The following is a 112754-nucleotide window of genomic DNA, read 5'->3' as shown; positions in this document are numbered from 1 at the left end:
CATATAAAAATAATTTGGGGGAGAGGCAGGAAGGTAGCTCAGTGGGTAATTGTGCTCTTAAGCTAATAACACAAGCCTGAGTTGGATCCCTGGAACCCAGCTTTTCAGTGTTGAACACACACACACACACACACACACACACACACACACACATCCCCGACACACACTTGTAATTTTAAAAAGAAAAGAAACCCTGAGGGTTCAGTGGTAGAACACTTGTGTGACATTCCTAAAGCCCTGGGCTTATCCATAGCCTCTCTCCATAAATATGTATAAACACACTCATATATAATAAAAATTTATAGATTGTTTTAGTTGTATATTGTATAGCGAACTAGCACATTGATGGATGGATGAAGAGGACCTGTTTGGATCTTCTTAAGTCATTCAGGAAATAGTTATTGAATACTTCTGGCATGCCAGACTGTGCTGTGAGTGGGAATCCTGGAGCGCAGCTGTCTGCAGAGGCTGACTGATTAGAACTTCATGGATGTGGAGAACATGGAAGGTGAAGGTCCAGAGCCCGATTACATTTATCTCAGGCTGTCTTGAGCCCCCACAGTGCCATTCCTCACCCATCTCTGGTTGGACATGACAACCTGTGACTAACAAAGTTGAACTTAACATCCTTGACTAGCAGATAAAAACCTTTTGGAATGCATTAACTTAATAAAACCTACTTCCACCAATCAAAGGGTTAAGTTCTCAGCTAGCATCTGAGCCTGTAGTGGGGTTTTCTCCTCTCTACCCAGTACTATAACCCAGTCACACAATGTACCCAGTAATGTATTTGGAAAATATTTTGCCGGAAGGCAGTGGCAGATGCCTTTAATCTCAGCACTCCGGAGGCAGAGCCAGGCAGATCTCTGTAAGTTCAAGGCCAGCCTGGTCTACAAAGCGAGCTCTAGGAAAGGCATGAAAACTACATGGAGAAACTCTGTCTCAGAAAACCAAAAAGAGAAAGAGAAAAAGAAAAATGTTTTGATTTGTGACTTTGTTTCTGTTACTATAAACAGGTCATGAAACTGATTCCATGTTGGACCATGGAATTTGAGGTAACCTAAACTGGGCCATGGGCAATTGTACTGGGCTCCAGAATAAACTATCTCCTATCCTCTTGGAGGTGAGAGTTGTGTTTTTATGTCAATGGCACTAAGGTACTGGTATTAAAGATTAATTCAAAACATTCCAAGTACTTGTAGTTGACGTTTAATAAGTTTTCTGTTTTTGACTGAGGGTAATGCTTTTGAAATAGTATCTTTTAAAATCCACTAATCTCTCTAAAGCAGAGCAAAATTTGTTGAAAGTAGTTTAATCACCCTCTGTTTATAGAAACCATTCTGTACTGACTGCCAGGCATTCCTGACTATCAGACTTGAAGTAATAAAGAAATGTTACATTAACTGGACATTTCATATACTGGCTTTCTTTCTATTTGGTGTTCTAATTGATTTAAATTACTTGATGTCAGCATTTTAATTCATTTCTTTTTTTTTCTATGTGTCTTTTACATCATGTATCTTGATTCCATTCATTTCCCTGTCTCTTTGTATCTACCCTCCACCCCTGTACACACACCCCTAAGTAAAACAAAATTTAAGAGAAAAAGGGGGAAATGTTGTCATGGAAGCTGCAGTGTGACACAGTGAGTCATGCTGTAAACCCCTTTTTCCATACATCTTTACTTGCAAGTGTTCGTTGCAAAGGGTCATTGGGCTGGTTTGAGCCTTTGGTCTCTACTATACCATGGATGTTGGGCCCTCAATAGGACTCTCCTTGATATCCTGATGTTGCCCTGTGTTGTGGAGATCCTACAGCTTTGGGTCTGTGGGTCAGGTCCCTTCTAATGCTCCAGTGGATCTTAGATGAAGTGGATGTGGGGTGGACCAAGTCATAACCCTGGATCTGGGCCTGGACAGCTGCAGGGTTAGTCCACTAGACCGTTTTCCCCTGTCCTCACCACCAGGGTGAGCTCTCTAGCATTGCCCCAGCTAATTTACCTCTTGCAGCTATGGTTGAGGTATGGGGCCATTTCTCCTCTTCCCTCAGGGTTGGCTCTCTCACACCTGCACCATTAGGACCAGCTCTATTGTGTTGCCCAGGTGAGGTACAGGGGCCACTCTCCTGAGTACTGCAACTGATGAAGGGTAGAGACAGCTCTCCCACTCTTATGGCCTCAGGGCTAGCTCCTCCATGTGTCTCAGGTGTTGATGGGTGGGAGGGCATCTCTCTTCTGCCCATGCTACCATGTCAGATGAGTAATGGGGCCAGCTCTCCTTTGCTCATAATGCTGGAGCTGGATCACTGTGGTAATATTTTATTTGTGCTGAATGTGGTGATATTTTATTAGTATGTTAATAAACAAAAGGGTTGGGGATTTAGCTCAGTGGTAGAGCACTTGCCCAGCAAGCGCAAGGCCCTGGGTTTGATCCTCAGCTCAAAAAAACAAAAACAAAAACAAAAACCACCTCATGGTTTGCCGGGCAGTGGTGGAGCATGCCTGTAATCCCAGCACTCAGGAAGCAGAGGCAGGTGGATCTCTGTGAGTTCGAGGCCAGCCTGGTCTACAAAGCGAGTTCCAGGACAGCCTCCAAAGCTACAGAGACACCCTATCTTGAAAAACCAAAAACAAACAAATAAATAAATAAATAAAGCATGCCTGGAGATCCAGGGGGAAAAGGCCAGTTATTTTTAAGTAAATATAGAAGTCAGGCAGTGGTAGCACATGCCTTTAATCCGATCACTTGGCAGGCAGGAGCTCTGTATGTTCAAGGCCACACTAGGGAACAGCCAAGCGTGGTGACACATACCTTTAATCCCAGTACCAACCATTGAGACCTGGAGGTCTGTACTGACAAGCAGTAACAAGAAAGTGAGGTAGCTGGGCTAAGAGCCAGTGAGAGGGCAGAACTACAACGCAATAAAGGCACAGGTTAGACAGGAAGTAACCTCTTTTGGTAGCTGCAGAGCTGGAGAGGTAAGGTTGGTGGCTCTCACTATTTCCCTGACCTCTAAGACTTTCACCCCTATATTTGGCTCTGTGTTTTTTATTTAATAAGACCATTTAGAAATTCGTCTACAGATCGCCTTCACTTGTGACCACCGAACAGTTCTGCTGTCCTGCCTAGGTGAGGGGCAGGGCCTGTTTCCTGAGTGTTGTAGCTGGTAAGAGGGAGGGTCAGCTCTCTAGCTGTTGCAGGTGGTAAGTGGCAAGGGGTAAAGGGGGGCATCTCTCACCCTCCCACATCGCCGCATGACAGACCAGTAGTGGGGACAACTGTCCCATGCTTACAACTTCGGGGCTGGCTCACCCGGGTACACCTCTGCCAACAAGGTTTGCTTTATTGTGTTACCCAGGTAAGGTGCAGGGCTTGCTCTCCTAAGAGTTGCAGCTAGTGAGGGAGAAAGCTCTCCCGCTCTTGTGACCTCAGGGCCAATTCTCTTATATTTTTGGTGGTGAGCCTAGCCTTTAAGGGCTGAGCCATCTCTCCAGCCCAGGGCCAGTTCTCATACTTGCCTTAGGCATTGATAGGCAGACAGGGGAGGGCAACTCTCCCCCGCCCTCGCTGTCACAAGACATATAGGTAATGGGGATAGCAGGGTTGGCTCTAATGTGCTGCTCTGGAGAGGTGCAGGGCCTGCTCTCCTGAGTGTTGCAGCTGGCGGGAGTCAGGGACAGCTCTCCTGCTCTTATGACCACACAGCTCTCTTACTTGCCCCAGGCATTGATGGGCAGTGTGGAGAGGTCAACTCTCTGCCCATGCCACCTCCAGACAGATGAGTAATGGGGGCATCTCTCCCTAGGTCACTGCTTCTGGGCTGGCTCACCCACACCTCCACCTCAGTGGTTAATATATAGTGTCCCCTCTCAACTGACTAGAGATATACTGGTGGCAGTCCCATCCAGAGAGAGATCTGAGGGATGATAAATGTGGAAATAATCACACAGCCCAACAATTTGACTGCTTAAACAGAATAGGGAAAGATTTTGTAAAAGACTAAAACATGTATATTCTTTTTTATACTATTCCAGGTGTTTCTCAGTTGGGTCTTTTTGTCACAAAAAGGGACACAGCACCCAGCTTGAGGACAAACTCTGGAAGGGACAATATAGTACCCGAATTAATCTGCTCTCTGGACAATTCCTCTGTTCAATAAGGCTGATGATGACACGTGGCTCATAGAGGCACAAGAACTTAATGAACTAATATTGAGTAATCAGAACAGCAGAGGCCTAGAAGAAACCATATAATTAATGCCAGCTATGCTGCATAAAAACAGAAGTCTTCTGTTTTCAAATTATTTTACTATCCTACTTTTACTTACATTGAAAGTAAATCTCTATATTGTCAAGATTTGTGAAGCAATTTTAAATAATTTCAGGAAAGTTTTTGTTTGTTTGTTTTTTTGATGTAGTAAGCAGCTGACCTTTATTAAACCTTCAGGAATTTTTTTGTTTGTTTGGTTGGTTTTGTATTGTTGTCTTTTTGAGACAGAGTTTCTTTGTGTAACAGTCCTGGCTGTCCTAGAACATGCTTTGTAGACCATGAACTCACAGAGATCCACCTGCCTCTGTCTCCCGAGTGCTGGGATTAAAGATATGCTCCACCACGCATTATTCCTGGCTAATTTCAGGAAGTTTTAAAACTTAACTAGAGTAAGACATTTGTAAACACAAATTGTAATACTTTTAACTTACTGGTTCCTAAAAATGTATTTTCTGGGGCTGGGGTTTAAGTTTGCTGGCAGAGGATGTACTTAGTATGTATAAATTCAATCCACAGCACCAAAAATAAATTGATTTAGTTAAATTTCAAACCTAGAATTAAGACCACTAATCAATACTTTAAGAAAAAAAAAAAAGAAAAACTTTTTTCACGAGCAGACAGACAATTTCAGTAAATCTAGAAAAGCAAGGACATTGTAGTAATTGTATCCCAACTGACAGTTACCTACACTGTCAAATATACAACAGTTCCCTTCCTACTGTCCTCAACACTGACTAGCAAGCAGATTCATTTTATGTTAGTTACCACATCTCCTAAGGTAATGTGGCCTTCTTCTGATGCCCTGGCATCTCAGGTGGAGGAGAGTGAGGGAAATAAAGCTTTGCTTAGTCATAGAGGAGCTGCAGGGCAGTGTACCAGTCATGGTGCTCCAGGTGGGTGGTCCTCCCTCCCAGACACTTTTCAAGTCAAGCCTATGGAGGAACTGAGAAGCACTACTACCTTTCTGTTTTCAGTACAGACATTCTGGATTTCCAAGGGGAAAATACAGTTGCCCGGGGGACTCTAGTGTGTACTTGGCCAGCTGCTCTGCCTTTGTACATTCTCTTTGAGACTTAGGGAGCACTGACTTGCACAACGCCCCCACAGCAGGTTCAAAGCTGGTGAACGTCTTCATGGAGTATGATGTCTATGTCATCTACAGAGGAGCAACGTCCTTGTAGAATGTGTTTAGATCTTCTTCCCTATACATTTTGGGAGCGGCATCAAATTGTTAGCATGTTCTGGAAAGGTTTGAATTTGAACTTTATCAGCTCCCATAGAAACGGGGTCAACTTCAGGAAAGAATTCAGCACTAGTAGAAGAAGCCAAAACCAACAATGTGCACCAGAGTTAGCTGTTCTCACCGAGCATGCTGCTTTGAAATTTCATAAAATCCAGACTTGGACAGATTAGCCAATGAACTGGAGCTGGTCCCTTAGCCAAACCATGAATACCATTCTGTTTCAGTACAAGTGAGAATCCACTAAATATGCCCTTGTTCTTTGGGAGGGCCACCTGCAGGTGGCATTTAAACAAATCTAGAGGCACAACATCAGTGTGCTAACAACTTAAAACCCACCAATGCCACATTATGCATAAGAATTCATGGAGCCAAATTTACAACTGTTCTCTTTTGTGGCATCAGCTGTCAGGTTGCAGGAACACAAGGGCAGGGCAGGTTCTGTGTGGATTCAGTCGGGGCAGGGGAGGCCACCAGGCACCAACTGCAAGTTTGGTGGATAAAGAAAGGGGCTTGCTGGTGCTGGGTGGCCACCAAGACAAGAACAACCTCTCCCTAAGATGTTCAATACCCAACCTCTCCCTCAGAAAGGTTTGTGTTTCCAGAGGCTGAGTGTCCTCCTGACCCTCAACTCCATACCTTTTGCCTGATGAAACTGTCTAATGTTTGAAATGACTGCTGTGGGGTCTATTTGTGGGGCCATTTCCTGAGAGTAAGACTTACCATTGAGGGAAGCTCATTAAGACACAGGATGTTAAGAGGGGGTAAAGACAACAGGACATTCTAACTTGAGGTGAAACAGCTAGGCTTCAGGAAGTCCCCGAGGCTGACCAGATACACTAGGTCCCTCCCTCTCCGAGCACATGTAATCTGCAAGGACTGCTGAGAGACTCTTAGACAAGCTGAGTGCCTAGAAAAGGCTCAGACACCCAAGCTGCCTGAAGGAGACAGTCTCCTGTTCCCCACTTGTGGAGCTGCCCGAAAGTTGTGTAGTGCTCACGTTCCCAGATTTTGTGAACCATCACCCATGTTGGGATGGCTTTTTGTTGTTGTTGTTGTTTTGTTTTTTGAGACAGGGGTTTCTATGTGCAACTCACTTTGGAGACCAGGCTGACCTCAAACTCACAGGGATCCGCCTGCCTCTGCCTCCCGAGTGCTGGGATTACAGGTGTGTGCCACTATGCCTGGCTCTGGGATGACTTTTTGATGAAACTGTCTTTGAGGCATTTCTACTGCTGTGAGCAACCTCTCATCCACACTCTTATAAGGAACCCCAATCAAATGAGCTGTTTCGCCAAGTTGGACTTTGCTGGTATCCTTCCTCTGGCTTGTCATTAGCTCCTTATCTGGGATGACAGACGTTTGTTCACGTTTCCCTGGGAATATTGTCACCCAATAGGCCTTGGGTGTAGCATAGTGCCTTTGCCTGGCATGTGTGAGGCTTTGGGTTTCATCCCTAGCACTGCAAAAATAAATAAATGATTGCTCTACAATGGCCTTATCTGTGCTGCAGCTGCTGATGAATTAAACCAACAAAGTGTACTTCTGAAAGTTTGGAAACTGAAAGTGTAACACTGTGTATTGTGGATATTTGTTTACAAATTTAAATTATAGACATAAAGAAACCATGGAGCCAATAACTGACATTTGGGAAACTAAATTTTATTATTCTAGTTCTGGGAATCAAATCCAGGTGTGGTTTCTGTGGAAGCTCTACAGATAAGCTGATACACCCATGTGTCATGGCTGATGAATTCACTTTGCACTGTAGAACACAGATTTCCATGCTGGGCTTTGCCTCACGTTACCCTCTACTACGTAAGGACCAGCCTCTTGTCTCAATTTGACACGATGCTCTGTGTGCCAGAATTGGAGGACAGAGTTACATATTAAATTATATACTATGTTTGTTTATTTTTACGTATATGTGTATTTATCTGTCTGTGCCTATGTCATATGTGTATGTGCCCTCAGAGGGCAGAAAGGATGCTGGATCCCCTGGAGCTGGAGTTACCGACAATTGTGAGCTGCTGATATGGTTACCGAGAACTGAGTTCTGGTTCACTGGAGGATCAGCCAGCCCTTAAGGATTGTTTGTTTTTAAACAAATGCCCTGAGTCATTAAGTGCTGGGCTGGGATACACTGGTGAAGATGGCTAAGGTTAGGATCCTCATTCAGGTGAATGTGTAGTGGGAAGCTGACAAATAAACTGGTAATTAGAGCAGAGAAAGAACTGGTGGGCTGGAAAAATGGCTTGCAGCTAAGGGTGCATACTGTTCTTCCAGAGGATGGTCAACAGCCAGCACTCCTGTGGTGGTGGTGGGTGGGTGGGGCTCACAACTGCCGGTATCTGCAGCTCCATGGGGATGCAATGTCTGTGGCCTCTAGAGACAATTGCACTCACATGCACGCAGGCATATAATTAAAAATAAAAACCTCTTTTTAAAAGATAAAATGTTTAGTAGAAAATATACAGTATGCAATGGGGACGGACATTCCAGAAAAGGCTCCTAACCCAGACTGCATATGTGTTGAGGGAGGGCTACCAGTTCTCAAATTAAGAGACCTAGTAATGGACTCTTCATAGAAGAGTGTTTGGACTGGAGAGATGGCTCAGAGGTTAAGAGTACGGGCTGTTCTTCCAGAGGTCCTGAGTTCAATTCCCAGCTACCACATGGTGGCTCACAACTATCTATAGTGAGACCTGGTGCCCTCGTCTGACCTGCAGGCATACATATAGGCAGAAGAACACTGTATACATAATGAATCAATCTTTTTTTTTTTCTTTTAAGTTTTTCGAAGTATCTAGAGGCAAGGCTGAAATGAAATTTAAGGCAAGTGGACATTTTTATGTATGTATGTGTGTATGTATTATGAATGTATTATTGAAACAGGGTCTCACTATGTAGCCCTGGCTAGCCTTGAACTCCCAGAAATCCTCCTGCCCTGCCTCCCAAATTGTGGGATTAAAGAAGTGTATCACTTATGCCTGGCTCAAAGAGCCACAGAAGGATTTTCAGTGTAGGAGTGACTTAAAGTGCAATTAAAAAAAAAAAAAAAGATTTATTTATTTATTACAAATACAGTGTTCTGTCTACATGCCAGAAGAGGGCACCAGATCTCATGATAGATGGTTGTGAGCCACCATGTGGTTGCTGGGGATTGAACTCAGGACCTCCGGAAGAACAGCCAGTGCTCTTAACCTCTGAGCCATCTCTCTAGTCCTTAAAGTGCAATTTTTATTACATGAAATCTGGGTAATTCTTTTGAGCTCATTACAAGAATCCCAGACCTCTTACCACTTAAAAGGTTGATGCAGGTTGGTAATGTCTTTCTGCAGTATTCTCTTGTCTGGGAATGCCCTTTTTCTGTATATTTTCACAAGACTCAACTGTGTTGATGACTTCCAAACATCCACCATGATTAGATTCTACCATGAAATAATGATTTAGTCAGACCACAGTTTTACCAGTTAGATATTGCTACATCAATTATCCCAAAATTTAGAGGCTTACAAGAACAGTAAACAGTATTTTTCACAGTTCCCAAGGGTAAGAGTGTTGGGAATAGCTTAGCTGATTTCCTCTCAGAGGTTTTTGGAGTTAATGAGGGTGCTGAAACCTTCCACAATGGCTTACCTATGTGGCAAGCAAGTAGTCAAAGGTTGTTGGCAGGAGCTCTTAGTTCTTGCCATATGTAGAAGGGCAGCTTGGCAGCTAGCTTTCTCTGAATGAGTGATCTAAAAGAGCAAAATGGAAGCCAAAGCATTCTTTGTGATCAAGCCTCAGAAGTCACACACTGTCATTTCTACAATGCCCCATTGAGAACACGAGGTTAGCCCTATTCAGTGTGAGATTGTCAACCACAGAGTAAGACCACTAGGAAGATGAGAAACACCGAGGGCATTGTCGAGGCTAGTTAGTAAAGTATCAGTAGTGTTTATCTTCACTGCGGGTTCATTCATATTATATGGAACGTTGTAAAATTCTTCTTATACGGAACATTGTACTCTTGTGTTCTACTCACTCTTACAATAACCCACTCCAGGTAACTAAAAGTCAGTGCCCCCACCCCATGACCTAAAGATCTCCCACAGGACACCACCTTTAAAAATGTTATTATGATTGTGATTGTAGTACAAGAAGATAAGGAGTGGGCTGGAGAGATGGCTCATCTTTAAAATTCTTTTCATTATTAGTGTGTGTAGTGGATAGCCATCCCAGCATTGGCCTGGAAGTTCCAACCCCCATTGAGGCTTCAGTAATGATCACGCCCACAAGGCGGGGCAGAGGAGGGAGTGGAAGACGGAGGATCAAGAGGAGGTCGCTCTCTTGGTTAGGGGACGCTGGACGCAGGAGGTAGACCGAGCAGAGTTCTCCAGAGAACACCGCCGGACTGTGCTATACCTTTGCCAGACCCTGCAACCTACCCCTTCATTTGTAAGTTACCCCACAAAATAAACCTCCCTTTTAACTACGTGGAGTGGCCTTAATAATTTCACCAATAAGTGTATGTTCTCTTTCTGCCTTAATACTGGGTCCAGGGAAGGAACTCAGATCTCTAGGCTTCCGTAGCAAGCACCTTTACCCACTAAACCATTTTGCCAATGTCTCAAAAGTTTCTTGAATTGAACTGCTTTATTTCTACTTTTAAAAAATTATTATTTTTATTTCCTGTGTATGGATGTTTTGTTTGTATGTATGTCTGTGTACCACAGTGCACATGAAGCACAAAAGAGGAAGTGGGATCCCTTAGGACTGGGGTCACAGGTGGCTATAAACTGTCATGTGGGTGCTGGAAACTGAACCTAGGTCCTCTGAAAGGGCAACCAGTGTTCTTAACCACTGAATCAGGATGTCTTGAGAGGAGTTCCAGTGAGAATCCAGGGATGATGGTGTACCAGAAACCAGAAGTCCTGAAACAGACCAATTGCAATGAACTCATTGCAATGAACATTTGCAAGAAAAGTTGATTGAACACAATGGTTGACTGTGTGATACACCTCGGTTCCCAGTACCACCAGGACAATGAAGAGGTGCTGGAGAGGAGGGAAAGACGGAGGAGTGAAGACTTTGTTTTTGTCTTGTTTTTGTTTACTTGTTTTAAATTTCTTTTGGGGAGCACTGCAGGGGTGAGGGGAGGATATGGAGGAACTGAGAGGTTAGAAAATTAGGGTACATGACATGAAATTCCCAAAGAATCAACAAAGAGATTGTTAAATTTAAAAAATATTATAAAAAAGGAAGGAAGGGAGAGAGAGAGAGAAAGAAAAAAAGGGAAACTGGGTGGTGGTGGCGCATGCCTGTAATCCCAGCACTTGGGAGGCAGAGCCAGGCAGATCTCTGTGAGTTCAAGGCCAGCCTGGTCTACAGAGGGAGATTCAGGACAGGCACCAAAACAACACAGAGAAACCCTGTCTCAAAAAACAAAACAACAACAACAACAAAAATTAAAAAACAAACAAACAAATAGATAAATAATAAATAAATAAATAAAAAGAAAAGAAAGGGAAAGATCAGGCTATATGCAAGCCTGTAGGGCATTTTCTTAATTGGTGATTGATGGGGGAGGGCCCATGGATCTATAAGAAAGCAGGCTGAGCAAGCCATGTGGAACAAGCCAGTAAGCAGCACTGTTGTTTTAAAAATAAGCAGCGCTGTTACAGGGCGAAAAGATCATGAGACATGACAAAACCCAGTATCAGAGCTTTATTGGGGTGGGGGATGACAAAAGAGCCAGACCTGGGGAAGAAGCACATGCAGAGAGGAGAGAGAGAGAGAGAGAGAGAGAGAGAGAGAGAGAGAGAGAGAAGAGAACAGAGGAGAGAGGAGTCTGTATCTAGCTTTTTAAGGATTGCTGTGCACTTGCACTGGTGTGCTTACAGAGTGACACATGCATGTGCTGATTGTGTGACTGTGCTGCATGCATTTGTGCAATCAGGCAGCACATGGATGATGTAAGATGCAAGACCCCTTGCTTAGCTCCTGAACTGCACATGAGCTGTCATGCAGCTGGAGTGGCACCAGAATCCTCACAAGGCCCCCTCCATGGCCTCTGCATCAGCTACTGCCTCCAGGTTCCTGCCTTTGCTGCTTTTGATGCAGAACTGTTCAATGGAACTGTGAGTGAAATATACCCTTTCCTCCCCAAGTTGCTTTGGTCATGGTGTTTCATCACAGCAATAGAACCTTAACTAAGGCAGTCACTGACATTAAATACAACTGCCTGATATATACAGGCTGGCCTCAAACTTGGAGATCTGCCTGCCTCTGCCTAAGGAGTGCCTTTGCCTCCCAAGTGCTGGGATTAAAGATATGGCCCACTGCACCCAGCTGTGCCTGGCTCATTCTCAAGCACTATATATATATATAGTATATGTATGTTTGTTTGTTTATTCGGAGCTGAGGACCGAACCTGGGGCCTTATGCTTGCTTGGCAAGCACTCTACCACTGAGCTAAATCCCCAAACCCAATAAATAATTTTTATTTAATAAATTACTCTTCAGAATGACTATTGGCATAAACTTCAAGGCTGTCTGATATCTGAATATTAGAAATTTATTTTGGTTAGTTCAACTAAAGTTTATTCCCACTTACCATTTTTACTTTACGTTTTTTCAATTTATCAGACTTCGGAAGCTTATTTGCCATTTTATTTCTACATCATCTATGAAAAGAGAGAAACATTTGCTACAGGTACAAAAAGACCATAGGTACAAAGTTCCCAAGAAATAAAGTACTTTCATTTTATTATACTTTGATCTTTTTTTTTTTTTTTTGAGCTGAGGATCAACCCAGGGCCTTGCCTGAGCTAAATCCCCAACCCTATACTTTGATTTCTAAAGGCACAAAATATATAGATATTTATTGAAAAGTTTTATATTGAAAAATATAAAAAGATATTTATTGAATGATTGCATAAGTTAGTTAAGATCTCTGAAATCTTGACTGGAAATCTATTAAAACTTTTTTTGTTTTTGTTTTTTTAGACAGGTTCTCACTATGTAGTCCTGGCTGGCCTGGAGTTTGATATGTAGACCAGGTTGGCCTTGAATGTACAGAGATGTGCCTGCTTTAACAACCCATGTGCTAGGATAAAAGGCATGTGCCACCTTGGCCAGCAATTAAAACATTTAAAAACCCTGTTCCTCCTAGTCCTGTAAGATAGGGACGGAATCTTTCCGTGGTGGCGCACACCTTTAATCCCAGCCCTTGGGAGGCAGAGGCAGGCAGATCTTTGTGAGTTCAAGGCCAGCCTGGACTACAGAGTGAGTTCCAGGAAAGGCGCAAAGCTACACAGAGAAACCCTGTCTCGAAAAACGGAAAAACAAAAAAACAGCTTGTTAGAGGAACAGTGCTTGGGTTAGTTTTGTTGAAGAGGCTCGGCTTCAGCGAACTATTGCCTGGGAGATAATAATTATGCAGTATCTCTTTCTGTTTCCTCTCTGCTCTCTGCTCTGCTCCCCACTTCCCTCCCCCGCCAGGCCTGGCTTCTCCCTCCTATCCCCTCTTCTTTAGAATAAAGCCCTTTATAACTCTGGTTAAAAAAAAAATGCAGTATGAAAGAAACTAGACCAAAACAAGTTATGTGCACATTGTATAACCCTTCAGTTTGCACAGAGGATGTCTGTAGTGACAAAGCAGGACAGCGCGGTCGGCTCTCCTCATCCTTGGGTTCCACATTTTGTGGACTCAACCAACCAAATTTTCCAAGTATTCCAAAGTACTTGGAAATAAAATTGTATCTATACTGAACATTTTATTAATCGCTAAAGAAATATACGTTTTCATTTTGTTAGGTATTGCATGTATTAATTTAATGCATACTTGAGGGTGTATGTTATGTACAAACATATGCCATTTTATAAATGGATCTTGAACGTCTGCTGGTTTTTATTAGAGGTATGGAGAGTCCTGGAACTAATTGTCTGCACACACCTAGAGACAACTGCTGTTAGAGTGTTTGATAGTCACACATAGGAAAAAAACAAACAAGGGTGCCCGGGACTTGGGGTTAATAAATTCGTTCATTGCCTTGATTGCAGCGATGATTTCATGTCGAAGTTTTTCAAATTGTACACTTAAATGTGTCAGTTATTCATCAATAAATATGTTTTTGCTGTTGTTTTTTTTGAGACAGGGTCTCACTATGTATCCCTGGCTGGTCTGGAACTTGCTAAGTACACCAAGCTGGCCTTCAGATTATAGCGATTCGCCTGCCTCTGCCTCCCAAGTGCTGGGATTAAAAGCGTGCATCCTCACATCAGGCTTTATAATTAAAACAAACAAAATTAAAGGGAGAAGATAGAGTTGGAACAGAAGCTCAAGATGAGGAGCCTTTAAGTCTGTAAGAGCAGAAAGAAGACGTGTCAAAAGCAGGTTTGATTTGGCTTTTAAGATGGCGACCTCTAACTGGGTAGCCTAGAATTTATTTCAGTCCTCTTGCCTTAGCCTCCTGAGTGCTGGGATTACAGGTATGTACCGTTATTCCTAGCCTAAAAAAAAACCTGTTTCAAGCGAGCAAACGCCTGCAATCCCAGCACTGTGGAGTTAAAAGCAGAATCCAAAATTCAAGGTCATCTTGGGCCAAGAGCCTGGGCTTACAAGAGACTCAAAAACCACTGTCTGAAATTCCAATTCCAGGGGGATCCAGCGCAATCTTCTGAGGACACTGCACACACATGAGAACACAAGGCATACATTCAGGCAAGATACACATGCACAAAAAATAATAAGCCACTAATGAAAACAGTGATAAAAATAATAAAGATTGCACCCTTCGTGGGAAAAGATAACGTGCGGGAAGCGATCACTGGTAACCAACGCAGACCGACTCGATAGCAAAAGAGATAGGCGTGCGCGGCTGTGGGAGCTATTTGTGGCGAACCCAGGGGTTTTGACATTAAAGCGGAACAAGTTCTCACTGGCGGAGGCAGGGGAAGCCAAAGCCGGCAGCACCGGCCGGCGGCGGGGCGGGGCGGGGCGGGGCTTCGGGGTGGGCCGCAGTGAGCACGCCCTTCACGTGACGCGCCCTCCGCGCGACGCACTCGACGCGGCCGTCACGTGGCTGCCTCGGCCCGTCTCCGGCGGAGGCGGGCGCGGGCGCGTCCCTGTGGCCAGTCACCCGGCGGAGCTGGTCGCACAATTATGAAAGACTCGACTTCTGCTGCTAGCGCCGGAGCTGAGTTAGTTCTGAGAAGGTTTCCCGGGGCTGTCCTTGTTCGGTGGCCCGTGCCACCGCCTCCGGAGACGCTTTCCGATAGATGGCTGCAGGCCGCGGAGGAGGAGGAGGAGCCGCTGCCCTTCCGGAGTCCGCCCCGTGAGGAGAATGGTATGGAGCCGGGCCTGGCGCGGGCGGGCCTCGCGGGAGCCTGCGCGGCGCTCCGGGAAGCTCTGCGGCCCTCCCGGGCGCCGTCGCTAGCAGAGGAGCCGCCGAGTTGACACGGCAGAGGGAGGGAGGGTTGGCGTGTTAACGGAAAGGGGAAGGGAGCGGGTTCCGAGCTGTGACTTGTTGGCTGTGCCGCAAAGCGCTCTACAGGTACATTCTCTCTCTCTCTCTCTCTCTCTCTCTCTCTCTCTCTGTATATATATATGTATATACATATATGTATATGTAGCTACAGATAGATAGATAGATAGATAGCCAGCCGAACCGGAGTGATTTTGATGGTGCAGACGGTGATGTGGCTCGGGGTTTTCTTTAGCAAGAGTGAAGGGACAGGGAAGGGACAATTCCTGGGAGGCTGAGTAGGTGCGTTGCCAGGTCTGCGTCGAACTGGCTCATCTGTTGTCCCAGACAGTTAGAAGCAAAGGTGCAGACAGGAGGGAGTCGGTGCGTTGCGGTGTTGGGTAGAGCTTTTGTTGTGGCTAAGGCCAAGAACCGGATTTGGAGATTTCTTACAAAGAAAGCCATTTAGATCAAGGACCTGAGCAGGGAAGGCATTCCTGGTCAGTAGTTTCACTTGATAGGCTTTATGCAAACTGGTCTCCCTTTGGCGAAGCCTGACAGGCTTAGTTTTCTTTCTTTCTTTTCTTTATTTTTGAGACAAGGTATCGTTATGTAGCCCTGGCTGGCCTGGAACTCACTATGTAGACTAAGTTGGCCTTTAAACACAGAGATCCGCTTACCTCTCTGCCTCTTGAGTGCTGTGATTAAAGACCACACCAGGCTAGGTTTAGAAGTGCCTTACCAAACTTAAATCAGGGTTTTACTTATAAAGTACTGTGAGTTAAACTTTGAATAAGTAATGCATTTTCCACCTTCTTTTGTAATGTGTCAGTGAAGACGAATTTTCTGTTTGTTTGACCTCAAATCCTGAGACTGCCAGTGAGTTCCTTATCTTTCTGCCTTGATCTCCTGAACACTGGGATTACAGTTTTCTGTCACCATCCCTGGTTTTTCCTATTTGCTGAAAGGAAAGTTCAAATCCTCCGCTAAATCATTTCGTTTTAAGTACTATAGTGGCTTTGATGTAAAGGACTGTACTGGCGGGTGAATTGAATCGAAGGGCCTTGCAGGTCGTTAAATACTGAACATATCTAGTTTTTCATTTTAGATGCTAAACAGCATAAATTTGAACATACTGACTCAATATTTAAAAAAAATACTTTCATTAACAGATGAAATTGCCCCCAAAATTACTTTGTAAGTAATCCACCATATATGGCGAATATTAATAGTATGAACATAATATTGTTTGGACATGGATAAACTTGTTGAGAGAACAATCTCACTTTAAAATTTGAAATTGAGTCCTTTGTTTTGTTTTTGTTTTTCGGGACAGGATTTCTTTGTGTAACCCCTTGCCATCCTGGAACTTGCTCAGGCTCGGTCAGGCTGGCTTTGAACTCAAAATCTCCTCCTGCTACTGCCTCTGGAGTGGGGATCAAAGGTGTGGCCACCACTACTCCGCTGAAATTGTGTCTTAATTTTCTTATTTATTTATTTGTTTGTTTGTTTGTTTTTTCGAGACAGGGTTTCTCTGTGTAGCTTTGCGCCTTTCCTGGAACTCACTTGGTAGCCCAGGCTGGCCTTGAACTCACAAAGATCTGCTTGCCTCTACTTCCCCTGTGCTGGGATTACAGGTGTGCGCCACCAACACCCGGCCAATTTTCTTATTTTTTTTAAATACTGCTTAAATCCTGACTTCTATTGAATTGAATGGTTAACATTACAATATGCAGTTGAGTTATAGTGAAACTTTAGGATAACTTAAAATATGGATTTTGTTTTTGTTTTAAGACAGGGTTTCTCTGTGTAGCCCTGATTGTCAGTAGACCAGGCTAGCCTCCAACTCAGATCCTGGGTGCGGGATCAAAGGCTTATACCACCTCACCTGGCTAAAAGGTGGGTTCTTGCCGGGTGGTGTTGGCACACATCTGTAATCCCAGCACTCGGGAGGCAGAGCCAGGCGGAACTCTGTGAGTTCAAGGCCAGCCTGGGCTACAGAGCAAGATCCAGGAAAGGCACAAAGCTACACAGAGAAACCCTGTCTCAAAAAACCAGAAAAAAAAAAGAAAAAAAAAAAAAAAGACAATTTTAGGGGCTGGAGAGATGGCTCAAAGATTAAGAGCACTGACTGCTCTTCCAGAGGTCCTGAGTTCAATTCCCAGCAACCACATGGTGGCTCACAACCATCTGTAATGAGATCTGGCTCCCTCTTCTGTATACATAATAAATAAATTTTTTTTAAAAAAGGTAGGTTCTTTATTCAATAATTCATTTTCCTCACCATTTAGGTTAATCTGGCCAAAAAAAGTAACAAGATTACCTCCCCACCCCCAAAATTCAACTGTCTGGAGTAGTTGTGCGTGTCTTTAGTCCCAGAGTATCCTTAGTCCCAGAGTCAGAGGCAGGTAGATATATGAGTTCTAGCCAGCCAAGGCTTCGTAGTAAGTTCCTGTCTCATAAACACCCCCCCCCCCCATATACACATAAAACCCTACAACAAAATTCTCTGTCGTAGCTACAGGAAACTTTTGTCTTACTATTTGATAGTCAGGTGTTTATTTAGTTGTGTAGTCCAAGTACTGTGACACATGGGAGTGACAAAGATAGGCCAGGCCAGTCTACTTTGTTTTGTTTTCTTTTTAAGATTCACTTTTACTATTTTAAATTAGGTATAGATGTGTATCTTCTTGTGGGTATGTACACCTGAGTGCTGGTGCCCACAGAGGCCAGAGGTGTTGGATTCCCTGGAGTTGGCATTATAGACCACTGTGAGCCACCTGACTTGGGTGCTGGGAACCCAGTTTGGATCCTGTTTGGGAGAGCAGCAAGTGCTCTTTACTGCTGAATCATCTCTCTAGTCTCTTTTATTTGTTTGTTTGCATTAATGGGACTAGACCCCAAAGTCTCCAGTGAGCTAGGCAATTGCTTCAACACAATTGCATCTCTTGCCCTATAGACAAATCTACCTTTAAACAGCTCACATTGTACTAGTTATGAAATAATCTACTTGTCCAATTAAAGATATATTACTTCATGAAACAAACATTTATTGTCTCTTATGATAATAACCTTCAAGGGCAATATAAGTATGAATAACATAAAAGGAGAGTTTATAATACGATTGCTTAGATTACTGTGATATATGTAGATAGGACTGCCCAAGAGAGAAAAGTTTATTTTGATTAGGCTTGTAAAGGAAATAATGATTGAAGTAAAGAATAGGAATAGAGATGGTGGGCTGGAGAGATATCTCATAGGTTAAAAGCACTGCTTGTTCTTCCAGAAGACTGGGGTTTGATTCCCAGCACTCATGTGGTGGCTCACAGTCATCTGTAACTCCACTTACAGAGGAATCCAGTGCTCTTTTCTGAGCTCCACAGGCACTGCATGCATGCGATGCATATACATACGTGGAGTCAGAATACCCATACACATAAAAATAAAGGCTGAAAAGAAACACAGAAGATAGGAATTGGTATGGAGAGATGGCTTAGTGGCTGAGGGCTAGAGAAGACTGGAGTTTGGTGCCTCGTACCCATATCCAGTGGCTTATAACCACTGGTGATTCTAGCACCAGGAGATGCAAGACTGTCTTCTGGTCTCATGGGCACCTGCATATACATGACTTTCTCTCTCTCTCTCTGTCTCTCTGTCTCTCTCTCTCTCACACACATACAGACAGAAACACACACACGTAAAAAGAAAAATAAGTCTTTAAAAAGAATAGGAATTAACCTGGAATAGATGAGTTTCTGAATTGGTAATTTTAGTGCAAGGGAACTAATCTCTAGAAGAGAAGGGCATCCTTTTCTAACACTATTGTACAAAATTAGACATGATTTGAATGAGTACAGTGTGGCAAGATTAGGCAATCATGGTGGGAATGTTATAAAGATAAGCAGCAGATTTCTGAAGTTAACATGTCTTGTATTGGAGTTTGCATTCCCCTGGAGGTGTTGGAAGTCTACAGAAGGCAACACTACATGGTGAATTGGTGTGTCATTAAATTGAGAGCAACTCATAATACTCTGTTATAGACCATGGAGATGGCTCATTAGGTAAAGGTGGAAAAAAGTTTAAAATATTTAAAAATTAAAGAATTAGGTCACTTGAGTGCAGTAATATTTCTAAATGTTTTTTTATAAACAGCCGTAAAATGAAGCCATCTTGCATTTGGTCATTGTTTAAAATGTGCAGGTATAATGGCTGAAAGCAGTACTTAAAATGTAAGATAGAAGTGCTTATAACTGGGTACATAGTTCACTGGCAGATTGAATGCATACCTAGTATGTGTGATGCCTTGGTTCAACTTCTAGTATTAGGGATGGATAAATAAAAGTTTTGAAGTGGTTTACCAAAGTAAGCACTTGCAAAGCTGATGTTAGAGATATTCTGACACAATACCCTTATATTTTTGTTCAGTATTTGAACACTGGATTACATACTTCCATCTTAAGGAAAAAAAAAAGATTGACCGGTGGATTTGTTACCAGCCTTAGTTTAAAATTTCCCTTAACTCATTCACATAATAGTTTTAGTTGTAGTCATTAATGATTTTTGCTATTGATAATTATTTAATCTTGATTCCTTTTCTTTCTTTTTGGGGAACTTTCAGCACTGAGTATGTTGCATGTGTGCGTGTGTGCTTATCCATATCTGTCTGTATGTATATGTACATGTGTGCAAGTGCCTGCAAAGGTATAACTAATTACCCTGGTCTTGTAAACCAAAAATGGACTGAATTAAATTATGACCCATACCATAATTACCAAAATGCCATCTGTAACTATTAACATTTTACTAGCATTTATCTTCTCCCTACTATTTTCCCCCTGAAGCTGGAGTTACAGGTGGTTGTGAGCTATTTGATGGGGGTATTGGGAATCAGTTTTTGATCATCTGGAAGAGCAGTATGTACTCTTTACTGTTGAGCCATCCCTCCGGTCCCAGGTGTCACTTTTTTTTTTTTTTTTAAATGGAGTCTTACTAACTGGCAGACCTGGAAATTGCTGTGTAGACCAGACTGGCTTTGAACTCATAGAGATCCATCTGCTTCTGCTTCCCAGTTGCTAGGATTAAAAGGCTGCACCACTATGCTTGGCTCAATGTGTCACTTTTAAATGATATTTTGTAGCTATTAAACTAGTTTGGATGGTTCATGTATACAAATGAATTGGAGAATTGAACCTTTCAGTTTATTTTTAAAAGTTACTGATTCTAATTTGAAGTGGATTATTGGTCCTCTGGTTCAGTTCCATTTATATTCAGAAAATGGTTATCTAGCTAACATTTTTGGTTAGTATGCTCAGTTTCCTGAGATTTAGAATTTTTAGAACCTATTAAGTCTTTCTGTGTGAAGGTGAGCTGTTCTTCAACTTTGGTAGACTTGGCCCTTACTGAGCATCTTTATCAGATTACAATAATTTTTCTCTCTCTCTTTTTAAGAATGGGTCTGGCTGTTTTGCCCAGGCTGATTTCTACCTCCTGGGCCTAAGGGATCCTTGTGCCTCCACCTCCTGAATAACTGTAACTGGATGCTGCTCCACCTAGTCTAATGTCACAGTCTGCTATCATTATAACTTCTAAAGGTAGATGGTCATTTTCCTCTACTTGACGTCAGGAGCTGTGCTAGGATTAACGTCTGTGAAGCACTTTTCTCTCTCCTACCATTATTTAAACACACTAGTAACCTGATACCTCAACTATCCAGACTCCCGAGTGCTGGAAGCCTAAGCCTTTCTTTCACTCTTGTGGGAATTAAAGACTCCTAAGCCAGGTCATATTGAGAATTTAGCAACCTTGACAAGCTCACATATCATAAAAGTGTGCACAAAGTGAAATTTAACAAGTGTGGTTACCCATTTTCTTCTGACAATTTGTTAGTGTGCCAGAAGTGATAGAAGAAAAGGTGGCCAAGAAGCTGTTACTATGAGGAGAAACACTTTTTTATTTGAGAAAGAGAGCTTCACCTTACCTTTTAACATGTGAATCAAGTCTCTGTAATGTTTAAGAATATAATTTACTATAGCAGACACAGGATATTGTATGTATATAATAGGCTTGAAACAAAATTTGATAGATTACCTAGTAGATGTTAGCATTTAGATGTGGCTATTGTCCTGAATGTTTTACATATGTCACTTATAAGCACTCAGGAAAACTATGAATAAACACTTACTTCTCTGTTAATTACGTAAGAAGATAAGCACAGTTAATTATTAAAGATTTCCAAATTACTGAATGGTAGAAAAGGTGTTGATCTGCCTGGGAGTGGAGCTTGGTTTTTGTTTTTGTTTTTGTTTTGTTTGAGATAAGATTTCTCTGTGTAGCTTTGCTCCTTTCCTGGGACTCACTTTGGAGACTAGGCTGGCCTTGTACTCACAGAGATCCTCCTGCCTCTGCCTCCCAAGTGCTGGGATTAAAGAGGTACACCACCACCAATCTTTGTTTTTAAAAAGTAAAATTGTAAATTCCACTCCCTTCCACGCCCCCCCCCCCCCCCCAGCATTTCTCTGTGTAGTTCTGGCTGTTCTGGAACTCACTCTGTAGACCAGGCTGGCCTCGGACTCAGAGATCCACCTGCCCCTGCCTCTGTAGTGCTGGGATTAAAGTGGCAGGTATATTTGTTTATTATACCATAATTTCTTCCAGTGACATGAAACTTAGTAGAATTTATTGTTAAGCTCCTTACATGGAGACAGGTTACATGTAACTCAGTTTTATTCATTTTACTTTGACATAGTACAGAATTAAACTATGTGAGGGATTCTTAGTAGACTGGAAAAGTCATCTACTAAGGACTGAAAAACATGTATGTATCAATAAGGAGCTATGAAAATACTCAGAAATAGACCATGTGTTAATACCACTTGCTTATAGTATAAAATCCAGGCTTTCTAGTAGTTAATGCCCCAGTACTTATTTAGGTTTCCCCTATTCAGGATAATTTTTGTTTTATATCCAGATACTATGATTGACTATTGGTGGGTGTGTACATTTATTTGATGTATCTGCTGTTTTGTTAGGAAAAAAGTCACTTTATTAAGAGAAGTTACCTCTAAGCATCTACTTTGAATGAGCATGTGTAGCCAGAGGTTTCTCCTGACGAATCTCTCCCACCCGTAGTTCCTTAGCCACTTATAAAAGAATTACTCAAAGGCTTATATTATTTACAAACTCTATGACTCAGGCTTCTTGCTAACTAGCTCTTTCACCTTAAATTAACCCATTTCTATTCATCTATATGTTGCCACATGGCCATGGCATTACCAATCTTTTGGCATCTTGTTGCTCCTTGGGCGGCAGGCTGGCATCTCTCCTAACTCCACCCTTCTTTGTCTCTGTCTTCAGTTTGAATGTACCACCTAACCTTATTCTGCCTTGCCATTGAACAGCTTTATAAGTAACCAATGAGAGCAACACATATTCACAGGGAACAGAAAGACATCCCACAGCAGACATATTTCCATATCTTAGGCATTTGAACACTTGGTCCCCAGTTGGTGGTGCTGTTTGGGGAGGTTTAGATGGTACAATCTTGCTGAAGAAAGTATATCATTGGGGGTGGGCTTTGAGATTAAAAAGTCTAGTCTACTTCCAGTTCTTGCTCTGCTTCATATTTATGGTAAAAGGTGTTAGTTTCCTGTTCCTGCCACTTTCCCACAATGATGAACTCTTATCCCTCTGAAACTGTAAGCCCCAATGAAGTCTTTATAAGTTGCCTTGCTCATGGGGTTTTATCACAGCCACAGGAAAGTAACTGAGCACACAGTATTCACCATTAATTAGTGAGCTGTCCCTTTAGTCCAGCAGTTCTCAACCAGTGAGTTTCGACCTCCAAAAATATTTACATTACGATCCATAACAGTAGCAAAATTAGAGTTATGAAGTAGTAATGAAAATAATTTTATGGTTAGGGGTCACCACAACATAAAGAACTGTATTAAAGGGTTGCAGCATTAGGAAAGTTGAGAACCACTGTTCTAGCTTCTTTGTGGTTTTTAATTTTCTTTAAGTATTTATATGTGACACCCCTCTCATCTTCCCCACCCATATTGTGATCCAGGGCCTGCTTGGATTTACTTGGAGCTACACTGTTGGAATGTGTCTGGCTCAGAACCATGACATTTTAAACCTAGTTAAACTACTTGAAAGCCAGGAAGAAACCCTTTAGTTCCTGATGCCTACCCAGTGCTGCATTCTGGACTCACTTATTCCGATTCTTGTGGATCCTGCCTCATTTACTGACTCATCCCAAAGCCTTTGAGTTCCTCTTCAGTCTCAGATTTGTGTTGCCTCAGCCAACCCAGGGCCAAAAGAGTCGCCCTTCATGTTTTCAGCAAGCTCACTTCTTCCCATACTCTCCTTCCGGCTACTTGGGAGGGCATAAGACTGAAATTTTGATGCTAGATTAGCAAACAGAACCTTTAATTGTTGCCCACCCATCCTTTGGGATTTTTACTACCTATTATCAGGAAAATTGCTGAGTTTCAATATCTGATCAGCTATAAGCAATGTTGCTAATTTCACTGCCTAGCTAGCAGTTTCGAGGGTGTTTGTTAGACCTTTTTTTTTCCCACTAAATTTTACTTTAAGGTAACTAAAATTAATATATCAAAAGTTACATAATATATGTGAATGTATGTATTATAGTTAGGGTTTTTATTGACTGAAAGCACATGGAATCTAAAAAGTCAAAACTAAGCAGAATACAGAACAGCGGTTACCAGGAGTAGGATGGTAGAGTGTCAGGATAAAGACTGAAAGCCCTTTCCCACCTGGTCTTCATATGGAAGAATGATGCTCCAGAAGAGCCTGTAGGGTAGGTGAGAGGTAGGTGCTTTCTAAAGGGCCATATACTCTGTGCGGCTCAGCACTTTGGGGGCTTTTCCCCTCAGATCACTTGCCCACTCCCATTCTCAGGATGCTTTCCCTTTCTGAAACTCTATTTTTTTGTTTGTTTGTTTTTGGTTTTTGGTTTTTCTGGGTCTTGCTCTGTAGACCAGGCTGGCCTCAAATTCAGAGATCTGCCTGCCTGGGATCTGCCTCTCAAGTGCTGGGATTAAAGGTATGCGCCGCCACCACCACCTGGCTCTATTCCTATTTCTAATCATGTGTCACGGGTCCAGTTCTTTGCTGTGGGGTGTAAGAACCTAAATACTTAGGCAGGAACCTTTAGACTCAGATCCACACCTATAACATTGGGAGAGAATTGGGCAATAATGTTTAAAGTGTTTAAATTTATACTCATAAGAGGAATACAATCTGGAAATCTAATTGACGACATGATGAATAATGTTTTGTATAGTTGAAATCTGCTGAAAGTATATTTGGATAATAGATGCATTAGTTTAACTACAGTTGCTTCACAGTTTCAGATTGCATACCTTGAAGATACATGACTTTTCTTAATGTTTTGTTTTGAAACTGGGCTGGCTTACAACCCAGTTACTTTGGAACTCTTTGTAGTCCAGACTGACCTCAAACCCCTAATCCTCCTGCCTCCACCTTCTAAATGTTGGAATCACAGGCAGTGCCACTACACCTAGATAATTCACACAGTTCTTTTTTCTTAACTTTCTTTTGTTGTTGTTTTTGTTTTTTTGAGATAGGGTTTCTCTGTGTAACAGTCATGGCTGTCCTAGAAACATACAGTTCTTATTCGTCAGTTATACATCAATAAAGATATAAATTTTTTCAGAGGCTGGAGAGATGGCTCAGAGGTTAAGAGCACTAGCTGTTCTTCCAGAGGACCCGGGTTCAGTTCCCAGCACCCATATGACAGCTCACAACTGTCTTTAATTCCAGGCCCAGGGGATCTGACACCTTCATACCAATGCACATAAAATAAAGTTAAATAAATTATTTTTTTAAAAAAGAAAGAAGCCCGGCGGTGGTGGCACATGCCTTTAATCCTAGCACTTGGGAGGCAGAGGCAGGCGGATTTCTGTGAGTTCAAGGCCAGCCTGAACTACAGAGTGAGTTCCAGGAAAGGCACAAAGCTACACAAGAGAAACCCTGTCTAGAAAAACCAAAAAAAAAAAAAAAAAGTTAAAAAGAAAAAGAAATTTTTTCTCTCCCTCTAAGAGCAAAAAAGCAGTATTAGATTTGTCTGCTCTATGGTTGACCTAAGAACTCTCACCAGAGAGGAACAGTTGATGCTGACTTGTTGATAATCTGTGGTCTTTTTTTTTTTAAATTTAATTTATTTATTATGCATACAATGTTCTGCCTGCATCCCTGCAGGCCAGAAGAGGGCATCAGATTTCATTACAGATGGTTGTAAACCATCATGTGACTGCTGGGAATTGAACTCAGGACCTCTGGAAGAACAGTCAGTGCTCTTTACCTCTGAGCCTTCTCTCCAGCCCCCTGTGGTCTTTTTAAAAAGAAATTATTTGATTTTTATCATTTTGTGTGTATGGGTGTTTTGCCTGCATCTATGTTTGTGTACCATGTGTAAGCAATGATAGTTGAGGCTAGAAAGGCCCTCAGACTCACTAGACTTGGACTTTTGGGTGGTTGTGAGCCACAGTATGAGTGCTGGGAATGGAACTCAGGTCCTCTGGAAGAACAGCTAGTGCTCTTAACCAATGATCCATTTCTCCAGCACCATCTGTGACTTTCTTAAGTCCTTATCTTTTGTTGAGTCTAGGAAGATTCCTTGGAAGATGTAGTAGATACTTGTCTGCAACATAGGGAAGAAGGGGTATTTGGATTTACAGTTCAGAGGGATAGAGTTTCTTTTCTTTTCTTTTTTTTTTTTTTTTTTTGGTTTTTCGAGACAGGGTTTCTCTGCAGCTTTGCGCCTTTTTCCTGGAACTCACTTGGTAGTCCAAGCTGGCCTTGAACTCACAGAGATCCACCTGGCTCTGCCTCCTGAGTGCTAGGATTAAAGGCGTGCGCCACCAACGGCTGGAGGGATAGAGTTTCTATCATGGTGGGGAAGGCCGACAGCAGGTGTATGAGTCATACATGACAGTCAGGAAGCAGAGAGATCAAATTTCATCTGCACAGAGCAAAGAAGAATGAGTTGGGCAATCTTATAAAACCTTAAAGCCTGCCCCCAGTGATTATTTTCTTCAGCAAGATTCCACCAAAGGTTACATAAAATCCCCAAACAATACCACCAGCTGGCTTCCAAGTATTTAAATACATGAGTCTGTGAGGGACATTTCTTATTCAAGCTACCACCGTAAGTTTTTGTACTCCCATGACATTATTATATATTATTATATAAAGCAATTATTTACATACTTTATTGTTTTGGAGCAAGATCTTGCTCTGTAGCTCAGGTTGGCCTTGAATTCACTATAGCCCAAGCTGGCTTTAAACTAGTATGTTGTGGGATAGTTATATGTTGTGTGAAGGTACATTGCTGTGATTGATGTAATAAAAAGCTGAATGGTCAATAGCTAGGCAGGAGGTATAGGCAGGACTTCCAGGCAGAGAAAGGAAGTAGGAGGAAATAATCTGGTGCAGGGGAGAAGCCAACCAGTCACTGAATGAGTCATATACACACAATGGGATAGAGGAAAAAGCCACACAATAGACTGTAGATTAATAAAAATGATTAAGTTAATAAGAGCTAGTGGAACAAGCCTAAGCTAAGGTCAAGCCTTCATAATTAATAAGTCTCCATGTCATTATTTGTCAGTTGGCAACCCAAAGAAAAATCTGACTATACTAGTGAGCCTTCTGCCTTAGCATCCTAAGTGCTAGATTACATGTGTGTACTACTATTCATGGCTCTATAAAGTAAATTATAAACAACTATCTTCAGGTATCTTGCATACAAAACTGTAGTTGGAAGTTTTCCTGTGTCCTGGCCAGTGGTCAGGACAGATTTCTCCCACTCACATCCGCTAAGTAAACACACAGAGGCTTGTATTAATTATAATTGCTCGGCCATTAGCTCGGGCTTTTTTACTTTATATATGATAGGACAGTTATCAAGCAGGAATTACAGTTATAATATCTAGTTTATTTGTATTTGACAAAATTAAAAAAAATAATTCTTTTTTTCCCCCACTTGGTTGCCTTATTAGCTTTATTGAGATGGTGTGGAATGAAACTTAAAGCATTAGGGGTGTGCTTGTGAGTGGAGGACCAAACCCAGGGCCTTGTGCTTGCTAGGCAAGCACTCTGCCACTGAGCTAAATCTCCAACCCTATCTTTTTGAACCATTCTTGCATGTTTGGTGTTCTCACTGATACTTTATTTTACCGTGTTTATAGTGCTGTGGATTGAACCTAGGGCCAACTCCAACCCAGCTTGGAGTTTTAGTTGATAGTATGTAACACGAATATTTTTTTAAATTAATTAATTAATTAAATTTTCTATTATTAGCTTGATACAGCATAAATTCTTATCTTAATAGTGAAATGTTTCATTGAGGCTTGCTCAGTAATTGAGTAAAACCAAAACTTATTATAAGCCACAATCATCTTAGGGTCTCCCCTGCTATTTATATAGCCTCCATGGTTCTGTGGATTGCAATCTGATTCTTCTTTGCTTTATATCTAGAATCCACTTGTGAGTGAGTACATACCATGTTTGTCCTTCTGGGTTTGGGTTACCTCACTCAGGATGATATTTTCTAGTTCCATCCATTTGCCTGCAAATTTCATGGTGTCTTTGTTTTTCTCTGCTGAGTAGTACTCCATTGTGTATATATGCCACATTTTCTTAATCCATTCTTCAGTTGACGGGCATCTAGGTTGTTTCCAGGTTCTGGCTATTACAAATAGTGCTGCTATGAACATAGTTGAGCATGTATCTTTGTGGTATCATTGAACATTCCTTGGGTATATGCCCAAGAGTGGTATGGCTGGGTCTTGAGGTAGTTCGATTCCCAATTTTCTGAGAAACTGCCATTTTGATTTCCACAGTGGTTGTACAAGTTTGCATTCCCACCAACAGTGGAGGAGAGTGTTCCCCTTGCTCCACATCCTCTCCAACATAGACTGTTATTAGTGTTTTGATCATAGCCATTCTGAGAGGTGTTAGGCGGTATCTCAGAGTGGTTTTGATGTGCATTTCTCTGATTAAGGATGTTGAGCTTTTTTTTTTTTTTCATAGCTGAGGACTGAACTCAACCCCGAGCATTTTTTTTAATGTCTTTCAGCCATTTGTGATTCTTCTTTTGTGAATTCTCTGTTTAGCTCTTTAGCCCATTTTTTAATTAGATTGTTCAGTATTTTGATGTCTAGTTTCTTGAGTTCTTTATATACTTTGGTGATCAGTCCTCTGTCAGATGTGGGCTTGGTGAAGATATTTTCCCATTCTGTAGGCTGTCTTTTTGTCTTATTGACCATGTCTTTTTGCAGGACCTCCTGCCCAGGGACAGACAGGACTGGCCCCAGTGTGGTGGGCTCTTCTCAGTCATTAGTAACCACAGACTTAATCTATAGTCCATATGAGGGAAGCATTTTAGGTGTAGATTTCTTTTTATAACTTTGCTTGGCTTCTGGTCTTGATGACATTTGTAATCTCCACAGTAGAGAGCTGTATTTATTTCAGTCATTACAGTATTGAGAGAATTAATTTGCCATTTGCTAATACAGGCAAAACTGCATGAAGAATGAGTGTTTGCATGAAGGTTCAATTTTAAGTTTGAGGTGCATTTTAGGTATCAAAAGAGCTGAATGTCAGGCAGTTGATATATGACATAAGAGTTTAAGTGAAAGATTTGGATTGAAATACCATTTTTTGTTTGAGATCTCTATATAGACCAGGCTGTTCTTGAACTCACTCTCAAATGCTGGGATCAAAAAGATGTGCGCAACCACACCTGGCCTGCAATTTTTTTTCCAGTGTTGGGATGGACCTTAAAAATGAAGAGTGGACCATGTAGTAGTAATAGTTAGTAATGATCTACTTTATTAAGTGCTTCTCTTTTATAAGTGAGAACACAGTCTGAGAAGTGACCTGGGGATCTAAAGAATGTCAGTTGGTGGTCTGTCAGACGTATTTCAGAGATGGGTGTATTGGTGCATGCCTTTAATCCCAACATTCTAAAGTCAAAGGCAGCTGGATCTCTTTGAGTTGGAGGCCAGTTTGATCTTTATAGTTCCAGGCCAACCAGAGTTACATAGGGAGACTCTGTTTCAATAACAATGAAACTTACATAAGGAAAGTTGGCTTGAGAAACCTGACTATATACAGTAGATTCTAGAAAGTATTGGAGGAGATGAAGAGAGTAAAACCAACACTTTGTTCTAGTGCCCCTTGTGGTATCAAGTAGAGGCAGAAACATGAACTGTTCAGCTTGAGAGAAAAGTGGAGTAAAGAAAAGGTTTGTATTTTGTCTTTAAAGAGTTGGAGATCATATGCTGCATCCTGATGAGAATGAGCCAGTTAGTATAAGGGAAAAAAACCTAGAGAATTGGTGAAGAATGTCTGAATGGGACATTCTGGGATCCAGGGCCAGTGGTTGGCGTTGAGTGGGAACATAGTTGTCACGTAGGGAAAAGTGACTGTGTTGATACAGTAGGAAGGTAATCCTGTTTTGTTTTGGGTTCTTTTGTTTGTTTTTACTGAGACTGGGTCTGACTTTGTAGCCCAGGCTGGTCACAAATGCATAATGCTCCTCTGGCCTCTTTCTAGGGATCAAACTCAAGTTACTAGGTTTGTCCTGCACTACTTCTGCCGTCTGAGCCAACTTGCCAGCTCTAATAGGAGTTAGTTGCGGTTTTGTTCTGCTTGGTTCGAACCCAGGGCCTTGCGCTTGCTAGGCAAGTGCTCTACCACTGAGCTAAATCCCCAGCCCCAGGCTGGCACGTTCTTAATTGTTACTTGATGTAGGAAGGCTCCACCTACTATAGGTTGCGCTTTTCTTAGGCAGATGGACCTAGGCTATGTAAGAAAGATAGGGTTGGGGATTTAGCTCAGTGGTAGAGTGCTTCTGGGTTCAGTCCTCAGCTCAGGGATTGGGGGGGGGGGGGGCGACAAAAAAAAAAAAAAGATAGCCGGGCGCACCTCTAATCCCAGCACTCCAGAGGCAGAGGCAGGAGTATCTCTGTGAGTTTGAGGCCAGCCTGGGCTACAGAGTGAGATCCAGGAAAGGCTCCAAAGCTACAGAGAGACACTCTGTCTCAAAAAACAAAAACAAAAACAAAATAAAACAAAAAAGAAAGAAAGGTAGCTGTGTGAGACTAAATAGTATTTCTCCATGAGCTCTGCTTCAGTTTCTTCCTTGCCTTCCCTCAGTGATGAACTGTTAGTTGGAAGTGTAAGACAAAACAAACCTTTTCCTCCTTGAGTTGTTTTGGGTCGTGGTGTTTATCACCACAACAAGGAAGCAAACTAGAACAGACTGATACATCATTCAAGTCCAAGAACTTTAGATACTTGTGACTTTTGTTTTGATTTTTAAGTATTTTATTGTGATTAAGGGCCAATTTTATCTGTGCTTTGTTAATTACAATGTGATCAGCCAATATGTTCTACAAGTATACATTGTATGAATATTTGTTGATTCATCTTTTATGGATAAGCATATTGTCTTTTTTTTTTTTATGAAATTCCTATGTGCGCTAGAAGAAAGTGAATGGTCTTATGTGGGATGCAGAAATAGGCATGTGTTCACCAGGTTGAACTTGTTAATTGTGTTAAAACTTTTAAAAATACCTTTCCTGAATAGAGAAATGTGATAAACGTATGTAATATAGAATTATTTAATTCTCCTCATTGAATTTTTGTATTTTTAAAAATCTGTTTGATGTAGTTGATCTTACAGAAAAGATCAACACATAAATCTGGTAGATTAAATGTTTGTAATCAGTTAATAACTTGATGTATCTCCATATGGGTACTTAGGAGCTTCCAAGATAGATGAGATTGACTGCTTTCTGAGTGGATCATAGATAACCTCCTTTATTTCTGTTGTTTAACATTTTTTCCTGATATCTTTCCTTTGACTAGAATTTTGCTTTCTGTCTTTTTGTATTGCTGTACCATTAGCCATTTATGTGCCCTTTAGCTTTCTAGAAATACCTGATAGCTTAGGGCTTTTGTTTTCTCTAAATTAAATGTGGCTGTCACTTTTGGCTCTTTTAAATGGTTTAGGATCACATTAATCCCTGTTGAGGCTTACTGTGAGAGTCTCACACTTGGTTTGTTTCCTTTGGCACAGCACTGTTAAATCATGTTGGATTTAAGTGGAATTATTTTAATGATTTAGGTGTGCCACCACTGAGAATAGTATATAGCACACATATTTAGTGGATTAAAACAAAATTAAATACCACACACATTTTTGTGTATGTATTGTGAAATTATTTCCTTAGATTAGCAGGCTGGGAAATTTGTAAACCATCTTTGAACTCTCTGTTTTAGTCCCAGAAATCCTGGATAGAGAGCACTTTGACCAAGAGGGAGTGTGTGTATATTATACCAAGCTCCAAAGACCCTCACAGGTAAGCACACGTTGGTTTCTTCTTGGATCTTCTCGAAACTTAGATGTAAATTTATTGTTACTGCTTAAAGTAAACAAAAGTCACATACATAATAATTTAAGATCACTGTTAATTTTTCTTTTGAGAATGGCAAGGGAGACTAAGCAAGGTACCAGTGTTCTGGAATTTCTTCCTTACACTGTTTAATCTGTCCCTGAATCCTAACTGTCTAAGCTCAGTAGAAGCTACAATAAAGCTCTTGCCACTACCACCCCCGTCCTGAGAACAAAAAGATACTTCAGAATTTGTTTATTGGCATCTTAATATGTATGCTATGTTGATGTTGAAGAATATGAGCTCGGTAGGCACTTCCTCTGCCTTATTTGGAGATCAAACCTAAGGCCTCTCACATATTCCTGTTTATGTATATAGATTAATATTTATTAGAAAAACTGTCACCAGAGAATTATAGGTATCTAATTGCCTTTTTGATCTTTAAAATGGCCTTGAGAGGAAAGGAATTTGACAGTTGAGGATATTATAAATACAGAGAAAGTTGACCTTGTGAAAGAAATATCTAAGAAATAGTCTCAATATAACTAGAGAGATGGCTCAACAGTTAAGAGTGCTCACTGTTATAAGTTATAACTTACAGAAGACCCAAGTTCAATTTCCAACATCTACATCAGGCTGCTCGCAACTGCTTATAACTCCAGCCGCAGAACTGACACACTCGTTTGAACTCTGCTGTCATTCATGAATACATATCCCCCCCACAGTTATATGCATATGCACAGAATTAAAGATAAATAAAATAAAAATGTAAAAGAAACATTCTTGGGCCAGTGAGAGATGGCCCAGTAGGTAAAAGGGCTTTCTGTACAATCCTGATGACTAGGGTTCACACCATTGATAGCTAGCTGTCTTTTGACTTCTGTGTGTATGCCATAGTGTGCACACACACTAGTAATTTTTTTTTTCCTGTTTTTTTTCTTGGAGCTGAGGACTGAACCCAGGGCCTTGCGCTTACTAGGCAAGCACTCTACCACTGAGCTAAATCCCCAGCCCCGTAATATTCTTACTAGGATTTTTTTTTCTGAAGCCTGAAATTAGTAAAAAAAATTAAAAATACAAATCAAAGGTTATTCCATAACTGTATAAGGAAAGAAACATGGCAAGCATTAAAACAGTGGTTCTCAAACTTCTTAATGCTGTGACCCTTTAGTACAGTTCCTCATGTTGTGTGACTCCCAACCATAAAATTAATTTGTTATTACTTCATAACTAATTTTGTTATGAATTGTAATGTAAACATCTGATATGTAGGGTATCTGGTATTTGACCCCCAAAGGGATTACAACCCACATGTTGAGAACTGCTGATTTAAAAGATCTTTGGATCTTCTTGCCCTTTTTTTCCATCAGACCCTGTTCTCTGTCAGATTACCTGCTCTCTAACTTTCACTTCTCTTGGATATGTGATTTCTTTCCTTCCTTCCTTCCTTCCCCCCTTCCTTCCTTCCTTCCTTCCTCTCTTATTTCCTTCCTCTTGTGTAACCCTGCCTAGCTTCAAGCTCAAGGCAATTCTTCTTCAACCAACTTCCAGAGTACTGGGATTATAGGCGTGGGTCACCATACCTAGCTAGGTATATAATTCTTTCAAAATTGCTAAATGATCAGTACCTCTGTTACCAAGGAAGCACTGGGCTTGATCTACACAACCCCCCTCCAACGAAAGATTTTTGTCAATAATACTTTTTGTTGTTGTTTTTGGTGTTTAGGGACTCCTGGTTTGTTTTTTTTTTTTTAATTATTATTTTTATTTTATGCACATTAGTGTATGTATGTCTTTGTGAGCTGCCATGTGGGTGCTGGTGCTGGGAATTGAACCCAGGTCCTTTGGAAGAGCAGTCAGTGCTCTTAACCGCTGAGCCATCTCTCCAGCCTGGACTCCACTAATTTATGTAATGCCAAATGATTTGTAAGAGAGTGAATTATGACTGGCAGCTAATACAAGCAGGTGCTTCATTGAATATTGTCTGGGAGAGTGGATTCTGTTATCTTTAAGAAATAGTGATAAATGGAGAATAGTGTTTTTTTGAGGTGTGCTGTTCTTTTTCTCTTTGTTTTTTCAAGACAGGATTTCTCTGTAGCTCTGGCTGTCCTGGAGCTAGATCTGTAGACCAGGCTGGCCTGCTTCTTCCTCCAAATGCTAAGGTTAAAGGAAAGGAGTGTTTGACTTATCTTGGAGATCATTGCTTCACTCTGTTTGGTTTCTTTTGAGACAGGGTCTTACTGTTTATCCCTCACTGACCTGAGACTTGGCTGTGTAGACTAGGCTGATTTAGAACTTAGAGCCATGCTGCTGCCTCCCATGTGCACCATCACACTAGACTGAAAACTTTTTAAGTGGTACTAGGAATAGAACTCTTAGCCTTGCATGTGCTAGGCAAGGGCTCCACCACTGAGCTATAGCCCAGCTTAGTTCTTTATTCTCATTTGTTGCATTTCTGAGTTCTATGTCTGAAATCATTTAGTAGTACCTAATTGGTGAACATTTAAATTATATTCTGTTTTTCACTTTGATGTTCAAAATACTTATAATGTATTGTGTTACAGTTTTCATTTTTCACATACACTTCAGATGCTTTAGACTGACTTTAGTACATATTTTCAAAATGCTTTTTGGTTGTCAGTGCTGGGGAGTTGAATCCAGGGTTCCATGCTTGTTAGGCTACCACTGAGCTACACAGAGTGTGAGGAATTGGTATTTTTTATTTTGACAAATATTATAAAATTGTCCATAAAAATACAGTTCACAAAATATAGGTCACCAGCAGATGAAAAACTTCTCTATATGTTCATGAAGCTATTCAAATATTTTTAAATCTTTCCTAATTGAATCTGTATATATATTTTTTATTGTCAACTCTGTTAATATTTTTTCCTTTTTTTTTAATGTTAGATTTTTACAAATTGATTTGAAGAAGCTCTTTATATATTGGGGAAACTAACTTGTTTTAAAAGTTTGTGTTTAGATCTTATTAGTTGCAGATTTTTACTACATGTAAATGTAGTTTTATGTAGTTAAATTTGTCATTTTACTGCGTTGTAGTTGCTTAGTTTTATTTCAGAATTAATAATACTTAAATATAAATCTATGCAAATTTAAAAAGGGTCATTTGAATGTATAACCAAGGTGTGCATGATCTATGGTATCACTGAAATTAATTACATAATATAGTTTTCCTTTGTTTCATACTTTTGTATGAATTTAATATAGTTTACTTTAAAATAACTGTTTTTTCATGAAGTAATAATTTACTTTTCTGCATTTTATAGATGTCTTCCAGGATGTCAGATCTGTCAGCAGCTTGTCAGGTACGTTTAGTATGCGTTTCAGAAATTTTGAAAAATAACTGATATATGAGAAACACTCACTAGGTCAGTGGGATAAAATTCACATGTTCTAGAGTAGTGTTAGGTAGCCACTATATCACTTTCTGCTCCTGCCTCAGGCAACCATTTATCACCCTTTGAAAAGATAGGTTAGTTTGCATTTCCTTGAATTTTGTGTGCCTGGAGTCGTGTAAATACATTCATTGTGGTATTTGGCTTATGTCACTGGCAGCATGATTTTGAGTTTCATCCATAGTGTGTCTATTCAAAGTTCATCTCATTCTATAGCTGAATATTATTTCTCTTTTTTTCATTATCATATACCATTATACTTGTTCTAATCCTAGTCTGTGGTAAAAATAAAACAACAAAAAAACCCTAGAATCAAAAAGTCAGACTTTTTATGTTCATTTTAATCCAGTTTTTCAGTAACTTAATTTTTAAATTTGTTTTCTAATTAGCTTACAAATGAGCAGGTTTCTTTGCAGCATTTTCAGACATGTACAGTTCGGGTTATTTACCCCCCACGTCCCTGTTCCCCATGCCCATGTTAGCCCTTCCCTTGCCAGTCTTCCCTCTGTCACTGTCGTATCATAGGGGTTCTGTTACCCTTCCTGCCCCTTTCCAATCACTCTTAATTTTTTGAAAGGTCTCTTTAATTTAATTATATTTCAAGACAGAATTTCCCTGGCTGTCCTGGAACTCACTTTGTAGACCAGGCTTGCCTTCAACTCACATATCTGGCTGCTTCTGCCTCCAGTAGTGCTGGGATTAAAGGTGTGTACCACCATTGCCTGTAGAAAGGGTGCTATATGTTCTTGCTTTTTCTCTTTAGGTGTTTCTGTGGTCGTTTGGTCAAGCAACATGCTTGCTTTACTGCAAGTCTTGCCATGAAATACTCAGATGTGAAATTGGGTGAACATTTTAATCAGGCAATAGAAGAATGGTCTGTGGAAAAGCACACGGAACAGAGCCCAACAGATGCTTACGGAGTCATCAATTTTCAAGGGGGTTCTCATTCCTACAGAGCTAAGGTATGTCACTTATTTGGTTTATTTTTATTTCAATTATCTTATAATATGCATAGCACCAAAACAGAAAGTAAAGTGCAGTGCTTATATTCAAGTGATTTATGTGGGTTGACATCAATGCAGAATTATTGTTTTTTATAGATCAAATCATTTATCATTATAAAAAGTCTTATTTTAATTCTGTTGAAAGAATCTGTGTTTTCTGAAAGGGGAGCTAAACCTTTCTTTCCTTTCCCTTTTAAACTTTTTTTTGGGGGGGGCGGGGCGGGGTTTCGAGACAGGGTTTCTCTGTGTACCTTTGCACCTTTCCCGGAACTCACTCTGTAGCCCAGGCTGGCCTCGAACTCACAGAGATCCGCTTGGCTCTCCCTCCCAAGTGCTGGGATTAAAGGCGAGCACCACCACCGCCCGGCAAACTTTTCTTCAGGTAAAAGACATCATTTTCTAGGCATTGTGCCATGCGCCTGTAACAGTGTTAATTGAGAAAGCCAAGGAGGATCACTTGAGACCACTTTTGGCATCAGTCTATGTAGTATAGGAAAAGTCTGTCTGCTAAACAAAATCAAATCCCCAAAAGTATCTTTTTAGTAGCTTGTATAGATTATTTTTTAAATTAAATCTTTGTATTTGAGGTTAACCATCATAGTATTAGCTATCTGCTTGTCTCCCTATTTTTCCTTATTGCCTTGTCTTATTTTTGTTAGATAATTTTTTTTTGTTACTGGCTTTTATTCATACATTATATGTTCTTTAGTGTGATCTTGTAATAAACAGTTTTTATAACTTGCTCTCTGTTAAAAATTAACCATCTCTCATTTTTACCACTCTACAATGTAAGAACTTTTAGAATATCTGTAACTGCACTATTTCTCTTATGGCTTATGTGCATTTGTTGGCAGGAATTTAAATTCTGTGTATTTAAAAGTTCTGTAGTGTAATTATTAATCATTTACATTGACATTTTATAAACTTTGCATGTCCTTCTTGTCTTAAGAAGAGTAGTGCATATTTATCTCCAAGTTTTCCTATTTAATCCCATAAGTTCTTACTGCTTTTTAGCTGACTGGTTCCTAAAACATGTTCTTTGTCTTAATGTTTCCTACTCTTTATATACTCATAGTTAAACAGGGCAGTAAGTGCTGTTGATGAATTAATTGATAATTGAGTATAAATAAATGGATATCTGTTAATTTGTGTGAGTTATAGTGCTAGTACTATATATCACACAAATTTTTCAAAATTTAAAAGCCATTTGCTATTTTATATTTCTAGAAGTGTAAATATTATCTAATTTATATAAATTTTTTGTTGGTTTTTTTTTTTTTTGTTTTTTGAGAGAGGATTTCTTTGTTTAGGCCTGGCTAGCTTAGAACTCACTCTGTGTAATGAGTCTTTCTCTGTCCTGCCAGCCAGCTCCTAAATAATGACAGGGAGACTTGTATTAATTATGAAAGCTCGGCCTTTAGCTTAGGCTTGTTTCAACTAGCTCTTTTATAACTTAAATTAACCCATTTATATTAATATACATTCTGTCATGTGGTGTTACCTGTCTATCATCTTGTACCTCCTGTTTCCTCTCCATGTCTTCTAATGTGTCTCGTACACCTATAGTCTTCCTCCTCTTTCTTTCCTGAGAAATCTGGCCTATACCTCCTGCCTAGCTATTGTCCATTAGCTTTTTATTACATCAATTACAGCAATATATCTTCACACAGTGTGCAAATAACCCACATTTCCCCTGTTTTGTCTAAATCAAAAGGAAAGGTTTTAACTCTAACATAGTAAAACTATATACAATAAGAACAATTATCAGGTAAGAATTACATTCACAATGTCCAGTCTATTTGTATTTGGAGAAAGTACTGTGTTATCTATCCTATCTTAGTGAGTCTAAAGTTTTATACCTCAACTATCATAACTTGTATTATCATCCTAATAAGTATCTATTTAAACAGCTTAAGTTTTTATGTTTCTCAACCTTATAAACTTTACATCTCTTCGATTCTCAGCTCAAAAAAACAAACAAACAAACAAACAAACAAACACATGGGGGGGAAAACACTTTAGATCTCTTATGTAAGTTGTTTTTTTTTTTCTGAATTTGGTAACAAGGAAAACTGTAACTATACCTATCTGGTCTTCAATCCCATCAGAGTCCTGAGAAATATATATTATTACCTGAGTAAACAGGAAGTACAGAGAAAGCAACTTCCAAAACTATGGGAATGGCAGAAACAGCTGACTGCCTGGACAGTCACCCAAGGTTCCACTGCAATGTTGGGGCATCCATCTTTGGCCTACAGACCTAGAGTATCTGATAGACTTTTTTGTGAATTAGGAATTTTGAAGGACTGTCCTACCTTGTCTTGGAAATTTTCGTCAGCTGCTTTCTTTTGTATCCTGCTTGTCTAGTTTGGACAACATACTGTCAGCAGTCAAGACAAGGACAGTTTCTTTGCCTAGTGGCTAACTTTGCCATGAATGAAAACAAACTCTATATGGAGGTTCTTTGATGCCCATCATCCTTTTTTGAAGTAAATTGGTACTGCCAGGAGTTACATGTCTCACTGTCATGAAAAGTCTTAGATTATTGAAACATTTTAAGTGCTGTATTATGTAGGTCTTTGAAGTGTTTGAAGAAAGACCATTTATCTATTTAAAATATATGTCTGTTTGATCTTGAAAAGATACCTAACATGACAATAAGTTTGATTAGTATAGATGACTAACTACTAACCTGACTTTATTATCCTACATAGATTAGCTTTCAAGGACTAAAACTTTACTTTTTTTTTTTCCCCCTCGAGACAGGGTTTGTCTTTGTAGCTTTGTGCCTTTCCTGGATCTTACTCTATAGACCAGGCTGACCTCGAACTCACAAAGATCCGCCTGTCTCTGCCTCCTGAGTGCTGGGATTAAAGGCGTGTGCCACCACCGTCCAGCAACTTTACATTTTTAAATGAGCTGCATAGTCACAACACTTTGAACAAGAGTAGAAAGGCTGGGTGATGGTGGCAATATGCCTTTAATTTCAGCACTCTGGAGGCAGAGGCAGGCAGATTTCTGTGAGTTCAAGGCCAGCCTGGTCTACAGAGTGAGTTCTGGGACAGCCAAGGCTACACAGAGAAACCCTGTCTCGAAAAATTAAAAAACAAACAAGAGTAGAACATAGATACATTTAACAAAAATAACCTTAAATTTGTATCAGTATACACAAATTTATACCAATGTAAAATGTTTGAAACTAGTAGTTGTTCAAAAGGAGACTCAATAATCTACCTTTTTATCTCATTATTTTTGTGTTCTATACCCCCTTTTTCTCTTCAGAATGAGATCCCTGAATCTAACCTCCGTGTTTCCTCCCTTACCATGACAAGTAACTATTTGCAACCAACCCTCCTAAACAATGACAAACATCCATAACCCACCAAATAACCCAAAACCACCCACTCCACCTCTTGTGAATGTGGGCATCACGTTCTCTAGACTGCTTTCTGATTGAATGTGATGGCATCTTTTGGGAATCCTGAGAAATGGTCAAGTCGTTGGAGAGCTGGCTGTATTATTTTTTGTTTAGTCTCTGTGATGGGAAAGTGTAGAGCTTATCTAAAGTTGGCTGGATAGTCCATGAGGCTGGACCATCTCAGCTAGCAGTTTTGAAGTTGTTCTGGATGCAGAATTTTGAGGAAATTACAACAGTGGCATTCTGAGAGGCTGGATCTTCCAGGCTATTTCTCTTTATTGGTGTCTGGTCCTTTTTTTCCTGAAAACATAAACTTTTAAAGGTAACATATATTTATGCATTAACACAAGTATAGAATATGCAGTGTGCACAAGTCAGTTAAAGATGATTTTTTGTTTTATGTTTAAGCAGGTAAAAGGCATCTGTCAACCTAAGTCCATTTGGTCTGTATAACCAAACCTCCATCCATGCCATATGAAAGGATGGCATGTCATAATAAGTCATGAGGACTCTGTAGTGAAGAAGATTTATCTTGGCTCATCCAGTCTCACAGCTGTTCCCATATCAAGGGATCAACATATGATGTCATCTGTCTTGAAGTCTGTCTGTCTGTCTCTCTTTCTTTCTCTCTCTCTCCCCTTCTCCCCTCTCTCTTTCCCATGTCTGTAGCCAGAATTTTCAGGAGTTCTCCCTAATCAAATCTGATCTTTATTAATTTTGAAGAGAACCATAACTTTTTGTTTCCTGTGGAAACAAAGGCATAACCTCTCCTCCAATGCAACATATTTTTTGACTTCCATTTTAAAGTTAGGACATTTTTAAAATATATAGGTTGGTTTACTTTAGCAGTTCCTTTCATTATCTAGTGTGTCCCAGCAGCTTCTGTTCTCTCATCAGCATCCAAAAAATGTAACGTCGCCAAAGCACCACACATGATCCAGACGCCCTGTGCATTTTCCATCCTTACATTTAATATACATTATTATTTAATATATAATTACTTTAATATATTACTTTACTCTTTCTTTAAAGACTTTATTATTATTTTTAACCTATGTATTTTTTTCTATGACTGTCTATAGCCATTTTTTACTGTACCTGTTTTAGAGGTTTTCTTGGTCTGGACTGCTTTGCTGCACACCTGAAGCCTTCTCTGACTATGCGTGCCAAGCCTTAAAACAGCTTGCTGCATGGCTCTGAGCTGGCCACTGGCTCTGTTCTGCTCAGGTCTGTGAGAGCCCAGCCTTATGTCTATAGCACCAGCTGGGAGCAGCATCTCCATCTCTGGGAATTTGCTGAGCTTATGCTGTTTGTGCTTACCGCAATGGCTGCTCAAGTGCTCAGTGTACAGTAGCCACCCACCCTCTGTAAGTCAAAAGCACTGGGTTACTAGGAAGTCATGTGCTTTTTTAAGTTTTCTTGGGCCTTATGTGGAAATATGTGCCTGGAAGTTGGGCCCCATATGTAACAAGTCTTTCTCTGTCCTACAAGCCAGCTCCCAAATAATTATACAGAGACTTATATTAATTATGAAAGTTTAGCTTTTAGCTTAGGCTTGTCTAAACTAGCTCTTAGAACTTAAATTAACCCATTTATATTAATCTATTTTCTATCACATGGTGTCACTTCTCTTCCATCTTGCACCTCCTGTTTCCTTCCCATGTCTCCTGGCTTCTCTTGCATGCCTCTATTCTTCCTCTTCTTCCTTTCTTTCCCCAGAAATCCAGCCTATACATCCTTCCTAGCTATTGGCCATTCATTTTTTTTTTTTTTTTTAACGTCAATCACAGCAATACACTTTCACAGTGTACAAATATCCCACAACAACTCTGTAGATAGGGCTGGCCTTGAAATCCCAGATATTTACCTGGATCTGTCTCTCAATTGTTAGGATTAAAGGCATGTGCTACCAACCCTAGGCAAGTAAATTTTTTGAATAACAGATAATGTTGCATTATTAAATCTGTGAACATTGTTATTTTAGCCCTTTGTTTGTTCGTTTTAGTATGTGAGACTGTCATATGATACCAAACCTGAAATCATCCTGCAACTTCTGCTTAAAGAATGGCAAATGGAATTACCCAAACTTGTTATTTCTGTACATGGAGGCATGCAGAAATTTGAGCTTCATCCAAGAATCAAGCAGTTGCTTGGAAAGGGTCTTATTAAAGCTGCAGTTACAACTGGAGCTTGGATTTTAACTGGAGGAGTAAACACAGGTAATATGAACACTATCAGTTTTATTAAATATATTTGTCAATCTTTCATATTAGTTAGGCATTTGAAATAATGCATTATAAATATATTTGATTCTTCTATTAATCTATAATCCTTGGTAATATCACTGATAAAAATAACTTAATCTGCTTGGTTGTTATTCAGGCCATTAAAATACACACTTTAACCTGTATCCCAAAACCAGTTTAGTTAATCTTTATTCGTATGGATAAAATTTTATTTGATCATAACCACATTCATTTGTCTGTGCTACAATAGCAAAAGTGAAGAATTGTAACAAAGACTAGTAAATAACACTCAGCACAGTCAGAATGCTTACTGCTTATTCTTTACAAAAATATTTGCTCACTCTACTGTAAAGCAAAGTATTACCATTTTCTGACTACTGATAAACTGGTAGATGAATGATAGTCTGCTCCTTTGGTAGTGGTAAAGGCGTGTCCTTTGCCAGCAATGAGAGATGCTCAGTAGGTAAGAGTACCGGCTGCTCTTGCAGAGGATGAATTTTGTTTCCAGCACTCACGTGGTTAGCATCTCACAGTTGTCCTGTTCCAGGGAATCTGACACCTTCTTTTGGCCTAGTCATGCACAAGGGACATATGTGGTTCACATACATACAAGCAGGCAGACTTGTATGCACATAAAATAAAATTATGGAAACAAGTGGCCTTCAAAAATTAATTTTTTAATCTATTATTTCCCCTTCATTCAAGATCTTTTGTATAATGTTTAAACTTTGAATTGAAGGAGGATGGGTTAATTTTAATGATTAAAGCAAAACATAATTATTTATTTAAATCACCTGAAGCATCTCATTAATTCATTATTGATAATTATTGAGCCTCATTGTTACGCATTCTTTGAGCTGTAGGATATATATTGTTCTTTAAAATAGTCACTTTCAGTATTATAGTGGGGGATATGTATGTAGTAGGAGGATAATTTAGATATATATAGTATATTAGATGATCAGTGCTATGCAGAAACATGGGGTAAAGAAGCATCATCACACAGAATGATAGGCTACTATATATCTGTCTCCTTACATTAAGTGTACCTGTCAAGCTCACAAGAGTAAGCAGATTTTTACTTACAGGATGGCATTTCAAGAAAGATGAAAGGAAACAAAGGAACAGAAGAACATAGGGCCGAGCATGGAGAGATGAGAAATCACTAGTGTATTGTAACATAAAGGGAAGTAAGCAAGGAGTGTTAGAAGTTCCTGGGTAATAGACTGATAACTTTTTAAGGTCTTAAAAGCCATTACAAACATTGTGCCTTTTCCTCTTGAATAAGAAGTGAAGGCTTCTTAAGGTGCTAATTGGTAAGAACAAAGATTACTTGAATCTGTTTTGAAAATGGACTGTAAACAAGGAAGGCAGTGGGAAAAGATCAGTGAAGATGTTATTTTCTATGTTTTATATGAAAGATGGGATCTAATGTTACAAGAAGCAAACTAAAAGATACATCAGTTGGTTAGGACTAGGCCTACCTACCAGTGTGATAAGATTCAGTTTACATGTGTTTTGAGCAGTTGCAATGGATTTGATAGTGTGGAATTTTGTTTTATTAGTCTATTTGATTATTTTACATTTTTTGTAAGCTTGGCTTAGGATCTTACAGCCTTAGAATCTTCTATTTAAAGAAACATTGTAAATTGTAATGTTAGAAGGTAAATATAGGGTTTTTCTAAAGGTGAATAAATTTTGTATGAACAGGTGTGGCAAAACATGTTGGTGATGCCCTCAAAGAACATGCATCCAGATCATCTCGAAAGATTTGCACTATTGGAATAGCTCCATGGGGAGTGATAGAAAACAGAAATGATCTTGTTGGGAGAGATGTAAGAATGCTTTTTGTGTGTCTTAAATTTGAGCTTAAACAGAAATAATGTTAGCTGACTTGATAGGCGATGCTATACTTTCACATTAAGTTTAAAACAAAAATTCCAGTGGCCTTTTTCTGATCCTTTGGAAAATGCATTTTTCAATATAAATGCTTATAATAGTGTTGGTACTTTTTGTTTTGTGTCTTTCATGTAGAATGTTATTTTAACATGTTTTCCATATCATATTAGTATTTGTAATTGATTTTTGTTTGTTTTTTGAGAGCCCTGGCTGTGCTAGAACTTGCTTTGTAGACCAGGCTAGCCTCGAACTCAGAGATCAGCCTGCTGTTTATAACATTAATGATTAATTTTGTCATTAAGATTAGGAATCAAGTTAAAGTATTTTATTTGAATAGGTTGAAGATATGAATTGGTTTATAGATATTCATCACAAGCCTATTAAGATAAAACTGGCTGGACATGGTGGCACGGGCCTTTAATGCCGTCGTGAAGCAGTGGAGGCAGAGGCAGGCCAGTTGGAGTGCAAAGCTAGCTTGATCTATGTGGCAAGTTCCAGGCTAGCTGGTACTAGATAGTGAAATCCTGTCTGAAAAACAAAACAACAAGAACTGAAGTGTTATTAAATTTCTAATGTCAGCTTGAAATGGTTGTATTTATGCTTTGGAAAATATCACTATCATATTTTGTTTTCTTCCTGTCTTCTGTATTGTACTTTACTCACTAAATAACCTTATAGTTTATTAGCACTGTATGTATACTTTCTTACTACTCTGTGTGCATGTGAGGATAAAAAGCATAATTTTGCAGAAAAGAGCAATATGTAATTATGTGGTTCAATTTGTTATTTATCTTCAAATACTTAAAAGCTTATGCTTTTTCTTCATATCTAAATGAAAATAGAATGATACCTTTTGTGGGTCACTTCAGAATGTAACTTACACTGTATTATATTCAGTTGCCTTCTTTTGCTCTTGTTTAGGTGGTTGCTCCTTATCAAACCCTATTGAATCCCCTGAGCAAATTGAACGTTCTAAATAATCTCCACTCCCATTTCATATTGGTGGATGATGGCACTGTTGGAAAGTATGGAGCAGAAGTCAGATTGAGACGAGACCTCGAAAAAACCATCAATCAGCAAAGAATTCATGCTAGTAAGGAGTTCACAGACTTGTTACTGTTTAATTAGTCAAAGCTGTATTAATAGCCAGCAGCATACTTGAAAAGTAGCTTGCTCTTTGAAGTAAGTACACCTTTCTGTACATAGAAAAAGAACCTGCAAAGCATCTAAAAATGACTGATCTTAAACAAAATGGTACAACCTAAGAAGAGACATCTCAAGCCAAGTTGCATTCTTAGGTTTCAAGGCCAAATCCAAAAAGAAAAACTTTTGTTTGTTTGGTTTTTTAAAACTCTGTTGCTATTGTAAACCCCTATAGCTCAAAGTACTTACTAACTAACAGCTTTAATGTGTGGTTGTTGTTGTTGTTGTTATTATTATTATTATTATTATTATTATTGGGGGGGCAGGGGTGTTTTTCGAGACTCTGTGTAGCTTTGGCATCTTTCCTGGAACTCACTCTGTAGAACAGGCTGGCCTTGAACTCACAGAAATCCACCTGCCTCTTGCCTCCTGAGTGCTGAGATTAAAGGCATGTACCACCAGTGCCTGGCATGTGTGGTGATTCTAATAAGTATCTTCAGCATAAGTATCAGATAGTGATGTAGCTGTGGTGTATGCCGTTAATCATAGCACTCTGGAGGCAGAGGCAGGCTGATCTTTGTGAATTTGACACCAGCCAGAGCTACACAGAGAAACTCTGTCACGGAAAAAAAAAGGGTGGGGGGGGGGTGATGTAAAAGGAGCAGTACCAGTAAGAATGAGCTTTGCCTAAAGTGTATCAGTGAGTCTGTATTGCTGCTGGCAAATGAGTCTTCAAAGCTGATGTTCTTGGAACAGGTTTTCCTTCCAACTACGACTGAACTTTCTTCTTCAACCTCTATATTTTATTACAAGTAGAAGGAATTCTATAATCCTAGTACACCAAGAAGATGAACTCTGATGCTGTGACATAGAAATACAAAAATTACAGAAGAGCATACATAGTAGAGTCACAATGTTTTTGTAAACCAGTAATTTAAAAAATACGGCTCAGTGGTTGAGAGCCCATGTTACTATTGCAGAGGACCTGAGTTCAGTTCCCAGCACCCACATGGTGGCCTACAGCTAGCTTTCCATAACAACAGTTCCAGGGGATACAGTGCCCTATTCTGACCTCAAAGGACACGAGGCACACATGAGGTACACAGACTGACACACAGATAAAACACTTAAAGGATAAAACACATAAAGGACATCTTAAATATTCTATTATTTTATTTTATTCTATTTTATTACTTCTCTCTCCCCGTGTGGGGTGACTGGAGGTCACAGGATAGCTCATGGGAGCTGATTCTCAAGATCCGCTATGGAACTTGGCAGTTGGACTCGTTGATGCTTTGTTTTGCTCACTGAGCCTTCTTGCCCACTCTGAGAACTAGTGATGTTTTATAAACCTATACTTAGAAGTATTTTATGTTTTGTCATCACACTTTAGGTTGTTGTAAAAATGAAAAGTAGTATTCTTCACTAAAAAGTAGAGGCCTTAGATTTTTTTTTAATTATTTATTTAACATTTATGGGTGTCTCAGCTTCCTATATCATATGTCTGTGCACTATGTGCATGCCTAGTGCCCACAGAAGCCAGAAGAGAGTATCAAATCCCCTGGGACTGGTGTTAAAGTAGATTGTGAGTTAAAGATGAGTTTAAGCATGTGGGTGCTGGGGATTGAACCTGGGTCCTCTTTGAGAACAGTCAGTGCTCTTAGCTGCTGAGCCATCTCTCCAGCCCCGTCTTAGAGCCTTATTAAAATTAAATAAAAGTAGATATGTATTAGAAATTGAACCAATACAGTATGAAGATGTAAAACAAGCCCCCATGGTGCTCTTGCTTGTAATCACAGCTCTTAGGAGGCTGAGACAGGAGGATCTAAGTGTTTAGTGCTCCGTTGTATGAGACTGGCTGTTGCTAACATCCAGTGCATCAAGGAAAGCCAACTGTCTCATAAGAAATAAGATTAAATTACTGAGTTTTGTCAGATTTACTAATTAAACTTTTGTCCTTTTCAGGAATTGGGCAAGGTGTTCCTGTGGTGGCTCTGATATTTGAAGGCGGCCCAAATGTCATCCTTACAGTACTGGAGTACCTTCAGGAAAGCCCCCCTGTTCCAGTTGTTGTGTGTGAAGGGACAGGCAGAGCTGCAGATTTACTAGCATATATCCATAAGCAGACAGAAGAAGGAGGGTGAGTGAAGAGTAGAGCAGACTTTTCAATATATTAGAGTCTTATAGTTTATGCAGTACTCAACTCCTTTGTCTAATGAACATGAGAATCTCAGATTGAATAAAATACTTTGTTCAGACCTAAGGAGTAGCTTGTGTCAAACCTGTTGGAATGAACTAAAGTGTAGTCATCTTTAGAAAACAATGATTGCTTCAGAGACATACCTTTGACCTGATGGTTTAATTTCATGTAATGGTTTCTACAGGTAAACACTTGTATAAAATTTCTTGTTGTAGGGTGGTTTGTACAAGAAAAGGACATAATGTAACATCTACCAGAAGAAGCCTAAATAAATAAATTTTGGCATATCTGTACAGTGGAATTGTTCTAACTGAGTAAAGATGGAACCTGTGTGTTAAATTTCTGAACATTAGCAGCTAACTAAATGGACAGAAGATGTATGAGTCTGTTTCCAGAGGAGATATGGCAGCACATACACCCAAACTGGCATGTGCAGAGAGTAGTGTGCCCTTTATGGCAGGATGACATGGGAACTTGTGAACTTTCATTTTTAAGGAGAAAATTACTCAAATTACTGAAAAAGATTTTAGAACATTGTAGGTGGAGTTTTTCTGTGTCCTGGCAGCTGCCCCCAAATAACTAACAGTAAGATTTATTATTGATTATAAATACTCAAGCTAATAACTGAGGCTTGTTACTAGCTAACTCTTACAACTTAAATGAACCCACTTATATTAATCTACTTTTTGCCACATGGTTTTACCTCTTTCGTCTCTCATCTCCTGTTTCACTTCCATGTCTTGCTGGTGACTCCTGACACCACTCTTCTTTCCCTGTGTCCTTGGTCTGGTTCTCCCGCCTAACCGTATTCTGTCCAGCTATTGCCCTGTCAGCTTCTTTATTAAACCAATCACAGCGACATATATTCACACAGCGTAAAGGACTATTCCACAGAACATCTTAGTTGTTGACTTTTGTGGTTCCTGAAAAGAACTGAAGTAAAACTAGGCCAACAGAGACTTTGATCATGAACTTCTGCATTTTAATACTTTGAGCTGTGTAAATGTGTCCATGTTGAAGACACCTTGGTAAATTGTTTTGTAAGTCATAATATAGAATCATCCTTAGATACCTTGTAAAATCTGAGTACTAATACTACACCACACACTTTGTTTAGAACATTCACAATACTCTATAGATTAACAACGGGTGTCTCAGGAAGTCACTATTTAGCATTACTGCAGAGCCTTCAGAAGCCTTGCTTCAGTCTGCCTGTACTTCGTTTCGATCCTGCAGAGAAGATGAAAGTCTTTTTCTTCTTCTACCAGGAATCTTCCTGATGCAGCAGAGCCTGATATTATATCAACTATCAAAAAAACGTTTAACTTTGGCCAGAGTGAAGCAGTTCATTTATTTCAAACGTTGATGGAGTGCATGAAAAAAAAAGAGCTTGTGAGTAGATTTCAGCAAAATAAATGTTTTATCTCTGTTAAAGCACATTCTAATTCATAGAATATTTTATTTTTTAGTTTGTGTTTTAATTTTTTAATGTAGACTCTTTTCAAATTAATTTTATTTATTAAGTATACAGTATTCTGCCTGCATGTATGCCTGCAGGCCAGAAGAGGGCACCAGATCTCATTACAGATGGTTGTTAGCCACCATGTGGTTGCTGGGAATTGAACTGGAAGAACTGTCAGTGCTCTTAACCTCTGAGCCATCTCTAGCCTGTGTTTTAAGTTTTTTTTTTGTTTTTGTTTTTTTAAAGATTTATTTATTTATATGTATATAGCATGTATGACTGCAGGCCAGAAGAGGGCACCAGATCCCTTTACAGATGGTTGTGAGCCACCATGTGGTTGCTGGGAATAGAACTCTGAACCTCTGGAAGAGCAGTCAGTGCTCTTAACCTCTGAGCCATCTCTCCAGCCCTGTATTTTAAGTTTTTAAAGCTGTTCTGTCATTTACTTATCTATCTCCAGCTGAGTGATGGCATCAAAAGACTAATTTTCATAGTATTGAGACATTGTATTGTTTTAAAGGAATTTTCATAACTGACTGTGCTTAGTATTTAAGAAGGCTGCAAAGGAATAGGCAGCATGGCTCAGTGGCTATAGGTGCTTGCCATCAATCCTGATGATGCCCTTTGCCTTTATGTGGATGCTGTGTGCAAACCCCACATACACTCCACCACCCCCCACCCCTGCACACACACCCACAAAGGAGAATTACAGTTGCTAATGGCTTCTCTAATAAAATGTTTGAGAAAATAATTTAAGCCTTTTACTCTGTTGAAGACTACTAGATTAAAGGTCTGTGCTGCTTCGTTTCATACATGTAAACATGGCTTACTTTCAGAGATAAAATTTTAAGTTTTGTAAGTAGATAGGAACATGGACTTGCTGTCACCTCTTGGTCTTTGGCTTTGATCAAGTGTTGATGTCTTTCATTGCTGGCTTTGTTCTCCATGAAATGAAGGTAGTTGAACACTTTGTACTTGTGCACTAATCACCTTTTATGTTCTGAAAAGTATCTAGGTAAAAGCTCCCTACATAGCAGGAATTTTCCTCAAAAGAATAAAAGGAATACATTAATCACTTGAATAAATGCTCACTCTGTAGAAAGAGCAACATGATTTGTCCTGATAGTTATCTCTAACCTCTCCCCACAAACTGCTTAGTCAGCTGACAGACATAAAATAGATTAAAAAGAGGTGATGTGATATGAAACAAACTACTTTTGGATATGCCTGATGATATATTTGATTAGTGATAATCTTAATTTTCTGTTTCATTTTAGGGTTGAAATATTAGATCACTTATGTCTATAGATTTAGAAATCTGTAGTTAGTGACTTCAAAAATTTATGTCTGTATAAAAACATTATTAATATTATATGTGTGTGTGATTGTGTGGGCATGCATGCATCGAGGTCAGAGGACAACTTTGTGTAGTCAATTCTTTCCTTCCACCTTTACATGGTTTCTGGAGACTGAACTTAGTTGTCAGGTTTGTATGGTGTCTTAATTACTTTTCTTTTGCTGTGTAAACACCATGACCAAGGCAACTTACAAAAGAGCATTTAATGGGGTCTTACAGTTTCAGGGGGTGAGATGAATTCATGATCATCATGGCAGGGAGCATGGCAGCAGGCAGACATGGAGCTGGAGCAGTAGCTGAGAGCTTTCATGTTGAGACAACCATGAGGGAGGGCAGCTAACTAAGAATGTCAGAGCTGACCAAACCTCAAAGCTTACTCCCAGTGACATACCTCCTCCTATAAGAATCTCCTGACTCTTCCCCAACAGTTCTACCAACTGAAGACCAAGCATTCAAACGTGAGCTTACAGGGGCCATCCTCATTCAAATCATCACATGTGGCAAGCAAGCACATTTACCCACTTAGCCATCTTGCCAGTCCTGTAGATATGTTTCTGTGTAAATCTACATAAAGACATTTTTCTTTGTAGTATTCGAAATTGTTTTTTTCTATAATACTTTAGCTTTTAAAATAAAGACATAATAATATATTTTGAACTAGATCACTGTTTTCCACATTGGATCCGAGGAACATCAAGATATAGATGTGGCAATACTTACTGCACTGCTGAAAGGTAAGGGTTTTTTTTTGTTGTTGTTGTTTTGTTTTGTTTTGTTTTTTGAGACATAGCCTTACCATAGCTCTGGCTGTCCTGGAAGTCATGTAGATCCAAGTGCAGGGTTTAAGGTCTGAGCCACCATGCTTGACTAAAAAGGTAAGATTCTGAAATCTTAAATTATCTTTAATTTATGTCTTATTTATATAAGGTAGGACTTTTCATTTAGCTAAAGGTTAAGGAGTGGGTTTTCAATAGTTGTTTGTTTGTTTGTTTGTTTGTTTGTTTGTTTTTAATGAAAGACACCATCACTTTTTTTGTTGACAACAAATTAGTTTTGTAGATTTGTAGTTTTCTGTCCTATAGACTTTTATTCTTATTTTTGAAAATTTATGCCTCCAGACTCAATTATCTCCTTAAACTTGTAACAGGTTTTGTATTGACCAATTATTCCAGGGCATGGAAGTTGCCCTGGAATCTGTAGTTTATTTTTGTAGGGGGAGGATTTTTATTTCATTTTGGTCTTTTTTTATTTTATATTATTGTCTTTCTGTTTGTTTTGATTTTCATTTTGGGGTTGGTTGTGTGTGTGTGAGTGTATGCATGCTTACATGCTTGATAGGGGAGAGAACATGACATTGAGGTGGTAGAATGGATCTGGGAGGAATTGAGGAGGGGACCTTGTTCAAATACATTATGGAAAAGCATTTTTTTTTATTTATTTAAAAAAAAAAGTATATGACAGGTGTGAGTGGTTTTTTTTTGTTTTGTTTTGTTTTTTTTTTTTTTGAGCTGAGGACCGAACCCAGGGCCTTGCTCTCGCTAGGCAAGCACTCTACCACTGAGCTAAATCCCCAACCCCCAGGTGTGAGTTTTGAATAAAATGCTTGCTGTACAGGCCCCTGTATATAAAGTCAGGTGGTACTGTGCACCTGTAGTCTCAGTACTGGAACTCCAGAGAATCTCACTGCCAGAGCCTCTCACTGCCAGTGCCTCTGAAAGGGCATACGCTAAGGCAGTAAGATGCTCTATCTCAAGCAAGGTATAGGATATGCTATTTTCTTTTGAAGAAAATTTGAAAACTAGTGTTGTCTTCTAGGAATAGCGGATTGATACATATGTACTTTGTTTTTCTCTCAAAATCTTACCGAACATATCCACTGATAGAACAAAATGTCACAGTGAAAAATATTTTCAAAAATAAGAAATGAAAATAGGCCGGGCGGTGGTGGCGCACGCCTGTAATCCCAGCACTCGAGAGGCAGAGCCAGGCAGATCTCTGTGAGTTCGAGGCCAGCCTGGGCTACCAAGTGAGTTCCAGGAAAGGCGCAAAGCTACACAATGAAACCCTGTCTCAAAAAGCAACAACAACAACAATAGAAAGAAATGAAAATAGTTTCCTGTCTGGGTACCTGAAAACGACATATTTGGCAGGAGCAAAGGTCACTGTTTTGTTATCCATAAGGATGTACCAAATATTAGACCACAACAACTTGCCAGTATGTTTTTAAAAATAACATAATGTTTTTTAAATGTAAATAATAACATAATTAAGTATATATCATCTTAGGATCAAGAGCTGCATAAATATTAAGAAACCCAGAAGCCATAAATATAGTAAAAAGAGAGATGACATACGTATCACAACATAAGATAATAATAGAACACTATGTCTCTGTACTCTTTGTCATATGTACTCTGTGTGCTAGCCAGTCATCCTAGGTGGCCTGGTTTTGTTTTTTTAATCTTCATCTTACAAAGGAGAAACTAAGGAGTCAATGTTAAAGTGAAGGAATTTGACAGACGGCTATATTGGGCCCTTGAAATGGCTGAGTGGATCAAGGCACTTGTCACACGAGCCTGATAATATAAGTTCAGTCCCTGGAATCTATAGTGGAAGCAGAGAATCAATTCATGAAAGTTGTCCTCTGATCTACACATGATTGCTGTGGCACATACACACACACACACACACACACACACACACACACACACACACACACACACTTGTAGTTAGAGTTTTCCTGCCTGGCCCACAGTCAGGACAAATCTCACCCGCCAGGCCCATAGATGCTCAGACCCAACCAAGTAAGCACACAGAGACTCACATTGTTTACAAACTGTATGGCCACGGCAGACTTCTTGTTATCCACTTCTATCTTAAATTAACCCATTCCTATTAATCTATACTTTGCCACGTGTCTCTTGGCTTACCATTACCGTACATCATCCCTATCATGGCAGTGGCTGGCAGTATCTCTCCACCCAGCCTTCCACTTCCCAGAATTCTCTTCTCTCTTGTTCCACCCCACCTATACTTTCTGCCTGGCTACTGGCCAATCAGCATTTTATTTATACAGAGTGATATCCACAGCGCGCGCGCGCTCTCTCTCTCTCTCTCTCTCTCTCTCTCACACACACACACACACACACACACACACACACACACACACACACAAAATAATTAAAGGTTGTAAATTTTTTAAAAAAGATGAATATCTTATGGAGAAAATGAGTATGAAAATTTGAGGAAGAATCCAAAGACATGATTAATGGAATTGTATTTCAATATTATTATTGTATAAAAATAGGCCGGGCAGTGGTGGTGCATGCCTTTAATCCCAGCACTTGGGAGGCAGAGCCAGGTGGATCTCTGTGAGTTCGAGGCCAGCCTGGGCTACAGAGCGGGTTCCAGGAAAGGCGCAAAGCTACAACAGAGAGAAAAAAAAATAGAAACAAGGCATTCTGTGTGACGACCTAGTCTGGTAAATGTAGCTCTCACCCCTCATCAGAGAAACTTGTTTTAACGAAAGAGAGGACATTTACCAAAACCACTGCTGAAAACGTGGAGAACGACCTGCAGTGGGTGCTCAATCCCAGTTGCTACGTTTGCAACACAAATGTCCACCCAAGGAACATTTTGCAGGAAGACTGGAAACCAGGAGACAAAAAAGTCTGCTGTGATATTGTATCTTCTAGCTATGACTGGGTTGCCACATGAAATCTCAGCAATATGTTATCTAAACAAGACCTAAACAATAACACCAATGGACATGTAAAATGGATGGGTGATTCTCACAAGGGCCCCACCCCTAAATGAATAGCTACAGGTAATTAACCACTGCTGAGAGTTAGTGTTCATCAGGAGGAAGTCCCACAATTGGTTATTCAATACCTGGTGGTCAGCTGTAGAAAATACATTTTATTTATTAAAAATAATAAATTAACTTTGCTGGGCAGTGGTGATGCATACCTTTAATTCCAGCATTTGGGAAGCAGAGGCAGGTAGATCTCTGAGTTCAGAGCCAGCCTGGACTGCAGAAAGAATTCTAGATAGCTAAGGGATAAACAGAAAACCTGTCTCAAAAACTCAAAAATTAATAATAAATTAAAGTAGAAATAAACTCTAAGTAAGTGCCACTGCTTCTCCTCCCACATAGAGAAATACATATCTTCTATGTAAATAGTACAGGCTTCTTGAATATATCAGAAGCTTTAAAGTGATATTTTGTTTGTTTTTCAATACAAGGTTTCTCTGTAAAGCCCTGGCTATCATGGAACTTGCTCTGTAGACCAGGCTGGCTTCAAATTCACAGAGATCCGCCTGATTCTGACTTCCCAGTTCTGGGATTAAAGATGTACGCCATCACTGCCTGGCTTAAAGTGATATTCTTATATCTAGAAAATTAGCTTCTAGAGAATCGTTGTATTTACAACTTTTTTTTTTTTTTTTGGCCAGAGCTGAGGATTGAACCCAGGGCCTTGAGCTTGCTAGGCAAGCATTCTATCACTGAGCTAAATCCCCAACCCCGGGATGATCGTTGTATTTAAATACCCAAACTTGAACTAAAATATACTTGAAAATTTTCAGAGTAACCTAAATATCTATGTACTGGAATGTTTTAACTATTTCATGCTTTAAAGATTATTACATACAAAGTAAAATATTCTGTTAAGGAAAGCCATGTAGAGTGAATCTCATAAGGCAGCTACTAAACTTAGGTTTTTAGTAAGACTTGCTCTGTAGATTTACCTGGGTTTAATCTCATGGCAGTCCTCCTGATGCACCATCTCAATGCTAATATTACAGATGTTACACGTCATGCTCATCTCTGACCCCATCTTTCTCTCTCTCTCTCCCTCTGTGTGTGTGTGTGTGTTTACTTCACTGATCCATTGAGACTGGTTGGCAAGCAAACTCCAGAAATCCACTTGTCTCTCTCCTTTCCATCCAAGCCATAGGGTTACATTTCACCATCATTTTTTCCTTCAAGGGTGATAGGGATCAGAACTCTGGTTCTCATGTTTGCAGAGCACATATTTTATCCACTCTGCCATCTTTTCATCCTGGGGGCCATTTATTCAATCTTTTTTTAAAAAAAACCTTACATTTATTTATCCATTTATTTATTCATTCATTCATTCATTCATTTATTTATTTATGTGTGGTGTGTAAACCCATTTACATTTGCGCATGCTATGATGCACATGTAGAGGTTGGAGAACACTTATTTTACCATGTGAGGCCAGGAGATGGAACTTGAGTTGACAGGCTTGGGAGCAGGTATGTTTACCCACTGAGCCATCTCTCCAGCTCAGATCCCACTTATTAATGTATAGTCTATCCCTTTCTTAATAATTTATTGTATATGACTGTACTTATCTATGTGCAGAAAAGTACCTGAAAAAACATTTTTCAGAATCCTTGAAGTACTATGCCTGTGGTAGAAACAAATTATCTTTTGTTCCTTGGTTCCTACATTCTGAGGCAATGTTTTTTTATACTTGAAAATACAAATGCTCCATGGTGGTAGACACCAGCTGTGTAAATTAAAGGGTTCTAGGGACAGTTTGTAAACGCTTACAAAGTAATAGAGATATACTCACCAACTGTTTTCTTTATTCAATTAGGTACTAATGCATCTGCATTTGACCAGCTTATCCTTACACTGGCATGGGACAGAGTTGATATTGCCAAAAATCATGTATTTGTTTATGGACAGCAGTGGCTGGTATGTAGATAATCTAAGTACACCATATAATGAAATTAACTAAAGTGGACACTTAGTAGCTACAGGTTTTATATCCATGGATTCCCCCAACCACAAAATGAGTACTATGTAATTAGGCTGTACATAAGTTTCCTTTTTTATTCCATAATCAATACAATATTAATATCTGCTCTATTTAATTAAGAATTTTGAGTAATCTAGAGATAGGATATTTGTGTTACCATAGACAGCATACATCATTTTGTTAAAAGTTGAGCATCTTTGAATTTTGTAACAGAAGATGGTCTTGGAAAGGAAAAAGTGTAAGAAAGTATATATTGGGACTGTTATTTATACTCACATTTTACCTTTCTGACCCAAGTATAAATATTAGTAAGGTGTATTTGCTTAATAACTTTTGTTTTTTATTAAGGTATTTTAATAGTATCTGTAAAAATTCTAAGGTTGAAGAAGTTTTGGAACTCTTGCTCTGTGTACAGAACTCATTATGACATGCCTTGGTTTTAGTCCGGTTCCTGTGCAGTCCCTCTATTTACTGTTTATTCATGATTTATCTTCCTATTCCTAGAAAATAAATTTTGTGAGGGCAAGAGTGTTCTTTTAGGATCCCCTCTACTATATTCACTGCCTGTAAAGTGTCTGGCTAATTATAAGGGAGACGGTAAATATAATGTGTAGAGTAGAGCAGAGGGATCAAAGGGAAAGTAGAGTAGATTTGAATGTAAATGTTGTAATAAATAATAGCATAATTGTCTGTGTGTGGTGATAGGAAATAATTTTACTTAAATAGGAATAACATCCATGATAAATTATAAGCTGTTAATTCAGAAAAAAATTTACATTTTTTGTACATTTGACCATATTTTTTAGTGTAACATCAAAATATTTTTCTTGTCACAAAACTGAGTAGTGAAATGTATTTTTTAAAAAACCATGCTTCTGTCTTGAAATTTTAACATGTATAGCACATATGTGTATTTACTAGGTAAATATAGTATATTAGAGGTCAGGCAGTGGTGGTACATGCCTTTAATCCCAGCATTTGGTAGGTAGGTGGGTCTCTGTAGCACGAACCTTAAAGGTTTTATTAATTAAAACAAACCCGGAGCCAGGTATTGGTGTTAAAGCTGGAAGATCAGAGAAGCAGAACAGGCCATAGCCACCTCACCTCGCCAGTTCCTCAGTTGATCCTGTTTTCTCAGATTGGAAGCCTCTGTGTCCTCATCTGAATGGATCTTAGCTGAACTGCTACTCAAAAGCCTAAAAGCTTAACCAGCTCTAGTTTCTCGTCCTCACACCTTAAATACCTTTCTGCTTTCTGCCATCACTTCCTGGGATTAAAGGTGTGTGTCACCATGCCTGGCTGTTTCCAGTGTGGCTTTGAACTCACAGAGATCCAGGTGGATCTCTGCCTTCGGAATGCTAGGATTAAAGGTGTGTGTGCCACCATTTTCTGGCCTCTGTATCTAGTGGCTGTCCTGTTGTCTGACCCCAGATAAGTTTATTAGGGTGCACAATATTTTGGGGGACACAATATCACCACAGATCTCTATGAGTTCGAGGCCAGCTGAGCTAACAGAATAAGTTCCAGGACAGCCAAGGCTACACAGAGAAATCTTGTCTTGAAAAACCAAAGAGAGAAAAAAAATACCTTCGAGACCATAGCCTTCTCCAGTTAAAGAACACAGAGGATGAATTGGAGGTAGTGATACTAGAGGGGAAAGTGTTTAGTTGTGTGGTACACCTTTGAGGACTGAATCAGAATGATATTAAAACAGCAGTGGAAACACATTGATTTCCAAATTGATTTTTACTACCAAGAGTTCTTTTTAAGCATTTAATGATGTGTTATTAAAAGTAGAACTGGGATGTAGTCTAGTAGTAAAGTGCTTGTCTAGTTTATAGGAAGCCTTGGGTTCCATTCCAGCATTGCATAAACTGAGTGGGTGACATGCTTCTGTAATTCCAGCTCTGAGCTGGAGGCCGGAAGCAGGCACCTACCTACTGAGCATGTCTCCAGCCCTGTTTTCTCAATCTAATTGGTGATGGATTTCATAGCTCCTTTCTCCCACCTCCATACAACATTTGGTGTCTTACAGATAGAGCATTTATGCAACATTATTTAGGGAATCCCATGTAAGGTGGGTCTTTTTATACATTCTCTAAATACCTTTGGTAACTGTTTTGCATCTTTCTCATTTTGTTCCCACACTTTGAGAACATTAAGGTATAAGTCATAAAGACTTGTATTTAAGGAATTGAAAGTTGGAACATGTGAAATGTATTTATTAATTTGATACTCTAGGTTGGATCCTTGGAACAGGCTATGCTTGATGCTCTTGTAATGGATAGAGTGTCATTTGTAAAACTTCTTATTGAAAATGGAGTAAGCATGCATAAATTCCTTACCATTCCGAGACTGGAAGAACTTTATAACACTGTAAGTCTGATAAAATTCTTTGTTGACTGTTTTATTGTCTTTGAAAATGTCATTTTATCTGAAAATATACACTCCTATTGATAGTTTTCAGTGTCTTAATTGTTATGGGGGAGAAATGCAGCTTTCCTACTCTCCGGTTTTAGGAGCCCTTTTCTATTGATGTAGCCATGTGGGAAAGTGATGTTAACATAATAACACATCTTTTCTTTTCCTTCTTACCTTTTAAAAGTATAGGGTCCACTTCTTCCTTAGAGGATGATGTTTTATTTTTGTTTTTTTATTTTTTCATTATTGGAAAATGTACATAATAGTTTTCCTTTTTTATTTCTTATTCATGGTTGTTGACCTTTTGGTATCTTTCTTTTGGTGTATTTTTTCTTGTAAAAACTTAGTATTCTCTCTCTCTCTCTCTCTGTTTTTTTTCCATATTTCATGTTAGAACCACTGGGGAGGGTAAACACTTCCTCATAGTTTTCTGTGGATCCAGTGCAAATTTAATTGAGCTATGCTGTGAAGAATACTGAACAAAGCCAAGCTTTATAACTTCTAGAAAACTGAATACTAATTTATCAATTTCTTTTTTTTGTTTGTTTGTTTCTGAGACAGGATTTCTCTGTGTAGTTTTGGTGCCTGTTCTGAATCTCTGTAGACCAGGCTGGCCTCGAACTCACAGAGATCCACCTGGCTCTGCCCCCCAAGTGCTGGGATTAAAGGCGTGAGCCACCAATTTTTACTACTTCTTTTAATTCCTGATAGCTTTGTACTACTTGGTTGTTTTTAATTGAGTTCACTATCACTATTCATATTTCTTTAATCTCTTTCCTTGATCAAATTCTTTTTTTTATTTTTTTAGATTTATTTATTTATTATGTATATAGAAGAGGGCGCCAGATCTCTTTACAGAGATGGCTGTAAGCCACCATGTGGCTGCTAGGATTGAACTCGGGACCTCTGGAAGAGCAGACAGTGCTCTTAACCCCTGAGCCATCTCTCCAGCTCAGAATTCTTTATTTTTTATTGTAACATATTTTGCTATATCTTTCTGTAGTTTAACAACCTTTGGTGGCTCTTTAGTATCCTCACCATATGGCTTGATTGTTTTTCAGAAATAGACACTGTTGATTTTAAATTTCTGATACAGGGTCTCAATATGTTGACATGGCTTACCTGCAACTCTCAGTATAGACCAGGCTGGTCTAGAACTCATAAAAGTTGGGCTAGATAGTAGCCACATTTTTACCCTACCTACCTTTCTCACTTAATCTTTTTACTTGGTACCTCCAACCTCAGATGCTGTGTGTGCTGAGTATATTACTTACCATTTTCTTAACACACGAACTATTTAGTAAAGCATTGATTGCTTAATATGCTGGCCAACTTTTTTCTGTCTAGTCGTCATTTATTGAAATTTTATTCTGTGCTTACCGCAGTTCACATATTCCACAGCTTTCAATGAATCTACTATACTAGTTAAGAAGATTTGTATCTTTCTCCATAGGTTATAAATTTCTTTTAAATAGCGTTATAGCCTTATTTTGGTTTTATCCATTATTACCATCTAGTATAATTACACTGAACCTTATTTGTATCCTGTCTCTTGTTAATTGATGTAAAAATTAAAAAGATTACTCATTGTTGATAAGAAGTTTCTCCCTGAAATATGAACCAACTATAAAACAGTAAAAATTAAGATTGATCCCATTAGCAAGGAAGTCTTTAGAATTTGTTCCAGAGGCTCTTTGTAAGTACTGTAAGTAACAAAAAGGGAGCTTATTTATTTTAGACCAAAGCTAATAGTTTCCTCTTGTTTTTCCTTAAGAAACAAGGTCCGACTAATCCAATGCTGTTCCATCTCATTCGAGATGTCAAACAGGTAAGAGACTGTCTCTGATATAGGAAAACTTTACCTTTTAGTCATTTGCACTTTATTTTTGCCTTCAAAACACCTAAGTGCATTTTTAAAATGAGAATAGAAACAACAGCTTTTTGTAAAGTAAGAACTATCTTTGTCATAAAAGTAAATAACTTAGAACTGCAGAGATGGATCAGCTAGAAGAGCACTGGAGAGAACTCAAATTCTTTCCCCAGCACCCATGTGAGGCCTAATTGTAACTCCAGTTCCTGGGCATCTGGTCCCTTTTCTGGCTTCTGGGCAGTAAGTACACATGTGATTCACAGACACCCATGCAGACAAAATACCCATACACATAAATTTTTTAAAAACTTTATAATAAAGAACTTACTATATCCAAACCAAGAAAAAAGAAAACTAGTGAAATTAATCCCAATTTCCTAAGCTTCTAATCATAGTAGATAGAACACAATATATTTTATGTTAATTGGTCCAGAAGAGGAAGGTCAATGATAGGATATGTCATCTTTCTCTTATCAGAAGTACCTTTCCTCGGAATATATCTCAGTGTAAAGGACACTGAGCAATGATGATATTCAGAGCTGGAGAAAAGCCAAAGGCTTTTAACACTCACGCTAGCGGCTGTCACCCTGGATGTATGAAGCATGACACCTTTCTTCTCTCGATGTTCTTTGTGAATTAGTCATTTTAACTGTTTGTCAACTAATTTTAGAGTCAAATTATTGGTGTCAAATTGTCTTTTTTTTTTTTTTTTCAATTGTGAGATCAAAAAAAATTATGTTTTTTGAGACAGGATTTCTCTGTGTAACAGCTCTGGCTGTCCTGGAACTCGGTTTGTAGGCCTGGCTGGCTTCAAACTCACAGAAATCTGCTTGTCTATGCTTCTGGAGTGCTAGGATTAAAGGCATGAGCCACCATTCCCTGCTTTAAAACTAAAATACTTTATTCTTCTTCTGTTTTGTTTTCTTGAGACAGTAATTATGTAGCTCTGGCTGTCCTGGAACTCACTATGTAGATCAGGCTGGGCTCACAAGAGATTTGCCTGCCTCTTGCCTCCTGAGTGCTAGGATTAAAGCCACTACATCCGTCTTAAAATACTTTAAAAAAATTTTTTTTTTTTTTTTTTTTGCTAGAGCTGAGGACCGAACCCAGGGCCTTGCGCTTTCTAGGCAAGCGAGCTACCACTGAGCTAAATCCTCAACCCCTAGTGTACTATTAATAAATCATTTTATCTTTTTGAGAAAGGATCTCTAAATAGCCAAGGCTTTCCTGGAACTCACTATGTAGACCAGGATGGCCTTGGACTCAGAGATCCACCTGCTTCTGTCTCGTGAGTGCTGGGATTAAAGGTCTTTATCACCACACCTGGCAGCAAACCAAACTTAATAAACAAAAAAATGTCATTTCTGTGGTTTTTTATTTATATAATAATATAGGAAGAACTTAAACTTTAAAGAAGTGGCTATTTTGTGATATGTACTATATTTAGGTCTCATAGTTTATAGCCTCTGTGTGTGGAATGTTGGAGGGTATAAAAACAAGCTGTCTTTCTTTGTTAGGTTAGACTGACTCATACTATCCTGTCTATTTAATATTTTGTTTCCAGGGTAATCTTCCTCCAGGATACAAGATCACTCTAATTGATATAGGACTTGTGATTGAATATCTCATGGGAGGAACCTACAGATGCACATACACACGAAAACGTTTTCGGTTAATATATAATAGTCTTGGAGGGAATAACCGGGTATGTATAATTTTGGTGGTTAAATGTTAAGAACTAGGTATATGAGCTGAGTTTGGTGGGGCATACCTATAATCCTAGCATTTGAGAGGCAGGTGCAGGAGGCTGGCTGTGAGTTTTAGGCCAGCCTGGTTTACATAGTAAGTTACAGGTTAACCAGGACTGCAGTTGAAACCCTATCTCAAAGCAACAACCAAAAAAAATTAAGGGGATTTCCAAGGTAGAATGATTCCCTAGTTTGTATCAGTCACTTCCTAAATTAGACACCCACCATCATAAAAAGGACAAAGTGTTCATTTCATTAGAATAGTGACAGTGATGATTGTCGTCTATGAATGTGAGATATCAGTTGGTGTAGCAGTACACACCTTTAATCCCAGTATTCATTCGGCAGAAGCAGGATGACCTATGTGAGTTCAGTGTCAGCCTGGTCTACAAAGAGTTCCAGGCCAGCCAGGACTATTTAAACTGTCATAAAACAAAACCTGACATTCAAACTAAAAGTAATTAAAATATTTTTTAAGTTGGATTATTGGTGAAATTTTTAAGGCCACTCCACGTAGTTAAAAGAGGTTCATTTTGTGGGGTAACTCACAATGAAGGGATAGGTTGTAGGGTCTGGCAAAGGTATGGCGCAGTCCGGCGGTGTTCTCTGGAGAACTCTGCTCGGTCTACCTCCAGCGTCCAGGGTCCCAGAACCAAGAGAGACCTCTCCTCTCCATCCTGGGTCTTCAGCTTCCTCCCTCAGCCCCGCCTTGTGGGCGTGACCATTACCAAAGCCTCAATGGGGGTTGGAACTTCCAGGCCAATGCTGGGATGGCTACCCACTACATTGGATAGGTAGCATGTACATACTTGTAGTACCAGTTCCTTGGGTGGCTGCGCCATGCTTGGCAACGTTAGAGAGAGCTCTGTCAATGAAAGAAAGGAGACTACAGACAGAGGCTGGATGAGTGCAATTGTTGTGATACACATGTAATCCTTGCCCTTTGGGGCCAGAAGCAAGAGTCAAGACCAGCATAGGCTACATAGTGAGACAGATATTTCAAAAAAATATAGGGAAGATTTCCTAAGCCAACTATTTTTACACATAGACAAACATTTATAAGTGTATATAAATCATCCTGAATTTTTCTGTAACATATCAGCATTTAAAAATATTTTTTAAAATAAGCTCTCATTTTCAGAGGTCAGGTCGAAATACCTCCAGCAGCACTCCTCAGTTGCGAAAGAGTCATGAAACTTTTGGCAATAGAGCTGATAAAAAGGAAAAAATGAGACACAATCATTTCATAAAAACAGCCCAACCCTACAGACCAAAGGTATGTTGTTTTATTCTTTAAAGAAAATAGGTTTAGGCCAGCAGTAGTGGTGCACACCTTTAATAGCACTCAAGAGGCAGAGGCTGGTGGATTTCTGAGTTCAAGGCCTCCCTGATCTACAGAGCAAGTTCCGGGACAGCCAGAGCTACACAGAGAAATCCTGTCTTGAAAACCCTCCCCTCAAAGAAGGTTTGTTAAGCATATTAAAGATGGAAATATTTTCCTTCCTAAATTTTGCTTTTTACTAATTAGTATTATTAAGTAAAAACTTGGATTTAGTGAGAATTATCTTTTGGTTTGGGACTTTTTTATGTCTTTGACTCTTCATTTTTCCATAAAGAGAATTATTAATTATGATTATATTTTTCCAATTTTAGCTGTGATAATAGTCAGATTTTAAAAATTTTTAACTGACTTTAATTTTATTCTAGTATACACCACAAAAGTATTATCTAAACTTTTACTAAATTTATATTTTATCAGATATTGATTGGTTCAAATATTATGACCATGCCTTTTTGTTGAATTGACATTTTTATAAGATGAATTATAAATTATAATAAAAAATAAAGTTTATGAAGTTTACATTATTTTGTCATAGGCATTATGAGTTAAATAAAGGATATTTATTTAAAAGCTTCACTAAGCCAGACAGACAGTGGTGGCATATGCCTTTAATCCCATCACTCAGGGAGGCAGAGGCAAATGGATCTCTGGTCTACAGAGCAAGTTCCAGGACAGCCAAAGCTACACAAAGAAACCTTATCTCAAGAAAAAAAGTTTCACCAAGATGGTTGTCATATGGCTTTCTTATTACCGTCACTACTGGTTTAAGATGGTAGAGGTCAGGTCCAAACCTCTTTGCCTAGTATGCTATGTCCCCAGCCCTCATGTGGCCTTACTATGAGTCTTACAGTATGTTTTTCCCTTGAAGATGGATACTGCTATGGAAGAAGGGAAGAAGAAAAGAACCAAAGATGAAATTGTAGATATTGATGATCCAGAAACCAAGCGCTTTCCTTATCCTCTTAATGAATTATTAATTTGGGCTTGCCTTATGAAGAGGCAGGTCATGGCCCGCTTTCTATGGCAGCATGGTGAAGAATCAATGGCTAAAGCATTAGTCGCCTGTAAGATCTATCGTTCCATGGCTTATGAAGCAAAGCAGAGTGACCTGGTAGATGATACTTCAGAGGAACTCAAACAGTATTCCAAGTGAGTGACATTTTAACACATAGCAGTGTTGGCCTGCATGCTCCGTCGGGTGCTATGTCCTTAACAGGGATCTGTGTAGGGTTGAGGGGCATATTGAGTTTATTGGTGTAACTAAAGACAAAAATATTTTAGGTGCATTATGTAATTTTAAAATTTGAAAAGAAATTTAAATTCTTAAATTTCAGAAATCAAGAAATAAATGGGAGAAGTTAAATAAGTATACACAGTAGCAATTATGTTAAGAATTCTGTTTGGGATATAAAAAAAAAGAATGTAGGGCTGGAGAGATGGCTCAGCGCTTAATAGAACTGGCCGCTCTTCCAGAGGATTTGGGTTCAATTCTCAGCTCCTACCTGGCATCTCAAATTGTCTGTACTTCCTGTTTCAGAGAATCCAACACCCTCATACAGACAAATATACAGGCAAAACACCAATGTACATAAAATAAAAATAAATTTTAAAAAAAAGAATGTTTGGTTTGAGGTGTGTTTTTATCTATCTATCTATCTATCTATCTATCTATCTATCTATCTATCTAAATTATGTATACAGAAGAGGGTACCAGATCTCATTACAGATGGCTGTGAGCCACCATGTGGTTGCTGGGAATTGAACTCAGGACCTGTGGAAGAGCAGTCAGTGCTCTTAACCTCTGAACCATCTCTCCAGCCCAGAGGTGTGTTTTTAAGAAATGAACTGAATTTAAACTGGGAAGACATTTTGGATGATGGAATCACAGGTACTAAAAAGTAAAATAGTTCTCAAGTTTATAGTTTGCTTTGGGAGATAGTGTTCATATCAATCTGGAAAGGTAATTTTTAGAAGTGTTATAATAGATATTTAGTTCTTTCTGTCTCCAAGTAAGCCAATTTTGGAAGAGATTAACAGTTGTTGCTGAAAACTCTTATAGGTATTCTTTTTCTTCTTAGTGGGAATTTACAGTTTATGTTATTTCTCGTGATTAAATTAAACCCTAGCTACATTGTTCCTGTTTCCATGTTTGAAATACAATGTAGAGGTGCTGGAAAGATGGCTTAGTGATTAAGGGCACTGTCTGCACTTGCTGAGGACTTGGGTTCAATTTGCAGCACCCAACTGTCTCCCAATTGTCTGTAACTACAGTTCCAGGGGATCTGATGCCTTCTTCTGACCTCTGTGGGCTCTGCCCACTTTTAGTGCACATACATGTACTTAGACACTCACATACTCATAAAAATTCCATTAAAAATCACTTTTGAAGCAATAAAGTTAAAGGATAGTTTAAGAGTAGTTGGTTAAAAGTGCACTTGTAGACTGGGGGTTGTGTGTAAACTCAGTATTAGAGTTTCTTTAAAAATTTTTTTTTCAGTTTATGTGTATGGGTATTTTGCTTCCATATATATGTCTGATGCCCAAGGAGTCCAGAAAAGGGTGTCATATCCCCTGGGACAGAGTTCCAGACAATTGTGAGTCATCATGTGGGGGCTAGGAATCATACCTAGGCCCTCTGGAAGAGCTGCTAGTGCTCTTAACTGCTGAGCCATCTCTCTAGCTCCTAATTTTTTAAATTATATTTTATTGATCCTTTTGTTTGGAGAAGGTATTAGAGTTTAAAGATGTTTGCTTAAAGATGTTTGAGTCTCAACAAAAACAAAATAGCCTTATAGTTTCCTTACCTGTGTATACTTTAGTGGGTTTTTGTTTGTTTGTTTGTTTGTGTGTTTTGTAGTGATTTTGGCCAACTGGCAGTTGAATTATTGGAACAGTCCTTCAGGCAAGATGAAACCATGGCTATGAAATTACTCACTTATGAACTGAAAAACTGGAGTAATTCAACCTGCCTTAAATTAGCAGTTTCTTCAAGACTCAGACCTTTTGTAGCTCACACCTGTACACAGATGTTGTTATCTGATATGTGGATGGGACGGCTGAATATGAGAAAAAACTCCTGGTATAAGGTATATCTTAAAAATAATTAGACTTAAAGTATATAATGAGATTCAAAGTATGTGGGGGACCCTCCTCTACCTTTTTCAGGGTACCTATGAAGATGAGAGAGGAGTAAGGAATGATAGATATAGCCAAGAAGAAGAGACACAGGATAGCTTCAGGAGGGCTTAGATCAATATTCAATGGCCCAGAACTTTATTCAAAAGGGCTTTTATAACAATGCCACTAGGTGATTCAAAAGACCTCATCGTTGCTAGATACAGCTAAGTGCAGACCCTTCTGTGATCCAATCATCTTTTTGTGCAGCCCTGTTGATAAAGCAAGCTCAGATTTCACTAGGAAACCTCTGTGGGCTCCCACAAAAGTATGAACAAATTAGCCTACACATCTGTAGTAAAATGATTTGCAAGGATAATAGAAGGCAATTACAACATGAGGAAATGAGTGATTACTAATTTGTAAAATTCCAGAGCTATCATCTACTAACTTAATGTGTTACTGAAGTATACTGAATACATGTATCCATGTGCCTAGTTTATAGTGTATCAATGTATGCAGAGTTTAAGGTTAAGAACTTGGGTAAAGTGACTAGTCCTTTTAGTTTGTCATTATAAGAGATACTACTTTAAACTTCCTTTTTATTCTCTCTTACATCTTTTAATATAGTAAAAAATTAGAAGGCAGAAGGTTGGATAAGAGTGATATGTAAAGTTTAAAAAAATTAAACTTATGCCGGGCAGTGGTGGCGCACGCCTGTAATCCCAGCACTTGGGAGGCAGAGGCAGGAGGATCTCTGTGAGTTTGAGGTCAGCCTGGTCTACAGAGCTAGTCCAGGAAAGGCGCAAAGCTACACAGAAACCCTGTGTCGAAAAAACCAAAAAAAATAAATAAATAAAATAAAAATAAACTTACAGTTTTTTTGTTTTATTGATGTTTTTAATTTTTATTTTATATACATTGGTATTTTGCCTGCCTGCATGTCTATGTGAGGATATCAGATCCCCTAGAATTGGAAATACTGACAGTTGTGAGCTGCCATGTGGTTTCTGGGAATTGAATCCAGATCCTCTGGAAGAGCAGCCAGTGCTCTTAACTGCTGAGCAGTCTCTCCAGTCCTGGTTTATAGTTGCATAATGAGTCATCATGCTATAGCATAGGGCACTTACAAGAGAAATCTCAGGTAAAATAACAACAGCACCTTCATAATGCTTAAGTTTTGTTAAAAATATTTTTCTTAACAAGTTATAATTATTATTTATTTGTTTTTTTATTTATTTATTGGTTTTTTGAAACAGAGTTTCTCTGTGAAACAGTCCAAGCTGTCCTGAAACTCACTCTATAGACCAGTCTGGCCTTGAACTCACAGAGATCAGCCTGCCTCTGCCTCCCAAGTGCTGGGATTGTGTGCCACCACCACTTGGCTTATATGATTTTATTTAAAGTACTAGTTTGTACTGGTTATTAAACTTATAATGATTTTATTTAAAGGACTAGTTTGTACTGGTTATTAAACTTATATGATTTTATTTAAAGGACTAGTTTGCACTGGTTATTAAACTTATGCTGTCACTATCATACTGCCAAAATGATACAGTATGTAAAGAAAAATGAATTTTTAATTTTTCCTACAGTTTTAGGGTAAAATGGGTAGTAATCAAAAGATATTTATTGCATAACTTGCTGTTTAATTATTTAAAATTTAAATTTTATTTAAATTTAATTTAAAATGCAAACTTTTATGTTTCTAAAAACTCTAGGTCATATTAAGCATTTTAGTTCCACCTGCCATATTAATGCTAGAGTATAAAACCAAAGCTGAAATGTCCCATATCCCACAATCTCAAGATGCTCATCAGATGACTATGGAGGACAGCGAAAACAATTTCCACAACATAACAGAAGAGATACCCATGGTAAGGATGGAAGACTTAAGAGCAGATGTAAGTTTGTTATGAGTAAATAGAAACTAAATACATATTTTTAATTTTAGGAAGTGTTCAAAGAAGTACGGATTTTGGACAACAGTGAAGGAAAGAATGAAATGGAGATACATATTAAATCAAAAAAACTTCCAATCACACGAAAGTTTTATGCCTTTTATCATGCACCGATTGTAAAGTTCTGGTTTAACACGGTATGTTTTTTAAATTGCTATGTTCGTGGTTTGGTTTGGTGGAGTTTGTTTATTTGTTTTTAGTTCTGGGGAAAGCATGGTGTTTTTAAAGTATGCTTTTTGGGGTAGGGGTGAGTTTCAAGACAGGGTTTCTCTGTGTAGCTCTGGCTGTCTTGGAACTCATTCGGTAGTCCAGGGCAGGCCTCAAACTGAGATCTACCTGCTTCTACCTCCCAAGTGCTGAGATTAAAGGCATGCACCACCCCTGCCCAGCAAAAAGATGATTTTTAGAAAACTTTTAGTCTGGAATCCATATTAATCTTCATATAATTTAGATCACTGAAAATACATTCCTTATTAAAAGAGGATTACATTTGGTTTACTTCATGTAACCTGCCAATGTCTACAATAATAAGCACTAACAAATTTTAGTTTGAATTAGAAATTAAATTTTTATTAAATAATGTAATAAGCATACACCTTTAAAAAAGGTAACAAGTATAAGCCGGTTGTGGTGGTACATGCCTTTAATCCCAGCAAGTGGATCCTTGGGAGTTCAAGGCCAGCTTAGTCTACATAAAGTTTCAGGACAGTCTTCAAAAAACAAAAAAAAGGAAGGTAACAAATGTAAATTTTTTATTGAAAATAAAGTTGTGAATATAGCCCAGTAGTAAAGAAAGCTATATGTTTAGCATGTGTCAGGTCCTACGTTTAACCTCCAGTATTTGATGAATGTGGGGTAAAATCTAAAGTAATGATGACAGCTGGCAACATGGTTGTAAAGGTAGTGAAGAACCAAATCCACAGTGTTGCTTTCTGACCTTCACATGTGCACTTCACACCTTCACATGTGACACACACTCCCCCACAAGCATCAAACACACACATCATAAGAAACAAAAACAAAAATAATGCTGAAAGGTCAACTCAGAACAATAAACTTCGTCATTTGTGTTTTAGGGTTGTGCAGATAGCACACAGAAAGGTTCAGAAATAATAAGTCTGCTGCTTTAAAACGGAAGGCAGAGAGTAATCCAGATGATCACTCTCATTGGGAGCACTTACCCAGCTCATTTTTGCTCATTTAAAACCTGCTGTGTCCTCAATTTTTTTCTAGATTATAGATCAAATAAGGACAGCTAACTGTTTTCAGTTTTGTAGATCTTATATGTAGCCCTGGAAGTTACCTTGGAGATGATCTAATTCACCTGCTTTGTGGCTTTATTTACAGTGGCCATTTCTTTTTTTCTTATTTTTTTTGGTTTTTCGAGACAGGTTTCTCTATGTAGCTTTGTGCCCTTCCTGGAACTCACTCTGTAGACCAGGCTGGCCTCAAACTCACAGAGATCTGCCTGGCTCTGCCTCCTGAGTACTGGGATTAAAGGCGTGCACTACCAACGCCCTACTCAGTGTCCATTTCTTTAGTCATGTGCTTCATTGCTTTCCTGCGTTGGCCTTTCTCTTAATCTGTAGGAATAATGCATTGACAAAAGCATAAATCCATAGAAGAATGTATCCATATGTTGAAATGTAGTTTTTACTCATTGTTGGTTCTCTAGTTAGGAACATATAGTTGACTGTCTTCTTGGCATCCTCTAGGAAGGAACATGTCTGAAGAAACACATGAAATTAGTCTCTCCTTCAAACCACAGGCTTTGAGAAGATGATTTGGGGATATTTGAAACAGGGCTGGCTTCCTATAGCTAGACTGATCTTGAATTTGCTATGTAAGCAAGGCTGGCCTTGAACTCTTGATCATCCTGCCTCTACCTCACAAGTGCTGGGCTTAGAAATTCCTGATGCTTCTATATGGTGGCACGTGCCACTGTACCTTGCTTGAAAGAGTGAGTTTTTATAGTCCTTCCCAGGAAAACAAAGTGATGGTGTTTGTACACTTTTATCAGTATTAGACATTTGCCAGAGTTTACAAATAGTTTCATGTTAGGATGAATATTTGAGTTTGTTCATTTCTTTCTCATTCATATTCACACCTTATTATCCTGAGATAATTTATTGCATTTCTTTTGTATATAAAAATTTCTTGTTCCTTCTAGATGCAGATAATGCAAACACTTCTATTATCTGATCCCCAAATTCTGCCCTACTAATGGAAATAATGAGAATTGCATTTATGTGAGTGGCTGCTTAAAACAGCCAGCCCAGGTTGCCACATGTCTTTACATTTCTCTAGCCTACCATAGTTCAAATTAGATTTTGTGTGTACATGAAAATATCCATAATGTTTTATTTTGTAATCAATTTTATTCATGTAACTTTTATTTCTTTTTTATTAGTTGGCATACTTAGGATTTCTGATGCTTTATACATTTGTAGTTCTTGTACAAATGGAACAGTTACCTTCAGTTCAAGAATGGATTGTTATCGCTTACATTTTTACCTATGCTATTGAGAAAGTTCGTGAGGTATGTCTACAGTCTTTCTTACCAGTAACTTACATATGTATGCAGGATTCTTTAATTTTGTTGTGTGTAGTTATGTTACTGTAATTTCAATAGTGATAAATAGAAGTCTGGAGCATGTTTATTTTGCCATTATGAAAACTATGGTTTAAAAAAAAAAAAGTGGTTCAGCTGGATGATGGTGGTACATATTTTAATCCCAGAACTCTGGAGACAGAAGCAGGCAGATCTCTGAATTCAAGGCCAGCCTGGCCTACAAAGCAAGTTCCAGGATAGCCATGGCTACACAGAGAAATCTTCTCTTGGAAAAACAAGGTGGTTATTAGTAACTTACGTTCACTTTGCCACCATTACAAATATAATAATTTGTCCCAGAAACAAAGCATAGGTTTTCTTTTTATCTTATTTCCTCAAGTTTCACAGGATCTCTGACACTCCTCAGAAATAATGACTATGCATGGCAGTAGTCAGGTAAATAAAAGGTAGGTCTCCATTTTGCATTTATGCTGTATACTCACTCAAGAGTCACCAGTTGGGTTTATTCCTGTGTCTCTTATTTTTTCACTTTAAAATCGTCAACTTTATAACACCCTAAGTTGGGAGAGGAGGTTTCTTTCCTTTAAAAAAAAAAAAAAAAAAAAAACTTACAAAATGAGGGATGGTGATGTACATCTGTAATCTCAGCATTGGGAAGCAGGCTCAATAGTTTAGGTGTAGGGTCATCCTCTGCTATACAGTGGATTTGAGGGCCTGTCTGGGCTACTTGAAACTCTGTTTCAAAAATAAAAACAACTTATTTACTTGTTTGTTTGTTTGTTTGTTTTTTGAGACTGGGTTTCTCTGTGTAGCTTTGGAGCCTGTCCTGGAACTCACTCTGTAGACCAGGCTGGTCTCAAACTCAGAGTTCAGCCTGCCTCTGACTCCTAAGCGCTGCGATTAAAGGCATGCACTACCACCTCCTGGCTATTTACATTGTTTTATTTTATGTGTATGAGTGTTTTAACTGTGTGTGTGCCTGGTGCCCATAGAAGCCAGAAAAGGGCATCAGATCTCCTAGATGAGTTGAGGTGTGAGCTGCCGTAGGTGCTGTCGATCATACCTGGGTCCTCTGGAAGAGTAGCCAGTGTTCTTTACCACTGACCACCTCTCTAGCCCAAAAGACTGTTTTCTATGTTATGAATGTTTTGTTTGCAATGTATGAATATGTACTATGTGTATGCCTGAGTATTTTCTATTTAAACTAGTAGCTATATACTTGTAACACACTCGTGAATAGTTCTAAGTTACTCCATGTCTGAAGAAGTAGTTAGGCATAGTATTTCCCTCCTGCTTTGCTACTGCATGTGTTTTTGAAATCTGTTATTTTTGTCAGCATGACTGAAATTAATTTGTTTCATGATAACATATTCATAACACTTTTTGCATGTGTTTGTGAATATAGTAGTATTTGTATCTGTCTTCAGTGGGAAGGGAAATTGCCTGAGAGAGGAAAGCAAAAAAGCAGGCTTCACTATTGGGGAACACTTTTATTTTGTAGCCGTGAATACATTACTCAAAGGTAATTACTTGGATAGTAGATATTTTTAATAAGTTAGATATACACAGCTACTTCAACCATTTGATTTATTTATTTTCTGCAAATAAGGCATCTTTGGAATGTACTACCAGTATGTTCAAATACTGCTTTGATTTGAAAAGAACATTTTAAATCTCTGCCTGCTAGGTGCTGGGATTAAATGTATTTGCCACCATGCCTGACACTGTAAGGAGTCTTGTATCTGTTATTGTACTATTTTATTATTAAGTACATCTTCAGATATGAGAGATCTCAGATACTTTGAAACAAAATATAACTAAAATTCCTCTGTGATATTATAATTGGATTGTATATGTGTTTTAATAGGAAAAATTTAATTTAACTTTTTTCCTTGCTAAACCTTTAGGTCTTTATGTCTGAAGCTGGGAAAATCAGCCAGAAGATCAAAGTGTGGTTTAGTGACTACTTCAACGTCAGTGACACAATTGCCATAGTTTCTTTCTTCATTGGATTTGGACTAAGATTTGGAGCAAAATGGAACTTTATGAATGCATATGATAATCATGTTTTTGTGGCTGGAAGATTAATTTACTGTCTTAATATAATATTTTGGTATGTGCGTTTGCTAGATTTTCTAGCCGTAAATCAACAGGCAGGACCTTATGTAATGATGATTGGAAAAATGGTAAGTTGAACTGTCTGCTGATATGCATTAATTGTTTCTTTAAAATTATAAAAAACATTTTAATATAGCTTTACTTGGACCCACAAAGATCTCTTAGGTTTATTTGCCTCATACTCTAAATCTTCCATTCTTTAAGGGTACTTCATCAATTGTGTGTGTGCTTATGTGGAGTGGGTTTGTGGTGTGTGGGTGTGGGTGTGCATAAGCACATATGTAGTGGACAGAAGATGACATTAGATATCTTCTGTTAGTCTTCATCTTATTCCTTGTAGACAAGAGCTCTTGCTGACACTAACTCTTTCTTCTTCCCTTCCTTCTCTCCCTCCCTTCACTCTCCTTTCATCCTCTATCCCTTCCTCCCTCCCTCTCTGTTCTGCTCCTACCACTTTTCTTTAATTTTGAGATAATTATAAACTCACATGGAGCTGTAAGAAATAATAATAATCCTAGTAGCCTTCATTTGCTTCCTCCAAGGGTTACATCTTCATTTTTTCCATTTAAGCTTTATGTCATATGTTCTTGGCCTCTTCTCTATACTGTACTCACAGGGGCTTTTGCATTTCTTTCTGTTGAAGATTTGCGTGGTGGTCTGTCTCTAGTCCCACCTTCTGTGACATGAGCAGAGTACAGATATATGAGGCCACGTAGAAGAAAGTCTGCACCTCCATTGTTAATGGACAAACTTTAATAGTTGGCATTTACTGAAATTAAGTCTCCAAATTTACCCATGTAACTATAGTTTTTGATATATTTGTCAGATAGGCTATATTTTGAACTATTGATACAGTCTATTACAGAGACAAAGACACCTGTGACTTGCTTGGCTGACTTCACTGGTCATTTTTAAATACAATCTCCTTCATAAGGTTTATGTAGCAATAACATTTTCCCGAATGCTATTATCAGTAATGAATGGAAACTCAAATAGTCTACTGTCTATTGCAACATTAGAAACACTTTTTAGGATGAAATATGTTACAGGAATTAAATTCTCTTGTGCCTTAACAGTGACCTTGTTTGTTTGTTTTTTTTTAAACAGGTGGCCAATATGTTCTACATTGTAGTGATAATGGCTCTTGTATTACTTAGTTTTGGTGTTCCCAGAAAGGCAATACTTTATCCTCATGAAGCACCATCTTGGTCTCTTGCTAAAGATATAGTTTTTCATCCATACTGGATGATTTTTGGTGAAGTTTATGCATATGAAATTGATGGTAAGGATTTTTATTTGCAAAATCCTCTTTTGGTTATCTTATAAAGTCAGAATTGCATTTTTTAAAGTATTGCATATTTTCAAGTCAAAATTACAATAGTTAAAAAAGCAAAATATGGATTGAAAAGTGTTCTAAAAGCTGTTCAACCATATGTAGTAGGAGTTTGTCCTAAATTCTTAGACAATGAGGATGATTACTAACTCCCAAATAGAAAGTTTCAGAAGTAGAGTGGTGTTTAGGGTTGGTTAATTCATAGCTAAGGACTCATAGAGGAAGAAATCTCTTTAGAGGAGAAACCTGTCTTCCAGTCTCACTAGTTCATGTCGACTCTTCACTTGTCTCGGAAGGTCACCTCAAGGGATGAGAGCATCTAGACCAAGGTAGGGTGGGTTGGTGTTGGATCAAGCACGGTGTTGCTGACAAAGTCACAGGCCTATGTGAACATTAAAAGGCTTAGATGATAACTTTTGAAGGGGATAATTGATTTTTTTCAAGTTTTTATATCCAGATTTTGAAAGCCTGAGTAATCTAATAAATGAAGCACCCCTCTCTATTCAACCCATTCTTAGTAAAAGCATTATGTCTGTTACAGATAGATTTCTGTAAGATAATTTTTGAGCATGGCTGATTGGCAGTAGCTTTCAGGGTATGCTGACTTCTGCATCTAAGTTGTAGAGTGCACTGTGTTCTCCCTCCCTGTCCCTCCTCCTCCTTTCCTGCTCCTCCTCAACACTACCACCACCACACACCTAATGGCTAAAATAGTGATGCTTTGCATACCTTTCAAAAAGTTTATTTAATGGCTTCTCATTCAGTGTCATTTTTCAGGGTTTTGTTGCCTGTTATTTTTCTAATGGTGTCTTACTGTGTGGTTATTATAAAACATGGTTTTTCAAGACAGGGTTTCTCTGTAGCATTGGAGCCTGTCCTGGAACTTACTCTGTAGACCAGGCTTGTCTTGTCTTGTAGATCTGCTTGTCTCTGCCTCCCAAGTGCTGGGATTAAAGGCATGTGCCACCTCTGCCAGGCTGTAATACACCTTTAATCCCAACACTTGGGAGACAGAGACAGGATACCTGTGATTTTGAGGCCAGCCTCACCTACATAATGATGATGGTGAGAACTTCAGTAATGTACACATTTTAAAATAGTGACTAAATACTAACTGTAAGTGTACTATGATTATATAGAGAGAATTATCTCTAATTCATGATGGTTTCATCCCTTCCTTATCCAACTGAATCTTGTGTTATTTATTGTAACTGTTTTGGATATTAAAACTGTGCCCTTCCTTGCTTGTGTTTAGCTTTGAAAAGATTTCAGGTATAAGTAATGGAAAACAAGGAATTCAAATCTAGTCATTTTAAAATATATATTTGTTTGTCTGTGTGTGGGTATGTGCCCCTAAGTGCAGGTGCCTTTGAAGGCCAGAAACATGGGATCCATTCAAAGCTGCAGTTATAGGTGGTTCTGAGTCACCCAACTTGGGTGTTGGGAACTGAACTCAGATCCTCACTTTTATCCATGTAACTGTCTCTCCAGATTCCAAATCTAATAATTTTATATTTAAAATGTATTTTAGTACTCTTTGGAGACACAGTAAAGTCTGTAACTTCATAGGGTTTACTGTAGATCTGTCATATACTTTTTAGGTTTAGATATTTTTCTTATGTAAATTTAAATTTTCACTGTATCCAGGGGTTTTATCTGCCTTTACCCTCAGTCTAAGCCTGCCTTCAGAGAGATATATAACACGTAATACTCCTTGTTTGTATGTCGTAGTGTGGCAGAACAGAAGGCCCCACAGCCCTCAGTGTTGGAGTCCTTGTAAAGCAGAGCTCCAGTGGCCACATCTAAGAGATCCTTGTCATTTAAACTCTTAAGCAGATTTGCATGCACTCAACATTTTCTGTTGAGACAAAGAACCTGAAACACTGAACTACTATATTTAAAATTCTTTTCTCTCTTCCCAAAGTGTGTGCAAATGATTCCACTATCAAGGAAATCTGTGGTCCTGGCACATGGTTGACTCCATTTCTTCAAGCAGTCTACCTCTTTGTACAGTATATCATTATGGTTAATCTTCTTATCGCATTTTTCAAGTAAGACTTTTATTCACTTATATTTATTGGTACACAGTTCACATTTTGAATGAGATATTGAGTTTTAAAATCTCAATTTTATTGAAACTTTAAAAGTATTAAATTATTTTTTATAAATTACAAATAAGACATGAATTTTCAAATCAAAGGAATTCTAAATGTTAGATTTTATTATTTTCAACATATGTGAGAGAGAGAGAGAGAGAGAGAGAGAGAGAGAGAGAGTGAGTGTGTGTGTGTGTGTGTTTGTGTGCGCGCGCGCCCGCGTTCAGTGCCCACAATGACCAGAAGGGAGCATCAGATCCCATGGAACTGGAGTTACAGACTGTTGTGAGTACTGAAAACCAAACTCTGTGAAAGAGCAGCCGTGGTTGTTAACTGCTAAGCCATCTCTCTAGCCTTCCACCTTATTTTCAAAGAAAAGGGTCTCACTGAATCTGGAGGTTGTCAGTCTGGCCTGGTTGGCTAGACAGTGAGCCTGTGTGGTCTGCCCATCTCATCCCTCAATATGTACTTTGTTTATAAATATAATCTTCTGGGAAACAAAAAAGACAAAAAACTGGGTGCTTATTAACAAATCTGATGACCTGAGTTGATTCACCAGGACCTACATGGTGAGGAGACCTCTGTGCATGCATCTGCATTTTTAAATATTTTAATTTTTACTTGAGATTTTTCCTAGGTTGCTAGAGAATTATAGAAAAACACAGTACTTACCAGTAATTACAATTGATATCTAGGTGACATCCATAAACCATTTCGGTGAATGTATAAATTGTGGTTCTCAAAATAATCTCTCTCTGTGTGTGTGTGTGTGTGTGTGTGTGTGTGTGTGTGTGTGTGTATTATTTTTTGTTAGGTTGGATTTTTGTTGTTGTTTGAGACAGTGTTTCTCTGTAGCTCTGGGTTTACTGGAACTCACAGAGAGCCATCTGCCTCTGCTTCCTAAGTGATAGTATTAAAGGTGTGCACTACTACACCTGGCAGCTTTATATTTTTTAAAGCAAAACTTCATGTATATTTACCAGTTCTTAATGTCTATGTCATTCTCCATTATCTAGACCATATTTCAAGCCAGTATATTAAACTGTTCAATTGGATTATAATTTTTTGCTACAAAACATTTCTTCAAAATGTATTTTTTCCCTGTCTCTATAAATGTTCAGAACTGTTAAGGATGTATACTTCTAAGGCTTTTGGCTTTAAATCAAAATAAGGCTGTATCCCAAACTCCCTGCTGATACTTGGTATTATGTTTCTTATTAGTTTCCAATTTTGATAGTATATAAAGGAATCTAGATTTTATTTTTACTCAATTAGTATAAACTATCATTTATTTTTTTAAGTTAGAGTGTCTTTATGTAGCCCAGACAAAGCTTAATTTTTGGGGGGTAGATGTGTTCTGGTCCATGCACACATAGAGAAATGAGGATACCAAGTTTTCCTCTTTAGCTGTCCATCTTACTCCCTTGAGACAGGGTCCCTCACTGAACCTGAGACTTACCTTTTCACCTAGGCTGGCTGGCTAGTACAATCTTAGGATGCATTTTCTCAGTCCCACAACACTGGGGTTACATGCATGGGCAGCCATACCTGATTTTACACACGAGTGTAAGAGATTTGAACTAAGGTTCTCATGTTTGCATATCAAGTATTTTTTTGTTGTTGTTTTGAGATACAAGGTCTTTTCTCTACATAGCCTTAGTTGTCTTGAAACTATGTAAACCAAGCTAGCCTCAAACTCACAGTTATCTGTTTCTATCTCCCAAGTGCTAGAGTTAAAGACTGTTCTATCCAAAAAAAAAAAAAAGTTTTCCCCATTACTTAAAATTTTGTAAAATCCTCAAGTTATTCCTTTCCTGCCCATTTTTCTGAGGTCCTTATTAAGGTCCTCAACAATATCAACCTTTTGTGTGGCATAAATTTATTACAGTTATTCATTTACTTTTCTTCAATGAAAGTGTAATCAAGTATGTAGTGCAGAATTAAAGTGAAATATTTAGCATTTAAATTTTCAAGATATAATTGTTTGCTGTATTTTTGTTCATTATTCTAGCAATGTATATTTACAAGTGAAGGCAATTTCCAATATTGTATGGAAGTACCAGCGTTATCATTTTATTATGGCTTATCATGAAAAACCCGTCCTGCCTCCTCCCCTTATCGTCCTTAGCCACATCGTTTCTCTGCTTTGCTGTGTATGTAAAAGAAGGAAGAAAGATAAGACTTCTGATGGACCAAGTAAGTAAAATAAATTTTGGAAAATGTTTTTCTGGCTTCTCAATATTAAACTTGAATGCTGAGTATTGATTTTACAGACAGCCTGTTGGAATAGTTATTGTGCAAACTTAAAATTTGCCTCAACATAAAACAATTTTAGGCACAATTTGAGTCTGCAAATAAGAACTGTGATAATTTGGATATTAAAGACCAGTCTTTTCAGGACTAGAGCAGTCACATAAAGTGATAGCTGTGAAATCAAACTGGCCAGAAGAAGGCGAGAATTAAAGACAGTAAATCACTACAGGTGCTTCAGACAGCACATGTCCACAAAGTGCAAGTAACTAGACAGGGAGGGCACAGCAGTTCAGTTAAAGAGTAAGGTGACCCGGGTCAAGGATGTTGTGGTTAGGTACCTCCTCCCTCATCTGCTACTTTCACAGTGTTCTTGATATCTTGATATATTTCAAGTATAGTAGTCCTTTTATATGTCACATGTAAATATTATGTCAGATACAGAGAACAAAAAGGCTTTTTCAGCTGGGTGTGATGGTTCATGTCTTTAATCCTAACACTTGGGAGGCAGAGGCAAGTGGATCTCTGTGACTTTGAGGCCAGCCTTGTCTACAGAGTGAGTTCCAGAACAGCCAGGGATACACAGAGAAACTCTGTCTCGAAAAACCAAAAAAAAAGTCTGTCCTGGATCAGGATTTGCTGTCCTGCCTGCTACTCAGCCTCATCTATATCAGATATTATGAATAACCCATCCTAGTTATGTGGGAATTTATGGCTATATTTAATAATGATATATGACCACATTCCTGGAGTGGTGTCTCCAAGGGCTGACTGACTGATTAAAATCTCAATGAATGTTCAGGCCCAGAGCCTAATTACAATTTATTTATTTTGGGCAATCTTTAGTTCACTAATTAGCTGTTCCTTGCGGCCCCACTGTTTTCCACCCTGTGTTGGACCTAACATCCTGACTACAGATAAAACTTTTAAAAATGTGTTAACTTAACAACACTCTAACTTTCTACCAATCAAAAAGCTAAGTGTCATCATCAGATCATAGCTGAGATGTCTGTTCTATATATTTGAAAAGTGCCTTTGTTTATGACTTTATTTGTTCTGTTACTTCATGAAACTGTTTCTATATTTGAACATAGAATTTGCATAATTTAAACCTTTATTTCTGGGCCATGGTAATTCATATTTGGCCTCAGAATAAACTATTGATCATTTAATTAAAAGCAAAACAGTATGACACATAAAAATCAATTTAATATTTAACTTCTTTTGGAGAATGGCCCTTAGGAGTTGTTGTTCTTGTTAAAATGGTAATGTAAGCTTTGTCGTTTTACCTGTTCTAAAAAGCCATTCTTTTTTTTTTTTAAGATTTATTCATGTATTTTATGTATATGGGTGTTTTGTCTGCTTGTACATCTGCACACCAGAAGAGAGCATCACATCCAGTTGTAAACCACCATGTCGGTGCTGGGAATTGAACTCAGGACCTCTGGAAGAGCAGTCAGTGCTCTTAACTTCTGAGCCATTTTTCTAGCCCCTAAGAAGCCATTCTTTTCTTTTTTTCTTTTTCTTTTTCTTTTTCTTTTTCTTTTTCTTTTTTTTTTTTTGTGGAGCTGAGGATTGAACCCAGGGCCTTGCATTTGCTAGGCAAGCGTTCTACCACTGAGCTAAATCCCCAACAACTCCAAGAAGCCATTCTTAATATTCTGTAAACAGACAAAATTAATCTATCTTTATATAACCTGAGATAATCACCTCAGTTGTGCTTAAATTTTTTATGGTTTTATTTCTCATAAAATTATTTTTTAAGCCGGGCGGTGGTGGCGCACGCCTTTCAGCCATTCGGGAGACAGAGGCAGATGGATCTTTGTGAGTTCAAGGCCAACCTGGTCTACAGAGCGAGATCCAGGAAAAGCGCAAAACTACACAGAGAAACCCCGTCTCAAAAAAAACAAACAAAAAAAGGAATTAAAAGGAGACCAAATACCTAAAACTTGATAGGCCTGGTCTGTACACCTTTTAATCCCAGCACTTGGGAGGCAGAGGCAGGGAGATGTCTATGAGTTCCAGGGGTATTTAGAGGCCTTTATATTGAGAAATCAAAGGGAGTCTGCTTAAGGGGTATAGTCAGTTTCTTAGGACATAAATTGGAGAAAAGAACTCACTAAACAGAATAGGCAAAATCGTCGTAGGGTCCTGCAAGGCCAGTGTCCTATCCTACGATGCTTCTGCTGCCTGAGTCAGTACACACCTGCCAAGTCCACAAGGGAGAGAGTGGGCAAGGCTTACGTGCCCCTCAGCTTAAGCTAGCCCTGAGGCCACGCCCTAGGAGCTGGAACAGGTACCCACTACAGATCCTGTCTATTAAATAAATAAATAAGCAAACTGTGTAGAGAGGCGCTGTCCATAAAAATAAATAAGTAGGAAAAAGAAAAAGACACAAGAGCTGAAGTTTGAAAACCTGGTGGGTAACCTTCATTGTTTTGTGTTCTAATTTCTTTTTGGCCTTCTCCTCCTTAGAACTTTTCTTAACAGAAGAAGATCAAAAGAAACTCCATGACTTTGAAGAGCAGTGTGTTGAGATGTATTTTGATGAAAAGGATGACAAATTCCATTCTGGGAGTGAAGAGAGAATCCGTGTTACTTTTGAAAGGTAGATAAGGCTCTTTAATTATCACTAACTGTATATTAGAATGGATCCTGTTAGTTGATACATGTTCACTGTTTAGTTTATTTTACCAGAAAGTTTTATATTACACATTGAAAAATCAGGTCAGTTCTTTGCATTTATTAATTACATATAACCCAGTAGATCTCTTGTTACAAGCTTTTATTTTACTTTTCATAAATATTTTTAAAATTTTATTTTTTAGGTGTGTGAGTGTTTTGCATACGTGTGTGTGTGTGTGTGTGTGTGTGTGTGTGTGTGTGTATGTGTGTGTGTGTGTGTGTACCATGTACATGAGTGCTTCTTGTGGAGGTCAGAAGACAGCATTAGATCCCCTGAAACTGGAGTTGTAGACATTATGAGCCACCATGGGAGTGATGGGATTCAAACCCCAAGTCCTCTGAAAGATCAGCAAGTGCTCTTAACCACCGAGCCACCTGTCTAGCCCCTGACTTTATTCTTTAGTGGTGCTGGGAGTCAAGTTCAGACCTCACACTTACTAGGAACGTGCTTATGCTTCTGAGTCTGGTCCTCAGCACTCCTGTCTTTTGACATAGTTACAAAGGAGAGAAGAATTGCTGTTCTTTTTTTTTTTTTTTTTTTCTCGAAACAAGGTTTCTGGGTGTAGCTTTGTGCCTTTCCTGGAACTCACTCTGTAGCCCAGGCTGGCCTCAAACTCACTGAGATCCACCTAGCTCTGCCTCCCGAGTGCTGGAATTAAAGGCATGCGCCACCACTGCCCAGCTAGAATTGGTGTACTTAACTATTAAAAAATATAAAAATAAAGCTATCATAACTATTTTAAAGCTTTTGAATTTTTTTATATTATTTCTATCTCATGCTAGAAGCATGTGCTATTTGTGTATGACACTGGTGGTAGTATATGTATATGTAGTTGTGTATATATTTTGTGAGGAGTAGACTCAGATAGCCGATGGAACAAAATTTGTTTGTAAAACTTTGTCTTTTAAGCCAGGCATGGTGGCACATGCCTTTAATCCCAGCACTTGGGAGGCAGAGCCAGGCGGATCTCTGTGAGTTCGAGACCAGCCTGGTCTATAGAGCCAGTTCCAGGACAGCCAGAGCAACACAACACAGATAAACTCTGTCTCAGAAACAAAAAAAGTATTCTCCCTGTGTATGCATGACATGTGGGTAGCACATACGCCGTGGCTTGAGTGTAGACATTAGAGGACAGCCTTGCCAGAGACATTCTCTCCTCACTGGGTTCCTGAGCTTGAAGAACTCCAGTCTCCGGTGAGCCATCTCCCTGTTCCATCTACATTAATTTTAACATCTGTAAAATGCCCTTTTTATCCCCCTACAGAGTGGAACAGATGTGCATTCAGATTAAAGAAGTTGGAGATCGTGTCAACTACATAAAAAGATCATTACAGTCTTTAGATTCTCAAATTGGTCATCTGCAAGATCTCTCAGCCCTGACAGTAGATACATTAAAAACACTTACAGCCCAGAAAGCTTCAGAAGCTAGCAAAGTCCACAATGAGATCACTCGAGAACTGAGTATTTCCAAACACTTGGCCCAGAATCTTATTGATGACGTTCCTGTGAGATCTGTGTGGAAGAAGCATAGCGTTGTAAATACGCTGAGCTCCTCTCTTCCTCAAGGTGATCGTGAAAGTAGCAATCCTTTTCTTTGTAACACTTCTATGAAAGATGAAAAAGACCCGCAGTATAACTTGTTTGGTCAAGATTTGCCTGTGATACCGCAGAGAAAAGAATTCAACATTCCAGAGGCTGGTTCCTCCTGTGGTGCCTTATTCCCAAGTGCTGTTTCTCCCCCAGAATTACGACAGAGACGACATGGGGTAGAAATCTTAAAAATATTTAATAAAAATCAGAAATTAGGAAGTTCACCTAATAGTTCACCACATATGTCATCCCCACCAACCAAATTTTCTGTGAGTACTCCATCCCAGCCAAGTTGCAAAAGCCACTTGGAATCTACAACCAAAGATCCAGAACCTGTTTTCTATAAAGCTGCAGAAGGAGATAACATAGAATTTGGAGCATTTGTGGGTAAGTTTGGCAAACTCTTACTGCATATTAGTGTTGCTTTTGATGTCAGGAACACTACCTTAGAAAAGTAATTAGCTAGTAAATGAAAATTTACTGTATATGAAGTGGCCTTGTCATGTAAGTCTTCTAAAGGAATCAGAAGTAGTCAAATATAATTGAGTTGGGCTGTAAGAGTTCGATTGTTATAGACCTGTTTGCTGCCATTGAATTTAAATACATCTTCAGTTGGATTTGTCAACTCTTGGAAGGGTCTGAGTGATTCATGAGTCGTAGATACTAGGGTAAGAGTCAAGAGGTACAAGGAAGGTTAGAAGCTGCATACTGACACCAATATGAATAGCTATGGCCAGTGTATAATTTCATATGTAAACCAGGAGAGTGTTGAAAGTGAAAGGTGCACCCAAGTAATTACGTTAGGATTATAGGGACAGCACATTCATTCATTACTTAACAGTGATACACTAGGCAATATGATTATCCTATGAAAAGCTGTTTAATAAAAGCTGTGTCTATGTTGTGGTCTACTGAATTACATATCTAAAGATGAGAACATTTCTAGAAAGATGGGTTTTTTAATATTTTTCTTTATTTTATGTGTATGAGTATTTCCCTCCATATATGGCTGTGCACCATGGGTGTGTCTGTTGCCCACAGAGGTCAGAGGAGGATATCAGGTCCCCTGAAAGCAGAGTTAATGGATCGTTGTAAGTCACTACGTGGGTGCTGGGAACTGAACCTGCATCCTCTTCAAGACCAACAAGTGTTCTTAATTGCTGAGCCATGTCTCCAGCCCCCTTTCCTACCTTTATCAGCTGTCTTGTGCACTAAAGAACCAACACAAAGGAGGTACCTTTTAAATTCTTTGTACCTTCTTTTCCACACTGTTCCCTGGTCATTGGCTAATGGGTTAATACCATGTCTTATTTAGGGTTAGCACTCACAGTCATTTATACTCAGCTCCTTAACCAGTTAGGAGTCTCTGTACTGACTGCTGCCCATTGTGAAAAAAACATTTCTCTGACCATGGTTGAGCGTGGAGGGTGGCCTAGGTCTGTGGGTACAAACAGACATTTTGAACAGTTAGCAAAATAACAGACCTAGTTTACACTATCAGGCATGGATGTCTTGTGGAGCAAGCCTCAGATCCATTAGAAAGCAGTTGACTCTACAGTAGTCGGATACCGGTATTGCACCAGAAAAGATTGGTGCAAAAGAGGAGTCTTGTACTTGTTGTGATAGTTTGAGTAGAGGGAGAGGAAAAAAAACCTGTTTTGACAGTAATCATGTTAACATTGGTGAAAATGATTTGACCAGGGTAGTGATGGAGAGCTAGACTGTAGTAATAAAACATAAATGTGAGGAGAGTGTAAAAGTATAGTTGGACATTTCCCTGAAAAGCTTAATCATGACAGGAAGAAGAGTTGTAACTGACACTGGTTTTTTATGCTTAGGATGGTTTATTTGGATTTTGGTTTTTTGAGGCAGGGTCTAGTTGTATAGCCCAAGTTATCCTTGAACTTGGAATTTTCCTGCCTCTGCTTCCCCAGTCCTGGCATTATTGTAAGCATAGTCTTCTGTCATACTAGGCAGATGGTTTTGTATTAAATGGCAATATACACCTAAGCATATTTAAATGCTGACAGCATGCCATAGAGGAGAATAAAGAACTAAAGAGAGTATGATAGGGCTAGCTGAGCTCTGTGATTTGTGAGAGGATAGTCTTCTAATTGTCTCCTGATAGAGTGTTAAAGTATTTAACTAAAGAGGTTTTTTTTGTAATAACATGCTCTTTTAGAATTATATTCATACTGTTACAAGGTCTGCCTGAGGCTTTTGCCTTTTCATGTTTGACTTTGTCCATTGGCTTCCTACTATAGTCTTTAACTGTTTTTCTAGCTTTCCCAGCCTACAAATGTACCTAGTTGTGGACACTCATTATTATCTGGAGAATCCCTTAATAAGACCATGTAGACTATCCATATTAAGTCCAACCTGGCATGTTATCTAGGTATCAGATTACTGATATTTACTATTAGCTTATGTGGAGAATTGAATAACATTTCCTCCATTCAATCTATCCCAACCTAACAAAGTCCAGTTTTCCCTTAAATGTGTTGGAAGATCATGTTGCTCCTGCCTCCCCCTCCCAAGTGCTGGGGTTACAGGTGTGCGACTGTGCATGGCTCGGTCTGTTGTATACTTCACTATGAAGAGTAAAGTGTCCCCTTTTCATTCTGAGGTTGACTTGGACTGTTTGTGGTGTTCTCAATAGGAGGCCTTTGTTGTTTGCTGTTAGATCCCTTCTTGGTAGATATTTTCGGTATGACTTATAAAAAGAACTAAAGGAAAGTTTGCAAAGCCTGAAAACTACTTGAAAGATCATTTGTTTCTAAGATTTTACTTCATCTAATAGGGAAGAAAAACATTTTCATTTTAACCTTTTTTCCTTTTCCCCTGTTAAGGACACAGAGATAGTATGGATTTACAGAGGTTTAAAGAAACATCCAACAAAATAAAAGAACTGTTATCCGTAAGTTACACTTTATAACAGCACAATTAAATGTAATTTCACTTTTGTGATTGTTTCTTCTAAATAGAACTAAACTTTTTTTTCTTCAATGAAAAGTAGCTTAGCAGAGATTGTCATTGGTATGACTACCCCAGATACTTGAAACTGTTATGTTTCAAAGGGAAACATGAAAAAGTTCAAACTAGCTTGCATTTTTGTTAACTAAAATAAAATGTTTAACATTTTCCTTTTTAAAAATGCTTTTCCCTGTTCCATTTTCTATGGAGTAATTAATGAGCTTAACTTTTCTTCAGGACCCAGAGTTTATTAGAACATATCCTTGCTCTCAAAGAACTTGGAACCTAGACATAAAAAAGCTATGTACTGGGGTTGGGGATGTAGCTCAGTGGTAGAGCACTTGCTAGCAAGCACAAAGCCCAGGGTTCGATCCTCAGCTCAAAGGGGAAAAAAAAAAGCTTTGTATAATGTACATATGTAGAGTATTAAATAAATTCTTACAATGTCTGATGAGTAAATGCAACAACTGGCAAAAAATTTAAAAAAATGTATTTCTTGCATGACAATTAGTTTTTATTTCTGTTACTGTCATAAATTGCCTGTAGCTACACCAATAGCTCCTTGGAGTGCTTTAACTCCTCTGTCCCTCAGAACTTACATTTTAGAAATGATCAAATGACAAATACAGGGAAACAAGAGTTGCTCCCAAAGATACAGCCAAGGATATAACAACTGACTTGTTCTCTGAGTCATCACTCCTCATAGGGTCAAAGTTAACTGTGTTAAGCATGTTAACTGTGTTAAGCATGTTGTATACTGCCTGCGTTGAAGGCAGACTCAGATACAGTGTATGAAAATGGTGGAAACAGCGTACACTAAGTCGATGCTGTAAGCTCAGAGTGTAGTTGGTGAATATATGCACATTGAGAAGTGAGGATTCTGTACTTGTTTTCTATTTGCCTTAAAGTATGAAAATAGCTGTATGATTTTCTTGCTTCAAAAGAGGAACAGCGGGATGGATGATACCTAAAACATAATCATAGTGTATTTAGAGGTGCCTGAATATCCAGTAAAATCTCATTAGTGTGTGGGAGTCAGAAGCTCAGCTTAGCCTTCACATAAGCCTTTAAATGAGGCAATCTGTAAGTTTAGTATACCAGCCCTGAGACTGTTTTTACTCACAGTCCCTCCTCACCCCCATTTTAAATCTTAATTTTGGGTAGTTTTGAGACAACCTCATGTAGCCAAAGCTCAGGCTGGTTTCTAAATCCTTAGCTGCCATGCCTCTACTTCCCAAGAACTGGATTGCAGGCATGTGCTATCACATCAGCCTCTTTGCACAGTGTTTTCCATCCATTTTAATTCTGTTGGCATACTTCTAAAGTTCTGAATAATTTCATTACATGTGATGATTTTGAAGGCGAAAGCTAGATAAGTAGGTTTGGATGTGTGGTTTAGGTAGCCTTAGCTGGCACATGATAATGAAGAGAGAAAGAGCACAGGAAATAGATTACTGGAGTAATTTTAGAAGACATGCATGTGCTATGTCTTACTTGATTTAAGGTTTTTATTGAACATGTTCCAGCTGAAGTGGATTTTATAGGTAAATGAAGTACTCTATGGATATTTATAAGTTTTAGGAAAGCAGTTATAATCTGAAATTATTTAAAATTAGTATATTTCCTTGTCATATTTTTCTATTCATATATGCAAATAATTTACATTAATGTAGTTATATGGCATTATTTTGCTGTTTGAACATGTAGAACATGAAGTTCAGGGTAAGGTAACACAGACTATAAAACCTAAGTCAAGACTCATAGCGTTGCTGTGTAAATTAGCTACAGCATGAAGAGTGTGCAGCATCAAAGCCAGAGGTGCTTAGTTTTTTGAGGTAATATTTTAATTTAATGAAAATAGTAGATTATTGCAGCCATAATGTTTTGGTGGTCAGGGTTCAGAAATATTTTAAAGGTTGTACAATAGTGTTATAGTTGATAAAGTAAACAGTATGGGGTTGGAGAGATTGCTTGCTCAGTGGTTAGGAGCACTTGCTGCTCTCCCAAAGGATTCTGGTACCTACATCACAGTCAGCTCCAGGAGATCCCTTGTTCTCTTTTGACCTTTGTGTGTAGCCACTTAATATGGCATGCACACAGACACATATGTAACAATAAATCTTGAAAAAAACAATTGGTATGATGCCTTTCCCAAATGGTTTAATGTGACTCATTAGTCTGGAAAGAAGAAAATCAGAGAGGTAGCTGTTAGATACTAAAATATTTTGTAGCTAGAATAGAATAATGAAATGTCATTGCTGTTGAAATAAATCTTGAACAAAGCTTTAGTAGGAGGGCTGAATTTGACATTAATGAAGGAAGTGCTTTGTTAGTATAAATTGGAGAATTGGGTAGAAATTCAAAAAGACTTATGTCATCATGATTTCATAAATTTAGATGAATTCCAGAGCTAAATATAAAAAAATCTAATCATAGAAAATTTTAATGAAAATGTAAAATAATTATTAGCCCAGAAAAGCAGCAGGCCTTTTTAAAGGTATGAGTAATTCAAAACAAAAGGAAAGCTTCAGAAAGAATGAAGTACTGTATCCACGTGTCAGAACAAACTCAAAGAGAAATTAAAGTTTACACACACCTCCTACAAAGCAGTAGGTATTACCACGGTAGTGTCTACTTTTTTCTTTTTAAAGTAATAATGGTTTTGGTTTCAGTTTTTGCCCAATTTTCTATATTTTCCCAAACATCTTCAGTATGTGTATTAGTATAAAAAGGATTCGTTCATTCAGATGAGTAGGTAGTTTCAAGTATTTTTGAGATTCACACTAAGTAACCAGATCTCTGTTACATACCTTTTAATGCTGAAGTAGAATAAAACATATTGAGGTAGATCAAAAGAATTCCTGTGTTGAACAATGACCTGAAATTCAATTGTTTTTTAAATTTATGTATATATACAATCTATACAGACTGATACACCTTCTGAAAACACTTTGAAACATGTGAGTGCTGTTGGATATAGTGAGTCTCACAAGACAGCCGCTTCTCTTCACACAGAACAAGGTGAGTGTTTTGACCTTAAGAAATCTGTTAGCAAACATACTAAGCTTTTAAGTATATATTTACCAAATACCTTAGTAGTAAATGGTATGTAAGTCAAAAGTTGAAATTCATGGTCGATAATAGTTAATGTAGCCTTGGAAAGGAGTAATATAATTCTTACATTTATTTACAATATATAATCAGATGAAAAGATGAAATTTAAAGGTCTTTTGAATCTAATTTGAACATTTGCAGAATGTATCAGTTCTTCAACACATCAGTTCTTCTAGCTTAACTTGGTTAAATTCTGTTGAAATTAAAATACACTTTGAAAAATTACCACCTCTCATCCAACCACACATGGAACCACTAATATTTTATCTGTGTTTAGCCATTATATCCATTTTGTGGCCTCCAGGTCATATGCATCCATGGATAGCTACAAATACAGGCCAACACAAAATAGTAAGTAAAGCATAAGAGTTTTGATATTTTTTAAGCTTAATTATGCAATTCTTAAACATGAACTTGGTAAATGACTACATTATATCACTGTGTCAAAGGCTGGGCGTGTCTGCTAGTCTTTATGCTTATGCAGTCATTTATAACAATATATGTTTTCCTATTTCTCATAGTTTATACAAAAAATAGCATATTGTTCTTTTCTACTATTAATTTTTCATTTTCTGTATCATGGTGATATTTCTGTATCAAATATTTTATTCTTTTTTTGTTTAGTTGTTTGAAACAAGATCATGTTTCCCAGACTGGCCTCAAACTCCCTGTGTAGCTGAGGGTGTCTTGAATTCCTGATTCTTCTACCTCAGCCTCATAGGGCTGGGATTACAGATAGGTCACCATGCTTATCATCCTTGTTTTTAAGACCAGGCTTCACTGTAGCCCAGGCTGGTATCAAACTTTTAGACTCAAGTAGTCCTCCTGCCTCAGTGTCCCTAGTTCTTGTACTACAGGTGCCTACCACCATACCCAGCTTTGTTTTTATATAAATGCCTATAATTGATAGGTTGAATAATTGTGAAGTTTTCCTTTTAAAAACAGTGCTTTTTTGTCCCCTCACCATCAATTTTTTTTTTCGTCTTTTTCTGTCACTGAGTTCAACAGTATATAATACTGTAGAAATTCAGGTTGGCTTGGCAATCATATAATTACTACAGTGAGTGATAGTAGCAGATTCAAGCCTAAAAATCTTATCAATAGCTGCAGAAAAGGCATTTGATAAAATTGGTCTATCTGTTCATGAATAAAACTTAGTAATGTAAGAATGGAGTTCTTTAATTACAATAAAAGTAATCTGTAAAAACATATCAAAAATGAATTGTAGCTATTTATATTTTATATTCTAGTCCTGGAAATAAGGTCAGTAAAAGAAATGATAGAAATAATTATCAAGGAAAAGGTGAAGCTGTCAGATAGTACTTTAGGGTAAAGGGTGTATTTTTTCTAAAAATAACACAATTCTATTGCTCAGTCTTATTTCATTTTATGTCACATCTCTTAAGTTTGCTTGCTTGCTTTTTTATTTTATTTATTTGTTTGTTTGTTTGTTTCTTGAGACAGGGTCTCTCTATGTATACCTGGCTGTCCTAGAACTTTGTATATAGATTTAGACTGGGTTGGCCTCTGACAGCAATTCACCTGCCTCTTCCTCTCAGGAACTGAGATTAAAGGTGTGTATCACTATGCCTAGCTCTTAGCTTTCTTAACTAAGTGTAGACAACACTCTCTTCCCATCATTTCCAGATTGAACACATATACATAAATACACAAGCCTTCACCCTTTCCAACTAGTGTGGTCATGTCACGAGTTTATTTAAATCAGCATCCTAAATTCTTTGATACTTAACTAAATTTCTTTGAGATACTTAGAGTAGCATATATTCTATCTTTTTCAGGTTACTAAAAAAGTTTTTCCCTGTGTTTTAGAATATGTTTCAACTTACTGTGAGAATGGGTTTTCTTATGGCCCTTGAACTCAAGGCATTCATCCTGGCTTAGTCTCCTAAGTGCTGAAAGTGAAGGAATGCCACCATGACTAACTTTTCTTTGTGCGTTTGGCATAGAACTTTTTTTCTGAGATTTTTTTTTTTTTTTTTTTTTTTTTTTTTTTTTTGGTTAAGGATATCATCTTAAGTCAAGAGTGGTGGGAAGAATAATATAGCACTCTTTATTATTATCAGAGTAAAACATTAGGAACAGAACAGTGTCAACCAGTAGTTTGTCTACCTTCATTATACATCTGTACCATGAAATTAAGGTTAATATTAAAAAAAAATAGTGGGCTGGAGAGACGGTTTTAAGACCAAAGTCAGGTAGATCTCTGGGAAGCAAGTGTGTTTTACATAGCAGGTTCCAGGATAGCCAAGGCTACAAAGTGGGACCCCCTTCTAAAATAATAATTAATAATAATAATAATAATAGAGAAACTCTGTGTACTTCCATGGAACATCTCCAAGTTTAAAATTAAAAACCTAACTAAACCATGCACAGTATCACAACCAAAAGCTATATATGGCAGAGGTAGTAGGATAATTTTTAAGCCCAGGACAGCCTGGGCATCATGCACAGACACCCATATCTGAAAACAAAACCACCTAACCATTAAAAAAAGGATACCCTCAAAGTCTGTGTTATGCTGTGGTTTATGTAAAGTGGTAGGGGCTATTTAGTACATACATAAACTGACTGAAACATTCTCTAGAAAGATGTACAAGAAATGAATGACCTTGTCTGTCAATAGGGGTGATTTGAAAATAAGAGAGGACTTGTTTTATGTTTTGTTTCTTACTGGGTTTTCATAATAAATTGAATAATTTACTTAGAATAAATTTTATGGCTTGGAGATTTATAGGCCTCTTGAGCTTTGTTGAAGAGAGGAAGCCATCTTATGAAGGTTATACTCTACCTAGAAACACTTTGTTTTGTTGGTTGTTTAGCTGGGGAATAGTTGTGCACACCTTTAATCCCAGCAATTGGGGGGCAGAGGCAGGTGGATCTCTCTGCCCAACCTAGTTTACAGAGTGAGTTCCAGGACAGGGCTACAGAGAGAAACTTTGTCTCAAAAAAAACAAAAACAAACAAACAAAAAAGTTTAGTTCAACTGTTTTTTATTTTCTTGTAGCAGAAAGCAGTAGTAGAAGAATGTCTACAGAAGAGTCCCTGGAAGTAGATTCCAAAGCAGCTTTGTTACCGGTTTGTATATTTCAATTAAGTAGAATATTGGCAAGAACATATATATACTTGCTAATGAATATTTAGTAATTAGTATTTTATGGGCAATTATATCAAGCCTTAAAAACAGTTTTTCTTAGAAAACTGACCTCAGTACATGGTTGGCAGTTCAAGAGTCTCCTGCTGCTGTTGCATGAATCCTAATTGGTCTTAATAAAAACCCAGAGCCAGGTATCAGCATGAAACCTGAAAGATCAGAGAAGCAGAGCAAGCCACAGCCACCAACTCTTCTTACCTCACCAAATCTTCAGCCTGAAAGAGCCTGTATTCCTGTTTCTTCCCACCTTATATTCCTTTCTCCACCCAGACTATCACTTCCTATTTCACCCTTGCTGGTGCTGAGATTAAAGGTGTCTGCCACCACTACCTGGCTCTTCTTTTAGACTGGATTAATCTCATGTAGCTCTGTATGGCCTTGAACTCACAGAAATCCAAATGGATCTCTACCTCTGCCTCCCAAGTGCTGGGATTAAAGGTGTATGCCACCATGTCTTTCCTCTGTTTAAGCTGCCTGTCCTCTGGTCTTCAGCAACCTTTATTTGCTAAGAGTACAAACAAAATATCACCACATCCAGTTATGAACATTCAAAAAGTTTACACAGACAAAAAGCAAGACTTCTTGTTTGAATTGAAGCTGATCACATGAATTCATTCCCAGCCACTTGTGGTAGTATTTGGTTTTTGTAAACTTTCCTTAAAGCCAGGTGAACAACCAAAACCACTAGTTTAGGCGAAGGCAGTTAAGTATCTAGAAATCAGTGCTCATACAGTTATATACAACAAATAGAACAATAACTTACATGGTTGGGTTGTTAAGAATCACGTTATTAAATCAGGCGGTATTAATCCCAGCACTTAGGAGGCAGAAGCAGGCGGGTCTCTGTGAGTTCAAGGCCAGCCTGGCTACAGAGCAAGTTCCAGGAGAACCAGGACTGTTATACAGAGAAATCTTGTCTTGCAAAACTGGAAAACCACTGGAGAGATGGCTCAGAGGTTAAGAGCACTGACTGCTCTTCCAGAGGTCCTGAGTTCAATTCTTATCAACCACATGGTGGCTCACAACTATCTGTAATGAGATCTGGTGCCCTCTTCTGGCCTGCAGTCATACATGCTGTCTACATAATAAATAAATAAATTTTTAAAAACTGGAAAACAAAAAATAAACAAACAAAACGCATGTTATTAAGCACAGGATTTTTTTGTTTGTTTGTTTTTGTTTTTTGGTATAAATCTACAATCCCCAAACTGTAATCTCAATGATCCATAGATTGAGGCAGAAGATCTCATGTTTGAGGTTAACCTGAAATACATAGTGAGACCTTGTCTCAAAAGAAAAACAACAAAAAAAGTTGTTTCATTAGGAAAAGGAGTTTGTTAATAGAATTTCACTGTGACCAGTCCTGTTCTCTAGCAGTCTGTGTTGAATCTAAGTTGTACAATACTGTAACAAAGTTCTATTAAGATGATTTCCTAACTACAGAGACTTTATTCAACCTCAGTTCTTATTAAAAATAGAAAAAATGATTATAACAATAAAACATTGGGTAAGGAAAAGATACTATTCAAAAATATTAGCAATTTCAAAAATATGTAGAGAAAGAAGAAAAATAGTCAATAGGCATGTTGACATATCTTATAATTTTAGTACTCAGCAGAGGCAGATCTCTGGGAGGTCAAGGTCAGCCTGGTCTACAAAATGAGTTCCAGAACAGCCAGGGCCACACCATGAGACCCTGTCTCACAAAACCAAAAAAAGAAAACAACAAAACAATGCTTTGTCATATAGAACGCGTGCCTGTAACCCTAGTACCTGGGGACAAAGACCGGAGGGAGCATGCTTAAGGTTAGCAAACTCCAGACCAGCTTTCCTGGCTACACAGTAATACTTGGTCAAGATGAAAGCCCAGATGTTTCTGTTGGGTCACAGGTGAGGCACTCTGAAGAGAGTAAGTAAGTAAGGCCAGAATGCAGCACAGATGGAAAAGAAAAAAGACCAGGGAAGTACATCTAATTGCCTGTGAGAAAGTAGAATTTGAAGAACTGTAAATGAATTGGGATTTTCTAAATTAATATATAAAAGTTCAAATTCAGAAAATATGAATCCCAGTCTAGGGAAGCGAAATATGTCTAGAAACATGACTACTAAGTTTACTGAATAGAAGCCATATGAATGGGTGTATAAAATTGCTGCAGTGTCTTAATGCTTGTGTTTTCATCATTTTATTTGTATTTACCTGGTGTGATTTTAATTCTATTATGCTTTGGTGTTCTTTTGGCAAGAAGCACAAATTATTTTTAGAATCAGAGACATGCTTGGAGAATAAGATTGTCATCAGAAACAGAATTTGAAGAACTAGAAATCCTGGAGGCTGGGGCATTGAGTCAGGAGGTAAAGTGCTTTCTATACAAGCCTCATGGCCTGGTTTCAGATTACCAGCACCTGTGTGAAACCAGGCATGGGATAAAGGAAGACAACACCCTCATGGGTGCACAGAGGGACACAGACACAACTCTCGGAGGAAATCACGTTCCTGAATTTGCTTATTCCTCTTCATGGTTATTTAGTCAGCTGTATGAAACAAGGACTTCATATTAAGTTCTCAGCCCTTCGTTTTTCAAGAATGTTAAGAAACAGTGTTAAATACTTAACATTGCCTGTAGAGAACTGCTTTTATATTTAAATTTTTGTGTTTGTTTTTGACTAAAGGATTGGTTACGAGATAGACCATCAAACAGAGAAATGTAAGTAAGTCTTTTCTTAATGGCCTGAAAAGTATCTAAATTAAAGAGTACTATATTTGTTCTCCTTCTTACCTCTTTTATACTCCTTTTAAGATATGTGTTGTAGCATTTTCCATTTTTACAGAGAGGAAATTGGAGGAACTTGGTTAATATTAACATATTTGTCAGTCATTCTAATCAAGCATTATAACTGCTTTTGGAAAATACCTTGATGATTAGAGCAATAATACCCAGTATATTTTAGAAAGCTTTGGTACTGAAAAGTTATCTAATGAACGTGATAACTCCAGGACCAAACGAGAAATAAAAACAGTCTAAAATGGATAATTGCCCCTCAATGACTGACACCCATTTGTCAGTACACCCAGGTAAGTGCTACTGGGGAAGAAAGGCCATTTTCAGGCAATACATATCAGTGTCTCCACTTTGTGAATCTGAAGTAAGTATGAACACGGAGGAAAGTAAATGGTGTTGGCATCAATAGGTTAAGACTTAACTACTTTTAATCCCCTTCTGGGATCGTATCTTTATAACTAAAACTTTAGGAGATAAAAACAGAAGTTTTGTTTTTTCTTTTTCTTTTTCTTTTTCTCTTTTGGTTCTGGGATTGAGTCAAGTACTGAGAAGAGTGGCTCACTAGCAGCAGAAAAGTGAATAATGCTGGGTCAGATCGTCCTTACAAACATCTTTACCTTACTAAAGTGAAGATAACCTTTGGGGCCAGTGGGAATGTGGGAAGTGGGAAGAGTCCGTGATCGTTCTGTTTACAGGGTCCTTTTGGATCTTGAACTTTAGGTCACAAGTGAGGCTCAGAGCTGCATAGTGGGAGAACTCAGCCTGGAATTCATCCTGATCAAATCCCACTCCCCTTTTCATTATAACTATCTCATTTGTAGGAATCCTTAGAATTCAGAGAACTCCCACTTGGAATCAAGACCCATTATAAATAAATGGATTGGATATTGCAAAATATTTGAATCTTGCAAAATAATGCCTCAGTCCTTTTCATATCAGTCTGTGGGAGTACTTCTAGAATCATAGAAATTCATTTCCCAGCATTGTCACAGTACTGAGTGAGTCTCCACAAATACTGAGCCATGAGATAAAATATTATTCTATTAAGCATTTTGGCTCCAAAATAATATTTATGTAGCCATAAAGTATAGGTACAAGTTGTTGGTAACATGAGTACATGTAAATATATGCATGTCTGTATATATAGTAGGAGAATTGCAATTATTCAGACATACAGATCTGAATATCTTTATACCTTTAATTGCATTTCATTAAATGGTTATGGTAACCTTATAAAAAAAATCACAAGTTAAATGATACTCAAAACTAAGATTGTTGCACAGCTTATATTATTTTTTTATTTTCTTAGGCCATCTGAAGGAGGAACATTAAATGGTGAGTCTGTGTAGTAGATTTAGTATGAAAAATTAAAGGTCATAATTAAACCATTTACCACATTATCATAGGCAAGACATTTAGACTTCAAATATTAAAAAGCCAAGGTAGTTGGAGAACTCTTCCCTCATCTTTAGTATAGATGTTTTACAAACACATGACCCACCTTGTGACTTCATGATGATGGCCACTTTTCTGTCACCACTCCCCGCTTAACCGGCACCCAAAACCAGAATATTGCTAATACGCCAGCCTCTTGCTGTGGCCTCCATCCTAACTAACACGGTGGCTTACTTTATGGTACAATATAAATGGAATCGTAGAGATGTAATTGTTATACAGAGATTCATCAGTATTACTGTATTAGTGTAGTTTGTGCACTATTAGTATTTCATAGTATTTTCTTGTTGGAATATATTGAATTTATCCATTCTATTTGATGGGCATTTCAGTAGCTTCCAGTGTGTAACCATTATGCTTTCTGTTGCTGTGGGCATTCTTTTTCATGTTGTTTGGTAAACATCAATTTGCTTTCCATTGGTTATACGCCTAAGGGTAGAATTGCTGGGTCATAGCTTATGCATATGTTCTATTCAGTAGTTACTGCCTGCCAGAGTAGTTATTCCAGGCTGACTTCCTGCCTGTAGTTAACTGCTAGTCTATCTTCTACCACCAAAATAATTCTGAAAGATTTGATCTTGCCACTCCTCTGCTTTACATTTTTCCCATTGTCATTCAGTAAAATGCAGTGTCCTTTCTTTGCATGACATATTAGGCTCTTCACAATTTGATATTGCCTGCTTCTGTAGCTTCACCTCCTTCAGGTATGCTTATGCTCTTGCTCGTTAATTTGCAATCTTGGTTGCATATTCAAATCACTGTAGAGTCATCTGTGATGCCAGAAATCTGTGGAATTAGATATGTGGACTGAGTATCAGTGGGTGATGTTCAGAAAGCTCCACAGACTATACTGATTGTATTCTTAAGTAGTCATTCATACTAAACTGCCTTGGGTTTCTCAAATACAGCATGTATGATAGCACTTCAGATTCTCTTGTACGTGTATCCCTAAAAATCCACTGCCTTGGAGATTGCTGTTTCTTCCCCGTGTGAGGTAGCCTCTACCCTGATTAACCAGGCAGCCTTAATTACCATCCTTTGTAGTCTTTATGATGCAAGTGTTTGTGTATAGGTGTCTGTATATAGTATATCTTTATATTAACACAGTGTTAAAACTGTTGGCTTTTATTCCCTGTGTAATAGTAGATTCCTTTTCATTTATATTCTAAAACTTAGCACATCATAGATCTGTTATTCTCCCATCTCTTCTTCCTATGGTTAAAAGTAAAATCCTCAAAATAGATAAATACATAAAATACAGATACCAGAGGAGGGGGTCTGGAGTCTCTTTACATTCCAGAAGCTCATTTCTCACGTTAGATCACCTAAAATGGTTAGATAGTTACTGTCCCCAACCCAAAAGGCCAGAAACAGAACATTTTTTCTTTTTGAGTGGCAGGTGTGATTTATGTAAAGAGCTGGAGAGTGGAGCATCATGTGCTTCTTCCCAGGTGTTTGGAGCACAGTGGTCACTGTTTAGCCTCAATGAAATGGGGTCATGTGATAAGTGATTAATAGATGTGTTACCTTCCTCCCCCCCCCCCACCTCTGTTAGGAGAGGTTATGAAAGAAATTTAAGATTATTATTTGAGAATGTCTGAGCATAAATTTATGCTGCATAAGTGCTTTTTAAACAGTCTAATTTATTTACAATTTTAGGTCTTGCTTCTCCATTTAAGCCCGTTATGGATACAAATTACTATTATTCAGGTCAGTGAAACTGAAAAAACAAAATTTACTGATATTTGAATCATTAGAGATTTCATCATTTCTCTCTATTTCAATGCAGCTGTGGAAAGAAATAACCTGATGAGGTTGTCACAGAGTATTCCCTTCGTGCCTGTACCTCCACGAGGTAAATCCCAAAAATAAATAAGAAGCAACACTCAGTGATCTCTAATCATAACTTAGAACATGGGTCAGGACAGAATAAGAAGGATTCATCTGAAGAAATAACAGCTTCATGCACCTTTGCCTCCCTGAAGGGCAGGGCATACCGAAGTGGAGGTGGGGGTAGGCATTAGAAGAAACCGTTCTGTTTCAGAAACCTTGATTCATTGTCAAGTAGCAGAAGTGTAGGATAATTGACATTATAGCATGTGAGACAGATTGCTCTAACCTCCTGAATAAAACCATTTGAAGTTTTACTTGCTTTCTAAAAATTTATCCTTGAGAGCAGTGAGACACCCTGCTCCAAGAAGTAAAATGGGTGGCTGCTGAGAAATAATAGCCTAATAATCAAGTTACCTTCTGGCACCCACTTGCTCACGTGTATATGTACTCCCCTACACAGTTTGTCTTCAAAATATCTTTAATTTGAAACATGCTTATCTTTCAGCATGAGTTCAATGACATTAAATAGGTTTTTAAGTTTACTAGTTCAAGTAAATGTTTGTGATATATATACATAAAATGTGCTGGTGTGTGCACATGGAGACCAGAGGAAAATGTTGGGTGTTATACTCTGTTACTCCTGGCCTTATTTCTGTGAAACAGGATCTCATTGTACCTGGAACTAGGCTGGCAGCTCACGGAGCCAGATTTCTAAGTAGCACTGGGGTTCCAGGTGCCCATGTGCTGGCCTTTTACATGGGTTCTAGAGGTTTGCACTCAAGGCCTCCCTCATGATTGCCCCACCAATGTTTTATCCAGTGAGCATTGAGCCATCCCCTCTCAAGGAAGTGTATTTTTGTTTCCTGTTATTTATCACTTTTTATAAAATTGCAACTTTGGTTTTATCTTCTAATCCTTGCTTAATATTAACCATAGATACTTACAAATACTTATTTTACTTTGTTGTTATATTTTAATCTTAAACTCTGTCTGTTCTTGCAGGTGAGCCTGTCACGGTGTATCGTCTGGAGGAGAGTTCTCCCAGTATACTGAATAATAGCATGTCTTCTTGGTCTCAGCTAGGCCTCTGTGCCAAAATCGAGTTTTTAAGTAAAGAGGAGATGGGAGGAGGTTTACGAAGAGCAGTCAAAGTGCAGTGCACCTGGTCAGAGCATGACATCCTGAAATCGGGGCATCTTTATATCATCAAATCTTTCCTTCCTGAGGTGGTTAATACATGGTCAAGTATTTACAAAGAAGACACTGTTCTGCATCTTTGTCTTAGAGTGAGTATTAATGAACACCTGACTGAAAGAATAAACCAAATGAAATCCTAGTTTAAGTACTAATCAAGGGATTTCTCCTCCTCTGTAGGAGATACAACAACAGAGAGCAGCGCAGAAGCTCACATTTGCCTTTAATCAGATGAAACCCAAGTCCATACCATACTCTCCCAGGTGAGATTTGGTGAAGACTTAGTATTATTATTTAGATAGCAGTCTTTTTGGCACTCATTATTGATGTTGAGTATTTATTATTAGAATCTGACTAACAAACTGGTGACGTTTGTGACTTTTCCACAAGGTTCCTTGAGGTTTTCCTACTGTACTGCCATTCAGCAGGGCAGTGGTTTGCTGTAGAAGAATGCATGACTGGAGAATTTAGAAAATACAACAATAATAATGGTGATGAGATTATTCCAACAAACACTCTGGAAGAGATCATGCTAGCCTTTAGCCACTGGACCTATGAATATACCAGAGGGGAGTTACTGGTTCTTGACTTACAAGGTAAAATCTATTACTGATTGAATTACTATTACTATTACTATTGAATTACTAAGGTGAAATTGTGTGGTAGGTTCTCACCTATTTCTGTATTACACATGATATACAGAAATCTGATCAATTAAAATCTTAGGTTGATAAGAAGTGTAAAATAAGTCACAACCACAGCAGTCTAGTCCTTGGGGGGTGTTGTTTGTTTGTTTGTTTGTTTTTGAGACCGAGTTTCTCTGTGAAACAGTCCTGACTGTCCTGGAACTCACTTGGTAGCCCAGGCTGGCCTCATGCTCACAGAGATCCACCTGCCTCTGCTTCCCGAGTGCTGGGATTAAAGGCATGCGCCGCCACCACCGCTGTCATTGGGGTTTTAAATCTGGTTGTCTTTCCTTTTACTAAGGTGGTGTTTTACTTTGCATCCCAAGCTGGCCTAATACTTGTGATTTTCTGGTCTGAGTCTCCTGAGTGCTGGAACTAAAGGGATGTTTCACTACACCCAGCCTGATTATCTTAATTGTTCTTGTGAACTCTTACTGCTATACTCTAAGGTGTCCAGCCTTTAGTATTTCCTATCCTAGGTATAAAAAAAAAATTCTGCCAGGTGGTGGTGGCACACCCCTTCACTTTAATCTCAGCACTTAGGAGGAGGCAGAGGCAATTGGATCTCTGTGAGTTCAAGGCCAGCCTGGTCTATAGACCAAGTTCCAGGATAGCCAGGGCTGTTATACAGAGAAACCCTGTCTCAAAAAACAAAAAACCTCGATAATAGTTTAATTGGAATTAATATCTTAGGCCTCTTCACCACCTGAATTCACTCCCTGTTGGTGTGACTAACCCGGGCTTTCCTTTAGTAGGATGGTTTTAGGTTGTTGACTTCTTGCGTGGCAGCTGCTTTTACCAGGAGGAAAAGCTCAGACTTTCCCCTGCCCTGGTGGTTTGTTTTTTGGCAGACTCGCAGTGTATCCTTGTACTTACGTCCTTGTCTGACCTGGAGCTCACTGTGTAGACGGGGCTGGTCTACAGACTTAAACCCAAGAGGTCCACCTATCTGCCTTTGCTTTTTTCCCCTGTTATTTTGTTACTTGCTGTTGTGAAGTAGGCTCTCATTTATCCCAGGCTAACTGCTACTTCACTGTGTTCAAGAATGACTTCGAATTCGAATACAGATGTGTGCCACCTTCACTGTTTATTCAGTGCTGGGGCTTACAATCAGAGATTTGTGTATGCTGGGCAGACACTCTACCAGTTGAGCCTTAGTATCAAGTTTTAATTCTAGATTTTCCACTTGTGAAACTGGACCATTTTAATTGGGTTTCACTGTAATGGGTTTAAGTATTTGTGATTATTCAAATAAGATTCAACCAACTTTTTTTTTTTTTTTTTAAGCTGAGGATCGAACCCAGGGCCTTGCCCTTGCTAGGCGAGTGCTGTACCACTGAGCTAAATCCCCAACCCCCAACTTTTTAAAAATACCTTGGGGAAGGCTGAATGTAAAAATAAAAACCAAAACTTTTCTTAAATGTCAAATAAATGTTCTATAGGACTTTTAAAAAGCCTTCAAATAGCAGAGTACATTTTACTAGTGGAGGTGAGCCAGAGGCAGCTTGTACAGATGCTGGGAACCACCAAGAGCCTTTGTGTGTACTCTACGCTCTCCCACGAGCTCCTACCTCATCTCCATTTTGCCCATCCTGCTTCCTCTGAGTCTGACTAGTGACCCCACTTTGTTCTTCCCAGAGCTCTCTCTGTCCAGAAGTCCCTGATGCACCTCTTGCCTAGCTATTGGCCATTTAGCTTTTTATTAGACCAGTCACAGTGACATCTTTACACAATGTAATCAAGTATCTCTAATATCAACATTTGTGCCCACGTCACCCATTCTGAGATGTAATTTTAAGCATATCGCAGATATGGTGGAGTGCTAAAATATTAAGTAATTGTAAAATATCAAAAGAGAAAAGTACTACTTTGAATAATTTAACAATGTAATTAAGAATGATGCTATAAAATCTCTCCAAACCTTTTTATTTTGTAAACATAAATGTTTGTATCGATTGCATAATATATGTTGTCTTTTTCATGTACACACTTAAAGGTGTGGGTGAAAACTTGACTGACCCATCTGTGATAAAAGCTGAAGAAAAAAGGTAATAAGATTAACCACTTCATTGAGGTGTAATTTGCTGGTTTAAAACTCCACATTTCTACTTGAATAACTTCCCTTCTTTACTGCCAATTCTACAGATCCTGTGACATGGTTTTTGGCCCTGCCAATCTAGGAGAAGATGCAATAAAAAACTTCAGAGCCAAACATCACTGTAATTCTTGCTGTCGAAAGCTGAAACTTCCAGGTAAGAATGTTCTCAAAGAACAAGTAACCTCCTCCCCCTTTGAGAGTCCCACACAGTGGCTGTGGCCCACACTCCCCACTGCCTGCCCTTCTCCTTCTTCCCTCCTGCCTGTGTGTCCTCTTCCTTTTTTCTTTGAAGTTTGTTTGTGCTACCCAGATGTTCCTGGATGTGTCACCTCCTCTGGAGTATAGTTGACTCACCAGGGACTGTATTTTATTTATTTATTTTTGGAGTCAGGTTCTCACTTGTATGCTTTGCTGTCCTGGGAATTGCTATGTAGACCAAGGCTGGCCCTGAACTCATAGAGATCTGTCGGCCTCTGCTTCCCACCTAGCCACATCTGGCTGATTTTTTTTTTTTTTTTTTTTTTTTTAATGTGGGTTCTGAGATTAGAACTCGGGTACTCATGCTTATGTGGCAAGTATTTTACTGACTGAGCCATCTCTACAGCCCAGAAACAGCTTTTTTTGTTTGTTTGTTTTCTTTTTTCTTTTTTTTTTTAAGGAAACTGACTCTCTCAGATAGTTCCTTGACTGGGTAGACCTGGATAGTTACCTTCCCTCTCCTGTTGACATTAGTCTGCGTGGGGCTTGTACATATTGTTCAAACCCTCAAGTTCTTGCATGCAGCTGCCCTTTTGTATCTGACAGACACCATTTCCTTGTGTTCATCCTCCTCCTCTGGCTTTTAAAGTCTTAGCCCTTCTACAATGCATTGTATGTCTTTTGGTGTTTAGTTTGTGTGTGTGTGTGTATATGTGTGTGTGTGTGTGTGTCTGTGTGTGTCTGTGTGTGTATTCAAGATACCAACCCCTCTGTCAGATATATAATTGCTAAAGATAATTCCCATTCTGTAGGCTCTCTTCACTGGAATGATGATGTTTCATGCTGGACAGAAACTTTAATTTCATGAAGTCCTATTTATTAATTGTTGGTCTTATTGTTCTGCACTGCTGAGGTCCTGTTTAGAAAAATCCTGTCTGTGCCAGTGAATTCCAGCCTATTCCCAGTTCCATCCTATATCTGATTCAGGGCATCAGGTCTTCTGTTGAGCTCCTTGATCAGTTTGGAGTTGAGTTTTGTGCTGGATGAGTGAGAGGGATCAAATTTCATTCTTATACATGTAGCTATCAAGCGTGAAAGCACCATTTGTTGAATATGCTGTCTTCTCTCCAGTGAGTCTTGCTGCCCTCTTTGTCAAAATTAGGTGACTATAGGAGTGGGTCTGGTCTGTGCTGGTCCCATGATGTTTATATTACTATATAGCTTTGTAGTGTATCACTTGAAATCTGGAGGGTGACTTTTTTTTTTTTTTTTTTTTTTTTTTTTCATGATGATAAGGAGGAGGAGGAGGAGGAGGAGGAGGTTTTTCTCTCATTTATGTTTCCCTATGAAATTTAAGATTCTTTTTCAGGCTCGAGAGATGGCTCAGCAGTTAAAAGCACTGGCTGCTCTTCCAAAGGATCCAGGTTCAATTCCTGGCACCCACATGGCAGCTCACAACTGTCTGTAACTCCAGTTCTAGAGGACCTGGCATCCTCACACAGACATACATGCAAAACCCAAATATACATTTAAAAAATAAGTAAATAAATAAATCTTTAGGATTATTTTTCAATTTCTGTCAAGAACTGTGTTGGAATTTTGATGGAGATTACAGATTGGACCTATAGATAGCTTTTGTAGGATAGCCATTTTTGCAATCTTACCATAACAGTCCATGAGCGTGGGAGGTTTTCTGGTGTAAGACTTAGACCTCCTAAGCTTCACAAAAGCAGGGAAAGCAGGGCCTTTTTTATATTGTGTTCATTACTGTATTGTCACACTTAACGTGATTTACTGATTTGTGGTCCTCGTGTAATAATTGTATAGAAATGTATGCCTATTAAGTGTAGGATTAAAGGAAACAGATCTGACATAGTTAGAGGAAAATTGATAAAAATATTCTTAACTTTTCATTTGTAAATACACTGACTTTCCCCTCCCCCTTGCTGGGGTTGTGAATGTAGATCTGAAGAGGAATGACTATACGCCGGATAAGATTATATTTCCTCAGGAAGAGTCATCAGATTTGAATCTTCAGTCTGGAAATTCCACCAAAGAATCAGAAGCAACAAATTCTGTTCGTCTGATGTTATAGTACTGAATTATTGATTTCTGCCTACACTTCACAAAATGTGACTGTCATTTTTCCTTCAGGAGGGAATTGATGTTATAAAAATGTGTGTGCAAACTGAGCTTGCTGGCCCCACACATAGTTTTGAGGTTAATGTTCTCATTGAAAAGCGCCTTGATACAAATGCAACTGGGAAATGTTAACAGTGATAGAAAGTTAGTGCTTGGAGCTCGTGAAGGGCTCTTATGGCAGGGGATCTGAAACTTTGCTCCTGTCAAGGGTAGTGATTCCCTGTCACTCGGTGCAGTACTATTAACCAAAGTCAAGTGTCTCTGAATTGTATTGGCTGCTCATTTACAGCCATTCAGCTAAAGAAATGAAATCACACAGCATTTTGGTTAAATGGCAGAAGTCTTCCTCAGTTTGATGTGCTGCATGGTAATGATACTAGCTTTCAACTAGATTTGTGGCCACAGGAAAAAATGACTCCTTATTATTCTAGCTTCATGGGCATCTTAAAAAGCCTGCACTGAAAACCATGTGTCTTCCCTCTCGCCTTCCTTAGTGTTGAGTATCAAATCCAGGGCCTCATGAAGACCATTTTGTAAGAGGGATTTTATTTAAGAATCAACTTTAGATTCTGTTTATGGATACAGCCAGTTTCTTGTTAAACAAAGCCTGAATTGTGCAAAAGGGTTTTTTACATTATTTTATCAATGTTAAGTAAATGAAAGCCATGGTAAATGAGAACTAACTCACTGTTCAATGGGTGTTTCCTGTGAGGAAGGTTACAGTTGTAACAACCTGCAGTTGCATACATCTCCAAAGATTTACTGACTTAGTATATCCAATCAGAGTGTCGTGTGAGCTCTCACATTTAAAATTGTGTAGGAATGTGTCAATGTGAATTCTGTTTTTGGTACTTATTTAAGAAATCAGTTGTTGGATTATCCTTATACAGTATAAGGAGATCACAATCCAACTTTATGCCAATAAAATGTAACTTAATTGCCCAGATATTTTTGCATATTCAGCAACAAGAAAAGCTTATCAATTGTCTCAAGTTTTATGCTTTCTCTTTCTTTTCATTTGCTAGGTACTAATTTTAATTTTAATTTGGAAGGGAGCAGTGTAAAGCTTATTTGTATTCAATAGTGTATCTCATAGATACAGACAAGGCAAGCAGAGATAAGCTGTTTAAATAGTGTTTAATGTTGATGTGGAGAGAAAAAGTGTATTACTTAAAGATACTATACCATATACATTTTGTATATCATTAAATCTTTAAAAGAAATTAAATTTATTCTTGTTTACAGATGTTGAATGAGTTTACTCATTATGAAATGTGTGATTTTTTTCCAGTGTCAGTTTGTGTGGGTGTGTCAGTGTGTCCTGCCATGGATTGTGTGTAGTTAGGGGACAACTTCAGGGGTAGGTCTCTCCTTTCACCTTAAGAATAACTTTTTTTTTTTTTTTTTACATTTATCTGTTTTGGCTGGGTGATGTGTACATCTTATGTTGCACATGTGGAGGTCAGAGGACAACTTGCAGGAGTCAGTTCTTTCCTTCCACCATGTAGGTTCCAGGGATGAAACAATTGGGGTTCCAGCAATCATTACCTGCTACGGTCTTGCCAGCTGCCTCCGCCTTGTTTAGACAAGGCCTCTTGACTTTGAGCGTCGTGGACACAGGGCAGCTGGCCTTTATGTGTCCAGGGATTCCTCTGTCTTTTCCTTCCATCTCTCCGTAGTACACTCTGGGGTACAGGTGCACACTGCAGCTGGCTTTCACATGGATTCTGGGGATCTAACTTCAGAGCTTACAGGAGGCTCCTTCCACCTTGTGGGTCCCAGTGCTTAGTGGTAAGGTCACTGTGCTTAGTGGCAAGCACCCTTCCCCATTACACCATGTCTGTTATTGTACTTAACCCTATAAAGTCTGTTAGTCTATTTTGTAGGCGGAAGAAATCAAGGTTACTATAAATGTTTTTAGATTAGATGTGTTAGGATTCAAACCCAGGCATACTGGTTTTCCCATGCCTTTAAGCAGTATCCTGTACTGATTGTCAAACCCAATGACCATTGATGATTACTTTTTTGTTATTGTTTTTTGTTTTTCGAGACAGGGTTTCTCTGTGTAGTTTTGGTGCCTGTCCTGGAACTCACTCTTGTAGACCAGGCTGGCCTCGAACTCACAGAGATCTGCCTTGCTCTGCCTCCCGAGTGCTGGGATTAAAGGTGTGCACCACCACTGCCCGGCTATGGTTATTTTTAACTGTCAACTTTGACGCAGCTTAGAACCACCTGGGAAGAAAGTTCAGTTGAAGAAGTACCTAGCTCAGGCTGGCCTCTGCGTTTCTATGGGGACTGTCTTCATTGATGGGGAACTTCCACCCATTCCCTGCCCTGGGGCTCTGGACTGTGTAGACAGGGCTGCCCTTCTGCATGACTGTGGGTGTGGTGACTGGCTGGAGCTCCCCTGAAGTGCTGAACAGAGACATCTCATCACAGCAACAAAAGAAAATCTCTTCAGAGTGACCGTTTTCTGGACATTGCACTCAAACAGACCCATTATTCCTTTTCACTTGATTGTTGTTAACTCTGGAGAGTGAATTTATCTGGAAATGACATTTTTATCCCAAACAATTGTTGCCTTTGATTGTTGATGTTCTTTCTTTTCTTTTTCTTTTTTTTTTTTTTTTTTTTGAGCTGAGGATCGAACCCAGGGCCTTGTGCTTGCCAGGCAAGCGCTCTACCACTGAGCTGTATCCCCAACCCTAATGTTCTTAATTAGTAATCTATGTTTGAAAATAGCACTGATTTCGTTTTTCCCTTCTCATCTCATCCTGCTGAAGAGATTTAAACTGTCTTGCCAAATCAATTTTTTTTTCTTTTGGTTTTGTTTTTTGGAGACAACAGCGTTTCTCTGTGTAGCTCTGGCTGTCCTGGAACGCCCTCTGTGTAAACCAGGCTGGACTTAAACTCACTCACAAAACATTGCAGCTTGGGTGGAAAGGTATCCTGGCAGTCAGGAGCCAAGAAATACCACAAAGCCATTGTTCCCTATTCCAGGGAAAGGTGCCCAATGTAACAACTCTACGCCAGCAGGGGAGTTTCCCCAGTGAGGTTGTTACAGCTCTGCTCTGCTCTGGCGAAGTGTTACGGGAGGTTTCCCCAGCGAAAGTGTTAAGTCCTGTGTTGCTCCACTCTGCTCTGCTCCAGAAGTTGTTGCAGCTTGGCTCCCCTCCTACAAAAGTGTCACACCACACAACAAACCTCACTCAAGAGATTTGCTAGGGAAGAAAAACCCAGGAGGGTGGCTGCCTCTGCAATGAGAAACAGCAAACTGAACAGGGTCCAAGATCTTCGATGGGGTTTCTTTTGTGAGGGTGCCTTCTGCCATGGTGGTTTGGAATTGGTAGGTTTTTGTAGCCTGATTCTGGGGCAAGCTCCAGGCTTACTGGGATTTCATTTCCTGGTCCTAGGGTCATGTCAGGGTGTTTTTCTTTGGCCCTTTTCACCATACATAAAGATCTGAGCCTCTCCATGCTTGGCTTGATGGCTCAGTAATTAAAAGTATGTGCTGCTCTCCCAGAGGACCTGCTTCAGTTCCCAGTTCCCACATTGCAACTCAACCATCTGTAACTCTAGTCCCACAGGATCAGACACCCTCTTCTGACACCAAAGGCATCAGTGCATGAAAATTGTGCACCTGCACACTCAGGCAAGACAGTCCATAGACTCAAAATCTTAAAGTTTTTCCACAAAACCAATGATGTGGAATATGTTTGAATAGACAGTTAAGGCAAGAATTCCTGATAGTTGTTAATTGCTTATAAGTAATCATACTTGTAAAAAGCTGTTTATACTTGTAGACTTTTTCTCCCTATTTACTGAGACTATTTTCGCACAAGACATCCTGTGTTGGTAGGCCCCACATTATCTGTGAGCCTTTCCTTAGGGAGAATCCCAAGCTCAGAGGTGTTCCAGTTTTCTCTGATGCAATTTTTGTTTTCATGGGTGCTTGTTAAAGTGTGAGGGCAGAGATACTGTGTCAGTGTGTAGCACCCATCACGACAACATGGCCTTCATGCCCTTTTCCAGCCAACAGATAGCTAGCTCTCTTCCCTATGTCACATACTGCACACATGGTATATATGAGAAAGCATAATAGACATTAAGAGCATATATATCACCTGGGTGTGGTGGCACACACCTTTAATCATAGCACTGGGGAGGCAGAGGCAGGTAGATCTCACTATGTAGAGCAATGATACATTTATCTAATTATTCCTTACCAATAAAAAATCAGAAGTTAGATATCAAGGTCAGACCCTGAATGACCAGAGGAGTGGCAGACAAGTGACCAGTGACCTCAAACAGACTGACATCCTCTCTAAGCCCCGCCTTAACACTTCCAGTCTCTCTTTGTCCTCAGTCATTCAAAACTCTGATTAATTTTGGTGAGCTAGTGGCTAGCTCCACCCTCTGATTCAAAACAAACTTTATTGTCAGAATGATCAAAATATCACAACATTTCTCCCTTTTTGTCTAAATAAAAAAGCAAAGGTTTTAAATCTAACATAATAAAACTATATACAATAAGAATAATTATCAGGGGGGTTGGGGATTTAGCTCAGTGGTAGAGTGCTTGCCTAGCAAGCACAAGGCCTGGGGTTCAATCCTCAGCTCCAAAAAAAAAAAAAAAAAAAAAGAATAATTATCAGATAATACATTCACAATGTCCAGTTACATTTGGCAAATGCAGAGAAAATATTCCATTATTTATCCTATCTTGGTGAGACCAAAGTTTTGTACCTAATTTTCTTTCTAACCTGTTTTACCAACCCAAAACTATCCTTTTATATATCTTTAAACTTTATATACTTTATACTTTTTGTTTTGTTTTGTTTTTGTTTTTCGAGACAGGGTTTCTCTGTGTAGCTTTGCGCCTTTCCTGGAACTCACTTGGTAGCCCAGGCTGGCCTCAAACTCTCAGAGATCCACCTACCTCTGCCTCCCAAGTGTTGGGATTACAGGCGTGCGCCATCACAGCCTGGTAACTTTACATTTCTTTTGTGAGTTTCTTTTCTGAATTTGCTAACAAAAAAAACCCTATAACAATCTAGTCTTCAACTCCATCAGAGACCCAAGAAGGAAATAATATTACCTAGGAAGTGCAGAGCAAACAACTTCCAAAACTAAGAAATGACAGAAACAGCTGACTGACTGGACAATCACCCACAGTTTCTCTGTAATATTAGGGCATCCATCTTCTTCAGCCTACAGGACTAGAATATCTGACACATTTTTGTGAAGCAAGAATTTTGAAGGACTGTCTCACCTTGTCTTGGCAAAGTTCAGCAGTCACTATTGGGTCCTGCTTGTCCAATTTGGACATCATACTGTCAGCAGTCGAGGCAAGGGCAGTTTCTTGCCCAGTGGCTAACTTTTGCCACAAAGAAAGCAAACTCCATATGGACTTTCTTCAGTGCCCATCATATTCTCTGAAGTAGATTAGTGCTGCCAGGAGCAGACATGTCTCATTGTCATAAAAAAAAAAAAAAGCCTTATATTATTAAAATATCTTAAATGCCATATTCTGTAGATCTCTCAAGAAGACCACTTGTCTTTTTGACATTGAAAACATAGCTAACATGACTAGAAGTTTGATTGTAATAGGCCAACTACTAATCTGCATTTTTTTATTATCCTGAATAGTTTATAATAATAAATTTCAAGGACTAGAAATTTACATTGTTAAATGAGCTGCTTAGGTACAATATCTTAAACAAGAGTAGAAATGTATGCACAGTATGTTCTAACAAAAATAACCAAGTTTGTATCAGTATACAGAAATACTTTAAGAATAGAGACTTATACAGTATAACAAAAATAACCTTAAATTTGAATCAATATACAAAAATCCATACCAATGCAAAATATTTAAGATTAGTATTTGTTTTATAGTTTAAAAGCAGATTTAGAAGCCGGGCGGTGGTGGCGCACGCCTATAATCCCAATACTCGGGAGGCAGAGGCAGGTGGATCTCTGAGTTTGAGGCCAGCCTGGGTTACCAAGTGAGTTCCAGGAAAGGTGCAAATCTACACAGGGAAACCCTGTCTCAAAAAACCAAAAAATAAAAATAAAAATAAAAATAAAGTAGATTCAGTAATCTACCCTTTTATCCTACTATTTCTATATTCCTCCTTTTTCTTTTCAGAAAGGATCCCTGAATCTAATCTTTGTTCAGCTTTTTTCCTGACAATGACCAATAACAAGTTGTAATGGACCAACCTCCCTAAACAATGACAAATATCCATAACCCATTGAACAACCAAAAACCACCCACACAACCTCTTGGGAATGTGGGCTTCATATTCTTAAAATTACTTCCTGCTGTCTTGGGGTGACGGCATCTTTAGAGGAGCCTGAGAAAATTGGGGTAATGGTCAAGTCCTAGGAGAGCTAGCACTTGAACTCACAGATCCAAGATGCATACCAATCTCTTGAGACTTTTTTCCCCCCACAAATGAGTGTCATGGTATAGCTGCCTGTGTTAGGAAAAGTATGAGTATGAACACTTAGGAGACATGTAGATGTATAATGTGCATCGAAGTGTTTAACTCCATGTTCAAACACACACACACCCTTTTTAATGTGTATTGTGAGTGCCTACATGTATGAATGTGCACTGTGTGCATTCTGGATTCTGGTGGTGGAGGCCAAAAGAGTGTTGGATCCTCTGGGAGTACAGTTAGGCAGTTGTGAGCTACCTGACTCAGGTGCTGGGAACTGAACTCATCCTCCATAAGAGAGGGGCCAGCGCTCTTGACCACTGAGCCATCTCTCCAGCTCTCTGTGTTCAGTTTTACATATTTTTAGAATTCTTTTCTTTGTGTATGGCCTGCATGTGTCTGCGCACCCCTTGTGTGCCTGGTGCCTTTGGAGGCTGGAAGAGGAGCTGGCGTTACAGTTGCGAACAGCCGTGTGCATGCTGGGAATAGAACCCTGGTTCTCTGCAGGAACAGCCAGTGCTTTTAACCACTGAGCCATCTCTTCAGCCTTATATTATTTAAACATCTTAAATGCCATATTCTGTAGGTCTCTCAAGTTGTCTTTTTTATATTGTAAACATACCTGATTTCTTTGTAATGTTTACAAATGTGGATATGTGTTTGTGGAGGCAGCTCGGCTGGAAAGGTATCCTGGCAGTTGGGAGCCAAGGAATACCACAAAGTCACCAGTAAGAATAGCAGTGTTCCAGGGAAAGGTTTCCCAGTACAAGTGTAACATCTCTGCTCTGGCAAGGGAAGGTTTCCCCCCAATGAAGTTGTTACAGCTCTGCTCAGGCTAAAGTTGCTACTTCTGGGCTATGCTCCCACAAAAATGTCACACCACACAACTCACTCAAGATTTATTGGGAAGGAAGAATCCAGTAGGGTGGCTGCTTTGGCTATTAAACAGCAGCAAACTAAACATGATACAGACCTTATATAGGATTTCTTGGGGTTAGTGCTTTCCAGGGTGGCTTGGGAGTTTTGGAGCCTGATTCCCAGGCAAGCTCAGGGATTGGTGGAATTGTGTGCTCAGGGATTGGTGGGATTGTGTGCTCAGGGATTGGTGGGATTGTGTGCTCAGGGAACCTCAGGGATTGGTGGGATTGTGTGCTCAGGGAACCTCAGGGATTGGTGGGATTGTGTGCTCAGGGAACCTCAGGGATTGGTGGGATTGTGTGCTCAGGGAACCTCAGGGATTGGTGGGATTGTGTGCTCAGGGAACCTCAGGGATTGGTGGGATTGTGTGCTCAGGGAACCTCAGGGATTGGTGGGATTGTGTGCTCAGGGAACCTCAGGGATTGGTGGGATTGTGTGCTCAGGGAACCTCAGGGATTGGTGGGATTGTGTGCTCAGGGACTGGTGAAATTCTGAAGCCTGACTCTGGGGCAAGCTCAGGGATTGATGGTATTTCAAACCCTGGTCCTGGGGTCAAGTCCAGGTTGGAGTGTTTTTCCTTGGCCCCTTTTTCCCTGGGAAGCAAGTTGATGTTTGCAAGTTGGCTGGCCAGCTCCATGAAGCCCTGGAAGACACACACAAGGCACGGTGCTTTCAAACTTTTACTTTCTAATGTGGCTAACTGTAACAGACTGAGCTTTAGATGAGGACAGCTTCTAACAACAAACCTCCAGAGGACACCACCCATAGACAAGGAGCTAGTGTGGGATCACCAAAAAGGACTGCAGCTATGTCTTGGTAACCATGATAGGCATTATTCCCCACTACGCTAAAACACATGAGAGCCAAGAGAACTGATGAGCGCTTACACACCCCCACTCAGGTCAGATCAGCAACACCTGCAAGGTTGGCAGAGCTGGCAATGCTGGGCCAGGCTGACAGCCAATGAACTAGCCAAGTCCAACAAAGCAAGTCAGAGATGAGCAGAGGGCTTCAGAGGGTGACCACTCTCCTGAGTGGGCCAGAAGAACATGCATAGGGTATATCAACCTCTAATTGGCCCAGTCCCTGATATGTGAGAGAATCAACCAATCGCAATAGGGTTCTCTGTTTGTTTGTTTTTGAAACAGGGTTCTCTGTCCCTTGCTCTGTAGACAGGCTGGCCTAGAACTCAGAGATCTGCCTGCCTCTGCCTCTCAAGTGCTGGGATTTAAAAAGTATGCCACCAGGCCTGGATAGGATTCTCAGTCCTTGTCTAGTTTCTGCTCTAAATCCTAT

General features: G+C 38.9%; 1 protein-coding gene across 5 annotated transcripts; it reads left to right on the top strand.

Annotated features, from left to right (window-relative positions):
* The first annotated feature begins 14553 nt into the window (after positions 1–14553).
* Positions 14554–105340, top strand: Trpm7 (transient receptor potential cation channel subfamily M member 7). Of its 5 annotated transcripts, none has more exons than XM_036183387.1 (39): positions 14554–14840; positions 31299–31378; positions 34699–34737; positions 35591–35789; positions 41255–41468; positions 43206–43330; positions 44316–44487; positions 46503–46677; positions 48006–48129; positions 50218–50290; positions 55184–55284; positions 57590–57724; positions 59544–59597; positions 61204–61344; positions 62529–62663; positions 63598–63878; positions 65587–65815; positions 67565–67720; positions 67798–67941; positions 70215–70343; positions 72284–72562; positions 73602–73776; positions 75752–75878; positions 77935–78119; positions 80649–80781; positions 82124–82836; positions 85299–85366; positions 88350–88443; positions 91565–91632; positions 94379–94413; positions 95798–95823; positions 97603–97653; positions 97733–97798; positions 98779–99062; positions 99151–99233; positions 99361–99566; positions 101653–101704; positions 101802–101908; positions 103917–105340. In XM_036183387.1, the coding sequence occupies exons 1-39, from the start codon at positions 14838–14840 to the stop codon at positions 104045–104047; spliced, it is 5592 nt and encodes a 1863-aa protein (XP_036039280.1). In that variant the 5' UTR covers positions 14554–14837; the 3' UTR covers positions 104048–105340. The 5 variants fall into 5 exon arrangements, with proteins under 5 accessions (XP_036039280.1, XP_036039279.1, XP_036039281.1 ...); XM_036183386.1 differs by having other exon boundaries at positions 91562–91632; XM_036183388.1 differs by lacking the exons at positions 98779–99062; positions 99151–99233; positions 99361–99566; ... (1 more) ...; positions 101802–101908; positions 103917–105340 and adding an exon at positions 96599–96647 and having other exon boundaries at positions 14573–14840; positions 91562–91632; positions 97733–97797.
* Positions 105341–112754: the final 7414 nt, after the last annotated feature.

Source organism: Onychomys torridus, chromosome 4 (assembly GCF_903995425.1).
Source record: "Onychomys torridus chromosome 4, mOncTor1.1, whole genome shotgun sequence".
Classification (NCBI taxonomy): Eukaryota; Metazoa; Chordata; class Mammalia; order Rodentia; family Cricetidae; genus Onychomys; species Onychomys torridus.
The sequence above is the reverse complement of the archived record's forward strand: the minus strand, read 5'-3'. Positions and strand labels throughout refer to the sequence as shown.

Excerpts from the sequence above, each read along its gene's own strand:
- Trpm7 (XM_036183386.1), top strand. Across the intron at positions 61,345-62,528 it reads GTCTTGGAGGGAATAACCGG|AGGTCAGGTCGAAATACCTC; the intron begins GTATGTATAATT and ends TCTCATTTTCAG. Across the intron at positions 70,344-72,283 it reads CTATTGAGAAAGTTCGTGAG|GTCTTTATGTCTGAAGCTGG; the intron begins GTATGTCTACAG and ends CTAAACCTTTAG.